Genomic DNA, 120083 nt, shown 5'->3' with positions numbered 1-120083 from the left:
CCCAGGCTGGGCCTGGGCCACACTCTCCTCATTTGAGGAGCTGACAAACTCAAAAAGCCTCACAACGCTAGGCTGTGGGGTGTATGGGTGGGTGGCCCTGTCTCCAAGCTTCCCTGTGCATTAATCAGCGTCTCTGACCAAAGCCTCCACTCCCATACCCTGAAGCCCACCCAGGCCCAAGTCTGCACGTGGCGGGTGTTCAATGACTCAGTGAATGACCGCTCAGTCAGGGAGGGGAGGTCAGAGCTCCTCATTGGAGGTCAGGGCCTGGTTGGCGCCCATGCTGAGCCGGGGGGCCAGAATGGGCCCAGGACTAAGGCCCAGGACCCTCGAGGAGGCCTTGTGAGGGCAACAACCTTACTCTGGGTTAAAATCCCAGCCTGCTGGTTGTGACATTGGGTAAGTTCTGTAACCTAAGCCTCAGTTTCTTCATTTCTAAAATGGAGATGAAAGCAGTGTCCTCCCTACCTTGTAAGATGGCTACAGAGTCACTGAGACTCTGTAGAGAGCTGCACATAATGAGAAGAGGCCAGGCTAAGGTGGTGGCAGCTGCAGGGGAAGGTGGTGGCTGAGCAGCTATGGGGAACCACCTCTACAGTGGCTGGCTCATGACACCAGGAGCTGGGAGGTAGCCTCCGTCTTGGTTTGAGGAAGGCCTTGCCTGCTCCAAGCACCGCTGAGCACAATGGTAGGGGTGGCAGGGCTGTGACAAGGTGGTGTAAGTTTGGGGGCACAATAATTGCACAGGACAAGCTTGCTGACAGGAATTGGCTGGCCTCCTTTCAGAGCTGCAGGGACTCTTCCTGCAGTGTGGTCAGGATCTGGTCAGAGAGGGGCCCTGGTGAGTGAGGGAGGCGCCATGCCCTGGCCTGATACAGAGGGAGGTGCTGGGAGGGAGAGCCTGGAGGCCCAGCGGGGAGCTTAGCCTGTACCTTATCTTTAAGGGGGCTGGGCTTCAGGAAAGGTGGAAGAGGGTACAGGAGAGAGATGGAGTGTATCCTCTGCCCTTTCTACCTTCCAGCTCTAAAATTCTATGACTCCCCTCCTTCCATGGGCTGTACTATTTCCCACAGAGCCTCCCTACTCCCAGAGGTGCCCCCCTTTCCATTCCCTCTTCCCCAGTGACCCTCTACACCCCCTTCCCAGAGTGACTCCAAAGCCCAGGCTGGAAGGATGAGCTGTACCTAGCGGTAAGTATGCGCAACATTACATATGTATATTGGAGAGTAAATAACCCCAAAAAGCGCCTTGTAAATAGACTCCGAGTTTATCCTTTATTAATGAGGCACCGAGTGCCCTGCTGTTTTAGAGCAGCGAGACTTTCATAATATCAAAACCTAAATTACACTTGCGTCTCTCATCCCAGGGACGAGTATCTTTCGGCTCCGTTTGCAGTGAGTAGGCAGGGATCCCTCCTTGCCCTGCCTGGGACATGTTGGCAGTTTTCTTCTGACTGGTGGGAGGGTGGGAAGATGTACGTGCGTGCCTGTGTCCCGACACATACCTGAGTCCCCAGAGAGCTCAGAGTCTAAGGCCTTGGTCCAGCAGGTGAGGGCCACTTGGGATGCTGGTGTTCATTTCCTACATGGCGTTTACAGGATGAAGGGGTCACCCCAGGCTCTGGGGTTTGGAGGTGTGGGATGGGGCAGTGGATACTTACAAGCTCTGTGACCAAGTCACTCCTTGCCTCTCAGCTTCAGTTTCCCCATGTGTAACATGAGGATAAACATCTTCCTCATGGGATGGTTGTGAAGACTCAGTGGGTCCGAAGTGGGGGTTGATGCCGAGTAAGTGCTTGTCAAATGTGAGCCATGATAGTGACTATGGAGACGACAATTAGCTCCCCTCTTTGGAATGGGACACCAGTGTCTTCTCTTCAGTTCCGGGAACAGATCACAAGTGGGCCACAGAGCTCTAGCTCCATCCTGGTACCAAGGTCCTGCGCCGAGAGGGGGATACCCGGGCCTGTCTCACCCCCAGCACAATCAAGACCTGACCTTCCAGTGCCCCCCAACCCTGCTCAGCCAGGGCAAGGTACATGGACTCTCTTGATTCCCCGTGTCCAAGGCCTGTCTTGGGTCCCTTGGGGATTGTGCCCACCCTACCCCAGGCCTGACCCAAGCTAAGCTAGGTGGGCAGGTGGGCATGTGGGTGCCATGTGGGCAAGATTTACAGCCTGGCCGGCTAGGCTCCTGGTGCTCCGGAGGGCGTCATGTCGAATCTGTCCCATTATATGGACAGTTGAGTTTAATAGTCATTGTGTGCTCACTCTGAGCCCAGCAAACATTGCGGGGCGACACCCCCTCCATACGAGCCGCCCGCTCCCCAGCCACATGGCCCATCCGTACAGTAAATTAAAAATATGAATCACTTCTCCCCACTGCCTCCCCAAACGCTCATCTTGTCAGCCTCTATGTTGCCTTCATTTGTATTACCTTAATTTAATGTTAATTATGGTCTTCATTTACAAGGAACAAGCAAGCCCTGCTCTGCCAGGGGACCTTCCCTCCACCCCTCCCCATCAGCCCAGGAGGGAGAGGCTGGGGGAGAAGGGGAATTTGGGGGGCTACAAAGGAGTAAGGAAGGCAGTTCGGGGGAGGGCAGGAGGTGAGATCCGAGCCATTAGTGGCTGGTGGTGACTCGGGAGGGACTAGGAAGACCCCCCATCTCCTCCACAAACCCTGGCTTCAATCATTTATTCATTCAACAGTTATTTATTGAGCACCTAATATGTGCCAGACAACCAGGGACAAGAGAGATGGGGGGAGGGGGTCTCCTTCCCTACTAATGGCTAAAGGAGTCCCCTCTCCCATCCTGAAGAGAATGCACAGGAGAGCATCATCAGGAAGACATATCATCCATGCCCCAACTGGGCTGGTACATGACCCAGCCCAGAGGGCACAGGACATGGGCGAGAAAACTGCTTTCCCTTCCAAGCTCCCTTCTTAGCTACTAACGCCATCCCTACCCCAAACTGCCTGGCACCCTTTCCAGTCAGGAAGTTCTTTCTGGAGTCTTTCCAAGTCCCTCTTGCTGCAGATCAGTCTAGGTTCAAAGCCTGAGTGGGGCCCGGAGTAGACGAAGGGTGACGTCCAGGCTGCACTGTGTCTGAAGGTTGTGAGGAAGGCATTGTGGGGATCACCACCCATAACTCCACCACCCAGTCCTGCCGACCTGCCCAAAGCCCTTGTGTCTGAGAGGCCTGGGAGGCCTGAGTGACCTTTTGGCTGTCCCTGTGCTGCCACACTCTGCAATGCAATGGGACGTACAGTCACAAGCCTGTAGAGCCTGTAGGGGGCTCAATAAATGTTGGTGGCTGATGTCACACGTGTGCATATAGGGAGCTGGCAAAGGGCCACCTGCACTCAAGCTGCCATTAACCACGAACACCAGCCCCTCCCCCCAGCGCGCGTCTCCTCTACTGGGGAAGAGGATCTCCAGCTGGGAATATCTGCTTGACAGATGAGGCTGTTCTGAGTGTGTGTCTGCATGTGTGTCCGTCTCCAGGGATCCTTGATCCACACACCGGGACATGTGTCCCCCCAGGATTGGCGTGCCCGCTCATGTCCCGTGTGCTTGTATATATGTACATGAGCGTGTGTCCAGCAGGCCCACGTGCACGTGTGCGCGCCTGAGCTCATGCACGCGATACCCCCCACCTCCGCCTGTCAGCAGCGCTGATGACATTGGCGCAGAGGAAAGTGATGACAAATGCCCGTTATCAGCGAACGAGGCCGATGACAAATGGGCGGGCGCCCGAGCAGCCCCATTACGCTGTAATAACAGAAGATGGATGGCCTGGCGCCCCCAACCCCCCACCCCCTGCGCCGGTAACGGGAGCCGATCCGGCTCCGCCCGCCCGGGAGGGAGCCGAGCCGCCTGCCTGGCCGCCAATCACGGCGGGCGGGGCCGAGATGCCCAGGCCCGGGAGCTGAGAGCCCAAGCGGCCGCCCCGCAGCGTAGGAACAAAGCAGCGCGCTCAGCGGGAGCAAGGGGCGCACTGGGCGTCAGGCTTGCCGGCGGCCAGGACATGCAGCTGTGCACACACATGGCCTGCACACGCACCAGCCGCCTGTGTCCTTGCACGGTGCACCTGCAGCTCCCCCACCTCACAGGACCACGGACACATGCTTTTGTGCCATGCATGGGCATACATCTGCCACCAGATCTGGGTACACACCCACCAAAGGAAATCCACGTACACAGAGCCATGCATACCGCTGCACCTGCAATTCATGCACATGCCTGCAGAAACCACTTGTCTGGGCATGTATGCTCTCAAGATGCCTGCACATGCATGGATAATATGTGTACACATAAGCAGAAATGCTTGTGCGTGGACAGAAGCCCTTACACACAGCTCTGTGCACACAACTCAGGGCCTCCAAACACACCCACACCCTCACACAAAAGATACCCACAGCTGCATCAACAAATATTAACTGAGCCCCTACCACTCACATGTCAACTAGGTGCTGTGGAGTTACAGTGATGCATATAACACCATCGCTGTCGTCTAGAATGTTAAGCCTCCTAGAGGGACCAGACAAATGGCTACGAGTGAAGGCAGAAGATGATTTGTGCTTTGACTCAAGCCCATAGCTTGTGATGTGAAATTTCCAACTGGAAAATCAGAAAATTCTTCCTGGAGGAGGTGGCTAAGGAAGAGTAACTTTTCAAAAGGAATTGAATTCTGGGGGAAAAAATAAAGGTATGGAAATGTTAAAGTGTAGGGAGTGTTTGAGGCCAAGCAAGGAGTCTAAGAAGCTAGGAGTCCAAGCAAAGGGAGTTGGGTGAGTGTGGTGGGAATGAGACTTCACAGACAGACTGGGGATGTGAGGCTGGAGCCGGGAAGGGGCTGGAGGTTACGGGACCAATGGGGAGGCAAGTCCCCACGAGAAAGCAGGAGGCCTGAGCTAGTACTGGACGTAGAAAAGGAGAGGACCAGGAGGTCAGTAAAAGTAAAGTAAGCCTGTGGGAGGTGTCAGGCAGGGCGGGCTTCACAGGCATGTGAGCTGTGCAGTCCCACAGGGCCCTGCATTTAGTAGGGCCTTCTGCTGGATTTAATGCTGTCTTGAAACTTTTTATAATTGTATAATACAAAGCCTGTATTTTCGTTTGGCACTGGGCCCCCAAAATTATGTAGCCAGGCTGGAGCCAGGGATCTCAGGTTTCCAAACCTCCAGTAGGACAGGAGGAGGAGCAGGGGTTGGGGGGATGGTGAGTTTGGTTGGGGCCAGCGGTGTGGGGGAGTCTGGATGTGGAGTGAGGGGTTGACGTGTTGGGTGAGGATTCATTGTCTCCATCCCCAGAGTGGGAGCTGGGGCCTCACATAGGCCTCTGGCATGCTTGTTTCTACTCCTCGGTGAGCACACACGCAGCCACAGGCCGTAGAGGTGCCTCTTAAAACATACCTATCTTATGTACTCCCCTTACTGGAGTATAAGCTCCCCAGAGTCCCTATGTCCCCAGGGCATAGCACATGCTTGCCACTTAATACCTGCTTGTTGAAGGAATATGTGATGCGTGAATGAATGCGCACACGAGTCCACACGTGTACACACTGGGCATCCAGTCACTCACCATGAGGGGTACATGCAGGCCCAAATATGTTCCTCTAGCCACTGCCCTATACTGCCTCCAGGGTTGTTCTGTCCCCTGGTATCCACTTTGGGGTAAGAATGCCCTTGCCTCAGTGGCCCCCTCATTGGGTATCTCCTGTGTAGAGCAAGCTGGGCAGAAGTTAAGGACGAGCTGGCAGACGGAGGAGCCCAGCTGATGGGGTGGGTGGGAGAGGCTATGATTTGGAGCCAGAGGATCTGAGTTCAAGTCTTAGCTCCTTCCTCTGCTGACTGCTGCTTTCTGTGCTTCAACTTCTTGGGACTACAAGATGTAAACACACTTACACAGGCACCTTGATGCTGACAGAGATTATTAGAGATATATTTCAAGTCAGGTATTGCGAGAGTGTGAGGACAGAGCCAGGAGAACAGTTTCCAGGCTCTCGGCCTCACGTGGAAAAGTGCTGGCTTGGGTAGTAGATGGCTATCAGCTATGACTAGTTGGCCATCAGCTGTTACCAGTTAGTCAGTTAGCCATTGGCCACTGATATAACTGCCGAAGCTGAGCTAGTAAGCGCAGAATGCAGCTAGCAAGTGAAGTTGGTTGGCAGAGAAGTGGACAGAAAGTTGCGGATCGTGTGGCTCCTGCTTCCTGTGTCTCCAACCCAGCCGCCAGCGAGAATATAGTGGTATGACTCCCCTATCTATGGCTCCGTGGGTGTTCCTTTTTGGCCTCACTGTATCCTGCGTTCTGTGTGGGGAGAGGGAGCCGAGACCCTGCATGACAGAGAGCTACTTCCTTCCCCTCAACAATGGGTTCCCTGGGGTGTTGACAATAGACTGGGGACCCAGGGGATAAGCCAGGTGACCTCAAACAGGAGAGAAGTTGGCAGACCAGGGATGAGGAGGCTTTGGTCCACTCTCAATAGAGCCAGATGATCTAGGAGTTGAGACTCAGCCTCCACCCCACCCTCCACCCCCACCTCCCACAACCCACCTGCCAGTAGTAACACAGGGCAAATATGAGGTGCCCCGATGACTAAAGTAAACACTCTGACTGCAGGTAGCTTGGGGTAGTGGGAGGCAGAGGACACCTTCAAAGATATGGGCTGGGGGAGGGAGCCTGGTGGAGGGGGATGGAGGGGAGTAGAGAGCAACATGGTTCCCCCATTTCTCTCCCAGAGTGTCCTGCCTTCTTCCTGAGAGGTACTCCACCTGCTAACTTTGGCTTCCCAACATGAGACACTCTCCTGTTCCTGCCTATAGAATGGAGGGTGGGTGGGGGGCATTCCCAGGCCCCTCCACCTGTCTCCCTCACCCTCATGTGACTCACTTTGGGTCTTTCCAGTATGTTCTGGTCCCTGCTTCCTCCCTCACTATTTCAGCTGTGTTAACCATCACCTCCCAGACCCTCCGAGAGCCCTCGGGGAAAACCCCAGCAAGGGGACTGAAGTGAAAGGCTCTGGGACTAGAGAGATGCAGCCAGGAGGAAAGGGACAGCAGCTAATGGGCCTCCTCCCTCCTCCCTCACCAGTTCACTTTTTCTGTAGCGTTATTGACCCGTCATTAGTTATCCGTCCAAGGTCGCTGGGCCTGGCCCAGCCATAAATCATGGCAGCTGGAGGGGCCAGAGCAATGGTTCCCAGGATACAGCAGAGACCTGGGCCCCCAGCACACCCCGTAGGACTGCGAATTTCCCCAGTCTTAGGAGAGCTTCCCACCCACCCCATCCGCCTCCCCTTCCTCTTCCTCCACTCTCCCTTGCCATTTGCTTCTTCCCTGCCACCTCTCCCTCCATCACTCACTCTTTTCTCCTCTCCCCATCTTTTTCTACAGCCACCACCCCCCTACCCCGGCTCTGCGTACTAAGTTGGTGAGCGAAGGGGGAGGAGGGCATACTGGGTAGGTACTGGTTCGCTCTCATTGGGTGTTTCACTCCACCTGGTCTCCCAGTTTAGAGCTTCCAGGAACAAGGACAGAATTCACTCGGGGGAAACCGAGGCACAGAGTCCCGACCAGAGGCGAGTCTGGGAAAGGGGGCCCACTTAATTCAGCATCAACGTCACCAGTCCTGGATCCACAAACCCTTCTCCCCTGCCGAGTCATGAGAGGGTCGACCCACCCATGGAGGGGCGCGCTAGGCCACATCCTCATCGGCCGCCTTCTCCAGATAAGCGAGGGGCCGCATTGCTCAGTCAGGACCCTTCCAGCCCACTCCCCATCCCCAGAGCTCGGAGAGAAGCCCTCGGGGCAGTTCCTCCGCGGCACCTGCCGCCCCCTCTACTACACCTCTGTCTCTGGTCCTCGCACTCGGTCAGTGCTCTTCGCCTGTCCTCGCGCGCCCTCTGCTGGCGTCCTCTGGGAAGCGCGCCCGTCCGCCTCAATACCCGCCCCACCCCCAGCGCGACACACCTCCTGGTAGCTGCCACTGCCCACCCCAAGTCTCCGCCCAGAAGCCAGATACCGCCCCCTCTGCCCCCGCCCTGGAGGGTGTACCCTGGCGCGCTTCCTGGTTCCGTCCAGCCTGTGCTCCGGAGCAGCCGCTCCCATTCCAGATCCCAGAGAAGCCCGTCTTTCCTATGGAGTGGAGGGAATGAGGTCCCGAAAGACAGAACTTGAAGCGTGGGGTGGAGAGAGCATTTCTCTTGTCCGTGGAGCCAGGCTCTGGAGGGGCATCTGCAGTCCGAGAATATACTTCACAGGCAGCAGTGGGGTTCCTTCAGGCCATCTCCCTAGGTCCCTCCTCCATCACTTGGTCCTGTGGCTTCCGCAGGAACTTGGGTGGGGGAGGCTCAGGGAGGCCCTTAAGGAGGGGACTTTGGTGCTCAGAAGCTCTGAGATGGGGGCTGCAGTCCTTGGCCCCTGAGGTAGGAAGCTGGGGCTGCCCAGAGCTCCAGGCTGTTCTCTGGCAGGGAGAGAAAGGGCATGACCTCTGGGTCCTCACTCCTGGGGCCAGACCCAGAGGGTCCTGGGTTTTCTCCCCATTATGCAGCTTGGAACAAAGAGGGCAGGCCAGGGGGTGATCCCTTTCCCCTGGGGTGTTTGGCCTGGCAAGTAGGTAGGGTGCCTGACCAGAGGCCCTTGTCAAGCAGGTCCAAAGTGCTCCCATACAGTGCTGAGTTCAAGGTCACGGTGATGAGAAATGATTCCTTAAAGGAAGCCTGGGGCTGGGGGTAGAGGATGTCTCAGGCCAGGCTGGGACCAATTGTGGGAGCAAGTCAGGCATTGGGGGATAGGGTGGGAAAGGAGGCAGATGCAGGTACATGTGTGAGAGAATGAAGGGAAAGAGGCAGGTTTGTGCAGGGACACAGGTGGGGACTATGGGGGCAGGTGAGGCATATATGGGGATATATGTAAGCTATAGAGCCAGGACCCCTGCTTCCACACCCCTAATGCCCTAATACAGATGGGAGGTCAGGGGGTCCCATCACAGGGTAAGGGGGCATTTGCTTTCAAAACCCCAGGTTTCAGGGCCAGGGTCTGTGTCCTTGAACATCAGCATTAGGAAACCACAGACTGAAAAGCTCAGGGCTCCTTGCTTTGGATACATGGGAGAAAAGAGAGGGGTTAGGAGAGAAAACCCAGTTAAATCTTGGCTAGAGCCATTCCCAGAGGGGAGCCAGGGAAACCAGATGGGCTTCCTGGGTCACAGAGATCTAAGTTGAAACCCAGCTCTGCTCTCGTGTGCTGTGTGATTTGGCACAAATGAATGAACTTCTTGGGGCCTCACTTTCCTCATCTGCAAAAGGGGAATAATGCAACTACCCATAGGGCGATTGGGAAGGTTACATGATATAATCCATGTACAGGACTGGGTTAAGGGTGAGTAACCAGGCTCAGGAGTCAATCAATAAACTGCTGAAACCAAAAATCTGGTGCAGCGCTAACCTGGGTCTCCTCACTGGAGACTCTATTAACTTGTAAAATGTCAATCGGCCTTCCCCAGCCTCCAAAGAAGTTGGTGCCTTCCAGTAGGAATCAAAACATATTTTGCCAGTATTCACCCAGGCCCCAAGAATAATTTTGTTTTAAACTCTGGTTTGGGAAGGAGAAGGGAACTCTGGTTTGAAAGGCAACTAAATTATCAGCTGGCTTGTAGTGCCCACGTCTTAGAACACTCTCCTTATCCCATTTCCATAGAAACTCCTCCTGTCCAGGACCCCTTCCTGTAAGAGGTGAACTCACGGCTCCGCATAACCCAGGGGTCCAGCCTCCACCCGGCAGGAGTCACAAATGTAAATGCTTATCAGGGTTTGGTCCCAGGGAAAACAGTAGGGAGTGGTGAGGACTTTGGCAAGTGGGAAGCAGCTCCAGTCAGTTGTGGCCATGTGGGAATGTAGTGGGAGGAGCGTCGCATTATGCTAAAGCCCCAGACCTCTCCCAACTTCATCTTCCTCCATCACAGGAGCCTCCTAAGACACCCTTTCCCTAAGTCCAGAATATTAGTTTTTTATTGCTGCATAACAAATGATCACAAACTGAGTCCCTTAAAACAGATCCATTTACTGTCGCACAGTTCTGTAGGCCAGAAGTCCAGGCAGTGTCAGCTGAATTCTCTCCTTACGGTCCCACAAGGCTGAAATCAAGGTGCTGGCCAGGTTGAACTGGGGAAGGTCAGCTTCCACGCTTATTCTCATTGTTGTCAAAATATAGTTCCTTGTGGTTGTAGGACTAAGGTCCCCATTTCCTTACTGGCTGTCACTGGGGGCTGCTGCTCCTTAAAGACTCTACCTGGTCCTTGCACATGGCCCCCTCCATCTGTAAAGCCAGCAAAGGTGGGTGGAATCCTTCTCATGCTTTGAATCTCCCTGACTGCCCCTTCTGGCCAGAGAAAGCTCAGCTTTTAAAAGGCTCATGTGATTAGAGTAGGCCCACCCAGATAATTCTCCTTTTGCCATGTCAGGTAACAACCACAGCAGTAGCACCTCATCATAGCTGAAGACTCTACCAATACTCAAAAGGAAGGGGATTCTACAAGGGCAAAGGTCTTTCTTAGAAACCTACCCACCACACCTACCCTCCAAGGTGAGGTGAACGCATCCCTCACTCCTAGTCCCAGACTCCCTCACTTTTGTTAGGCTTTGGGCCAGTCACCTCCCATCGCTGGCCCTCAGTTTCCTCATCTGTATAATGGGGTAAAGGGCTGGATGAGATCTAAAATCCCTTCCAGGTCTCAACACTGATTGTGATGCAAGAAGACAGAATTTTGGTCCTTTGGACTAGGAGGCCCCACTGCCCAGAGAAGAACAGGACTACATTACCCTCATAGCAACATTCTCCCGCAGGCCTCCGAAAGGGCCTTACCCAGGAAGAGCAGTGGCTGAGACAGTCGCACAGCACAGCCAAGTTATTCAGTGCAAGGGGCCCAGCCACCTGGCTGGGCTGGGCTGTGGAGAAGCAGAGACCATGGGCATTTGTGAGGCCTCACACACAATGATGGGTCCCCTCTGGAGTCTGCACAGGGCAAGGTGGTCTGCACCTAGTTGGTAGGGGAGTGGGGCAAAGACCAAGTCAGGTGGGCAACCAATCCCCTTCCCCTACCTCTAAACTCAAGCTGGCCTTCAAAAATCAATGTCCAAATTCATCCTCTCTGCCCTGCGTTTTGGCCTGTGGGTCTCCAAAAGAGCCCTTTCAGTCTCTTCCTGCCCCTCCCTCCTGTCTTCCTGGACCCTCTGGGCTGACCCAGCCCAGGGAGGGGCGGGGGGCCTCAGGAGCTCTCATCTGGGAGCCCCAATCACCCCCACTCGCATCCCCAGGGTAACAGCAGCCACTTCTCCCAGCCCCCACCCCCCAGCCCTCTCCAGGCTCCACTTTCTGCTCTGCCTGCAGGCTCCCCTTCAGGGTCCCTACCCCGCAGGCTCCCACCAAGGCCTGGCAGAGGGGCTGGGAGGAGACCCTCCCCCACTCCATCCAAGCGCGGGAGTTGGGTAAGAGGTGGGGAAATGAATATTAATTTATCATGATTAGGCAAATCCGGCAGGGAGAGCCGATTCCGGAGGAGGCTAAAAAGATGAATTTCAGCAATAAAATTAAATAAGGACGGACGGGCGGCCCCTCCTCCCTCCCGCTTTGCTGATCTCTCTCTTTCTTACAATTTATGAGGCCAATTATGAAGATGAGGTTGGAAGTTCCTGGAACTTCACTAAATGCAAACGGCGGTCCCTGCTGTTCCCATCAAATTAATTAACCGCGCGCTATTGATGGCCGCTCAAGGCTGACGCAGGCGGCCCGCCCTGCGGCCGCCTCCACGGACACAGGACCCAGAGTCCAGAGCCCAGCCGGGGCTCTACCACCTTCTGCAGGCCCTGCCCAGCACCACAGGGAACTCCAGAGTCTCTCCTTCCAGCCCCCAGGCCCTGCCTGAGCCCTTGACAATGTAAGGGCATGCACACAGAGCTCTAGTTAGATGGCCACATATACCCAAATACAAAATCATGACCATACCCCACACACACAGGACCCGGAATGTACATTAGGCACACAAGAAAATGAACAGACACAGGCAGTGAAAGCCCAGCTCAGACAGTGGGGCTGAGGGGGTCTCCCTATGGGAGGAACACTACGTCTGGAGCCCAGGGCCTCTCTATCAGGGCCAGGCCCGAGTCCAGCGGAGCCAAGGGCCAGGCAGAGGTTCCACTGCCACTCAAGTAAGGGGCAGTGGATCCTTGCCTGGCGCCTGCACAGTGAGTGGTCCCTCCATATCTGCAGGGAATTGGTTCTAGGACCCCCAGGGATAGCAAAATCTACAGATGCTCAAGTCCCTTATATAAAATGGTGTAGTATTTGCATATAACTTACACACATCCTTCTATATACTTTAAATCATCTCTAGATTACCTTTTAATACCACATGTGTGGTCTCGCCAGTGCCAACTCTGGCTCAGGGATAGAGTGACAACAGCTGGGCTAGGGCAGGAAGCAGGTTTGTAGTGCCCTTCTCCTCCTCCTCAGGACCACGTGGTGATTGGCTGGTGGTTTTGGGGTGTTCCGTTGCTGGATAGGATATCAATTCTCACCAGGGCTTTGAAATTCAGTCTCCCTTTCCAGCAGGATGGGGCACTGGGCTGAAAACCTGGTTCTGGCTCTGAAGTGGCTGGGGAATCCCCTAACCACTCTGCTTAGTGTGAACTCAGAAAACCACCCTTTCCCCCAACTGTGCAGCCTTTCTCAAGACACAGAAATCCATCGGCTCCTTTTCTGGGCTCCTGTGTCAGATTAAGCAGCCAAGAGGATGCCACCCCCAGAATGGGTCTCTCTGGAAGGCACCCTCCCTTTGTATCCCATGATTTCCCGTTGACTTGCCAGGAGGTGGAGCCAGGACTTTGTATGGTCTGAAGGCAGACTCTGGAATTCTGAGTCTCCTGGGGGAAGGGAAGTGGCAAGAATGGGGACCCCTTGTTTCAGACACAGAAGTCTGCACCATCGCGCTCCACGGTTCTGGGGGCTTCTTGTGTGTAGGAAGGGGTTAACTGGCCAAGTTTCCGCGAGATCCACTGGTTCCCTCTTCTCCTAGCCCTGGAAGCTGTCAGTCCTTTGGGCCTGGAGAGGGTGCTGAGAAGACTGGGGCACTGAAGTGGGAACCACCGGATAGAAGCAATGGCCAAAACTGGACCCTGACAGCTCAGGCTTTGCTTCTGCCCACTCTGACCCTGGCTGGGGTGGGTGGCAGGCAGGAGGGCCCAGTCCAGAGTAGAACTGGCAGACCTGGGTGTGGGGCAAAAGCAGCCCAGGGATTTCCCAGCTCCTCTCGTCCACTCCAGGCCCTGGGCAGCCACACTTCCCTGGGAGTAGAAGCTCTGAGGGAGAGGCTCAACCCTCAGAGGCTTCTGGGCTGCAGATGGGGCTGTCTCTGGATGATACTGAGCTGTGAAAGGGACCCCGACTCCATGGGCTTTCGGTTCCTTCCCTGCACGACCCATGGCTTGGACATCAGGGTTCTGAACTTGTTGGGGGCCCACGCTAAGGCTGCTGAGATCCCCCGAATGAAACCAGGCCAACAAAGGCCAGCTCTGGGACTCTGCAACTTATTGTCAGAGATGAAGGACTCAGCAGCGCACCCTTATCCCCCCACAGCCAATGCACTCAGTCCTGAGCCCCCCTCACGTTCCACCTCAAAATCCGTGTCACAGGGCCTCTCGAGGCTCCTTGATGCTCCAACACAGACGCCTTCTCCTCCCTCTGTGCCCATTGTGCTTCAACTTGGAATGCCCACACTTTCTTTCAAATCCCTCTACTCCACTCACCAAATTCTCCCTGTCCTGCAAGGTCCAGCCTCTGGAAACCATCTCCATGCCACTAGCTGCACTTGCTCCTATTTGCTCTATCAAACTAAGCCTTTCAGCTCGACCTCGTCCTCGCCCAGACCAGCCTTCTCCTGACTCCTGGCATTTAGCAGCCTCTAAAGCAGGCTCCTTAGTTACCTCCAGAGCCTGTTCACCCTTCTCCAATGGGCTCTTTCCCTGCCCGCCTGCCCACCCCCCTTCCAGGAAGCCTTCCCTGACTGCCTCAACCGTCAGGAGCACACAGGTCACCATTTAGTTGTTCCTCAAGTGTCTTACCACCTTTGTTCATGTCCCCAGATGGCGTGTTCCAGGGCCTGGCCCACAGGAGCGGCTTATAGGTAGGTAGGAGCTCCTAAATGCCTGACTTCATGAAGTTTCCCTTTTAATGTCTACCCGTCCCCTTGAGTTCAGGAGCTGACTCAGGGCGGACCTGTTGGAGAGCAGTTAACTGGTCTTTCTGGGTTCCCATCTCCAGCCCTGCCTGGGGGGAAGAAGGCAGGGGCTGCAGCAGCTCAGACACTAGGCAGGTCGAATGTCAAATGCACTTTATTGGGCCCCTGGGCCTTCAGATGCTGTCCTCACTGAGCTTGGGGCACCCCCTCCCAACACCTCCAGCTGCACCGGAAGTGGGGTGGGTGGAGGGAGTACATGGCTCCTTCTGCTTCAGGGTCTTGGGTGATGCTGGGCCCCAGCTGCTTGCCTCTCCCCCTATGTTCCCCATCCCGCTTCCAGCAGCCAGACCCTCCTCAAGGTAAGGAAGAGGGGGTGCCTGGGCCTGCAGCACAGGAAGCTGGCTTCAAAGCAGCCCCTGCTCCTGCTTCAAATGGGGCAAGGGGCCATGTGCAACACTGGGGTAGAAGGGAGGAGGGCTGGGAAGACTGTGGCAGCTGGGGTGACCGTTTCTCTCACGCCCGGGGAGCTGGTGGTTGAAGTAGAGAGGTTTAGCCAGCGGAGGTGAGAGCGGAGGACTGGATGGCCAAGTGGGGCAGCTGGTCCAGCCACGGGTCACCAGTCCCGTTCGGCTGGCTCTCGGTAGGGGAGGCCTAAGAGCTTGAAGACATCCTTCTCCGTAGGGGTGGGAAGCACTCGGCCAGACCCCACCTTGAGGCCGTGGGTGTCCCGCACCACAGCGGTGCTGAGGGCATGCTCCGACAAGCTCATGCCTTTGGTCTTGGCCAGAGCCCGCATGGAGCGGTTGAAGTGGGCAGAGCCGGTGAAGTAGAGCAGGGCGCAGGCAAACTCACTGTAGGGCACGACGATGATGTCCAGTCGGCGGTGGCGCCGCCCTGGCCCTGGGAGCTGGCACACACCCAAGTACTTCTGCTGCTGGCCGTTCTCCTCCTGGCTCACCAAGTCGTCTGTCAGGAACCCTGGCCCAACAACGGAGGGCTGCTGGGGGGGGGGGCCAGGTGCCAGGCCCGGGACCACCCCATCCTCCCAGGTCTCTCCTGGTCATCCTGGGTCCTTTAGTCCCAGTTCACCCATTTACTTGTCCTCTCTGGGCCTGTTTCCTTACCTGTAAAATGTGTACAGAAATTCCTCCCATCCCCCACCGTTTCACAGAAAGATCAGATGAGACACTCAACTCACAGGCGGTACTGAGCACCTGTGTGTGGTGTGGGGGCTGTTTCATCACTTCCCTGAAATGGCTCTGGCCACAGGGGGGATTCTCAGGAAGCAACCTTCCCCTGCTTCCTGTCTAGAGATTCCACCTTTGAGGCGCTGCCTCCTGGGGGCCGTCCGGTGCTGCTCTGCCCTGCCTCCTGCCAACCTGCTCACCCAGAGATGGAGCTTATACCTCGCTGCCGAAGGCTGTCAAGGAGACGACTGAAGACGCCCTGGTGAGACCGGCCATCCGGGTGAGTGAGCAGCACGTCCACATCCCCACAGGTTGCCTTCCCCCGTCGGTAGGAACCACATGCCACACACAGCAGCCCAGGACTGAAGGCCTGAGCGGATTCCCGGACCTGGGAAAGAGCAGTGATGGGGAGTGGGGCCGTGGCAGCACCAGGGCCTTCCCTCCGCCACACTCTCAGCTTATGCCCCAAGCCATCCCTGGGTGCCTGATAAAAGCCTGAGGGAATGAGCCCCAGGGAGCAGAGGGACCCTGGAGAGTGGCAGTTCTCTAGCTTCAGAGAACAGAACAGAAGAGAACACTCTCACACCATGGGAGGCAGCCTAAGGAGAGATGTAAGAAAACATACACTCTGATTCTCAGGGAAAGTACGGATCTTTCCCTCTAGAGCTCTTTCAGAGCAGAGAGAAACATCTTTTGGCCAGGTCTATGAAACTCCACTTAGGACAAAGGGCAGGTGGCTGGAAGCCCTCAGCCAGGTCTCGACAGCCCCAGGTATCTATGGATTTGGAGTTAAAGGCCGTGTGTGAGTTGGGGCTTGAGGACTGAACAAGCAGGGTGCTCCAGGCCCAAGCCCAGGCATAAGAGGGTCCCAGAAATATAACTACACCAACAATAAGGAAAAGGAAGGAAAGAAAACAGAGGGAGGCAATTCTGAGCCAATGCCCACATCCTTACTTGGAGGAGCGGGCTCGGTGGGGAGGGAGCTGTGACAGAGGGAACTGTCAGCTAAAGGGTCCTCCTCATTAAGGGGGATAAGCCCGTTAGCCTCCACCCCAGACACAAGGCCTTTCATATGCAGATGGCCTTCCCACCTCCACCCCAGGACACTGAGATTTCTGGGGCCCTGGATACCCTCAGTGAGATACCTCAATTCTCCTGACAAGCTCTCTGCTAATCCCTTCCCTCCCTTCTTGAGCCTCCCAAGAGGATGGGAGGAGGCCTAGGATGAGTAATCCAATCAAAAGCTCCCAAGGCTGGAGCCCTTCAGTGGGGGGAAGCAGGCCAGGTGGGCACGGGACTGGCGGCTCACTGGCGCTTTCTCCTTGCCTGGACATGGTGGCTGATTGACAGTGTCATCGCTAGCACCAAGGCGTGGTGATGCGTGAACAAAAGGACCTATGTATCCACACTGCACCAGCCCCCAGAGTCCCGGGGGTCTGGAGTCGAGCAGAGCGGGAGGCTGCTATTAGCTAAGCTGTCTGTGGAATTTCCGTGCAGTCCTACGCTCTCAAAATCCTAGAGCAAAGTGAGCATACCTTGCTCAGAACAACCAGCCCTTAATCCTAACACCAACTGGTCAAGTGATCCATCTGACCCTAACTGTGCCCTAGTCTCGCTCTAATCTAGATTTTATATGAACTTGATCCCTAACCCAACTCCAAACCAAACCCTTTTCCTAGGACGACCACAAATCTTAACTAAAAGCATGCAACACTAAGAAAACCCTACTCCTAATTCAGGCCGAACCCTAACTCACCTCTTGATCTAGCTTTCCTCCGACCCCAAACCTAATCCTACAGCACTATGCTTCTTCGCCAACTCTAGCGCAAGCCCTAAACCAGCCTTGGGTGGGCTTCAGAGGGTCCATACATCTGGAAAGAGATACAAAATTTTGTATATTTGTACAACTTTTGAAGAGAAAGAGTCCATAGTTTTCACCACGTTCTCAAAGTTTGTGAATCAAAAAATGCTAAGAATCTTTGCCCTGACCTACTCTAACCTAGCCAGTTCAAAGCTCAATATCCTTCAATTCTGACTATAATCCATCTCTAATCTAGCCCTAACACGAACCCAGTCCTAACACCATTCTAGCATCTAAGCCAATGCTGACTCAGCCTGACCAATGAGAACCCCAATCCAGGGAGCTGGTATTAAAGCCCTTCCCGACCAAAGCCACCCACCCCTCCCCTGGTCCCACAGCTTCCTCTGCCTATTGGACTCCCCAGCTGAGGGATCAGAAGTTCTTGGCTTTGAGCCAAGCCCCGAACGTATAGCAGGGCCTGGCTCTCCTTACTTCTCTGAGACACTTGCTTACTGTCTGCTCGATCTCTGTAGCCTCTTCCCTGGGAATGCGTTCCAGAAAGTCATCGTAATGCTTTAGGCCGATGGCCTGCTGGGTAGTCAGGGAGGCCTGGTTGCGGATGTCTTCTAAGCTCCGGTAACCCTGCAAAAACGAAGCCAAGGGTGGTGTGTGTGTGTGTATGTGTGTGTGTGTGTGTGTGTGTGTGTTGGTGGTGGTGGTGGTGGTGGTGGTGGTGGTTGGGAGTAGGGGGTATGAGGATCCAAGACCAACGAAGAGGCAGTGAATGAATGAACACACACACACACACACACACACACACACACACGCCGCTTCCATTGCCCCAGACTCCAAAGAAGACCTGAGGCCAGACCAACCCCGGGAGCAGATGGGTCTGTAATTAATGGGACTCAGGAAAGGCAGAGGGCAGGGAAGACATGCCCCAATCCAGCCCTGGCACAATCCTAAAACACTGGTTCACGATTTCATCAGTCTAGGGGTGATTCTGGGTACGGCCAGGTTTGGGAAGCACTGCTCTGGATACTCAGCCTTGAGACCTGGTCTCTTCAGAAAGGCCCCTGCTGCTCTGGGAGACAGAGAAACATACTCCTACTCTCTGCCTACGTCAAGACTAATGCCAAGTGTAGTAAGCGACAGCGCAGTTCCAGGGGCTAGGAAAGGGGTCTGCAAGAGCCTTGGACCCCTTGAAAAATGGTCTCCCTATAGTCTCGGTTCATTCCCATCAGAGTAAGGGAACTACGGGTCAGGAGCCCCGAGACACAGCGAAACTCAAGTGGGGGCTGACCTGATGGTACCACATCTGGGCAGTCTTGGTTCCAGCTCCCCAAATGTTGGAAAAGAGCTCCAAGACAGGCACACTATCGCTGATATAGTCCAGCTTCCGCAGATGTCCGCTCTCCAGGATCTCTACAATCTTTTCGGCCATCCGCTTCCCAATCCCGGGGATACTGCAGGCCTCCTAGAAGTGGGCGAGGCAGAGGCAGGAAAGAAAAGTGAGAAGAAAAGAGGGGCAGTCAGCAGGTGGGGAAGCTGACTCCTTCAACAGATGTCTGAAGTAAAAGCCAGCTTGGCCACTTGGCAATCGATGGCTGTGTAAAGCTTGGGCACAACTGAAGATGACCAGTTTGGATGGAATGGGCTGGTTAACTTGTGTTTTGGTTGCCAGAGGGATGGAGATCAGCACAGGAAGCAGAGAAAGGGCAACAAGGAAGATACTCGTCACCATCATCATCGCACAGTGAGCGCGAACATTTACTGAGGACTTACTGTGTAATGGGTCCTGCACTACCGGGATAATCCCGGTTAGTCCTCACAGAAAACAGAATTTCTTATTCTTGGTCCCCTTTTACTGTTGAGGAAACTGACACTTAAGGTTTTAAGTGACTTGCCTAAAGTCACACAATTAGTTAATGATGGAAATCAGAACTCAAACCTTGTATTGTTCGCCTCCAGAATGGAAACGTTTTTAAAACAACTTTTTATTACCGAAAAAAATCCAAAGTAGAGAGAACAGTGTAACAAATCCGCAAGTACCCACTGCCCAGCTCCAATAATTATCAGGATTTTGCCAATCTGCTTTCATCAATTTCCACCCCACCTTTTTTTTCCTTTGTGCAAGTCCCAGACATTGTAAAATCTTAAGCACTCCAGCTGAACCCCACTTGTGACTGGTGCCTCCGCCAACCTTGAGCCAGTCAAGAGCAGACCACACCCCCATGCCTTAGCATACCCTACCCTGGCCCCCAGGTACCTGGTAGGAGGTGACAGGCTTGTGGAAGCTCTTGAGGGCATTGATGGCCTTGGCATAGCCCAGGGCCCTCCACTTGTCGCCCTGAACACCGTAGGCTTTGGCCAGCACTTCCAGCTTCTCTGTGATGTGGGGGTTGTGGTTGGTAGCCTTCTGGCTTGAAGGCTGTGCACAGACCCACTTTTCCAGGCCCTCGGGGGCTGGGCTAGGCTCACCATCTCCCTTAAGAGGGGTGGGGTAGCGGCCACTGATCAGGGCTTCCAGATCAGCTGCGCTAACCTGGGTCTCTTCCCCGTCACTGGTTTCATCCTCAGAGCCGGGCTTGAGGTAGGGAAGAAGAGACAATAAATTCATGCCCGCCCCCATGAATGCTCCTCAGAGTTGGGGGTTGAGAGTCCTACTCAGACCTAAAAATGAGGCTGGGTCATCTGCATCAAACTTAGATCTTCTGAAGTGTGGGGCTGTGTTCCATTTGATTCCCCCGGTCCCAGCCCTAGTATGCCAGTGGCACGGGGTAGATACGGTCTAGGCAAATGCAGGAGTGATGAGTGCTGGGAAGAGCTAAATGGCTTCACAATAAAGAGAGTCCTCCTCTCTCAGGGGCCCTGGACTTTCTGAACAACCACCAGGCCTTCCCTGTTTCAGTGATCTACTTCCCAAGGAAAGGGAGCTGTGGGGGCTGAGACTCCTGACCTGGGCGTGGGTGCTTGAGGCTTCCTCTGCCTTCTGGGGAGGAGATACTGGTCTGGTGGGAGGAGAGGGAGGAGAGAGGGCTGTCCTGGGCAGACCCTCACAGGCTCCGGGAGAAGGAGAAGAGTCTTGGTCTGCCTTACTGAGCTGTGGTTGGTCCAGGTACCTGCAGGGATGGTGATGGGAGGTTAAGAGACCAAAGGTCTCGTCCCTTCCTGCTCCCAATCCTTCTCTACTCTGAAATCTTCATTTTCTACGTGTTCAATTCAGACAATGAGAGTCATTTTTAACAACCCAAGAAGAGAGCTCATGATACTGCCAGAAAACATTTGAGGAAAGACTGGGACCAACCCACCTGTCGGGGATGAAGATGCTGAATCCTGCCGTGTCCACCAGCCTTCTCTCCTGCAGGCATAAGCTCAGCCAGGCTGACTTTACCAGCTGAACCCCTGACGGCAGCCGGGGCAGCCTAAGGAGGCGGAGGGCTCGCTCACACTCCATGTCTTCATCCACCACAATATGAGTGAGCCCTGGGGCCTGGGCAGGGCATATCTGGCCACCATGCTGGACAATCTGCTTCTCAAAGAGTTCTGCCCGCGCTCGCCCAATGCCAGTGGGCACAACATGGGTCCGCAGGGAGCTCAACCACTCTGTGGGGTGGACATTGAGATGCCTATTGTCATAACTTTCATGCATGATCCAAATAAACCCTTTATAGTATCCTACCCTCAAACAATCATTTTCCTTCTATCCAGACAGCCTGCCCTCTGGGGATTCCACCTTAAGCATACAGTTCATTTCCTCAGGGGAATCTCTTGATGGAAGGGGTAAGGATTTTGATACGTCCTGTTTCCTCGTGTAAACGACAACATTGTCTGACACACTGTACGCATCCTATAAGTCACTTTGTTTGATCATTTATTCTTTCAACAAATATTAATAGACACCTACTGGGTACCAGGCACAAGACACACATCTTGCCATTACTGACCTCACATTCTAATAGATTGCCCCTCCCACCCGATATAAGCTTCTGCTATCTATTTGTCAATTTGGCTGCAAAATATCTTATACCTCTGGGGACCTGAAAGGGATTTCTGGTCCCCCCACATTCCCAACCGAAGGCAACCTCCTGGAAAGCAAAGGATTCTGTTGGACATTTCCTTAGGGACCAGGGAGTATTTTCTGATTGATGGAGGTCTCAGGGTGGGGTAAAAGAAAACACAACAAGTGGCCTGTCAAAGACCGGACCAAACCTAGTGCAGGCAGGGTGGGCAGAGTCAGCTCTAGTATCTGACTGTGAACAATGTAGGAAGTCTGAAGGTTCAAGTACAGGAAGGTTCTGAGGCTGGGTCCACTCACCTCCTGTTCCTTCTCCTTCTTCCCTCTTGGGAATCTTTGCAAGTGCTTTTGATGATGGATTGGCATGAATATTCTTTCGCTTGGGAAATGCCTTCACGATGCCCCCAGAGTCCATTGAGTTACGGCCTGTTTGAAGGTTGATCAGGGCGGCTGTCATGTGGAAACCCAGATTTGAGGTTCCCTAACCCCTTTGCCTACGGAAGTGGGGTCTCTACTGACCAGGCCTTGGGGGCAGTAGGGTCTCCCAAAACGCAATCGAACGTCAGTGGTTTAGCCTAGCTCTCCACTCACCAGCCTTTCCAAGTCAGAGTATTGGGGGAAATGAGAGAAGAATGGGACTATTGGGAGTACTTTTGAGGGGTATGAAACGGTATCATTCCTCAGAGGGATGGCTCTAAAGATTCAGTGCAGCGTCTGCCGGGCTGCATCCCAAAAGGCTTTACTAAAAGGGAATGTCAGGCTAGGAAATGGCGCTACACCTTTAGGAAGGACGGGCTTCCAGGAGTGGAGACTGGGGTAAATATGAACATATACTCCACAGAAACTTTCTCAGACCCACAGAGGAAAACATAGGGTGGGGTGGGGTGGGGAGAGTTAGGGAGTAACGCCCTGCACCTGCCCCGGTCGCAGGCCTCTCGGCATGAGGGTGCGCAGCCTTCCAGCTGCAGGGAGATGGGGTGCGGCCGCGGCAGGTGCGGAGCGCCTTCCGGGATTGGGGGAGTATCGGTCTCACAGCTGCGGGTGGAGAAGACGCCGGCAGGTGTGGGGCACCCTCCTGCATACGCGGTTGGCACGTGCTCGGGACTGCCAGCTGGGGCCCAGAGGAGGACTCCCAGCTGGGGGCTGGAGCGTCAGGACCCTGCCCACAGAACCCCACTTCCCCACTCCCGGGAGTCGGCCTGGGATAGGGTTAACTTCAGGCTCAACAAGTCAATAAAGGGACGGGCAAAAGTAAACTACTATCTACTTACCAGGGCAGCCAATGAGAGCGGACCAAGGGCGTGAGAGGGGAAAAGCGGGGGGGGGGGGGGGGGGGAGGGAAGCGGCAAATGACCAGAATAATTTCCGGGTGAAGCGGAAGTGACCCTAGGCGGAACGGTCGCCATGGCAGCGGCTGGGCACGCGACTGGGCGGAGGGAAGATGGCGGTGACAGGCTGGTTGGAGAGTCTGCGGGCGGCTGAGAAGACGGCGCTGCTGCAGGACGGTAACTCGAGGCCCCCCGTGAGCTCCCTCGTCCTTTTCCCCAGGGTCCAGCCCTCCACGCTGGCGCCTCCAGGAAGGGCCTCAGAGCCTGGGACGGCAGAGCTGGAAGGGTCGCGGCCGCCAGCCAAGCCAGGTCCTGCATTTGAGATGAGGAAACTGAGGCCCAGAGAGATGATGTGATTGGAACACGTGTCTCTGGACACCCCCTAATTTCCTGTATATCACCTCGCTCCGCTCGGAGTTCTGTTACTAATAAATAATACGTAATTCCTTTCACATTCATTGTCATTTGCTCCTCACCCTAGAGGCTGTTTCCACCCCATTTTACAGAAAAGAAAACTGAAATCCAAGGTTTTAGACCAGCCCCGGCGCCCCCAGCCAGTCTTGACCTGGGATCCCATGAACCTCAGTCTGGGGGTTCTATTGCTGAAGGAAGCCTGGTGTCATGGAGAGGCGGCAGAACTGCGCTGTAGTTAACGACTCTGCCATTAATTTGCCCGGGACTCTCCTAGTCGCCCCATTTACCTGTTGGAACGGCACTTTCCTCATCTGTAAAATGAGCTGGATGGGCTGGCTACCTGTTATCTCTGAGGTCCTTTCCAGTTGTAATATTGTTTGTAAGTGAAGCTCTAAATGTTCCCTGGGTCTTTAGGGGAGACAGAGTGAGGGTCCCGGGCTGCGCCTGGAAGACATGGGCACAGGGGTATGGAGTCTGACTTTCTCTCACCCTGAGATTGGCTGGTGTAGTCCCCCCCACCTTCCGTGCTTCAAGGTCCCTTCCTGGACCCACTTGGCAGCCAGGATGAATTAGGTCTGAATTCCTGTAGCTTTTAGGATACCAGCTAGGTATCCTTACATCCTAAAGCAGAGGCCAGTCAGGGAAGCCTGGAAGTTAATATCAGCTGCTCATTTGCTCATTTATTCATGCAGCATTTAGGGAGGCTTTTACTATGTGCCAAGCTGTGTACTAGAGCAGAAATACATGTTGTCTCAGGAGTTCATAGAGTGGTCAGGAAAAGACATGTAAATAAATAAGAGTGTGTGTTAAGTAGAGGGTAGAATCTTCTATAAAATGCTATGGGAGCACAAAGTGGGAAATAATCAGGTCTTTGAAGGAAGGCCTGACAGAAGAGGTGATGTTTATAGGTCCTAAAGAATTAATAGTCATTTGCTAAGTGGAGAAGAAGGGATGGCTATTCCAGCAAGAATAACTCACATGTAAAGGCATGGAGGTGTGAAAGTATATGGCTAATTACTAGGGGAATACAAAACATTTAGTGAGGCTGACTCATTCACCCAATCAGTCCTAAGAACCACTTACAATATGTCAGGTACTGGGTGCTAGGGTGCAAGGGTGAATAAAAGGTTTCTCTTCTCAGGAAGCAATGAGGGGAAATGGTGGAAAATAAAGAGAGATTGCAAATAAATTGGGGTATGTTGCGATAGATCCCGTATGCCAAGTTAAAGATTTTGAACATTATAGGACAGTGGTTTTGTTTTTACCATAAAAATACAGAACATAGAATTTACCACTTTATCCATTTTAAGTGTATAGTTCTGTGGCATTAAGTACGTTCACATTGTTCTGCGAGCATTACTACCATCCATCTCCAGAATTTTTCATCTTCAACTGAAACTATATCCATTAAACACTAATTCCCCATTCCCTCTGCCCCCAGCCTCTGGCAACCAGCCTTCAACTTTCAGTCTTAATGAATTTGATTACTATAGGAACCTCATGTAAGTGGAGTCATACAATATTTGTCCTTCTGAGACTGGCTAATTTAGCATAATGTCTTCAAGTTTCATCCCTGTTGTCACATGTGTCAAAACTTCCTTTTTAAGACTGAAGAATAGTCCATTGTATGTACAGACCACATGTGGTATGTTCATCTGTCCATGGACACTCGGGTTGCTCCCACTATTGTGAATAATACTGCTGTGAACATAGGTGTGCAAATATCTGGTCAAGTCCCTGCTTTCACTTCCTTTGGTCTCGGGACAGTGTTGAAGCAAACAGTGTTGAAACCAGGATCTTGGTGAAACAATGTTGTTAGTGTTTTTTTCAAGCAAAAAAAAAAAAAAAAAGACAAACTAATATTAAATATACGAATACACCTTGTCAAACCTCTCCTGTAGATTTACCCTCCTAGGGTGTGTGTGGGTGGGTGGGTGAGTGATGTGACCTCCTTCCCGCCAGGAATCACTGCTGTTGGTAATGAGAACTAATACATTTTATATTTTTATTCAAAAACAATTTATATTCATTATGGAAATATGAAAAATAAACAAGTCACCCATAATCTTACCATCTGGAGATAATCATAAATCACATTTCATACGTAAGCTATATTTTTCCATGCATCTACAATCACACATATGCATTTTTTCTTTTAGCAAAATATCATACTATTAATATCCTTAAAATGTTTTATATACATACACATATATACATACATACATATATATATAACAACTATGTATTCGACTAAAGTATAAATGAAATATAATCTTTGGGTAAGGGAGGATATTCTAAGCACAACTTCTGGGTAGTATCCACAAAGGAAAACACAATTGACTATATAAAAATTAAACACCTGTTTGGGAAAACTCACTTTAAACAAAGTTAAAAGGCAGTTGAAACAGCATATGTACAAGATATATGACACGTGGCTAGTATATACAAAGCTTAATTAGATTAGTAAAAAAAAAAAAAAAGATGAATACCCAAGTAAAATAGGCTAAGGCCTAAACAGGTAATTCACTAGAAACATGACCAATAAACACTTGGATCCTGGTATGGTTATTAGAGCATGGATATAGGCCGCAAGTGAGTTTAAGCCTGGGCGGGTCACTTCGTACGTAGCTTTGTGACTTGTGGACAAGTTGCCTGACCTTTAAGCTTCAATTTTCCTCATTGTGAAATACAGGTAATGGTGGCATCTAGGATTATTGTGAGAATTAAATACAATAGAAGATGAAAAGCGCTTGGCCAATAGTAAGCACTACGTCCTGCCTGGACTCAAGACTGGACTCCAGGGGGAGAAGAGGGTCAGGCCACACACCCTCTGCGCTCACAGGCAGCATCTTGTACGCCACTCCTGACAGGAAAACCCCTTCTAGCTCTTTGAGCCATCCAAACGATTAAGGGTGTTGTGACCTCGGGACCTGCTGAGAGGCGTACAGATTTGGGGTGCATTTCCGTAGAATATATACTAGGCACAACGTAAGGGAACCGTGTCCCAGGGGAGTGAATTGGACAGGAAAAAGACTTGGTAGATCAGACTCAGTTGCAAGTGGCACCTTTAGCTGGTTAAGGGCTTTGAGGCTCTTATTCATTAAGTGTACGTTGGGCCTGCCTGCTGGGCATCAGTCCTCTGTTATTTGAGCTAGATTTTGAAAGACGAGGAGGGCAAGGAGGAGATGAAAAGTAGTATGGAGCTATTGCTCGTGGAGGAAATGGCAGAGCAAAGACATGTTCAGAGAAAGCTTCAGAAAGGGAGAAAGTCCCAGAACATGTCTTAAAGTAATGGTGGGCGACGGTTGGCAGGAGTTGGGAGGCTCTGGGAGGGTTTCTCAGTGTGCTCAAGGCTCTTGATATTTCCCAGGTAGAACCCCTTGAGCTGCAAGGTGCGAGGCAAGAGGAGGCTTGGGGTAAGGCGCTCTCTGCTTTGTGCGTAGGGAGAAGGAAGGTGCACTATTTGTTCCCGGACGGAAGGAATGGCCGAAGAATATGATGAGAAGACGAGTGAACTCCTCGGTAAGTGAAAGGGGCTCCCCGTGGGCCCTTAGGAACACTTGGAGTGACCTAAGCACAGGTGAATACTCCTAACCTGGGCTTGAGGGAGGGGCCCAGCATCAAATGTGGGAGCCAGGGGAGACTGAGGTCTTTGAAGCAAGATTGTCCTGAGAATAATCTGAGGTCACTAGACACAGAAGTGGAGTGGGAGTCTGTTTGGAGCACTCCACCCCAGACAAATGAGAGAGTGGGTAATTCTTCTAAGGTGGAATGGGGGATGTAGAGAAACCGCTGGGAGAAACTTTACAGAGAAGGTGGCGCCGGAAGTGAACCTGTAGTGGTAAGGACAGGCTTTTACTGCAATTTTTTGCTCGTTTTTTTTTTTCTTTTTTTTTTTTCTTTTATTGTCTCTTTGAAGCCACATTAAAACAAGCAGTACCAGAGGCAGCAGCTTCTGACCTTGCTTAGAAGCAAACACTATGAAATATGACCCTTATCTTGGAGAATGTCTGAATCAAAGGGAGTAAGGGGTAGAATGGTGGTTTTTGCAGCCTTATCATTTGCATTCCTGTAGCTCTTTTCCTCTAAGAATCGGCTCCAACTTGGATTTCTTGGAATTATTTGATTTGTCCATCCTCTGTTCCAGGTCTGCACAGCAGCATTAACTGACTTCCCAGAGCTAGGTGACTGGTGCCTTGACCCAGGGCCTGAGGCTGTCAGCAGTGGGAGTGGTCTCTTTATTAAGTTCTACCTGAAATGCTAAGACCAATGATGGAATCATGCACTGGGTTATTTTCTTGTCATTATTCCTGACTTTAATTTCTTCCTGGGTCTGATCGACAGGTAGGTAGTGGTGAGGGAATTTCTTTTTCCCTTTTTCTGACAGCTCATAAATGTCTAGAAACCGACAACATGGATTATGCTGGTTTGCATTCTCTTAGTCCCCAGTCTTTAAATGTTTGTCCTGCGCATGTTCAGTCAAGAGTAAAGTGTTGATCCCTCCTTATTATGAGCTGCTTGGGCTCCAGTCCCAATTGGTTTAGTCTGGTACTATTAAAAATCTTGATGTGTTTAGCATATGACACTGATTTGGTGGAAACCAATACAGTAGTAATATCCTCACAATGCATTGTAATTTATAGCACTCCCAGGGGGTGACAGCCTTGGAATGCCTAACAGGGGCGAGCTTATGAAAAGCAGAGGTCACGTGGGCTAACCCACCAGCATCACCAGGCTGGGGACTAGCTGCAGCTCCTCTCCCCCAGCCCCCAGTGTCACCTCTCTTTCCTACACAGAGCAAATCAAACAGCTATAGCTGCTGTGGCTATAAAAATAAACAAATAAAACCTGGGTCTCTTAGTTGTGCTTGGACATGAAATTAAAATGAAAAAAGTCCAGATTCCTTCATTTGTAGCATCCCACATTAATCTGTCATTTCTCCTCTTGGCAGGCGGGAATTAGACAGTGGCCTCCAAACTCCTTTCTGAAAAAGCAGAAATGGAGGTTCACGGGAGAACATGTTTGGCTAAAGTTGACCTAGTAATGATATTCATACCGTAACTTTCATTCAGCACCATGCCAAGTGCTTATGTGAATTATCTCGTTTAGTCATCTTCATTACGGCCCGATGAGGTAGGTACTGTTGTCCCCATTTTACAGTTAAAAAAGCAAACAAAACATGGAAGCTTCAAGAGTTTAAGCACCTTGTTCAGAATCACGTAGCTGGTTAGTTTCTGAGCTAGGATTTAAATCTAAGTCTGATTGAGAGCCTATGCTTTAGTCAACAACTCTTGGGAATTGAGAATACTTAACCCTGCTTTCTTTTCTTTATACTAAATTTTGCTCTCCCCAGAATGACCTGAGTAGGGGCTGGTGGGGACAGGACAGAGATGGGCAGAGAGGAACACCCCACTCGAAACACCAGGCCCTTTGAACAGCTGATCCTTTTCTTACCCATTTCTAACCACCACCACACCCCACCACCTGCTGTCGTTGCAAAGTAGTGTTCATTATTAACTTTTCTTTCTTTTTTTCTAATAATTTTTAATTTATTTTCCAATTACAGTTGACATACAATATTATATTAGTTTTTGGTGTACAACATAGTGACTGGTATTTATAAAACTTAAGAAATGATCACCCTGATAAGTCTAGTACCCATCTGACACGGTACATAGAGTTATTATAATATTATTGACTATATTCCCTATGCTATACTTTACATACACATGATTATTTGCAACTACCAAGCACTTCTCCTTCTTAATCCCTTCCCCTTTTTCACCCATTCCCCAATATACCCTCCCATTTGGCAACCATCAAAATGTTCTCTGTATCTATGAGTTTATTTCTGTTTTGTTGTTCATTTATTTTCTTTTTTATACTCCACATATAAGTGAAATCAAATGGTATTCATCTTTCTCTGACATATTTCACTTAGCATAGTACCCTCTAGGTCCATCCATGTTGTTGCAGGTGGCAAGATGTCATTCTTTTTTATAACTGAGTATATTCCATTACATATATTTATCACTTTTTCTTTATCCATTCACCTATTGATGGACAATTAGGTTGCTTCCATATCTAGACTATTGTAAAAATGCTGCAGTACGCATATGGATGCATATATATGATTTCAAATTAGTGTTTTTGGGTTTCTTTGCATAAATATCAGAAGTGGAATTTCTGGGTCCTTCTTTGTCTCTTGTTTAGCCTTGTTTTAAAGTCTACTTTGTTGTCTGGTATAAGGTATTGCTACTACTCTACAGATTTTGTTTGTTTGTTTTTGTTTTTTGTTTTGTTTTCCATTTTGATGAAATATTTTTTTCCATCCCTTTGCTTTCAGTCTGTGTGGTGTCTTTCATCTGAAATGAGCCTCTTACAGGCAGTATATATAGGGGCCCTGTTTTTCTCTTATCCATTCATCTGCCCTATGTCTTTTGATTGGAGCATGTAATCAATTTACATTTAAAATATAGTTAATTGCTAATAGATATATAGTTTATTGCCATTGTATTATTTATATTTTTTTATCTTTTCTTTTTTCTTCTTCCAGGAGTCCCTTTAACATTCTTGTAATACTGGTTTGCTGGTGATGAAATTCCTTTAGCTTTTTCTTGTCTGGGAAGCTCTTTTATCTGTTCTAATAATTCCAAATGATAGCTTTGCTGGGTAGAAGTAATCTTGGTTGTAGGGTCCCTTGCTTTCATCATTTTTTGAATATTATTGTGCCATCCCTTCTTGCCTGCAAAGTTTATGGTTGAGAAATCAGCTGGGCAGTCTTATGAGATTTCCTTGTAGGTAACTAACTGGGTTACTCTTGCTGCTTTTTACTATTCTCTCTTTGACTTTAAATAAACCTTTGGTGTTTTAATTATGATGTGTCTTGGTGTGGGCCTGTTTGGGTTCATCTTTGTTTGGGACTCTGCCCTTGCTGGCTTGTATGTCTAATTCGTTTCACCAGGTTAGGGAAGTTTCTGTCATATTTCATTATTTCTTTAAATTTTTCTTCTGTCAATTTCTTCAAATAGGTTTTCAATTCCTTTTTGTTGTACCCCATAGATTTTCAATTCCTTGCTCACTCCTTTTTGTGGTACTCCTAAGATATGAATGTTGGTATACTTGATGTCCCAGCTATCCCAGTGGCCCCTTAAACTGTCCTCATTTCTTTGGATTCTTTTTTCGTTTTGTTATTCTGATTGGGTGTTTTCTGCTACCTTATCTTCCAAATCGCTGATTAGGTCCTCTGCTTCATCTAATCTACTGTTGATTCCCTCTAAGGTATTCTTCATTTCAGTTATTGTAGTCTTCATGTCTGACTGGTTCTTTTTTATGTTCTCTATTTCCATTTTTATGTTTCCTATCTCTTTGTTGGTGTGTTGGTTCTGGGGCCTCTTGGAAGGGACTGTGGTACAGGCCAATGTTAGCTGCTGCCTGTGCCCTGCCTACAGCCACTTGGTATGAGGTACAAAGTTATCTGCAGATGGGTGTCACTTGTGCTGGGCTTGGAGGTGCCTCAGAGAGGCTAAGCTGCAAACTGAGGCTAAGCTGCAAACTGAGGCTGCCACTAGTGCTGGGCTTGGGACTGCTTAGCAAGAGGTACAGGGCATGCCAAGGTCAGATGCTGCTTGTTTGGGGTTTGTGAACCTTTGAGAGATTTTAGGAAAGCCCACAGCATGAGCCAAGACAGGCCGTTTGTATGAGAAAACCACTGGAATCAACTTGGGTGGGCCTGCAAGTTGGGTGGGGCCATGGTCTCAGGGAGTCACCAGGGTGGGGTGAATGGTGTTAGCCAGGTTGATGGAGACTCAGATATGGCGCCCTCCTGCACTGCAGGCTGGATGGGGGTAGGTCTCAACAAAGGAACAATGGCTTCTGCTAGCACTTCTGTCTAAGAGAAAGCTGCCCCTTCAGCCCTCGCTCTGAAGCCAGACAATTCAGTTCCTCCTCATATGTCCCTGGCACCTTTTAAGCTGCTGCCCTAGCTCTAGAGCTGAGAGTGAGTCTGTCAGAAAGTAAGTCCATGTGGGCTCTTTAAAAGGAGCTCCTGGAACTCCAACTGCCTTCTGTCTCACTTATTCACAGTCTCCACTAGTTTCCACATCCAGAAGTCATGGGACATCTCTTCCTGGCACTGGAACCCTGGGCTGGGGAGCTTGGTGTGGGGCTGGAACCCCACACTCCTCAGAGGGTACCTCTGAAGCCGAAATATCCCTCCTGAGTTTTAACCACCACACATGGGTGTGGGACCAGCCCATTCTGTGCCTCGGCCCCTCCCACCAGTCTCCATTTGGCTTCTGTACATCCTTAATTATAGGACTTGTGTTCAGCTACACTTCAGGTGGTTCTCAAAGTTGGTTTTTTTGTAGTTTAGTTGTAATTTTGATGTGGTCCTGGGAGGAGGTGAGCACAGCATTTACCTACTCCACCATCTTGACTGGAACTGTCTCATTATTAATTTTTAAATATAAATAATCCCAGGGTCTGAACCGACTTTTACTTGTTTGTTCTATCTATTAAGTAAAATATGAACAGTGTTTTAGTGGCCATAAATAGGAATAGTTTCCATTTTTCCTAGCTATTATATAAATTTGATAATTGGCCAAACTGGTTTTCTGTGTTAGAAAAACTCAGAAAGTAATTTATAGAGGAAGAATTGCCAGTAGTGTGTCTGTCTAGGTTGGAGTTCTTCCAGTTGGTGTTAAGAAGCATAGTAGTGTCATAGTCTTTCTACCCTCTCAATGCTATTCATTCTTATCCCTGAATACATACAGCCCCTACATGAAGGCTGTATGTATTCATAGAGGGAAAAACTGAAGGGCCCCATAACAATGACCGGAACATCAAACCAGCCCCAGAGGAACACAGCATGTCCAGAGGTGCAGAGGCCGAAGGGCAGGCCATCCCCTAGCGATTACATTCGGATTACTGGCTTAATCTGCTTTGGTATTTGACTGCCAGCCTAACCACCCCAGGCTGCATTTGGAGGATATTGAGCACTTTCATCCCCAAGCACTTCACTGGCTTTATAAATGACCCACTCGATTCTCTTCAGCCTCCTCAGGGATGGGACGTGGCAGCTGTTTAATAGCCACATAGCAACGTTGCAGTGTTTTAGGGCAGAAAAGAAGAATCCTACATCCAGTTTAAGCTGCAGGGAGTATTTAGGAAAGGGGAATGTAATTATCCACATTGGAAGTGGGCCAGCGCTCAGAGCTTTGGGGAAAGAGGCCTGTAGGACCTCGACTTCCCAGCCCACCTGAAAGATGGGGCCTCCTTTCAGCAGTCTGGGACATCAGCCTGCTTCCTGCTGACTTAGGAAAAAGCCCCCAGGCGCTGCCTCCTTCATATATTCCCCATCAGATCCTTTATAGGGTCATTGAAAGTCTCCTTTCCAAGGACTGGCCCTGGCTCAGCTGGGAAGATATGACAGCATCCCAGGGAGCTGCCTTGCACACACCAGTTTGGGTTTAACATATAATCAAATCAGAGTGACAGCAGGTGGAAGCAGTCTTCTGTTGCCTCAGGAGCTGTCCTTGAGTTCAGGAACAAAGACAGGACAAGAAGACAAAAAGTGTGGATTTGCACGTGTGCATTCCTGCCCACGTCCGTGGGAAAAAATAACAAGGACTTCACCAAAATCATTTATTGGTCTTATAAGGGAATGAATAAGGAGACTTTCTAACAAAGAATTTAATCCCAAAGTATTGAAACAAACAAACAAACAAAACAAGGTGAAACAACCAAAGGTACTAAGTTCCTGTGACCTAAGTGGCTTTTTAAGGTCAGTGGTAAAGAAATGAATAGCTGACTTTCCTCCTCCTGAGTGTACTTGGGAAGGCCTCTGTGCAAAACCCAACATTCCTTGGAGTAAAAGAGTAGACAGGAAATCCTGGGGTCGCAATTGCCTCTGTTGGCCACACTGGTATCATGCTTTAGGACATGTGATTTAACAAGGCCCGTTATTACTGGGATGCCTCACTTATCCAGCCCCAGAGAGTTAGGTGCTCCTCATAAATTACATTGTCAGATAAAGCCTTTCTTTTAAAGACTAAAATATAAAAAAAGAAGTAGAGCTACTTAAAAAACATAGAAACCTTTCTAAATATCATGTATGCTTATTGAACATTTATAGAATATAATTTAGCCTTTTATTAGTGATTCAAATTCTGGACTTAGAGGTAGGAGACCTGAATTTTAGCTGTGGCTTTTGCGGGTTCGTTTATCTCTCTGAGTATTGGTAATTCTTCATACTCTGTCCGCTTGGAGGGAGGCGGCAAGGGAAGAAACACTATTTCCCATTTAGAAAAATACAGGCATTGGACTAGATGCTTTCTAAGGGAACCTCCACCTTTAAATGTGTGATGATTGTGTTCCACCATATAGTGATCCCCTCAGGGTCTAAGGGTGCTTGTTTGCCCTCACACTAAATGGTCCCCGTACTTTGTAGTTTTGCCATTGCCCTCCAATGTGGGCTGTCCTCTCATGCTGTTGCCAGGATGCCTGGGGAAACAATTTTCTGCCTTATTCTGCACATAGCCTTTTATATATAGTCTGAGTGAGAATCGAGGAGCGATCTTTCCTACGGTATAGAGTGAGCGGTGTGGGGCTTCTCACGATAAGCCGCTGCTTGGAGGCATTTGTCACTTCTGAGTTTGTGACTATGACAGAGGCCCCCCAGAAGGCTGGCTTCCAGTTAAGCGAGGTGCTATGTTAAATGAATAGATTTAGATATACTCCCAGTCACAGTCCATTCACTTCAGAGAGTAGAAGTATTTGTGGAAAAAAAAAAGTTGCCTATAAAGCATATTTCCAAATTTTACTCTTCCATATTAATTTTCATTATAAACTTGGAAATGTGTTTCTAGGGAGAATTTTTGGCCCTAAGACGTAATAAAATCACACTGCAGAATGCAGCAGACCTTGTAAAGGCACATATTCAAGGGAAAATTCTAATTTTACAGGCACACTTTTGTGTTCAGCTTGCATGCTTTACTTAGAGCAGTCAGGGTGTTGGGTTGGCACAGCTGCTCCAAAGGCCTCAAAGAAACCCACCCGTGCTCCTGATTCAGAGAATCAGACAGCAGCTCTCATCCCCTAGCCCAGAAAAGGGAGCTAACAGGAACAGCTGCGGCAGAATCCCTGGCCCTTTTGAGTTGTTTATTAGCTCCTTACAACAGCGTCAGGAAGGCTACTGGCCTTAGCAGCACCTGGGCTGCCCAGACTGGATGATGCCCCAATGCAGCAGGAAGGGAAAGGAACAGAGGGGTTCAGCTCCGGAGTCCCTCCTGCAGAGTGATGGGCTGCCCTGTGACAGCAGTCCTAATGACACGGCTGAGTGGGGTTCCAGAAACCCTGGCAGGGCTTTCAGGTCTGTCCATTGAATTAGTTTGTTTCAATGTATGTGCCTTATTTGAAAAAAACAAAAAAAATCTTATGCAAACATCTGGGTTGTAAAGAAGGTAAAATAGAGATGGTTGCGTGATAAGAGGATCATTCCCCATCACAAAAAATTCCCATTAGATCTTCTATAAATATGCATTTAAAGTATGATGTGTGCCCAAAATTTGTTTAAATACAACTTTGGGGCTGTTGTTTTAAACCTGGTTTACCTGAAATGAGTAAATTTCTACATTTGGACTTTCTGAGTCATGAGACCAAATCTGTCTATCAACTTCACCCTCTTACTTCATTTTTTCTTTTGCACATTTTTAGATGGAAAAAAATGCATGTCAACTCACTTTTTGGGAACCAAATTTTCCCAGTTACTCGTAGCTACGCTTTTTCCTAACCCTTGCATTTTCCCCTTAGTCGAAGCCACACTGGGGGTTTCTTAACTCCACTTGGCTCCTTGCCGAGTTTGTTTCCAGTTCCTTTGTCTGGGTGTCGATGATATGGCCTATACAGTTGTCTAAGGTTTAAATGCTCTACTGAGATTCAGAGGACGTGAGGTCCCTGCTCTGATGGACAAAGCCATTGGAAAGGCCATAGCTCCCACTTTTATTCTGTTCTCTTACCTCCGGTGATGTCTGTGATTCAGCAGAAAAGAGCCAGAGCCCCTTTTCATCCCCATAATCCCATTGCTTCCTTCTCTCCCCAGTGAGAAAGTGGCGTGTTAAAAGTGCCCTGGGAGCCTTGGGCCAGTGGCAGATTGAGGTGGGAGAGCCAGCACCCCATGGAGCAGGGAGCCTGGGGCCTGACTCATCAAGGAGAACAATGCCAATGTATGTCCTATCTGTCAGGTGTCTTGGGTTAGGGGGGGCTGAGGGGGAGTGGGCTGCCAGCCCTTGAGGACAGACCATGTTTTGTTCACTCCTCATCTCCAATGTGCCCACCTGCACACAGTAGTCTAGAGGTGCTTGATGAATGAATACCCAAAGGGTTTTGGCTTGGTCATCCCAGGGCGAGTGTCCCAGTCCTGAATGTCACAGCGATAACAGCATCAGAGGCAGCTGAGGAGAAGAACTGTCTCCCGTGGTGCCTGCGGGCAGAGTTTTGTGGAAGGGGAGTCATCCCTTCCTGCCCCTCCCCAAGAACAGTCCTGGAGTTGGATTTGCCTTCTGCAGCCCATCTTCATGCGCAAGGACACCAAGATGAGTTTCCAGTGGCGGATCCGAAACCTCGCCTACCCTAAAGATGTCTATAGTGTCTGTGTGGACCAGAAGGAGCGCTGTGTGGTTGTCAGAACAAGCAACAAAAAGTAAGTAGTGTGGTGGGTAGCGGGCTTCCTGTGTCTGAACCGGGTGGGGGTGGGCTTTGACCTGGGTTAGGGCTCAGACTGCCCCCTACCCCGGTAGGGGCCTCAGAGATGCCTCCTCCAACTCTGAGGGAGGGAGGGAAGAAGGCTGCACTAAAACCCCAGTAGGCACTGAAAGCTAAAGGGCTTCCTTCCAGCAAGACCAGCTGGAATAATGTAATTGGCTCCATCAGGGCAGGGAAATTTGAACATGTGTCTGGTCCAGTACCTGACACATACTGGGGCTCAATAAATGTTTGTTGAATGAGGGGATGAGGGAATCACCTGGCTGTTAACTTGTGATCTCAGGTGGTTTTGCTGTGAGGTTATTGTGACTCTGACCTCTGGCTGGATCTAGTCCATGGTGAACTTGGCCTGGGGATATCACTGTTGGAGCTGGCAGGGAGCTAGGACCTGGAAGTCACACTTATCTGAGATGGCAGTTACGGGACTTTGAACCTGGAGCAGCAAACCTGATCCCTTCCTTGACTGAGGGACAGTGGGCAGGTGCTTTGGCCTCTTGGAAGTCTCTTACATTACTTTTCAAAAGGAGTACTCAACTTCTGTTTGCTCCTCTCCTGGTGGTCTGCTGGGGGAAGGCAAAATGTAGGGTTGAGGGAACAGAAGATGGCTAAGGTGGAGATTTGATCCTGGCAAGGATGCCTCCGGGCTGACCGTCTTGGAAATGCATTGATCCCATTTATGGTTCCGAAGCTCTGACTGATCACAAGACAAGGAAGAACGCTGTAATGAATCAGTCTTGCTGTGGGCCAGAGGGCTTGCAGTGTATGACCAACTCCCATGATGTAGATTCGGGGTATTGACATGGGAGGTTTTGTGAGTTACTGGTCCACAAGCTGTGAAGCCACCCAACATGCCTCATGGGGTGCTAAGCTTAGCTCAGAGGTGCCCCCGCTGGTTTACATGCAGTAAGGAGGACACAGCTCTGCCCATCTTCTCAGGTGGTGTAGTGCCAGCCTCCCCTTTCATCTCCCTCAAGTCCATCCACAAGGCCCACAGGGAAGCCGCGTGGCTCCCAGGCTTCCCCCAGTGCAGCCCTGGGTCCTGCCCACTTCTTATGACCTCCCCTCTACCCCATCACTTTGGCAGGGTTAAGGGGACAGGGAAGGGGTGGAGATGAATGAATTAATTTCAGGATTATTGCTGTACATGCAGCCAGTAGCCCCTGCAGTGGACCTTGTCTATAAATATAAAGTCATAATAATAAGGGTTTGCGTTTATAAAGCACTTTGAAGCCCTCAGACAAAAGGCACTTTATTCCCGTTATTGTTCTCATCATTAACAGGAGTCAGTGCCTAAAGTGGAATTTAGCAATTTCAGACAACAGAGAAATTGCCTGTAGGAAAACAAACTCCATGCTTCAGCAAGCATTCCCTGGCGTAAGAGGCCTTGGGTCCAAACTGGGAACAAAAGTGCTTCTGATAGCACTTGAATCTGCAGCCCAGCAGTTTGTGGAGCTGGCTGCTGCCTCCCTTTTGTCCCCCAGAGGTCACTGTCGAATACAGATATCAGACAGAAATGTGATTACTGGGGAGTGAGAAAAGAGAGGCTAGCTAACTCACCAAAAAAATTCATCTGTGGGGAGGTCCTCCGGGTCCCATCTCCTGCGTGTCTCCAGCCATAGGTGGCGCTGTTGGCCAGCAGCTCCAGGGCTACAGGCCCACTCCAGTGCCCAAGGCAGCAGGAGACATTTTTGAACTGATGGGTGAGGCCAGGTGTGGTGGGGTAGTGCCCCTGGAGCGGGTAGGACCAGGGGTTGGAGAGGAGAGGAGTTTGTCAGTGTCCCCTTTGGAGACAACGCTAAGCCTCTGGTCCAGTGGCCCAGCCTAGCCTGCCTCAGGTCCCTCTGCTGGGAGGTAGGCGAGAGGGACCACTAATCCCTTAATCCTGAGCCTAGTGGCATTTTCATCTTTGACCTGGAGTAGTAATGTGTCCTGTACCTTTACTACCATTAATTAAACAGAACTTAATGGCTATTCCTTTGAGCAGTGTTTAACTTTCTTAGGATACTTTAAAAATATTTTTTCTGGTCATCACACTGTCCAAAGGTGGGCAGGGTACATATTTTTATTCTTGTGTTATATGTTAATGGTTATGTAAGGGTATCTGTAAAGTCAGCATGATGGAGTGACTTGCTGGAGGTAAAGTTAGTGGTAGTCTCAATGCCCAGGCATCTGGGTTCCACCACACTGTGACATTTCTCTCTGATTTGAGTTCTTCCTTCATCTGGAGGTTCTGTGCCTGCCTGGTTCTAATGTTCTGGCATGTGGTTACTAATAGAAGCCAGAGTTCCTCTGTCCATACTACCTTGTCCCTGAAGAACTGGGTTGGCCACTTTTCATGAAGGAATTGATTCCAGTGCATTATGCCGTTGGCCTCAGGTGTTAGTGAGGATGAATCAGAGAAGGAAGAAAGTGCTTTTCCAGGATCCCAGTGTGGAACCATCTGTTCCTGTTAAGAGTGTTTGTGCATAAAATGTTCTTAGCCTCCACCTAGAAGCTGGCAGCTGTAAGTAGAATGAGCCAGGGTGTTGGAGTGGGAAGATGTCGGCTTAAAGCTGACCTCTGCCATGTATTAGTTGTGGAATTTTAGGCAAGGTTTCCTCATCTATCACAGGAGAATACTCATACCTACCTCAAGGATTGGAGAATTTGATGAAACCGTATAGGTACAAATGCCTAGCACAATGGCCGGCCTGAAGCGGGTTCCCAATTCTTTGGAAATTGGGACCTAAAGAGAATTCGGCTGATTTGGCATCAACGATACTAAACTGTGGGAGGTGTTAATGGTCATCACTAGAAAAAAGGACTCGGTATTCAAATAAGTTCAGGAAACTCTGGATTAAACAAGTTTCTCTTTGGTACTTACTCTGTTTCCCCGAAAATAAGACCTAGCTAGACAATCAGCTCTAATGTGTCTTTTGGAGCAAAAATTAACGTAAGACCCGGTCTTAGTTTACTATAAGACCCGGTATAATATAATAAATATAATACCGGGTCTTATATTAATTTTTGCTCCAAAAGACGCATTAGAGCTGATTGTCCGGCTAGGTCTTATTTTCGGGGAAACACGGTAGGACTTCTGAGAGCCTTTAGTATGTGAATATGTATTGTGACTCTAGGAGGGGCTGCTGTAGGCAGGAATGGCCATTTTTGTGTGGACCCTTGATGTTTAAGGAAGAAGGAAGATTTGCCCACCGATTTTCTAAGGGCTGGACTCTCTGGGGGCTTCTCTGGACCACTCCGCCAACCATGTGTGCAGCTGTACAGGACTCCCCCTTGAGGCGGGTGGGGTATGGCCCCATGCACTGTAGGGGGCAGTGTGACTGACTCCACAGTGGCCCGCCCTGCCTTTTCTTTCAGCCTGTCCTCCAGTCTCTCTCTGAAGACCTGGCCTTTCTCAGTCCACTGCAAGGGAGATTGGGCTGGGAAAGGACTGGGAATTGGGAAGGGGATACAGTGGGAAGAGAGTGATGGGGTATGGTAGGTCATTTCTGAAATAGCCAAAAGGAAGGAGGGCTTTTTGGCACATGTTGAAGAGAGGTACAGAGTTGGCCTGTTCCATGAACTTTAAGTCCATTTAGGGCAGCTTCTTTGTTTGAGGAAGGAATTTGGAGGAAGAAACTGAGGGTCCAACGCTACCTGGCTTTCCCAGGGTCACAGGGCAGGGCCAGGAGGCCTCCTGAGAGCGTCTGCTTCCACATATGTCTTTTGAACACCTTTGAGATTCAGAAAAGAAGACCACCGTATCTTACAGAGAGTGCTGTGGGGACCTGCAGGGTGGCTGGCTCCTCGGGGAGCCCACCCCCCATACCTGCCCCATCCTTGGAGAAATGCAGGGAACCTAGACCAGGTGGTCTAGTACTTTGAGGTAAGAATGTGGAAAGATGGAGGGGTCAGGAGATTTGATGAATTATTACTTGTAATTCGGGAATCTCCATTCACGAGTTTTGTGACTTTGGCAAGATACCTAACTTTTCTGTGCCTCAGTTTCCTTTTCTGTAAAAGGATAATAGAAGTAACCAACCTGAAAAGGTTGTTTTGAGGATTTAGTGTGTCTAGAACAGTGCCTGGCACAGAAGCATTAATAAATGTCACCTTTCATGTGTGTCTGATACTGAGGACAGAGAAGGGAAGTGGAACTGGGGGAGTGTTGGATATTTGCAAAAAGCCCAGGAACCTATAAGAGTTAGCTTTTAGCAGGAACACAGCACGGTCTCCTCAGGCAGCGATGTAGCCTTGTTTCTTCTTTACCCTTAAATCTCCAGCTCACAGCTCGAGGCCTGGGACACAGTTGATGCCTAGGAAATGTTTGCTACCTACCTAGGGCTGCCTGAGGCTAAGCATTCTGACTTCCCCAGAAGCACAGTGGATCCCTCTCTAGTCCAGGTGCTCGTGAGAAAGTCAAATGCTGTTCCTCTCAGGGCAAACCCCAAAATCAGGGAGTGGAGGTGAGAAGGGGCGGGGCTACTCTGTGAGGAGATGCCTCCTGAAAGATGGGAGTAGGACAGGGAAGGGGGCAGCAAGCCACGCACCTCACATTCCCTTTGACCTGCTGTCATTGAGGCCAAACCCCAGGATTCCTTTGGCAGTCCCATTGCCCCAGCTTGGGGAATATAGCTGGACATTGCCCCTCTGAGGGTGCACAGGTGTGCCCCTATCCGCCCAGCATGCAAGCCAGGTAGGCAGAGAGGATACCCCCATGCTATACAGGAAGGTCTTACACAGGCCCTGTGGGTTCTGCTGGGCTGCGTGTGGTTGGGCTGCTCCTCTCCTGGTTCTGCTTCTTGTGTATATTTGCAGGGAAGATGTTAACACTTCCTAACAAGCCTTTGTGTTCATCTAATCTCTGCTGTTTAACCTTTGACTCTCCCCTATTATCAGTGTCTGCCACCTTTGCTGGCCAGACCTAGGGCCCCAGGAAGAGACCTTAGCCTGTGCTGGCTAGGAAGAGGATGAGGCAGGCATTCCACCCCGTTAGGCAGGCAGATGGATCGCCTTTCCCTGGGGCAGAGCTTTGGAAAATAAAGCAAACCTGTGGTGCCATTAGGACCCCCCCAGCCCCCACTCCTTTTGAACTGTCAGACTTTAAGTAAACATTCTTTTCCTGCCATGGGTCCCAGCACCTTGGTGGGGAGCGGGGAACCTGGGAGGAGAGGGGCCCTGAGAGCCTCTGCTAAACTGAGGGATTTGGGCAGGGAGAGCGGGGCAGAAGTGCTGCATTGATGTCAACTCTCTGAGTCCCCAGGGCATCAGGGCTTTTGAAGTGGACTCGGGGTAGCTGTCACCACAAGGACCAGGCTCCTCTGAAGTATTAGAAGCCCCTCCTCTCCAGGCCCCTCACTTGAGTTTGTTTCTACCTGCCTGCAGGTTTCCCTCCCCAGCCCACACATCCTCGGCAGCATCACTGCTGCTGCCGTGTCCAGGTGACAGGTCTGGCAGCCACTGGCCAGAGCCTAGGCTATACTTCCACCTGGGAAAATGCCAAACGGGCCTGCTGCTAACGATGAATAGGCCATTCTTTGTGCTCTGGTGTGATAAGCACCAAACTAGGAGCAAGGAACTTTAATCCTGACTCCATTGACAACTGGAAGACATTTCACCTCACTGAGCCGAGTTTCCTCTTCTTTAAAGGTCAAATTTCCTGCAAAACAAAGTCCAGTTACACACATTATAGGATGGGTGTTGCTATCTGGGATTTTTTGTTTTGTTTGTGTCTTTACTAAAAGGGATCATTAATCTCTGGACTGGCACCTACAGATGATAGGGATTGTGTGTGGTGTGTGAAAAGGAGTGGGGTCTCAGGGCCAGCGAAGTACTCGAGTCCCAGAAATCCAGCTTCCATGATGAGTCACGTTTGTTCTCTCTGGGAGCTTTCTCCTTGTGGCTATACTTCCCTCTGCCTACAAGTCAGTCAGCTGACACCGCCTTGAGAGATCCCAAAGGAAAAGGGTAGCTGAGGCCTTCAGTTGGAAGTCCCATGTAAACGGTAACTGTCAGTCCCCAGTTTGGGAGGACAGCCCTAGATGTCCTTATCCGTCCCTTGTTAGCACACATATCACATTTTCTTGGGGTGCAGAGGAGGCCCGGCTTGCTTGAGCTATCTGTGTATTTCAGGTTTCTTCTGTCTTTGGTAGTCCCAAGCTTGCAGAAGTGGCCCAGAGGAACTCCCAGAGATAAGGGTGGGCGAGGGAGAAGTTTTTATTTGAAAATGCAGAAACCTTGGAAACAGAGCCCAGGATGTGAAGACACTGGGTGAAAAGCCAGAATAAGGGTGGTATGAGTCACTCTAACCCCTGGCTTAATCAAGGAGTCATGACTCGTCTTGCTTTTCTGCTGGACCATCCATAGGCCTTTTATTCTTTTGTTTCCAGGGCCAGCCACTAAGCTCCAAAATACTGGTGTTCTAACTGGCTTCTCTTCCTCTCTGGCCGTGTGGAAGATGTGGGAGAACTATTTAAAGCTAGGTGGCAGAGGGCCTGATGCCCACTGTTTGGGTTATATTGCTGGGTGTCCCCATGGCCGCCTTATGTCTCCACAGGTACTACAAGAAGTTCTCCATTCCTGACCTGGACAGATACCAGCTACCTCTGGATGACTCTTTGCTGAGCTTTGCTTATGCCAACTGCACCCTGATCATCTCCGTAAGATTCACCCAAACTTACTGACCACTGCAGCAGGGAGAGGCTACCTCTTACCCTGCCCATAGGAGTCCCCAGTTTTTTGGAGTGTGCTTGCTACAGAACAGGCATCTCTAGTTCTGCATGGGGAGAGCAGGGTGGGGGCTCAGGCAGAAACCTGATCTTATGAATCACAGCGGGAAGAGGATAGAGGGTGACGGGAAGGGGTAGAAATCACAGGACTGGGGTTCTGGTCCAAGGCCTGCTCCTACCCAGCCATGTGACCTTGAGCAAATCATTCAAGCCTGTAGGCCTCAATTTCCTCATCTTTGTATAAAGAGATCAGAAGGGTGTGTGTGTGTGTGTGTAGGAAGGGGGGATGTGACTGAATTATGTCTTCTCCCTGGCTTTGTCTACAGTACCAGAAGCCAAAGGAGGTCCTGCTGGCGGAGTCAGAGCTGCAGAAGGAGCTGAAGAAGGTAAAGATGGCCCACAGCAGTGATGGGGACTGCAAGACCCAGTAGTGGACCCGAGCCTGCACTTCCGGGGTGGCAAGTGGGTGAGGCTCTTCCTGTCAGCTGTGAGACTTCGAGGCCTGGGCCTTTCTGGCACAGGGCAGTCTCTTCTCTTCCAGGCTCTGAAAGAGCTGGGCCTTGGGGCCCTCCTGGCCCCCTGCATCGTGGTCTGATCTGAGTAAAGTCATTCTGAGTCGCTGTAGGTAGACTGCCCTCTTGTCCACTTCTGTATGCTCCTGTCGCCAGGGAGGGTGCTGGTGGCAACGTTCCCTTCTCTGTCCTAGGGACCTTCCGTATAAAGGGAGGCATGGGCCTTAGTGGTGAAGAGGGTGGGGGGGGACCCTGACCATGCAGGAGAGGGCCGAGGTCTTCCCCCACCTGTTTGCATCAGTTCGGAAGACGACTAGGCTAAAGGGTGCCTGTCTACCTTAGCTTGCAGAAGTGGCCTAGAGGAACTCCCTAAGATAAGGGTGGGCGAGAGAGAAGTTTTTATTTAAAAATGCAGAAACCCTGGAAACAGAGCCCAGGATGTAAAGACACTGAGTGAAAAGCCAGAATAAGGGTGAAGAGTGTGTGTGTTGAGGTCAGGGGAAGAAGGGTCACCACACATGGACAGCAGTTTGGCCCCCGGCGGCCTGGAGCCCTTCCAGGGTCCCTTCTCCATACCCCACAGGTGACACACTACCACCCAAGCAAAGGGGTGGGTGGTGAATGAGAGCTTTTCTTAAAGAAAAGAACCTTTGTTCCTTGGGACACTGAGCCATGTGGCTGGTCTTACCCTGTGCCCAGCATGCACATCTCCCAATTTGAATCTGTGGTCCCCTCTGCCTGGGACCTCCCAGGACTCCGTAGTCAGTGAAGAACCAGATCTGTGAACAATTAAGCTTTAATTTTACAAAAACGAACATTGTAGCGTATCTCAACAGCTGGCCTGAGGCTGGGCTGGCTCAGAACTCACTCAAAACTACTAGGTTTCCTTTGTCCTTTCTTGGTTTCAACGCGATACCAGGCCACAGTGCCCCAGAAATGAGTCCACAACCCCGAGAGCTTAGTGGGGGGGAGGGGATGGGTCTGACTGAGGAGGTGGAGGCCGGTACCAGCTGGGGTGTTGGCAGCCTCACCCCTCCTTCCAAGGAAAGGGTAGAAAGGGACCGCTGAGAAGGCGGGGCCTTACCTCACTCTAAGTGACCACTGTTCTAAGAAGGGGTGGGATGCAGGGTTGGTCTCTCCAGGGCACATCCTTGCCCTGGCCAACAGGGAAGCAAGGCCTGGCGGGTTTGGCTGCGTTCTCCCAAAGCAACAGGTCCCTTCTCTCCAACCGGTTCCTGGGAGGGACCGTGCCTCTGGGTAACCCCAGATCCTCAGGATCGGCAGCCTTTTAGCTTAAGGGCTCGAGTACTGTAGTCACAGGTCTGGGAGCACAGGCACGGGGTGGGGAGGAGGTATCACTGCACCATCCAGGCAGGAGTGTCCCTGAGAAGCTGGCTTCCCTGGCCCACAGGCTGGGGCAGCCCTGACTGTCACGGGTTTTGAAAGTCCAGGACGTGGAGGTTGTAAGACAGCGCGGCGTAGAGATGCTTGGTGGTGAAGCGCAGGCAGTACACAGGACTGCTGAGGGGCGTCGATGTCAGCGGGAAGGCCTGCAAGGGAGGACACAGGAACGGCAAGAGTGGCCTGAGGAGGAGACGCGGGAGCCAGAAGCCAGGATTCCCAGGCCCAGCGCAATGGGCCAGGTGCCATGACAGGCTTCCTCCCACCCTCTCCGGGCACGCCCACTCCCAGGTGCAACCCATAAAAATGGGCCCTGGCCTCCAGGAGGCAGGAGGTGGGCGGGACGCTTACGTGGAGGCAGGCCCTTTGGCGCCGGTCCCACAGACGCACAACACCGTAGTAGGAGGAACCAGTGGCCAGCAAGTGGTTCCCATCGGTCTGCAAGCAGTACAGGGTGCTGTCGTGGGGCTCCTCCCACTCCATGACGCATTTCCTATCCCGGAAGAGGAGATGTAGGGGAAGCTTCAGGGGCGTCGTCCACCCCCCCCCCCCCCCCCCCGCCACTTCCCCATTCTGGCTGGGAGAGAAACTGAATCACCAAATTCTTCAAAATCCAGCCTTGATGGGGGAAAGCCTCCTCAGTAAAAGTCTTTTTCTTGCCAAGCTCCAGACCCCAGGGCAGATTTGTTTCACACTGACGCTAACTACGCGTCAAAGAACTTAAAGGTCTCCGAGACGTAGAAAGGCCTCAAGAAAGGCAGGGACAGAATGCAGAGGGAAGGCACACCGACTGTCCCTGAGGCTCTTGGCCTGGTGGCCGTGGTCGCTCAGGTCACAGGGCCACTGCTGCCCAAGGTGGGGCGTCTACACCAGCCACTCCCTACCAGCCTCTGAAGTGAAGTCTCTGTGCCATCTCCCATGTCCCTCAGGGCTGGAGGGAGGGCTGGACTGGCACAGGACTCCCACTACCTGTCCTCCTGCCCAGCTCACTCACCTGACACTGACGCGGAGGTCCCAGTAGCGAACATAGGTGTCATAGCCACAGGACAGGAGTGTGGAAGGGGACTCATACATGACATCCAGCACCCCAGCTCCTGGGGGAAAGTCACTGCCCAGGTGTGTCATCAGTTGCCCACTGGAGAGAGAAGAGGGGCAGAGGCTGAGCAGCGGTCCACCTTGGGCCACACAGATTCTCTGAACCTCCATTTGGCACCAGTCCGAGGAAATGCAACTCTCCCTCCTGAGCTAGAATTAGACCCTTAGTACGTGGGGGCTGAGGGGGGTGATGCTCCAGACTCCCACCCCTCGCACCCCAGTCCTTGCCGCCCCCCACAGCAAAGACCTCCATCAGCTGCCAGCGGCCCCTCCATCACACCTGCAAGCTGGCCACCCGCCACACAGCCTCTCCTCTGGACGATGAATGGGCCGTGCTGAAGGGGTCAGACACACACACACACACACACACACACACACACACACACGGTTATTTTATACTCCTTGATCCTGCAGGTCATGCAGTTCTGAGCTGCCTGAGTCCAATGCCTTAATTCCTGCCTGTAATCTGGGGCTCAAACCTCATTGGGGATAAAGACCACACAAAGGGAGAAGGGAGTCCTAGGAGATGTTAAAACAAGTAAACACCTTTGTGTCTGGGGAGAGAAATCGCTGAGAAAGCAGCTTAGCGGGCTGGTCCCTGGTGTTCCCGGCCGGCTGGCCCCCGGCCCGGGGCGAGCACGCCTCTGTGATCACAGCCCCCAGCCTGCTGGGCTCCAGCTTGCTCCTCCACCCTCGCCCCTCCCGGTGGCCGAGAGCAGATTACTGAGAAGAACAATTTCTTTGTGACTGTGTAATTCCCTCCGTGACCGCGGCAGTGGGCAGACCCCTCACCCCAATGCCAGACCCCTAGCAACCATGTAGGGGGGCCCCCTGGCCCTAGCAACTACCCCTCAACATCAAGTGCACCCGCTAATCCCTGTGGCTAGGAGACGGGTAGAAGCAGTGAGTTTGCAGAATGACGGGGGGAATTAAGAAGACGGGCACCCTTCAGCCCCCATTCCTTAGCTTTGCCCAAGAGATGCTGGGCTCTCCTCTATGGCATTACAGGAGAAACAAGGCCCTGGACACTTCAGAAGAACACGGGCAAGAGGCCCCAGCATGGAGTGGGAGGGCTTCGTGGTCACAGCAGCCCAGTTTGGGCCCAAGCAGTGCATCAAAGGGCGAGGCAGACAAGACTGCCAGTCACGTATGGATGTGGTCTCAGCGCCAGTCCTCCCACTGCACACAGACCGTGGACCTCCCTTCTCTTGCTGCCCAATCTGCCTTTCCCTTTGAGCCCTGACAGTGAGATGCCCCCCCAGCAAGGAGCGCCGTTGCTGTCCGGTGCGGGGGGGTTAGGCCCTAACCCCTGCCCCAGCCTCCTCCCTACGGCCGTGCTCTTCTTCCTACGAGGCAGACCACGCTAAGCCTCTGTATGTTAGTGCTGGGTGGGAGCAGGGAGGATCCTGAGAGCGATCAACCAGAAAGCACCCCCCCCACCATCTCCTAGAGATCACTGACCTGTCTTCTCAGATGGGCCACCAGCCATGATTCACCCCCCCCCGCCACCCCCCACCCAGCAGGCCAGAGCCCTGAGAGTGGCTGGTCTACCTCACGGGTACACATGCACATTTGTGCACACTGGGTAGGGGCTATTTTGTTCCACAGCTCTCCCTCTCCTTCCAGATTTTGGGACCCTGCCCCCTCCATTAGTGAGGCCTTCAGGAATGACTGAGGAGCTCTCCCCTTTAATCTATAGAAGTAATTTCATGTTTGTCTGTTTGAAATAGAAGATGAAAGACAGTGGGGTTGGGGGCGTGAAGCCCAGCATGGCTCTACCTGCCCACCCCTGGTCCCAGAGTTCAGAAGGAAGGAGAGCTGGGCATCCATGGCCGGGCAGGGTCAGCAGTGCAAGGGCCACACCCAACACCAAGTTCCCAACCTGGGCCCCTGCCCCAGCATCCAAGCCACCACTGGAAAGTGTCCTGCCATAGTATGTACAATAAGAACACAAAACCCTACCTTCGGGAGGAGACCCAAGGGCCAGAGTGAGCACCAGTCCCCCGGGACCAGGACAAGTCCCGAGACCCCCTTGCCTGCAAGCTCAGCCTGGCCATGGGCTGTGGAGCTTCTTTCTGCTGCACTTTTCTCTGATTCTCACAAAAGGCCACACACACCGTAAATGGGCCAATAAAAAGATACAATTTCTCTTGCCTCTGGGCCAGGGACCCTTGAGACTCTGTTGTGCAGTGCCCGTGAGGTTAAGTTCAGAGCATAAACTGACACACCAGGCTCTGGGAAATGGCCCGTCTCTTCAAATAGCGGCCCAGCAGTGCCATAGGAGCCCTGCTGGGGCTTTGATTTGGGAAAACAAACAGAAATGGCACCATGGGCCCTTTGTGGCCCCCACCCCAGGCCCAATTTAACTAGAAAACTAGCTCAACTGCTCTTGGTGGAGGGAGAGAGTTCGGCCCGACAATAGCCCCAAACTTTGGGGGACAAAACAAGCTGTCTGTCTCTTCAGCCCCTCCTCCGGGCTCCTTTTCTTACTGCAAGTGTGTTCTTGTAAAAACGATTAGATTGCAATTTGTATAACATGGTGACCCCCAAATTCAGATGTTTCACCCCTTTTCTCTGGAAAGAATGTTAAGAATGCTTCTCGGCCTATCACTGTGGGGGGCAGGAGGGGGTGCAAAGGTTTGGCTGTCACACAACTTGTGTGGGAACAGGGCTGCCGCTCAGAGCCCCAGGCCAAGACAGGAGCGCGGGCTGGGTCTGTCACTATAGAAGACCAGACAAAAAGTCCCTTCCCTTCCAACTCCTGCGCACAAAGCCTGGGCCTCCAGGAGCCGCTGACAGCTCAGGGGCCTCCACACCCAACCCTCCCCAGAGCATGACTCCAGCAATTCTCTCTCGACCCAGGGAAAGATAAAGACAGATGGGGCTGCCGCTGAGTCTGATGAATGAGGCCAGGCTTGGAGGACAGCCTGAAGGGGATGTGTTCCCGAAGCCTGGCTATGTGTGGCCTCATCCCAGGAACCCTTGGGAGCAGGAATCAGGTGAGGGAATCAGGTCTCCCTGTCCCAACCCACCCTGCTGCCCAGGCAATTGCGCTGATGCTGGAGAAAGTAGAAGGCTGGAGAGGGACTTCCTGATAGTCAGGGACAAGGGGAATTTAAATAAGACACTGAGCCCATCACCATCTTTATGGGGACAGCTAATGGGAGGTAGGTGCTGGCCCTGAAGACCCGGATGTCTGATCTGGGACAGGCCTTGAGTGCCAGGCTGGAGTCTGGCAGGGTGGGGCGGTCCCTGGCAGGAACACCCCTCTCACCCCAGTTTGGGCCCTGCAGAGCCCAGAAACCTGGTGCCCTGTTCCCCTCCCTTCTCTGTCCCTCCCTCCTGCCCTCCCTCCCCTGAGTCCTTTAATCCCAGCCTCTGGACACCTCCCCCTACCTGGCCTGTCTGAGCTCCCACCGCAAGCCTCAGCCCATAGAAAGTCCTCCTGTGCTAAAGTGTCCTGAAATACCCTGGGCTCCCACCTCCCGGCCACATCTAAGAATGCCTGTGGCCCCCACACCATTTTATAGCCACTGTTAACATGCTGGGTTCCTGATGATGCTTCCTGGAAATCCTATGGGTGCTCATTCGTACATCTGTTGGGTATGAGGACGCCCCAGCTAGCAAGTGCTACCCCAAAATACAACAATGGCTTTTGGGGGTGGGAAAGGATAGAAGGGTGACAAACAGTTCACCTTCCTACATCTTTTCTGCTCTAGGGGACAGGTGGCCTGAAGGTATAAGCTGAGCCCAACATGGTTGCTAAGAAAATGGAGGTTTTTCCTCCCCTCCCTCCCTCCTTCCCTCTCTCACTCTCCTTCCCTCTCTTCCTTTCTTTGATCAACAACCATTTATTGGACACCTGTACACCAAGTATGCGCTTAATAAAAACTGCAGGGAGAAGTGAAGCGTGTGACTTTGCGGGAAACACTGTCCCTGTCCTCAAGGAGCTTTCAATCCAGTGAGGGGGAGAACTCTGTCATGTATCCAACTAACTATAGCGGATGTAACCTGGTGAGTACCAGAAGAGAGATGAAAGAAGGATTTATAAGGACACAGATAGGAAAACATTTTTGGCTGTGAGCATTGAGCAATTCTTCAGTGAGTGACAGGATTGTGACAGGCAGTGACTGGGGAAGGGGAATGGCCCAGGTGAAGGACCAGCAACAACAGAAGTGCAGAGTTGGGGCACCTGATTGGCAATCTGGTTTGGCTGGAGCTTGGGTACGTGAGGGGAGCATTATCAGGCTTCGAGACCATGGTGGGCACATTGCTCAGTTGGCATTAACGCCACGAGTGGCAGAGCCACAAGGCTTTTGAGCAGGGAGTGGTTGTTATAGTCCAGCCCTCTGGTGGGGAGACCAAGAGAGTCAAAGAGGCAGACAGTCCCAAATGTAACCATGAAGTGGTGGAGACAAGAAGTCCATGGAACTTCGCCGGCCCTGCCCCACCAGGTGAGAGGACAGGCCCTCCCCAAGTACCAGGATCTCACATGCATGTATGTACGCGTGCACGACCCCCAGCACCCGCCCGCGCACACGTGTTCAGACACAATGGCTCAAAGGCCAGGCAGCCGGGCAGCCCACTTTGTACTGCTAACAAGGGGACCGTAATTACAGGAAGGGACAGCCGGGCAGATAAAAGGATACAAAATTTCAACATCTGTTGCCATAAAGGGATAAGGAGAAGTGAAACGCAAAGTATCAGTTTGGTGTCAGCAGGCAGAGAGCCAATTTCAAAGAGTTCAGGGGGACAGAGGGGAAAAGAAAGAAAAAGGAAAGGGGGGGAGAAAGAAAGAAAGAGAAAGAAATTACAGGGTTCCTTAAAGAGGTAAAGAAAAAAGAAAATGAAAAAAGCTGTCAGTAATACTTTCAAAGGAGAAGGCAGGTACTTTAAAGGGGGCAATTCCCGTAATCAGCCTGACTGAGGGCCAGGCCCCCTGCCCGGGTGGGGGCGGAGGGCCTGGGGCAGAGACAAAGCCACACCTGGGCGGGATGGGCATTGATGGTGCCCTCAGAGCGGCCCAGCCTACACTCAGGACACCCTTTCCTCCTGCAGATGGTGAAAAAGGCTCAGCCAGGCACCCCTTGCCATTCCAAATGCCAGTAGATGCCCTGATATTCAGCTCCTGTCCTCAGTCCAGGGTCCCAAGATAAATTCCTAGACCTAAGGGAAGCTATACCAGGCCCCACAGTGGCTGACAAGGTGGCCCTATGAATGCTCTAAGGGTCACCAGCTCTAGCCACAGGGGTCAGGATCAGGGTGGGCTTTCTGATGGAGGTGCTGTTCATGCTGAAGTGTGAGCATGGTCCCAGCAGACAGAGGAGAGGTAATCCAGGCACAGGGGGCAGGCGGAGCAAAGGCTCAGAGAGGGAAAACAGAGGGCACCTGTCAGAATGTGTGAGAAGCCTATCTGCCCTGCCTTCCTCGAGAAAGGACAGTAAGGGGCTTTACGGTAGAAATGGAGGAGTAATGGGGAAGTGGGGTGAGCCTGGCCTGAAGGGGAAATGAGGGGTGTGTGTAGGGCTCACACCCATCGTGCAGGGCAGTGCCTAGCCAAGGACTCAAACCCTTAATGCCCTAGGAGTGGCCAGGTCACCAAAACCCACCCTACCCCTTTCCCTACCCAACAGCCCCCAGGCTGGAGCCACGGGGACACCTCCAGGTCTGGGATCACAGGCCTCTCCATCCTGTCGCCCAGCTGCCCACCACCACCTTGGTGACCACTGTACCCTGCTCTCAGAGCACCAATGACAGATCCAGCTCAAGTGCCCCTGGGCAGAAAAGTATAACCCACAGCAAGAGCAAGCCCAGGGAGGGGGGGTGTGCTGTCAGGCCAGTCAGACCCCCGCCCCCAGGCCCTCCAGCAGGTAAGCGGCAGGCCCCATACACACAACACCTTCCCTGGGGCCTAACCAAGGGCCTTGCTCCAATGTCAACAGAAAAGCCAAGTTGGACCTTGATTCCTACAGACCAGGCTCAGGAGCAGGATGATTTTGGCACAATACCTTGGGCCAGATGAGACCCCAGGGCGCGGCTAAGGATAATACGGCAGCGGTTGGTGGTCAAAATGGAGCCCTTGGGGGCTGGGGCCTGGGCCTGAAGACCATCTGCCCTTGGAAGCAGGGACATGCTGGCACCTCCAGGTTAGCTGAAGGACTACCTTTCTTTCTGCCAGGTTTAGACAGGTTAGAAGTCCTATCCTTGGGCCCAGTCCATGGTCCCCAGCCCCAGGAGAGATAAAGGCAAAAAGGAGGAAAGGAGAGGGGAACAGCCAAGTTCCTTGCTATCTAGGCAATGGCTGCGTGCCATAACTGCCCTCTGACCTGTGTGCTCCAGCCAGGACCTCCTCTTCCCTAGCCCCATAGGGAGACAGAATGAAGGGTCGAGGGAGCCATGGTGACCTTGAAAGGAGTCCCCAAGCGTTGTGAGAAGCTGCCCGAGGACAAGTACCGAGACGCACAGATATATAAGGAAGCACTGGTGCCAACAAGGCACCTCCACAACTGAGCTGTGGCCTAGCTCCCACCACCATCCTGAGGGCAGTCCCTGGAGGGGTGATGCTCAGAGAAAACTGCCCCCCCAGTCACCCCCCACCCCGCCCCACCGCCAAGTCACTGCACACACATAAAAGAGAAAATCCCAGTGCTCCTCAGGTTTCAGCGGTGACAGGTTAAAAGCAAAAGAATCCACCCAGCACCGCACCCCGCCCTGCCGCTGAGTCCTGCCGGCAATGTTGCTCCACCTTCCAGATTGGCCTGTCAGTCAGGCTTTGGCCTTATTGAAAGATCAAACTCTGTCCTGCCTGTTCATTACCTTAATCCTATTTTCTACATGGCTTTATTATCTGCTCGGGCTTCTCTGGGAAAGACAGCTACAGACAGTCGTCCTGTCCATCTGCTTCCTCCCACCACGAGCGGATGCCTCCACCAGGGCAGCTTTCCCTCGATGCCCACACCGCTTGGTCCTCCCAGCTCCCCTGGGGACAGGAGAGATGTTTAAACAAGGCTTGGCTCCTCTCAGTGGTGAGGAGGGGAGGCTGGGGGCTAAAGAGAAGGCAATGCCAAGCAACTCCCAGGGCAGCCCTGCCCCAGGCTGGCCAGGGGTACAGTTTCTTGTCCGGATCCAGTGAGAATCGAGGTCATAGCTGTCTGTGCTCATTCTCACTCAGGCTCTTTCTGGGTTCTATAAAAGTCCAGTATTTGGGCTTAGTGAGGACTAGCGATTTCATAAGACAATGCTGTTCAAGGAGCTGGGGCCTTAGAAGTCACCCTGGTCCTAAGTCTGTGCCCAGGCCTACCCCCCGCCAAGGCAACCACAGGCAAAAGAGGTCACTCAAAGATTACTCAACCTTTGAGATAAAGTGGGGCCGCAGGGGTGTACCCACCCTGTCCCCTGGCTTGTCCACCATCCTGAGCCCGGGCCACTGATGATACCCAGGATAAGATCCAGCTAAATGACTAAATAAAACTGCCTTTCAGCAGAAATGCCCATCTTTGTGGCCTACAGCCTACTGTGGAGAGCCTTCTCCGTACCATGAGGTCAGCAGGTTCACCTTCCCTTCCACTGGTCACAGGTCACAAACATTTAGACGATTAAAAGGCTGAGCCTCTACAAACCCCCGGTGCCATGTAGAAGACTGCTGTGGACGGGGAGAAGAGAGTGGAGGAGACAGGCCCTGAGTGCGTACTTTTACAAACTAATTGTTTTCATGCTGGTTCTGTCAGGTAGGGATAATTAAATCCCACTTACAAATGTGGAAACTGAGGCCCAAAGTGGGCCCCCCAGATCATGAAATCACTGAGCAGAGTCAGCTCTGGAAGCCTATGCTCCCTCTGCAGCTCCTAACAGCGTCCCTGCCACACAGCAGAGCAGGGGCTCCTTCTGCCCCAGCCCCATTCAGAAACAAGAAAGTGCTAGTAGCAGGGCTTTGGTGGGGCGAGCCATGGGAGTCGTGTCCAGAGATTGCAAGAACCCCAACATCCCAGGGGCTACAGAACAAAGGAGCCCTTGGAAGTTTTCGCTATGCTGGCCACTCCGTGATGCAATCAACGACAGTCACAAAAGTAGAAGACCTGGAATAAGAGAGGTGCTAGCACCTGCCACTCATCAGCCCATACCTGCTACGTGTAGTACACAGTTGTAAACACCCCATTTCAAGAGGGATCAAACCAGATAAATCAGAGAAACTTTCAGGTGAGTATGGTCCTGAAAGCAGTGTGAGACCCACACTGTAGGTCCCATCCAGCTATTCCTCACTCGCTTTCTTGCTGACCAAACCCTGACTCTGTGCCTACCTCTCCTTCCCCCACTGCCACTGTGCATGGCGGGAAGTTGAGCTCTTCCCCAGGCCCAGAAAGTGAAGCTTGACTGGTCACTCAATTTCCTTTGCCAGCATTTTTTTAGGATTGAGTACTGGAATGTACTTTGGCTCACTAAATATAAGGAGAAGTCTGTTTGGGGGCTCTTAGGAAGGGCTTCCTCATCTTAAAAAGAGACCACAGGCAGGGACATGTCCTCTTCTTCCTTCTTCCCTTTGGGTATTACCTTATGAGTTGGTAGAGATTTTATAAACAAGCCTATGGGCAAGGGCAAAAGCCCCCTTGACTGGGGTGGCAAAGCAGGAAGCTGAGGAGAAAATGGGCCTTCATGGTCTCACTGAGCTACTGAACCCATTAATCCTGGAACCAGCCAACCATCCAACTTCTGGACTCCCTGTCACTTAAGATAATAATAATCCCTTTATTGTTTGAACAACTTTGAATTAGGTCTTCATTACTTACAGACAAAAGCACCTTAACTGACCTACTATGTTTCTGAGCAACAACTGAAGAGCCTTGGACTTTTGGCCTGGAAAGGATAAGAACCGGGAAGAGCAGAACCAAAGTTTTCTGAAATTTAAAGGTCTGTCTTCACAGGGGAGGTTCAACTTGCTTTTTGTCAGGATCATAGCTCTAGGAAGCAGATTAGCCCTGGTGAAGGGTAGGCATTCTAACTCTTGGAGTTATCCAAAAATCTAATGTGGTGTTTGGTGAAGTTGCAAGTTTCCTATCCCTGCAGTTGGAAGATTATCAAGAGAATCTTGTAGAGAAAACCATATTTAATTAAGACATCTCATGTGTTATAAAATAAATCTTTTGGAAAGACTGACAACACAATAGATTTTTCAGAAGAAAATATATGGCTCATACTTTCCTGGGGAAATGCAAAGAAAAGGAGAAAACAAGCTAGAGCAACCAAGCAGGAGAAAGGCAAGATGAGCACACCCTTATTGCTAACGTACAATGTAACACTGAAAACCAGACTGTAGGTACCTGGGGTGAGGTGAAGAGTTCTTAGACTTAAAAAAAAAGAAAAAAAGTACCACCACCAAATGCAGCTGATGATGTGAAGGAACTAGATCTTTCATACATTGGGGTTAGAATATAAAACTGTAAAGATATTCAAAATAGTTTGGCAGATAAAAAAACTAAACATATGCTTACCAAATGACCTAGGCATTAATTCCAGAGAAACGAAAATGTATGTCCACACAAAAGCCTACACGAACGTGCACTACATCTTTCTTTGCAATAGTCAAAAAATTAAAAACAACCCAAATGTCCTCCAAATGGGTGAATTCTATTCAATGGGAAAAGAAACTTTGGTACATCCATGCCAGGGAATGTACTACTGAGGAATAAAAAGTAAAGCTCTACTGATACATGTAACAACTTCTATGGATCTTAAGAGAATTATCTGAGTTAAAGGGGGAAAAGCAAATTTCAAAAGGTTACATACTATATTATTTTATTTATATAATGCTTTCAAAATGACAAAATTATAGAGATGGAGAACATATGAGTGGTTGCCAAGGGTTAGGGGGAGGAGGAGAGGAGGATGGGTGCAACTATAAAGAGTACATGGGGGACTTTTGTGCTGATGGAACAAACAGTTCTGTATTTCGATTATGGTAGTGGTTACCTGAATCTATACACAGGATAAAATTGCAAGGAACTATATACACACACACACACACACACACACACACACGCAATCTGAATAAAGATCTATGGACTGTACCAATGTCAATTTCCTGGTTTTGATTTTATATTATATCAAGATGTTACATAGGTACCTTGCTGTCCTATTTTTGTAACTTCCTATGAATCCATAATTATTTCAAAATAAAAAGTTAAAAAAAATACAGAATAGAATGGCAGATAATCAGATGGGAATGTGTCAAGCCTGCTCAGGCAGAGAATTGTGAACAAAACCTGGATGTGTTTTAACGGTTCTATATCATTCTTTCTATGGATATGTAGGCTACTTCCAAATTTTCTTTATTTTAGAAAAATCATCTCTGAGGATAGCTGAGATTTTATGTAGCCATATAGTCAGGCATTCCTCAGAGAAAAAGTATCATAAATCCAAATTGGTGTTACCATAAATTTTATATGAACTTATTTACCTATTATAAATTACTTCAACAGTCTCCTCAAGCTAATGGTACAATTCTATGTGCGAAGGTGCCACAGCGGAGGCTGTCAGTGGGTTGCAGGGCAGGGGTGCCCTGGACCACTGGGTGGCCAACTGAAGCAGGGGCTGGCTCAGCCAGCTCTCTCCACTGCCTCCCTGGCCGCTCCAGCCCCACCCCCACCGAAAGCCATGGGGGGCTCAGGAATTTCTTACCTGTTGAGGTCCCAGATTCTTAGGGGTGAGAAGTGCCCACAACAAGCCGTCCCTGTCACAAAAGAGCTGCCAAACAAAAGGAGAGCAGAGTTAGGTCTGGCTTGTCAGAACTTGTGGCGGAAATGGCTACACAATTGGAGGTGCCTTACTCATTCTCTAGGGGGTTGTGGGGTTAAGCCAGGATGAGAGAAGCAGCTAAGAGAGCCATCAGAGAAGTTGCAGGAAAACCACTGGAAGCATGGTGAGGGCTGTAACCTCCCAGAACTGCTTGGCCAGAGGAGCCACAGGGTCAACAACAGCTGAGCTTGCCACTCCGACCCAGCTGTGTGGTCTCTGTCCACCATATAAACTGATCTCTAGACGTGCAACAATGAGACCAAGGCAGAGCAAGCCTGTCAGGCTTCAGTTGTGTGAAGTTCTCGAATCCATGGCACAGAAAAAGTCTCCTGGGCACAGGCTGCTGGGTGCTGAGAGGTGACGCCTGGTCAGAGCTGAGGGTGGCTGGGGGTGGTATTCCTGAAGGTTTTAAGAGCTCAGGGAACCTGGTAATATGGTATAAGCACAGGGTAGGTGCAAAAGCACCAAACTGAGAAACGGAAAACTATGAAAGGTGAGTAACAATAAGAAAAGATGAGATGGGTGAAATGCTAGCATAATATATGAGGGTGGGAGAGCAGGGAATCTCGGGGGCAGGCAGCCAGGGCTGCCGTGGAGTGGGATGGGAATTCAGGCATCGAGAGGACAGTGACAGACACTGCCAAGAGGCAGACGGGAAGGAACACTCTGACCATATTTTCCAGAGTGTCTCTTAAACCCCAAGAAGTTCAATATATAGAATGCGGAGTCTCGTTTTAAGTGCAGACACAAGCCCAGTGAGAAGGATCCGTGCAATGAGCCAGGTTGGCTGGAGTGCTAGGACTAGAACTTGAACCCAAGGGCCAGGGCGCTCCTTTGTTAGAGGATTTGGCAGGGTGGGGAGGGGAAGCCAGCAGGAACCCAGGGCTTGAAAACTTAAACTGCGAGCAAGAGAGTTGAAAGAAGTTGTGTCACTCAGGAGCCCCGGGGCAGGGAAGGGCCAAGTCCCTGCATGTCGGGTGTGGGGGAGGGGGACTGGACATACTAATGACACGTTAGCAAGGTGAGGCAGCGGCCTATCCGCCCCGGCCCTGCCCAGCACCTGTGGCTCTCTGATCCCAAGCGTGTCAGTGGGGAGATGGATTTCTGCAGAGAGGGCTCTGAAGAAGCCAGGGGCTTTGGCTGGGGAGAAGCTGGTCTGTTGGGGGAGATGTTAGGACATGCATTGCCCAAGCCACTGATTTACAATCAAAATTGCAGGGCAGACGGACAAAATGGCTATATGAGCTACCCCGGGCTTCCATGCCCTAAGCCAAGACTTCCTCTAGGGAGCTGCTCCGTCATCCCAGCTTCCTCTCAACCCACAGGAGTGCCCGCAGCCACTAACCTAGAGTGATGTGCCCAAATAGCCACTCCGTCATGCCCCAAGTGACTCCCAGCCTGGGAAGCAGCTGCTGGACAATGAAGCCCCAACTACAAAGCCAGGAGGTATTGTCCTCACCTCCCTCCCCTGACATTTTTTTCTTGAGGGTAATCCATTAATAACTGGTAAAGCCAATTACCTTGGGTTGGAAACATAATAGCCACTTGGAAATCATTGGAGCGGGCAATTGGGCTCTCCAGACTTTTGAGGAGTCAGGGCCAGGTGAGGGGCGCCAGCACAGACATCTCTGAAGGAAGCCTGTGGCAGGCCTTTGACTGGCCACAGGCCTAAATTAGCGTCAAGTCAGTCAATAGAGAGAGATGGGAGGCACCTGGAACCTGAATCCCCGCCACTCCCACAGCTCCCGACCCCCCAGCAGGCTGGGAGGGATGAGAACACTTTCCCCTGGGACTCCTGTCCTCTATTCTTGCCCACCAGCCCACCCTGGCCCTGTCCATCTGCCACCAGGAGGAGGGCCTCTCACCTTTACACCCCACCAAGGCCTTTCTTAATTGACTAGACATGACACTCATGAATGTTCCTTTCCACAAGCTGTCCTTTTCTCTTGGTTTACCATGTAAAGCAGGGAGGAAGAGAAGGAGGGAAAGTAGAGAGTCCTGGCACTTATGAGGACCTAAGAGTTTAATCAATTGTAACACTCAGTAAAAAAACCACATAAGCAACAGTTAAGCACATTTGGAGCCAGGTTACTCTGGGGACACACACCAGGACTCACACCAAACCCTGGGACTGCCCAGGGACAGGGACAGCAAACCTGTACTCAACAGGCAGAAGTAGAACCTGCCGGCTCCCCAGCGCCTTGACCATCCTCCCTCTTTGACCTCACCTTCATGGGACTAACTGTATATTGGGGGTTATCTTCCCATCTTCCCTGGTTAGACGTGGACCATCTGGTGGCTCTTATGTACTCCAATGCCCAGTACAGTGCCTGGCCCAGAAGAGGCCCGAGCTCAGGCAAACCTGGCATCACAGAGATCACCATCAGGCCCAAGCAGTGGTGTAGGAGCCCTCACATCAGAGACAGACACCAGGAGAACTAGGGGTTCTGGTACTCAGGTTGAGGAATAGAGAATAAGATACAAAAAAGAGGAAAGTAAGAAGGGAAATCAGTTGGGTGTGGGCAGAGTGAAAGAAGGTAGATTCTTGTTGCCTCTGCCTGTTTTAGGTCCTCTTAATTACAGAAGTAATTTATTGAGCACTTACTATGGGCCAGATTCTGAGCAAGTATTTCAAAAGCATTATCCCATCTAATCCTCATAGCCCTATGCAGTAGGGACTACTTTCCCTACTTTAAAGATGAGGAAACCGAGGCACAGAAAGGTCATGTAACTTGCTCTAGCTCACACAGGGACCAAGTCGGAGGACTGGAATTTGAACCCAGTGAGTTCTGATTCCAGAGCCCAAGTGATTTTATACCCCTTTCCCTATAAGTTCTCTCCCCAGCACCTTGTATAATGCCTGATACATACTGGAAATCCAAATGCTTACTGAATGAACGAATGAACAAATGACTCCACCTGAAAGAAGAAAGGAGAGCCGGAGTGGCTGAGGAGGGGCCGCAGAAGTAGCGTGCTCAGCAGCTGTGCCGGTGGCTGGCCTGGAGCTGCCCAGCTGGCCCAGGCCCCAGCCGCTCTGAGCTGGGGCTGACACACTTTGGCAAGGGAGGCCACCAGAGCTGTCACATTATTCACCAACATGCCCATCAAGTGTATTCAGTTCTCTTCAACCCACATTGGCATTTTAATTACTGTTGGGTAAACTAATTTGTACAAATGAAGGCTGGGCTGCTTAATAGAATATGCAAGCTCTCTGACCTCTGACAGGCACTGACACGAGATACAAAGGCCGCCGAGAAAGGCTTTTTATCTGAGCCTTATTACTCTCTATTACTCCAATTAGTCAGGCTCCAGTGCTCCTAATTGGAGGAAAAATTGCAATTAAATCAATTTTTGATGGGCTGCAAGTGGGCTCCTGAACCGCCCCGCTTGTGAAACACTGATATTATAGCAGCAAAGGTCACAGGCCTCATCGGCACCTGGGCCCCCCCCAAATTTCCCTTGCCCCCCACCCAAAATGCTTCAAGGAAACGCCTGCCCTTCTATCGGCTAGGCCAGCAAGGGTAGGAAGGAGGGAGTCATTAGAACATGTCAGGTCTCACTGCTGTTGCTGCCATCTGCTAACCTGTGCCACTGACATTGTTACAGCACTAAGTCCCAAAGCATGAATGCTGTGCGAAGGTCACCACACCCCCTCAGCCGGGGAAGCCAGGGGTAGTAGTGCAGTGACAGCACTGCAAGGGAGGGACTAGTGGAGTGGGAACAGAAAGCCAACAGCAGTTAGGAAGAGGAGACACAGGCCAGGGCAGGTGAAAGTGTGAGGCAGCCAGTTTCCAAGATCCAGCCAACAGAGCACCCTGGGCCACCCGAAAGGACAGGAAATAGATGTGCTTGGGAAGGAAAAAAGAGAGAGGCAAAGAAATCTAGTTCTCTCCAGCAGACGTATCACCTTGCGGCTGGGGAAATATCCACCTGAATGCTGTACACAGACCAGGAGGCTGAGAGTCACATCAGTGGTTGGGACAGGAGCAGACTTGAGAGGTCTGCCATCCCCATTAGTGCCTGCTGGGGGTGGGGTGGGGTACCCGAAACTAAAGCTGTACGATCAGGGAGGGGAAGGTAAACACAATTTGTTCAACAAACTAAAGGATAATAAGATGTTTTTGTTTTTTTTAACAACAAAGGAGGTAAGAATATACAATGGGGGAAGGACAGTCTCTTTTTAATAAATGGTCTTGGGAAAACTGGACAGCCATATGCAAAACAATGTAACTAGACTATTATCTTACACCATACACAAAAATTAACTCACAATGGGCTAAAGACTGTAAGACCTGAAACCATAAAACTCCTAGAAGAAAACATAGGTGGTAAGCCCCTTGGCATTGGTCTTGGCAATGATTTTTTTGGATCTGACTCCAAAAGCTATGGCAAGAAAAGAAAAAATAAACAAGTGAGATTACATTAAACTAAAAAGCTCTGCACAGCTAAGAAAATCATTGACAAAATGAAAAGGCAACCCACTAAATGGAAAAAATATTTGCAAATCATATCCGATAAGGAGTTAATATCCAAAATATACAGAGAACTCATACAACTCAAAAGCAAAAACAAAAAAAAACACAAAAAAACACAATCTGATTTAAAAATGGGCAGAGAACCTGAACAGTTTTCAAAAGAAGACATACAGATGGCCAACAGGCACATGAGAAGATGCTCAACATCACAGATCATCAGGGAGCTGCAAATCAAAACCACAATGAGATACCGTGTTTCCCCGAAAATAAGACCTAGCCAGACAGTCAGCTCTAATGCGTCTTTTGGAGCAAAAATTAATATAAGACCCAGTCTTATTTTACTGATAATATAATATAATATAATATAATATAATATAATATATAATAAATACTGGGTCTTATATTAATTTTTGCTCCAAAAGACGCATTAGAGCTGATTGTCTGGCTAGGTCTTATTTTCGGGGAAATGGTATCATCTCACAACTGTTAGAATGGCTAGATAGTACTGAAAAGACAAGAAATAACAGGTGTTGGCAAAGATGTGGAGAAAAGGGAACCCTCATACACAGTTCTTGGGAATGTAAATTGGTGCAGTCACTACGAAAAACAGTTTGGAAGTTCCTGAAAAATTAAAAATAGAACTATCATATGATCCAGCAATTCTACTTCTGGATATTTATCTGAAGGAAACTAAAACACTAATTCAAAGAGATATATACACTCCCATGTTCATTGTAGCACTATTCACAATAACCAAGATGTGGAAACAACCTAAGTGTCCATCAATGGATGAATGGATAAAGAAGATGTGGTACATAATATGATGGAATACTACTCAGCCATAAAAAAGAATGGAATCTTGCCATTTGCAACAAGATGGATGGGCTTTGAGGGCACTGTGTTAAGTGAAATAAGTAAGAGAAAGATGAACACTGTATGATTTCACTTATATGTGGAACCTAACAAACAAACAAATTAAAACAAAACAAAAAACTGAGCTCATAAATACAGAGAACAGGCTAGACTGGTGGCTTCCAGAGAGGAGGGTTGGAGGTGAAGGGTAGGTTGTTAAAAGGTACAAACTTCCAGTCCTAAAATAAATAAGTCATGGGGATGTAATGTACAGCATGATGACTACAGTAAATAATACTATATTGCATATTTTAAAGTTGCTAAGAGAGTAAAATTTCTCATTGGAAGAAAAAAAATTGTAACTCTGTGTGGTGATGGATGTTAACTAGACTTATATTGGATCTGGTGATCATTTTGCAGTGTATACAAACATCATACACCAGATATAATTGATCTGGTGATCATTTTGCAGTGTATACAAACATCAAATCACTATATTGTACACCTAAAACTAATATAATGATATATGTCAATTATACATCAATGAAAAAAATACCCTGTATATAGAAAAGAAAAGAATGGAAGGAAACATACTAAAATGCTAAAAGTGATTGTGTTTGGGCAATAGAGTGATTAGCAATTCATTCTTCTCTTCAGTTTTCTTTATTTTCCAAATCTTCTTTAATGAGCATGTGCTACTTTTTAAAGGAGAAAACATATTATTTACATCTTGTAAGAGAAAACACAACAAAACCAGACACTCCTGTCCACTGACTCATGGCCAAGAGCAGACAGACCCGAAAAGGAAGTGCCTGCTGGAGTAGGTATCAGCAAAGGTGGCCCTGGCACACCTTGGGCTGAAGCTTTGGGACTGACCTGTAGCCCAAGATTAGGACAGAAAGCCCCAGATCAGAAGAGAAGAGCTCCACCAGCCTCGTTCTCCTAACTGGGCATTGGCCAGGAGGAACAAGACCGACTTCTGACCCCCAGAGCTGGCAGAGGCCAGGAACCTCTCTCCCAGTCTCTGTCTCTGTCTCTGTCTCTCTCTCTCTCTCTTTCTCTCTGTCTCTCTCTCTCTCTCTCTCTGTCTCTCTGTCTCTCTCTCTCTCTCTCTCACACACACACACACACACACACACACACACACACACACACACACACCAACCCTCTCTCAGCCCAAGTGCATCAGGACAGGATGACCACCTACAAAGTCAGGCTCCGGACAGAGAACCCAGAGAGAGTCTAGGGCTCCCAATGCTTACCTTCCCTCTGCAGCTCTGACACACAAGGGCCAACAAAACAGGGTTTCTGCTCCCCCAGAGAGGAGTGCAGTCCTACTGCTGGGAAATGACTCCACAGAAACACAAAATGACTATTTTCCACTTTAACCAATGGCAAAAGGTCAGCCTGGCCAAGACCCTGGCCCAGACTAGAAAAGAGGCGGCTTGACGCAGAGACTGCTCTTCCCAAATGCACCCACTCCACTCAAGAAGCAGAAACTTAGAAACTTGAGCAATGGAAGGACAGAATGAACAGATCAAAATTAAGTATATCAAAAACAAAAACTCACAGTACAATGTAATAACATGTTCATTCAATCTACTGAATTTAATAAGAAATGTGCTGTGGGCTGCAAGGAGAAGAGTTTCTACGCTCTATTTTCCATCTATGGCCTCTAAACACAAGAACTGCTTCATCTACTCCCAAGGGAAAGAAATGGCAATATGTTCCAATGCTAAAGGAAAAACTGACTGGTCAGACTTCCTAAGAAATGATGATATGATACCCACAAAACTATGTACCCAACAAGAGGCATGGAAAAGAAAGAAATAAATATGGTCATTATTTGCAGACAATATAACTGTTTACCTAGAAAATCCAAAAGACTCGATTAAAACACTATCACAACAAATACCAGGGTTGGATGAGGTAGTTGTCATGCTGCATACCATAGTGGAAAGGAGTACAGGCTCAGCGCTCCTGGCTCTGCCACCTAGTGACCGTGTAATCTTGGATGAGTTGTTTAACCTCTCTAAAGCCCAACTTCTTTATCTGTAAAGCAGAAATAATAAAATGACGTAGGCACAGGCTTGCTGTAAAAATTATGAGATAGGATGCTTAGAGCACTGTACGGACCACAGCAAATACCCACAGGTGTTAACTGTTACTATACACCAGCAATCAACAAACAAAATGGAATTAGAAACCTATTCACAAAAAGAATTAAGAAACTATAAAATAGCCAAGAATCCTAACAAACAAAAACCCAGAAAACCAAGACAGCCCCATATGAAAAAACTATAATGCTTTACACTAAAGAACATAGAATTGCTGAATAAGTGAAGAGATACACCATGTTCCTGGATGGGAAGTCTAAGATTATAAAACTGTCAGTTCTCCTCTAATTAATCTATAAATTCAGTACAATCCCATCCAAATAGGATTTTATGTAATCAATTGATTCTAAAATTCATCTGGAAGAGGAAATGCACAAGAATAACCAAAACATATTTTTAAAAGAACACTTAGAAAGAACTTGCTTTATGAGATATCAAACATACTCGTCTATAAAGCTGTAGTATGATGCTCATACTGGAACAAACAGACCAATGAATCAGAATAAAGAACCCAAAGGAATACCCATATATTGCAGGGAATTAGTAGATCCTAAAAGTGGCTTTTAAAGATAGTGGATGAAGAATGAACTAATCAGTAAATGGTATAGAGACCCCAGGACACACACATTTGGAAAAAAAATAAAATTAGAGCCCTACCTCACAGTAGACATCAATTCCAGATGGAGTAAGGGCATAAAGTTTTTAAAAACGACACGAAAAACCCCTAAAGTATTAGAGGAAAATATTAGGTTGGAGCAAGAGTAATTGCAGTTTTTGCAATTATCTTTAACCTTTTAAACTGCAATTACTTTTGTACCAACCTAATAGCTTTATAATCTTGGAGTAAGAAAGACGCTTCTCAACCAAACAAAACTTTGAAGCCAAAAACGTAAAAATGACAGAACTAATAACCAAATAACAAAACTTTCTACACAACAGAAGACACTGCAAACAAGAAGCTGAAAGGAATTACCAAATATATATATAATAGTCAAAAGATTAACACCCAGAACATATAAAGAGAGCTTATAAATCACAGGGGGAAAAGTAGGTAAATGAGCAAAAAATTTCAGTAAGTAATTTATAAAAAAAAATATACATGGCCAGAAACATATGCAGTACTGTTAAACCTCCAAGAACTAGTCTAAGCACTTTATATAGATTAATTCATTTAAACCTCAAAACATTCCTACATATTTTATATTTTTCTAGGTATGATAATGGTATCGTAAGTACATTTTAAAAGCATCACTATCTTTTAGAATATACACTGAAATTATTTGTTTATATGCCTGATATTTGCTATAAAATAATATGGGAGGGGAAAATGTATGGGTAGTATTGGTGAAGCAAAATTGGTCAAGAGTTGATCATTATTCTATTGTTAGTATATTTTGAAATTTTCCATGATAAAATTGTTTTAAGTCACTCAGGGATATGTACTACCAATATCATTCCCCTTTACAGATGAGTAAATTGAGGAATAGAGACGTCAAGTAACACCAAGGTCACACAGCTCGTAGGTAGGAGGACTCATGATTTGACCTCAGCCAATTGGGTTCCAGAGTCCAGCTCCTAATCAGTATTCTGTACTCACTCCCCAAATTAGATATTTTTTACCCTTCAGAGAGGCAAAAAAATTTTTTTTTAAAAAAACTGATATTACCCAGTACTGGTATGTGTAACAACAAGTACTTGCATACACTGTTTGTAGGTATATAATCTGATACAGTCCAACTGGAGGGCAATTTGGCAACATCTAAAAACTTTTAAATGTACTTACTCTTCAATCTAGCAAGTCTTTTCTAATTATCTTTCCTAGAAAAATATCTGACTATATGCACAGATAGGAAAGTACAGAAAGTACACAGATCGGTCCTGAGGCATTGTTTATAATAGCAAACCACTGGAAACAACCTAAGTGCCAATCAGTAGCAGGATGGCTAAGTAAAGTACGTGTGGTACCTCCACCTCACTCTGAACTGGAATGCAGCAGTAAAAAGAATGTGGTAGAGAGATGTGTTCCAACAGCAACGGACCTCTGCACCACATGGGAAGAGGAAGAATTCAAGATGCAGAACAAATGCATAATGTGAGCCTAAAACAAAATAAAACCCTATATTTGTGTGTAAATATACATATATACATATTCATGAAATTATATGCTGTCTGATATTTGCTTCGAATGAAAAGATCTGGAGTGACACATACCAGACTTCCTACAAAAAGAATGATGAGGAAGGGGCCACAGGAAACTACAGTGAAGTTTTACGCTATATTCTATGTATTTTAAACTGTTTGAACTTTTTACAATTGGAACATATTTATATATTACTTAGAAAAAATAAAACAAAATAGAAAACCAGAAATTGAAAGGAAGATGGTAATAACAATATTCATTTTGAAGTTGCCTAAAAGAAGGGTTACATATTGGTGGCACACTGAATTCTGAATATCTGGCTTCAGATTCTGAATGTTACATAAACCACATAGTCACTTGGCTCCATCCTGAACCTGGCTGACACCCTCTGACAGAGACCCTTCATTTGGAGGGCTTCCAAGTGGTTAGGGCCGGGAAACAGTTGCCTCTGAGAATTCACAATTTCACCCCTGCTCTTACAGCACTTTCCCCCTAAACTTCTGCTTCATAACCACTCTCTCTGTAAAAAGGTAAACAAGATTCTTTAAATAGGTGAGTTTCTGAACTCCGCTGGGAGCCCAACAGGGGCTGAGGCCACGGCTCACCCCAGAGCAGTGCACTGTATGTATCAAGTACTCAAATGACTGTTGCTGCTATGGCTAGCTTAGCCTAAAGCACAAAATACACTTTGAATTTCAAAACAAATCACTTTTTCCTTTTAGGTGGTCAATTTTGGCATCATGGCAGTGCTTAGGCCCAAGGCCTGGGCTACCAGGCTGCTAATACCTTCTCCTGGGCATGGGCGGCACACGTGGTCTGATAATTACTGGGGAGACTGAGGCCAGACAAGCTTTGGTGTTTTTTTTAGGTCTGCTGATGAACATAAGTGGCTGGCATTTGAATAAAAGCATGAGATGAGAGGATGACGAGAACCATTAAGACCGACGGTGGCTCTACAAGAGAGGAAAACAGAGCTCGACTGGAGAGCCACACAAATAAGCAGGACACCAACTCAACAAGTTCATTTTAAAATTTGATTCTTTCTAAACATGCCCACATTAACAAACCACAGAGGGAGCTTCAGACTCAGCCTTGATCCAGATGTAGGCAGGAACAACAGAGAAGAGATGAAGCCAGGTCGAAGAGAATTCTGTATGACCAATGATCCGAGGCCCTACATCTCTTACCCACTGTCACATTTAGTCCAGCAATGGAGCTCCGAGAGATTGGCCTGACTCTTATTTTTATTCTCAATGTTCCATAAGCACCAACGTGGGCAGTCATTTTCATGTGATAAGCATCAAAGTACAATCAAGGCCTTCTAGAAAGAGATTCTCTCTGAGGAATCAAAGGGCAGCAGAGTCCACCCAGACTACCCACAACATGACTGCATGGCCTTTCTCATCCATTGCCTCCTAACTCTGGCCAGGCTTAACGTAAGAGAGACCCTGAAGACCCACCAATGAAAAAGAGTCCAGCAAGTTCAAAAAAGGGAGGTAGAGGGTGAGTGTCCACCTACAGTTTCACCACCACCATCTGCATCCTTGGACTACTTTGCTTCCATCAAGACAAAGGGAGGAGGAGAAGGGTAGGTGAGGTTTACACTGGCTCAACCTGGTCTGACTGCTCCACTATTACCCTGAAGGCTACTGCAGGGGAGAGAGGGCATTGAGGAGAGGGAAGGGGGTGTCCTGGAGGTTGGTAGGCAGTAGTGCCAGCTATGCTTCATAAATTATACACCGCGGGGCTATAGATGTAGGATCCATGAAAAGAAGAAAGAAGAGGGCTGTGTGTCTATATACATAGTAGGTAAAAACCCACTCCTCAAGAAAGAAGGGCTACATTGTAAAGAGGCCGCCAGCAAACCTTAGCGTGCAAGTCCAACACATAACTCTTGTGTCGCCTCCTTCCCTGAGATGGGAGACAGCAAGAGCCCCAGAGCCCTCACGCTGGCCACACAGACTCAGGGTCATATTACAGGGGAATGGGGAACAAGCATAAGGCTCAAGATGTATTAAGGTGAGGGCACTGAGGTCCTTTTCTGCAAGACTTCTATACAGGGCTTTTCAGGAAGGTGGAGTTCTGAGGAACTTCCAGGTTAGTTCATTAGCAGCACCAGGAATTTTGACCTCAAACTTTGCTCCTCTCCAAGATTTCCTGCCTTCTTGACAATGGTACTAAGGAGGGAAGAGTCAGGAACCTCTTCCCTTTTATCCTGTTCTGCAAGGTAAACTGTACTCCTGGAGGCTAATTCAGGGCTCCTGCTAGTCACTGTCCTCTGGAGAAGGCCCAGCCAGGCCAGGCCTGTGCCATCCCAGGACTTGGCTCCAGTGTCTATGCCCCACTGGGAGGGTGCTGGCCCGCTGCTCATTTGTCCAACCTCACGTGTCTGCAATCTGCCTTTCCCCTGTGCATGTCACGCTAGGAAAGTGGCAGGTTTTCCTAAGGACACACCATCAACAGCTTACAAAGGAAGACTCTCTGATCAGCAGACCAGTAATACAGTGAGGAAGAGGAGGTTAAAGGCTGTAGTGTGACAGTTTCCTGCAGTGTCTGACTCCAGAGTTTGGCCAGGCTCTGGGCTCAGTCACCACCCACGTACTAGTGCCTTCCCATAAACCCTTTGGGACTGGATGTCATGGAGTAATTTGGCCTTCACTAGACACCTATTGTTCTGTCTGCCCTACACTCTCCCTCCATACATGTAATTCCTGAGAGACTTCCCCTGTTCTTACACTCTGTCCCTTCTCAGGCCACAGTTAACTGATCAAGGGATGGGCAGCTGACCCAAGCTGAGCCAATGAGTCTCTGGCCTGGGACTTTTGGAAGCCAGTCACTCTCCATGATTTAAGCTGTAAGCTGCCAAACTCAGAAACTCTTGGCAGCCTTTGGAATAAGCTGGTCAGCTGGGGAAAGGGAGGAGCTGAGATCTAGAAAGAAAGAGATGAATACCCCAGATAAAGTCCTGTCAGTACTGTGGCCTGTGAAGCCAGCTACTCCTGAGCCTAGCTGTATTTGTGCTCTTCCTTTGGCTTAGTTGCTCAGCTTCGCCCCTGGATTTCATGAGCCAAACATTCCCAGTTTTATTTCAGTTAATGTGAATTTGGTTTCTGTCCTAAAACCAATTTGTTTTGATCACTACAGGGCCTCTGTTCAGTAGCTGCTTCTCACTTATCGGAATGTCGTCACTGACAGACGAGCAAAGGGCCCTGCCAGGCACTGACTGGTCACCTGGGGGCCTGGCTAAGAACAGACACCTCAACCCTTAGATCAAGAGCTGGTGGGTCTGCTAGGAGAGCAGATAACACAGGGCAGCACAGGGTGCCTGGAAGTTCAGAAGGGGGATGACGTCACTTCTTATACCTAGGCCCAGGGAGAATGCCAGGAAGAAAAATCTACTCCCCCACTCCAAGTAGTGGATGGGGAGATAGTCTGGACAACATCAGATGTCAAGGCTGCTGCTTGCATTATTTACAATAGCCAAGATATGGAAGCACCCGAAGTGTCCACCGACAGGGACTAGATAAAGAAGAGGTGGTACATATACACAATGGAATATTACTCAGCCATAAAAAAGAATGAAATCTTTTAATTTGTGACAGCATGGATGGACCTAGAGGGCATATGCTAAGTGAAATAAGTCAGACAGAGAAAGACAAATACCATATGACTTCACGTATAGGTGGAATCTAAAAAAAAAAAAATAAATGAACAAACAAAATAGAAACAAACTCATAGATATAGAGAACAAACTGGTGGTCGCCAGATGAGAGGGGGTTTGGGGAGAATGGGTGAAAAAGGTGAAAGGGATTAAAAGGTACAAATTACCAGTCATAAAAATAGTCACAGGGATATAAAGTACAGCATAGGAAATATAGTCAATAATATTATAATAATTACGTATGGTGTCAGATGGGTACTAGACTTACTAGGGGGATCACTTCGCATGTTATATAAATGTCTAATTACTATGTTGTACACCTGAAACTAACATAATATTGTATGTTAACTATAATTAAAAAATAAAATTTTGGGGCCAGGCCGGTGGCTCAGGCGGTTAGAGCTCCATGCTCCTAACTCCGAAGGCTGCCGGTTCAATTCCCACATGGGCCAGTGGGCTCTCAACCACAAGGTTGCCAGTTCAATTCCTCGAGTCCCGCAAGGGATGGTGGGCAGTGCCCCCTGCAACTAAAATTGAACACGGCACCTTGAGCTGAGCTGTGGCTGAGCTGCAGCTGAGCTCCCGGATGGCTCAGTTGGTTGGAGCGCGTCCTCTCAACCACAAGGTTGCCAGTTCAATTCCTCGAGTCCCGCAAGGGATGGTGGGCAGTGCCCCCTGCAACTAAAATTGAACACGGCACCTTGAGCTGAGCTGTGGCTGAGCTGCAGCTGAGCTCCCGGATGGCTCAGTTGGTTGGAGCGCGTCCTCTCAACCACAAGGTTGCCGGTTCGACTCCCACAAGGGATGGTGGGCTGCGCCCCCTGCAACTAGTAACGGCAACTGGACCTGGAGCTGAGCTGCGCCCTCCACAACTAAGACTGACAGGACAACAACTTGAAGCTGAACGGCACCCTCCACAACTAAGATTGAAAGGACAACTTAACTTGGAAAAAAAGTCCTGGAAGTACACACTGTTCCCCAATAAAGTCCTGCTCCCCTTCCCCAATAAAATCTTTAAAAACAATTTTTTTTTTAAAAAAAGAAAGCCTGGCACAAGGCTCTCTCTGATGGGACAGAGTTTGGTCCACTCTCAGACTCTTCTATTTTCAACAACTATAGTGCCAGGCATCTGAGAAATGGGTACCTTAAAGATACTTTCTAGGTATTTATCCAACTTGAATTAAAGACACATATAATTAAGATAGTGATGAAAACATAAGTGTTAATTTTACTATTTTCTCTTTGTGTATGTTTGAAATTTTTCAGAATTGCAAGTTGAAAAATACACACACACAAAATTAAAACTTTATAACCCCAAAAGCAACTCCTTTGTTGAAACTTCTTGTATCCCTTTCCTACACTGACCCAGTACTAATGGCCCAAAAACCAAGGGAAAAATAAATCTGACCATATGAGCAAACTTGAATATTCCACTGCTGAATCCCTCTGAGTGATTCAGTGACACACACACAAAAATGCAGGAGGTACCAAACAGAAAACTCACACATAGCATGTAAAATTTTGTTTTTCTTAAAAAACAAATATAAAACAAAAAGCTCCACACATACCAAAAGCAGTCCCCAAAAACCCTCTCACTCTCTTTTTTTAATGAACCTGGCCCTAGGTCAGAAAGACATTTGAAGTCATAAATCAGAAAGTAGGTGTGAAGAAACCAAGGCCCATACATGGAAAACCACATTCTGGAGCATAAAATAACAGATGATATCATATGTCATATAAAAACTATAATTATATCACTCTATATTACATAAATAGACACTTATGTATGTGTCTGTATACACATAAAAAATGTTAAGTAAAACATGACAAGTATCTGAGCTCCTCTGAAGACACCGTCTCCCTCCAGGTAGTTGCCGTGTGGAGGCCGCCACGGCGAGCAGCCCATTCCTGCCCCTCTCCCAGCTACTCCACACATGCCAAGACCCCCAAATTCTAACCAGTCCTTGCTCTCTGTGAAACCTCACCTCCATGCTCCTGCTCAGGACTTTGTCAACAGCCCTCACCTCCCCACTGCCAGCCTGCAGGCACCAAAATCTGCCTCCTAAAGGCCCCTTGGTAGGCAAATAACTTGGCATATTTGTTTTCTGGGAAAAGCCAACCCCTCGATGTTTAACTTCACCTCTTTGGAACATTGGAATAAAGGCCAAACACATCATGAGCCACAGGGAAGCACTGGGGCCAGGACAGTACCTGACTCAATGCCATGCCCACCATCAGTGCCACCAGGCCCTCCCCTAAAGTGCCAAGCTGTGGGGCAGGGAGGGTGTGGTACCTGTGTTACCTGTGATATGCACACCTGTGAATTACCAAATTATAGACTTCTGATGCGTAAGTCTACCTCCCTCCCCGCCACCCACCCCAGATAAGATAAATGACATCAACTTATCTTTCCAAATGGTGCTTCTCCGAGGCGGGGGCAACTGGAGACTCCTACCATAAGTCATATCAGCCAAGCTAGACACCAAGAAAGCAAGTGCCAGCCCAGGCCACTGCTTCCTTTCCTGCTGAGGCGCCACACCTCAACCCCACCCAAGCAGCATGAGGAAGAACCCTGAAGATTAGCATGTCCATCCATCACTCCCCCCCAGCCCAGGGCCAGTAGGTGGCTGCTGGCCATTCGGCCCTCAGCTGCCAACTATCCGAAGCAGAAAGTGATGCAATGGCGCAACTCCCAGGTGCTGGTATTCGGCTCCTGGAGGAGAGAGAACACGGGCACAGTCACAGCCTTGGGAAGAGGTGCACACCCAGCGGGCTGTCCTGGCCTTGCCATCTTTGCTGAGAAGACACACGTAAGCAGACACACACGCACACACATGGGCACACACACAGCCTGTGTTTGCTCCTTTTGGGAAGGTGGCACCCAGGGTGCTGCACACATACTCACACAGATGCACCACTGCTTGGGGAGCAGAGAACGGGTCCGTGGGCACATGCACATCCCACACACATGCCTCACAGCCTGTGTAAGCCTGCACCCCACAGGAGTCTCTCTCCCCAACTGTCTTGGGCAGTTGTGGTTTCCAGTCAGCCCAGGTGTGAAGCCCCTTCCGTTTGCTCCCCTCTTTGGCCTGTCTCTGCCCCTCCCTCCACCCTCCCCCAGTAAGTGCTTTCAGGCCACACAATGAGTGGGAGGAGGAGAAACACTTCTATTGAGGAAGGCGTTTTGTTGTTTCATCCCCAAGGGGGGGGCTGAGGTAGGGAAGGAGGGGGGACCCACAAAATTTCTAATAAGCAGTTTCTCTCCTCAAAGCTAAAATGATTTTCTTTAATTGCTTGGTGGGAACAGTTCATTGTGGGGGTCTCTGCCCTCCCCCCGGCCTAATTGACTTACTGAAGTTTAACGGGGGCTTTCACCTGGAGAGACTGCAATTATTCCCCCCATCCCACATTCGTACCTGGGCTCTCCCCACAGGGGGCCTTTGTTCCCCCTAAATACAGCAGTGACACAAATGTCCTCAGCAGCAGGGGAACTCACGCAGGGAAGTGGTAATTTTCAGCCCGACGCAATTAGCTGAGGGCTTTTCAGCCTTCCCAGTGAATGGCGGGGAAACTTCGGCATGTGGGAACGGTGCACCGGGGCTGCTCTGTGCAAGTCAAACAAAAGAGGCCTCTGAATTGGGCCCCGTGGTGAGCCAGACCAGGGCTGGTGGGGGCAGCCGGGACTGGGGCCTGGATGAGGGACCTACACCGTCACCCACCCAACCTGTGCCTTCCAATCAGGGCCAGTGGCCCCAAATAGCTTTCGGGGAGGCGGAGGCACACAAGACATTTGCCTTGTACCTCGCACCATAGCTCTGCACTTATGAAGCCAAGAATAGGGAAAGGGTGGTAGGACGGGGCTGAGGCAGGACAAGGGGAGCCAGAGGGCTACAGTGCTTGGCGCTGGCGCTCACATTACACTTTGGACCTTCACAAACACCCCTGAGGAGTCAGGAAGCTTTGGGGAGACAGACTCTCTCGGGAGTGCAGACAGGGAGACCCAGGGCTCTAACACTTACATCTACTGTTGCCACCACAGCTGCCCCTGCTAAGTAGAGGAAAGAGAGTCCCCTGCTTAGCGGTAGCTTTGAGGCTGGGGAGGCACAGGGTGAAAGCAGCATGCCGCTTATCTGGGGTCAGCACCCAAGTGTCCGAAGGCCAGAATGTGGGCTCCAACAGGTGAAGTAATGTGGTTACTGCTGGGCTCTCCCAACCGGCCCTAGGAAAGCCCTGACCCCGTCAGGTCAAACTTTTTGCCTGTTTACCCAACACTGAGATCTAGCCATAAAAACAACTGCAATATGATGTGATATCCGTACCCCGCTCCTTCATTGGCCTGGCCTGGTTGCTAGGAACCACTGTTCCTGTCCTCACCCCCACCTCAAGCACTGCCCAAAGAGGTTCAGAGTGATTCTCTTCGGAAAAGTCTACAAAGTAAAGGAAGACTAGTCCAAATACCCACAGTTCAGAGATGTGAAAGCAGACCAGACCCTCCCCTCGGACCCCACTGCTCCTAGAATAGCCTCTTCCTTCTGGGAGGCCAGACCAACAACCTGCAAGGGACAAGCAGGCCTGTCGCTCAGAATGACTAGCTCAGCTCCAGTCAGCTCTGGCCTGGATTCCTTCCACCCCTGCATCACCTTGTGTCACCCCTACACAGCCAGCCACCCTCTGCCCCTCAGACGGAAGCTCCTGCTCAGGGACTGACCACCTGTCTCATAGAGCAAGGCCTTGCCTGGGCAATTCCTGAGCTAGGGGCAGGCAGAGATGGGCCTCTGCAATAAGCACCTCAGGACTTTCCAAGGCAGCACCTATCCTGTGCTAGGCGCTGGGGTGTTCAGGAAAACGAAACTCGCATGAGCTTGTCCTTAGGCAGCTTAAGGTGAGCCAGAGAGTCCAATCTTCAATTCATATTTTTTAAAAGTTGGAAGCAATTCAAAACAATCAATAAGCTCTAATCCCAAATGAGAGAGAGATCACCGAGAAAGCAGACAGTGTGGCACAGTGGTTAAAAAGCATGAGCTCTGGAGTCAGATGCCAGGGCTCAAACCCGGGGTGTGTCAGTGAACAGAAGTGGCTTTGGCATGTTAATTCACCTCTCTTGGTCCTCAGTTTCCTTACTTACAAACTGAGGGTGGTGACAGCAGCTATCTGGGAGGGTTATATGAGATATAACGTGTTCAGCACGGTGCGTGGCATTTAGCTGGCACTCACCCTCATCCTCGTCACCACCATTTACAGGCCACAGAGAGGCACTGGGGACTCTTGGTGAAGAAACGGCCTTGTAAAACAAACCTATACTATGCTCCTCCTGAAGCCCCAAGAACTGGGTAGAAAGAGAGACCTCGGGTTCCCTGTCCCTATTCTGCCGACCACTTGAGAAGCAACTGTCAGTGCTGATGACAGACATGACAAATTGAACCTGGCAGGACCGCAGGGGATCCTGAACCAATCGGGGGCCTTACTGGGACAGCATGGAATTCGTGCCCCTCAAACGGACCACAGACCCCTTCGCCCTCTTCCCCCCTCACTCTCTACCCTCAGCCTGCTGGCTGGAATGCAGGGGCCTCTGTGCCAGAAGGTCCAGGCGAGACAGAAGGCCAGGCGGCACAGGTGGTTCTGAGGAGATCCCTGGGCTCCAGAAAGCATTTCCCCCACAGGCGCAATGGAACTGGGGCTTGTTGTTGGTCAAGATGCCTTTGCTTGTTTGGGCTGCAGCCCAGACAGTAAGGCGGCCGGGGCAGGCCAGGGGACGCGAAGCTAGGGGTGGGGGTGGGAGTAGTGGCAAGCCCTTTTGGCACCAGCTCCCACCTTCCCTGGGTTTCTCACTTTGTTCAGCACGGCAACCCAAAGAAGGCTGGGGAAGCACTTTTCACTACCCGGCAAATAAAGCCACAGTGAGAGGGAGAAGGATGAAAGGCTTGGGGGGGTTTTAATTTGGTTTTGGGGTATTTAGGTGGTTTGAAAAAATAATAAAAGGAAGTTGTTCCTGCAATCCATTTAATTTCAAACCCAAAACAGCCAAAAGCGATCCCACAGAACCTAATACGTATTATCCCTCTTCTGAGACATGAAGTCCCAGTGGAACCAGAGTTGGTCCAAAGAGGCCTGGTGGGAATTTTTCTACCTCCTGGTGGGGTTGGTTAGGGATGGGGCACAAGCATGGCTTCAGTCAGCCTGACCACAAAACTCTGGGATCTCCAGCTCCCCAGGTCCACACAGACCCACGCAGTCCTGCTAGTAGTCTTGGGTATGCATGGCTTTCCAAACTAAGGCTTGCCATCAGGGGCTGTCAGAGCCCCCTTCTTCCCAAGAATCATGTCCTCCTGGCCCCGGGTCTGGCCAAGGCCTCCTACAATGGGTGGAGGAGATTCCAATGGTGACCTTAACTTGTCTGTTTCCTTCATTATTTCCAGTAAAAGAGCCCCAGCCACAGGTCATTCTGCCTCTTTTGAGTCCTTTCTACTGGGTTGCAGACTTCAGACCTTCGTGGTCCTACCACCTTAGAGGAGTCTTTGAGCTAGGAGTGGTTTTCACATAGCAGTTGAAGGTAACACTGCGCCTGGGAATCCCTTCCCTAAGCAGCTGCCTGCCATCCCGTCCAATACCTCAAGTTTTCCTCAACTACTCACACCACACCCCTAATGCTTGCTTTGGAACAGATTTGTTCTGGTGGCATGTTTTAGTCTGCATTTTTGAAATCACAAACTATAAAAACTATGGGTTTTCACTTTGGAAAAACATCAGGATACCAAGGTCATTTGATTGGAAGTTTCTTTACTTTACCACTAAGCCACTTGGGATGGGATACAAACCTTTCAGAAGAATGAAAAGAAACGACACAAATTTGCAAACACACTTGACTGTGGTACGGGTTCCTGATTTACTGGCTGGGGGACCCACCTCACTTCAGGCTGTCAGTGCTACACAGTACCTGTGCCAAGTGTTGGACACTGTTAGCTGCTGGCTTGAGTTATCCACAGTAAAGATTTCCAGAGAAAACCAACTTCCCATCCCCCCCCCAGAAAAATTCTTCTCCCTCTGGAAAAGCCGAGGAGTTGAGACCCCGGTGAAAAACCTGCTTGGAACCCTCAGGTCAGCCACCCCCTCACTGGCCTGGGCCCTCTGCCAAGTCAACGGCACGTGCCCTCATCTGTGCTCGGGGTCTGCATCTTCCCATATGGCCATAACCACCCACGGTGACTTGTTTGAGAAGCACACAACTTCTTCCAGAAAACAGTGTTTCCTTGCACTCCACCACCAATAGGAGGAAAATTCACAAGGAAGGGAAGTTCCAGGGAAAAGAGTGGGCAAGATAATCTAGAGAAGAATAAAAGGACTTCAGGAAACATAATGATTGCTGGAACCTCAGTAACTAGGTTCCTAGTTCCTCCTCCGTGCTCCAGGGAAAAGGCAACCAGGGGAACCAGTGGCTTTAAGAATCCACATACATGCAGCGCACACTCACTTATGTTGCGGTGTCTTCTTGAGGACTCTGTTCCAGGAGAAGCAGTGACACCAATACAAAGTAATGAAGGTGAAAGGCAGGATTCCGTGTGGATCATCTCAGGAGAGGTTGTTCTTACTTGGGCGGAGGGCATCCAGAGACCAAGGAACCTGCCTGCCACCCTGACACACACTTACAAGTGAGACAAGTGACACATACACACAGAGTCAGGAAGAGAAGGGCAGGATCTTTTAAGGCACAGGATCTGCGCCTTAAAAAAAAAAAAATACAAAAAAAACCCAGCACTGGCTATCTATTGCTCAGTTAATTTTCATAAGGTGCCAGTTGCTTCCTCTGATTATCTCTTCTCCTTTTTGGGGGGAAGTAGAAAGTGCACAGAGGGATACTTTTCCCTCTTTGTGGTGAGGAATGGGGGGAAAAGGGGGAAAGAGGGAGACGAAATAGCTGCCTTCAACAAGTGCTCAGTGAGCTTATAAATCCCAGGTTCATCCAATCACTGGGGAGGTCCCAGGCTGAAGAATGGAATTAGGACTCCACTAAGGATTAGATCTACCAACCTTAGGAAGACATCTGTGTATTTAAAGTCCCAGGAATCTCGGAGTTTGAGCTAAGCAGAGATTTGTGGTAAAAGCAGAGGATGCTTTAAGTGAGAAAAAGCAAAACTTCTAGGCCTTTGATGAAGTCACAATAAGCACTGATTCTAAATGAGATTTTGTACCCCAATTCTTGGAACCCCAGCCATGGGAGAAACTCGCCCATGACAAATCAGTAGTACATTTTCTCAGCTTCCCTGAGACCAGTGGACACCAGATAGTCTGACTGACTAGACAGATCCTAGACAAGTTGCTTCTTTGAGCAAGCACTCTAGGTCAGAGTTTTCTTGGGGAATGATTGCACTTCAGACATGAGCCTTAGCATGGCAGCGGCAGGAAGGAGCCAGAACTTTAAGCCAAGCTCACCTGACTGACTCAGGTAATAGTCCATGGACAGGACCAGGCCGCCCCTGCCTGGACAGAAATTATTATGCATCCAAACAGGACCCGGTAAAGGCCAGCCCACCCCAGCCCTTCTTTGGCCCCAAAGCTGAAAGTCTGGTGCATGCTAGGAAACAACGGTTGTTAGACCAGTACACTGCATCTCAGTCTCACCATTTTGTACTTTTAATACAAAATTTAAAATGGTGAAATATCAGGTCTCCCAGGAAGGCAGGATTTCTGATCAAGATTTTCCTTGTCTGTCCAATTTCCTCAATGTTAGTTCCAGAAGAGAGGTCCTTACCCCCACTAGGGCTTTTTCACCTCTTTTTTATTGTCAAGGAATGAGGGAGCACCTCTAAGCACCCTCCCACTGGCCCATCTCTCCCTCCCTCTACCTTGCTTCAAACTCTGCCTTAAATCCTTGGGTGCTCCGCAAAGTTACCGAGAGCAACTGCTCTTCCTCCAACTAGATATAATTATACTTTCAAAGAGGGAAGAAAACAGCTCAGGGAAACCCCAAAGAGGTCTGCTGCACTCTTCCCCTTGTAATGAAGCTTAATAATGAAATGCCCTGAACTCCACTTAGTAAGAAATGCTCATTTTCTCCAGCTGAACACCCCCTATAGATATAGCTAATTTGTTTTCATGTTTCCATCTCTTTCCTCCATCGAGTTTGCATTTAAAGGTTATGATCTGTTGGTGCCCTCCCAGCCCTGGCAGGGCAGCCTGGGCTGTGACAGTGTTTTCTGTCATCTTGGAGCCCCAGCACGACTGTCCCTGACACCCCTCTCTTCCATTTCACATCCATACATATAAGCTCTGTCTCTTTCAGGCATTTTATGAACTGCCCACAGAATGCAAGAGAAAGGAAGGGAGAAACAGCATCTGGAAAAATTAAGGGAAAAGGGGAGGGTACTTCTGGAAGTGCCTATTTCTCAATGAGAGAAATGCTCTCTGCCACAGAATGGCCCAAGCAGGAGCTGTCCCTGCATCAGTGGGGCCCTCTGACTCAGGCCCTTCAAAGGCTTTGGGGCTCCAGCTCCTTTCCCCTAGTCAGAACTGGCAGTGTGACTGGCACCAATTCCCACGACAGTCTAAAGGGTGCCAAAAGCAGCACACAGGAGCCACCGTGCTCGGGGAGCCTTGGCGGGATGTCTCTCCTGGGCCACCTCATCTCAGTGACCAGCCCGCATCTCTTCCTTCAGATCCTGTGCAAAGTGAGGGTACAGACTCTTTCTGAAAACATGATTCCTCAGATGAAGGCCATACCCCCAGCACCAACCACCAGGACCATAGCCTGGCCATGCGTGTGCAGGCCGTCACCACCAGCTCCTTAATTCAGAGGTACCCTTAGGTTTCCCTCTCCCCAGAAGCAGAGCAGGCCACAACTAGGCTGAGACTCCCAGTCTCCCCCTTCTCAAGTCAGGCATATGCATTTTCTCTCAGCAGGACTAGGGCCCAGGGTGGGTAAAGACCCTTTCCCCAGCTCCTGGCACGACGTTACACTGCATGAGGTGCATGGTAAAGGCAGAAGACATCCTGTTGGACAGTCCCTAGTGAGCCTACCTGTAACGGGGCTCTCGTTCTCCTCACTGGGGAAAATTCTGTCCTCCCATTCTGTCCCTACTTTCTAGGGACTCTCCCCTCAACTGCCAGAGATGCGCATTTGAGATTTGCCAATGCTCCCCCAGACACTCTGCCTCTTTTCTGTCTGGTCCCGGTCTCTCCTGACCCTTACCCATTGCTGGGTAGTCATTTGCAGCAGACTTGTGCTCCCCCAGCACCCCCCCTCCCCCCGTCTGTCCCCACCTCCCCTGAACCCCTGCAGACAAGGCCCTGTCCTGGCTCCCTGAGGCGCACAATCTGTGCTCCTGCCAGACTCAGTCACAGGAGGGTGTAACTCACTTCAAGCTGGCAGCCCTGTGGTAAAACTGACCGCCCCCCTCAAGGGTGGGGGGCCACGCAAGCGTGTGCCTACACATCCCAAGGTGCTCTTGTTTTCTGGGCACCCTGCGTGGTCTGTGACAGACACATAGATGGGGAATCCTCTGCCAGCCAGAGTTGGCATCTCACCTCTTAAATCTGCCACTAGCCTCCGGGGCCGAAGACCCTCCAAGAAGAAGAGGCCCAGCAAGACAAAGACCTGAGGCCCCCCAGCCTGGCCTCCCAGCCCAACACAGACCCGCATTAAAATCAACACTCCGTGAACACACAAAACTGACAGGGCAGACTGGGAGCACACATCGGATACAAAGATCAGGCTCTCTGGAGACGCGGCCTGTTGGTCTCCCATGTTAGCTCCAAGTGACTAAGCGCAGGGTGGGAAATAACGCCATCGTGGCAGCTACAGCTCCTGCCTGGGCTCCAGGCAGGTTCGGCAGTCTTTTCACAGGGAAGATGCCTCTGCCTGGAAAAAAATGCAAGCATTGTGTGGGGACCATTACTGCATGCGCCTCTGCACATTCCTTCAAGAAGCAGGAGCACACTAGTCCCTGAGCCCCCGGCTCCGTGCCCCAGTGATTGTGCAGGCCTGGGACACACTGCACATGCCACCTGGCCCTTCCCACCAGGCCCCCGTCTCTGGGAGCGGTGGGAAGGGGCCCGCCAAACACCCTGGCTTCATTGTGCCCCAGAAAGAGGGGACTAATTACTTGCCTACACTCTGGAGCGCCCAGGGAGAAAACAGAGGCCAGTAGGGTAGAGAGGGTGGGAAATGGGGGTTGGGGGGGTGCGTTGAAGAAGGGAGAGAGAAAGCCACAGGATACATTTCAAAGTTTCTCTAGCAATTTGGGGTGGGAGAAAGAAAGCCTGGTCCTGATGTGAAATCATACAGAGGTCAGGGCTGGGTCTCCCACCCTTGTGAGAAAGTGGTGAATCAGGGACGGTTTATCAAACGATCATTTTTCTCTTTTGAAACTGGGAGGCAGCAGCTTGGACAATTCTGCAGATGTGCTTGATGAGTTAGGGACAAAAATGGCCCTTCTCTGCCCCCCTCCTCCTCTCCTTCTATAAGGGCTCCCATCGGGGGTTGCTTCTCCCTCCACTGCCTCCCGGACCCTCCCCTCCCTTCTTCAGTGGTCAGCTGAGACCCCCACCCACTGCTTGCTTTTGTACTCTTGGCCTTTGGACATACTGGCAGGGGCCTTTATGAGACCCCAATCAAGACCCCCATGTCACAGGTACCTAGTAGAGACACCAGACCTTTTCAAACAAGGGACAACAAGGAAAATCGGCTGGCCCATTGTCTCTCCTCTGTGCTAAGTGAGATGAAAGGGGCCCGCAGCCCCCTCCCCATAGCCCGCCTGCCAATCACCTCTAGTTATTAAGGTCACAATGTGTAAATTCTTTTGACCTGCACCTAATCAAAGATTCACCGGCCCTTTCAAACCCGAATGGGGAGGAGGGGAGAGATTCCCTCCCATAAACCCAGCAAACTCTCCCTCAATAAAACTTCTCTCTCTGATTCCTTCTCTGCTTCCCATCTCCACCCCCTCGCTTCTCTTCACTCCACCCTCCTCACTGCTAGCTTCAAACACAAATGACAAGCCTCATGGAATTACTGCCTCAAAATCCCAAGGAAGATTTGAAAGTTTCTATTTAATTCTCTTCAAAGAAAAAGTTTTCAGACAGGCACAGTTGCCCAAGCAAGCCCAGAACCTGGGCAGCCCCCAAGTTCTGTCGCTCTGATGCGAAATCTCTCCAATGGCAATGGTCAATTGGCTTTTTTCTCTCTCCTAAATCAGCCTCTCTTGCTTTGCTTTGGATACCATTATACATGGCGAAAACAAGTGGGGTTAATGATACTCCTTCACTTTGTCACTTAGCATCTCTAGCTCAGTTGCTGACCCTCCACAACCCAGCTTACACTGGGTTGTGAGCTCAGGGGGAAAAAATTACCAAGCCCAAAGTAGCCAACCCTCAAGGGGAAAAGTAACCATAGGGTAGAACAACAGAGAATAAAACAAGAAGAGCCAGGGGAAAGAACTTGAGAGAGAGCAAAACTTGGGATTTATTGTAGTTGGAAAAGTACAAAATGCTTAAATCAAGCAAGGGGAATAAAATGTTTGCACCATGCGTCAGTATTAAGGCTGTGCACTTTTAATCTCTCTTATCGTCACTCAGAATAGGCAGGAGGCCTAATAAACGTGGTAGTGATAAGTGAGTGTATGTAAGTTGCCCACGGTCTACTCCTCCTCCCTGCCCACTCCTCCTTTCCTCTTGCCTATCTGATGGTACTTTTCACCTCTTGGTTTCTCCTTGCCTGGCTGTCTTTATTTCTCTCTGAGCTTTCCTTTAGTGTTAATCCCTCATGTTATTTCAACTGTTGTCTCCATGCTGATGCCTTCTGCATCTCGACCCCATGTCTGAGCTCCAGGCCACCATTCCTGGCTGTCTCTGATCATGGCTACCTGACTGGCCCATCACCACCTCAACCCAATGTGTCTGAAACAGAACTCAGCCTTCTCAAAGCCAGGTTCCCTGGTAGTCATCAGGCTCCTAGAGGAACTCATTGGGTCTCTTCTCTCTCCCCCACACGCAGTCATGACTGCCTACAGCCTCTTTCCTCTGCTTCTCCTGAATCCAGGTTGTCTTCCCACTGTCCCTAGGAGTCTAGTCCCTTACTGCTAACAAAGTAAGCAGTATACAAACAGCCTCAGTCTCTCCCCTCCAAAGTATCTTATATACTGTGCCACCACATTAATCATTTAACAGCTTCAATCTTGCCAAAAATCTTCCATGGTTCCCTATTATCCTTAGGTTAAAATGAAACACTGCTCTTCAAAACCCTCTAAAACCAGGCCCCAAACCTCTCCTCCAGCTTCACTGCCCACTGCTTCTTTATACAAACCCTCCAGCCCCGCCAGTCAAACTTGTCTGCTTTGAACCCCAAGCTGACATCAAGCTTCTCCATCCCTTATCATGTCTTTGCTCATACTAGTCCCCTTGCCACAAGTTCCCTTCTGCAATTAAAGTAGAGCTATCCTTTGAGTCCCACTTCAAATTCCATGTCACCCAAGAAGCTCCCCTGATTTCATAAAAAGGCTACTCCTTTCCTCCGATTTCCTGTCAATAACCCTGACAGTTGCTAGCTCTCGCACTGCATATATACTGGAATAAGTCGAGGACCAGCATTGTTTCCCCAACTGGACTATAAGCCTCTGGATGTTAAAAGCTATCTCTTGTGCCTGATACTCCCTACGTAACCTTGCATCATTCTCATTATATCTAGAAGGCAGACACTCAAGAGATACGCATTACACATAGAAAAACATTTCTGAGTTTACATTGCCTTTTTAAACAAATTCCAGTATTTTACCTTATTTCTTTCCCCAAAAGGTCCTGAGCATGAAAACATGTTAAAGGCTGCAAAAGTGAATGTAAGGAAGGATTTTTTTCAGGGCGATGAAAATATTCTAAAGTGAAGTGTGGTGATGGTTGCACAGCTCTGTCAATTTCATGGAATTGTATACTTAAATTATACACTTAAATAGATGAATTCCCCCCCCCCCATTTTCCGCCTCCCGCCTCTCACCCCCCTCACCCACTCCGGTTCAAGCCGTTGTTTCTCAGTCTAGTTGTGTAGGATATAGCTCCCTGGCCCATGCTGGTATTATGAGACTTGCACTCCCTCGGCTGAGGCAGGTGGTCGCCGGTCATCGGTTGTCCACTCACAGCAGCTCATTGCAGCTCTCGCTGGCTGCCGGCCACTCACGATGGCTGCCGGCCACTCACGATGGCCACTGGCCGCTCATGGCAGCACACGATAACCCACGGCAGCTCATGCCGACCTCCAGCTGCTCACGGCAGCCCCGCTCCAAGGAGAGCCTTGTTCACAATCTTAGCTGTAAAGGGTGCAGCTCACTGGCCCATGTGGGAATCGAACCGGCGACCTCAGTGTTAGGAGCACGGAGCTCCAACTGCCTGAGCCACCAGGCCGGCCCAAATAGGTGAATTTTATGGTATGTAAATTTTACTTCAATAAAACTGTTTTAAATAAAAAAGTAAACGTAGGTCCATGAATCCTTAATTTAAATAACTGTAAAAACAAGGAAGGATTCTCTACACAGTTGCCTGATACTGAAATAGACATTTAAATGTAATTTATATTTTTGCTTATTATAAAAATAGGCACATTATAAAATAATTTAAATACAAAAAAGTAAAAAGAAAGTAAATGTCAGCAGAAATCCACCACATAATAACTCTGAAGAGATAGTCAAACAATTATCATATTGTTTTGTGACCTTTTTTCATTTAACAATATGTTATGACATCTTTGGGGGTCAATAAATATACATCTATATAAGTCTTTCGATAACTATGTAGTATTCTGTTGGGTGAATGGACCATAAAAGATTTAACCAGACCCCTATTAATGGATATATATGTGTTCTTAATATAAATCTTTATACATATATTTTGCATACTTGTCTGGTTACTGCCTTAGGATAAATTCCTAGAAGTGGAATTTATGTATCAAAATGTTTTCACATTTTTACTTTGATAGTACCAAACTAATGCAATTTTAAAACTCTATTCCTCTTCTTATTCCTAGAAATAGTCCACCCTTACCAGCCTGCAAAAAAGGATTTTCCTGACCACAGACCTCTAACAAGTGGAAGAAGCCTTTGAACAATCTATATTTTTTGTATTAATTTTTTGTTTTCATTCTCAACCACCCTGGATACTAGTGAGGTTCAAACTGGCCAGGAAAGTAGAGGGCTTCAAACCCATGAACCCATGTGTACCTCTCTCTTTGCCAAATGTTACAAAGTTCACCCTCATGCCCAACTGACCCTTCTCTTGGGTTATTTACTGGAGGACCTCACACTAATCACTCACTTGATCTCCTCCCATTCAGGCCCAGGAGGAAAAGAGGCCCAGACTTGGCCAGGACAGCTAATGCTACAGCTGCAACAAGGCAAAAAATAACTGGAGAGAGAGAAACATCCTGTAAGAGCAGAGTCCTCGGGAGAAAGAGAGACAGTGGATCATGTACTTTGAGCTAGACCCTCTCCACAGCCCCTAAAGGCGATGGTGCAGTGAGTTCAGGGTGCAAAACATGTGCTAAGTGATGGCCGATGAAATCTGGGCAGCATCCTATAGGGAGACTGTGCTCCTGAGACCCCAGAGGTTTGACCAGGCACAACAGGACTGACCCAGAACAACACTCAAGCTAATCTCTCTTTCAAAATTCCTCAATCAATGAAGAAGGGAGGGAGGGACACTCCTGGTGGCCACGGGCTGAAAGAGGTCCACTTCACTTTACCCCACACATGTCAGCCTTTCCTTCCCTACCTGTTCAGCCAGTGCATGTCACATGTGCAAGAGCCACACACAAAGGAGGAGAAGCAGCCCCCACAGCTGCACAGTGGCCTCTACTACTGGGGCACATTTTTTTTATTATTATTATTTATTATTATTTTTTTTAAGATTTGATTGGGGAAGGGGAACAGGACTTTATTGGGGAACAGTGTGTATTTCCAGGCCTTTTTTCCAAGTCAAGTTGTCCTTTCAATCTTAGTTGTGGAGGGCGCAGCTCAGCTCCAGGTCCAGTTGCCGTTGCTAGTTGCAGGGGGCACAGCCCACCATCCCTTGGAGGGAGTCAAACCGGCAACCTTGTGGTTGAGAGGACTGCACTCCAACCAACTAAGCCAGCAGGGAGCTCAGCGGCAGCTCAGCTCAAGGTGCCGTGATCAGTCTTAGTTGCAGGGGGCGCTGCGCACCATCCCTTGCGGGACTTGAGGAATTGAACTGGCAACCTTGTGGTTGAGAGCCCACTGGCCCATGTGGGAATTGAACCAGCAGCCTTCGGAGTTAGGAGCATGGAGCTCTAACCGCCTGAGCCACCGGGCCGGCCCCCTAGGGCACTTTTATACTTGAAAAGCTCATCCTCCACGGCCTCCTGGCCTCTCTCTGTATCTTCTTGTCTAGCTCAGCTCCTAGAAAGAAGCCAGTCTGAAGTTTCTCACCTGACCACCTGCTAGGCCAGTATAATGAAAGTGGTGGTCACCCCCTACCTATTTCCACCTCCAGCACCAACGAAGCTTCCAGAAGCAACAGAGACATTAGTGTCTCCAGCCTGGAAGCAGAAAGCCACACCTCTGTAGATAGGACAGATGAAGCATGGGAAATCAAGAGAGGAAAAAGGCCTGGTTGCCCTACATTCTGCTTCATCAAGCCTACCCATGGTGGTAAGAGGATCAGAGAAAGCACAAGATGAAGAGCCTTGGCTGTAACACCTTCTCCAAGAAGGCAAGCTCCTGCCTCGAGATGCAAGCTCTTCAGCCCGTACATGGAGGCTCCAGCCCCCAGGACCAGTGTGCACATTTTAAGTATACCGACTTTAGACGGGGCTACTGTTTCCAGCCTGCTGTGAAAATCAAAATACTACACCACAACCACATGGCCATTGTTCTAGAAGCTGGATTATGGCTTTGCCATAGGAAGAAGCGGAGGAGAAGACAGCAGGGCAAGCTGAGCAGGGCCAGAGACAAATCTGAACACAAGAACATAGAAAGTGGGTGTGGTGGTGGTGGTGGTGGTGGTGGTGGGGGAGGATATCACAGCAAATTATGATTTATAATTATTTTAATCTCCTAAAAGTTTCTCTCTCATTACTTAAAATTCTCATTTGCAAATTAAGACTCTGCTAAAGATTTTGGATGTTATCACATGCCAACTGGCACTCCACCTGCCCCTCCTATACTTTTTTGTTCCCTATTTGTGTTTTAAATTTGCACTGCAAACTATGACAAAGGAAAGCTTCTGCAGAAAGCAATTTCCTGGGCTAGCGGATCTTGGACTAATATTCCCTTTGTAATAACCAAGGTTTCTATAGGCACGGATTCCCCACTCTCTTCACTCCACTCCTCCCTCCCTTGCCAGCACCTTCTGCCTGAGCCTAGCCTATCTGACGGCACTACAGACCATGAAAATGCCCCAGCCAGAGAGAGGAGCAAGAACCAGCTGGAAAAAGGGGCAAAGATCTTGGGTAGTCAGCTTAATAGGGGATCCCAGAGGCATAGGGGTTTCATCTGTAGCACACAGGCACATATCTCTTACAAAAGACAGGAAATAAAGCCCCTGACCCCCCAAAAGCTCACAATCCAAAACTTCGAAAGAGCCCTGTTCAAGAACACGCTAGAGAGGCACGAGGATTAGCAAATGTCCAATCCACAAAGCCAGACATCTTTTAGTATTGGTCTGAAGGAAGAACGAAAAACATTTGTTGACTTGCTGAAGCATAAATGCATCCTTTACGGTCATCATACACAGAAACTAGTCAGCACAGCAGAATTCAGAATCAACACACACCTTTATGATTCATAGCAACTTTACAGCCAGTTTCCTATATCAATGGTGTCAATATATTCTATTGTTGGTTATATACATATATATTCTCTTTCTTGAGAAATATGTTCCAGCTCTTGGATTCTAATCTCCTAACACGCAAATGGAACTACTATAGTAAAGAAACTTACTGAGACTCAGTGATCCCGGGAAACTGTTGTGGCAGCAGAATTCCTATTGTTGGGTCTTAAGCCCATGACCAAGTAGAGCCATGTGTGACTGTCCTGAACTAGGAGAAGAAAAGAAATACAACTGATACTGTGGGCCGTCACTTGGAGATCCCAGAGACCAGGACTCTGACAGACGAAAGGGTGGAAGCACATTTTCAAAATATTTGAAATGAAAAGGAAAACAGGAACTTATGACTTAACTCTAAATTAAAATACTGAAATCTGCCCCAAATGGCCTGAGAGCCACCTAACTGCAGGAGGATGGGGTGATCCTTCCACCTGTGACATGACCCCCCAATACATAAACATACATTAATGCTACTGATCCAGCCACACCCCCATCATTTCCTTTTTCAGGATGTGGGTGTCTGGCCCACCCCATCCCCCAGTTTACTTATAAGAGTAAGCTCTATTGGCTCAGGAAACTAAAAACACAGATATTTCATGAAGATCCTTCTTTTGACTGATCTGTTACACCTAACAGGTGGGGAAATCTTCTTAAATATACGAGTGTTATCATGACAGGGCCACTGGAACGGATCGGTGCCATAAGTCAGACAGGACTAGAAGTTTCCGCCCCACCATCAGGTTCCTCTTTAGCCTTGACAGATCAAACTCAAGCCGAAGCAGGCTACAGAGATCAGTTCAGTCTCTGAGCCAAAGGTCTTCACAGTGAGGGACCAAAGCTGCCCTGGCTGGGCCTCTGCCGTCCCGCGTCCCAGATTAATCACCACCAGGCAGGGTCTGGACACCAAGCTGCAATCTGAGCCCAGCAGCACCTGCACAGGGGTCACCCCAGCTCCTCCCGCACTCCACTTGGGCAAGACTTCAGGGCATGAGGGTGTCCACCTGTTGACTAGCTTACCTGGAACAGGAGGGCAAGACACTCAGCCATCTTCAGTCCTGTAGATAAGTCACAGAACCTTTGAGTGGATCAGAGAAGGAAGGAGGAAAGATGTGGTGACTCAGGTAGTGAAATCAAGGCTCTAAGAGAAAGAAAATTCTCAGCTTCTGAACAGAAAGAGAGAAAAGCTCTAATACCCCTCTCACTACTGTCTAAAGAGGAAAGCTAGCTCGAGACCAAGAGTGGGTGAACTAAGCTCTCAGAGGTTATAAACTAATGAGATGTTTTGTGTTGGGTACACATTCTCATCATCTCCAGATCAACAGGATGCTGATGAGAAGAAGAGAGATCAGAGCAGGGATGTCTTTTCAAAACACCCCAAATAGTGCCCGATACGCAGTGTGTAAGGAAGCTTAGAAAGAAATTCACTCTGTGAGGTGTAAGAGAGCTTCCTCTAAATGTCAAGACCTCAAAGAACAGTTTCCTTAAATGATCACCTAAATCAGTAAGCTATTTCAAACACTGTACACTCAAAGCTGGTCACTAAGTATGATGTGTGTACACATACCTGTCTGTGTACTTTTTAAGACCAAAGGGCCCTACTGTATTATAAATTCTTCTCAGACGGTAATCTCTTTGATATTTTTGCTTCTCTAAGTCAAGTAGAGTAGGAAGAAGTATTCTTGAGGCTCAAAAAGTATCAAAAGGAGAAAGATAAGCATGAAGATCTGTATCTTAGAACCATCTGTCCCAGGCCCTTACCCATGATACAAGCAGAAACCACTCGCTGGTGCACCCTTTCCCACATGCCCATGGCCCCAGGGAAGGAAGGGAGGGGAGGGGTCAGAGTCAGCCTGAAGTGTGTGTCCCTTGAAAGAGAAAAGTGCAGGTCAGATAAGAGGAGCAGGAGCGCCTGCGCAGTGCTTTCCTCTGAGGAGGGACACCCACGTCCTGACTGCTGCACCTTGTGTACCTCCAGAGCTCCGTCTCTAGGAATTCCCTTTGAACTCCAGCTGCAACCCAGAGTTAGGAGAGAGCAGTGGCTACAATTACACACTGGCTGGGGGGGGCGAGGGGGGGTGCTGCATGTGACAGGCCATGAAAGGTCCCTGCCTATAAAACAGACTGGAAAACAAACCCTTAATTTAAATGTTAATGAAAGTGCTGTGGAGACATCAGAGGCTTCTCGGCTGCTCAGAGAACAGCTACACCAGCCACAGAATTTATGGCTCCCCTCACCCTCCCGCCTTCCTCTCTGCCTCATCACACACTGAAGTTTAAAGAGTAAAAAAAAAAAAAAAAAACTAACTAATTTTAACATTAACTCCATGCTTCCACCTTGGGATGTGATTGCTAAATTATCTGTCGGCAGAACAGTGATCAAAGGTGGAAAAACACAGGCACATTGCACACACAAACCAGAAAAGTCAGCCACAGCTGCGGCAGGAAAATTACCTCTTCTCTTCCTGATGCGGGAAGAGTAGAAGAAATAGCGGTGCAGGCAGGGGCGGGAGCCAGGAGGCGCAGGCCGCGGGAAGAGGAGGAGGAAGGCTCTGATGCCTCCAAGTGCTCTGTTCCCCAGGCTGAGAACTTAGCACACCCATTTCCCATCTGACTGGTCTGTCTCTCCATCAGACTATGCTGTCTAGCTCACTGTTGTTTCCCCAGGGTCTAGCATGGTAGTGCTTAAGCATCTGGAGAGAGAAAGAAAGATTGGGGGCAGGGTGGGGGGCAAGAGGGAGAGAGACAGAGATGAAGAAAGAAAGAACTGAAACACTGAGACTGAGGGAAGGAAATAGATCCCTGTTAGCGGGACAGGGGCTCAGTGCGTGGACCCTGTATCCACAGCCTTCCGCCTTCTGCAGCAGTCTCTGTTTCTATTTGTGGTGTTTTACTTAAGTCAGCTCTTGACAACTGAGCCAACTTTGCTGGCCAGGGAAGTCGCTCCCACAAACAGGTTCTGGGCCAGCCGTGGCTGGTTGGTTTGTTGGTCTCAGTCCAGCAGCTCAGCACATGAGCCTCCCTGTGCCCATCCTGCCCTGAGTAGTGGCAGAAATCCAGGGTATTGAGGAAGTGAAACCCACCCCTGTGGTATTTCATCCTTGCTACTGATGGATACACCCGCCAGAGAGGCTTGGCTTAGCGCAGGCAATGAACTCGAGGGTGGCAGGCCCTGCCATGAGATTGAGCAGGACCAGACTCTGACTCAACTGTATCCCCACACTGTACCTTTTCCAATTTTTGGTCATTTCAGGCTGGACCCAGGGGCCCATCTAGCAGTACCCAGAGCATCCTTCTTTCTCCGGGTGTCATGACTTTCCTTCTAGACATGGCAGCCCCTCCATGGTGCCTTTGTGCCTCTGACTCGCTCATCCAGGGGCACCACATGCAGGAAGCTCCCCCCTACGTGCTCTGCAGCCTGCAAAGGGGGATACCAAGCCACTCCTTGCCTCGGGAAGGTCTCCTTTCCCTAAACAGGCCCCAGAGGAAGCTTCCCTCTGCCTGACCCTGGGACGGTAGAACAGAGAGATCTTCATGTTGGCCATGGGCCAAGCCATCAGGAAGACCAGCCACAATGGGAAGCATGATGAAGTCATTCAATCTTTCTTCAGGTTATCAAGGTTAGGTATCCTCTTCAAGATCCAGCTCTCCATCACCAACCAGAAAAGGCAAAAGTCAGAGGCACAACCTTTACTTTTGATTCATCTTCCCCTAAAAGCACTGAGTGAGTTATGAAACCCAAGGCCAAAGGATTGCTGAACCACTGGGAACCAAAAGAATCCAAACTGAAAGTTGGCTGCCTCTTTTTCCAACTTTCAAACCTCTCTGTCAGAGAAAACTGTAAATGCAATTACCTTTCACTAAAGAAAGGTGCATTTCAACAAGCTAGTGAATATGCATCTACCCCACACATAACACACAGTAAACCCTGTAGCCACTGGAACAAACAGCCTGCTCTCCCCAGAAACCCACCCCCTTACCAAACAGTACACAGTGACTACTTTCCTTCCAGACTCTCCCTCACCTCAGGGAGAAATGAAGCAAGAAGGGGCAGCTGCTCCATCAAAACCCCCCAGAGGCCACAACTCACTTTACAAATTTGAATCGGTACATTTCATGCAGACTTGGACTAATCCCCCCAAAAACAAACAGGCCACCACAGTGAGCAAAGTAACACAAAATTATATTGTATATTTAATAACACAGCTAAGTCAAGTTTCTACACCTATACCACTCATCTATTTCCCTAATGACAGAAACAAGAAAGATGGGATTAAAACCCAAGTGTCCTGGGAAGCCTTCCCGACCACGCTCACTCGCACGATAGCAAGTGTTGTTCAGAGATGGAGAAAGGATTTCATTTTCTTGGAGGGTAATAAATATGGTGTCTGCAGAAGAAGGAAGAGCTGTGGGCGCCTCTTTCTTCCCCTCCCAGACAAACAAGGCAAGTGGGCCCACAAATTCATTTCACCACCAGGGCCCCCATGGCTGGCTCAGATGGGGCCCTGAAAACTGAAGATCCATGAGCATCTGCATTCCTGGAATGGGGCATGCAGTCACAGCTGCCTGAGAAGTCCAAGCCTCGATTACACGCTGCCTTCTTCAACCCCTCTCTATCCCAATTCTGGCCTCCAGGAAGACAGAGTGTTCCCTAATCCCCACAGAGCCTTTCGAGGGCCACAGCTACTGTCCAAGATGCTGGTGGTAAAGGCATGGCAATGTCCCAGGGCCTGACTCGTGGTCCTCCCTCCCTCAGCCCTCAGGACGTGGCAACAGGCTGGGGACCTGAGCACCAACGGCTGCCTCTTCTGCCCTGTCCCACATGTGTCCTGCATCAAGCTTCCCTGAGCCTCAATTTCTCCCTCTGCCAGGAACAGCATCCCCTTGCCCCTCAACTGGAGACAGCCTAGTTTCAGGCACTTAGTATCGTCCGGCAACTGTTACAGTTGTGTACCTATCTTCTCCCTACCACTGAATAGGATCTTCAGGGGAGCTGCCTCATGGCAAGAGTTCAGTCAGTGCACAGGGAGCGAGGAGGAAAGAGAGTAAGAAAGGAAAAGATGGGAGGGAATGAAATTGAGTCTTTAACAGTTCTGCATTTCCTCACTCTTGAGTATTTACTAACTTTATTCAACTGGCAATAATTTTAAATGGCAATAAAACACAATGCACATTTTTAAAAGTCTGCTTTTCCATGTTACTCATGGAGAAGTGCTCAAAATCCAATGTGACCTCAGGAGGTTGTATCTCTGAGACCAGCGGAATGCATTTCGGCCCCACAATTCCACCCAGACCTATGGCATGCCTGCAGCATCTGACTTCTATTCCGTCTCAAACCATCCTTCTTTCACTCATTAACAGCTCCAGGCTGGGCCTCCCCTACAGGAGCAGGGCTTCATCTGTAGGTCATCAATCTTTAAAACAGGATTACTGGAGTTGGGGCAAGAAGGTGGGTAGGAGGTAGAGGAAAAGGTCCTTCCTTGCCTATCACCCTCATGTGGAGACTACTGGTTTCCTTCTGTGTTTCTGAGTGCCTAACCACAGCTCCAAGCACATAACTGGTATTAAATATCATCTTCTATGACTGTTTACAAATCAAGAACTTAAGGTCATGGAAGGAAGGAAAGGCGACATTTGGACACAGGGAAGAATACCTGCTTTCTCCCAGTCAAGAGCCCCTCAAAATAAGCATAGGGCTTGAAGTGTCATGTTTCAAAATATACGTGGCTAAGTACACACATAAGAAAAGAAGACAGAAAAGCCCCAGCATCAAAGATAAATATGATGAATAGCTCTGACAAATTATTTTACATAGAAGAAAGATATTAATTGAGAAAAGAGATGTGCCAGGTCTCCTAACTATCCAGGTTCCTTCTATTTGAATGAGGGAGCAGTGAGGGAGTGAGAAGTTGTCAGGTAAACCAGGAGTATCTGCCCTAGAAGACAGCTGCTGCCTACCTCCCTTCATGTTCTTCATGAGGGGTCCAGAGTTTCATCACATTTTGGTGATACTGAAGACCACACGCAATGGGGAAGGTAGCAGGGAGGGGAACAGCAGGCAGCCATTCAGGGCAGGAACAATACAGGGAGGAAAGGAGAAGAAAGAGAGATTCCTGCTGAACTCCACAAGAAGACTGCAAAGAGCAGTGTAATTCCTCGAGGGCCAGGTGAAGCGAGAGCACGGGTGGAGAGGTGAGAACAGGCAAAGCCACTAAACAAATGCTACACCAGAGAGGAGAGATTCTGGTTGACATTATATTCTGGCCTGCTTTGCAGAGGATTTTCTTATTCATTATTTCAGGTCATCTTCACAATAATCTAGAAATGTCTATCAAGGAAATACCGTAGTATTTACATTTAATAGATGAGGAAACTGAGGCTCAGAGAAGGAAATGACATATCTGAGGCCACTCAGCTGGTTGGTGGCAAAGCAGAACTCCAGTCTCCCAGAACAGACCAAGGCTGGGAGGCAGTGACTCCCAGATTGAATAAATGGATGAGTTTATTGAAAGGTTCAAATTCATAGACACAGAGAGAAGAAATGGATCTAATAAGATGAAAAGACCCCTGTCCCAGGATATTTGTGAGTAAGAGAAAAATGGGCAGAGATGTCACCAGCATATACCCTGATAATCTAGTGTAAAGACACAATCCCAAATGCAAACTATTTTTTAAAAGAGTCCAAGATACCATCTGTGCAGCTATGGGAAAGGTCATCTCAAATAACTAAGGGTCAGAAGTTAGACAGCCAACCAATAGTGAGTAAAAGAAGTGCTCTAATTTTTCAAACTGTCAGGTTTATATAATGGCACTGAGCGGAGTGATTCCTGCAGCTATTGTCCTTGTTTTAATAATCAGTTAAAGATCATCCCCGGGCAAGAAAGTACACCAAGAGGACAAGAAAGTCTCTGAAGGAGAATATGAAGAAAGCATAAGACCCAGGTTTTCACCAAAGATGAGGCACATCAAGGACGTAGCAGAGGGTCTAGCATAGAGCTAATGACTAATACGTAAATGTTAGCTGCTAGTAGTAGCAGTCGGAGAGTAGTAGTACTAGTAATAGAAAGTGAGGTCTTTCCTCAAAGCCAGTCTCCAACTTGTGGCCAAAAAACCCAAACTCAGTTCACTGTGATCTAAACTGCTTCTGAATGATGAGGGCAGACTCTGTCCTTAACCTCTTATTGATACCACCTTCAACAGTTGTCGTGCTCTATTCTGTTAACAGGTAGCCTAACACACTCCAGAGGAGGTGGCGGGAGTAGAGAAATATGGGGTGGGGGTGCTGGGAGGGCCTGTCTATGCTCTTTGTCCTAAGCCATGTGCAGGAAGCACATGGACCATCTCCAGCCCTGAAGAACGTCCCTTCACCACCGACCCCATGCCAGCCCACCCCGGTCTCCTTAAGCCAGCAAAGTTCACAGGGAACCAACTACCAAGACAAAATCACCAGCCCACCTGTCACCTCCCACAGGTTGTTCCGCCTTCCTTCAGTCCTTACACATACCAGCCCACAGATGCCCCCCTAAGCCTGGCTAACTGGCTTAAAAGGGGAAGCATTAGGAAGAAACTGAGGAGGGGAAAAAGCTTGATGGCTCCATTTTCCACCCTCCGCTCCCACACACTTAGGCCTCTCTACTCCCTGCTGGTCTTTCCTTCCCTCTTTCCTAGGATTGCTAGAATGATTTGTTCCGAACAGCGACAGGTTTATAGGTTAGCCGACACCTCCGCTCTGTGGAATTTTAATTAACTTCTCCCATCGTCAGTATGCTAAGGAACGGGGTCTCCATTCTCTGGGGTCAGCAATGTGTTTCAGGTCCTGCTATATCAGCCGTCAAATTGAAGAATTAATGACGTGGCTAATCGGCTCTAATTCTTTAGGAAGAAAAAAATTTGAAAGCGAGTTGTGGAAGGGGGCAGGAGGAGGGGTGCAAGCTCCATGGGGTGAGGAGAAGGGGAACGGGGTTGAGCAAAGAGGGGAACTGACTCTCTCATAAAACAAGTGACTGACTTGAACCCAGTATTTCAGGGTAGCAGCCCTACAGTTTTCCCATTGATCATCTGGGTGGGGAGTGAAGGGGAAAGAAGTGGGGAAGATCCTAGGTAAATACTGTGACACAGCAGGTGCAGGACAGGGCATCTATGTACCCTGCCGGGGAGGAGAGAGGCTCTGTCTTGGTCCAAGAAAGCAGAATCAGGATGCAAAGATCGTTCCTTTATAAAGCTAGAGAAATACTGGTCAGGCCAAAGGGTAGGGGAAAGCCACCATCAAAAATTTGGCACTTCTGCTACAATGGTCAACGAATCTACTCCACATACCTGTCTTTGGATGAGGGCCCAATGGGACATAGGCCCCAAGCCTCTCCTGATGACTCAACTCCATAAGGGGACACTGCAGAAGACATTTTCCAAGGGGAACAAACCAGCTGGTTGGCTGGTGCTATCACCTCGTAGGATTACTGAGAGGTCTCTACTTTGGGAATGATCTGAAAGGGCATCTGCTTCAGAAGGGACACTCTTGTCACAGCTGGACTCAGTTACATTCTAACACAGTATCTTTTCCTTTACTTTCCTGGGGCTAGATGCTTAGAAAGTTAGCCCTTAGAAGGTTATCTCAACCCCACGCATATATGAAGTGAGCTTCAGCCCTCAAGTCTCTGGAGGATTTCCAAAATCTCCGGGAGAATAGCTCAAAGTAACCTAGAACACACAGGTGGAAGACTTCCTAGCCCACCTGACCTTGTAAAATAAAAGCATTATTAGATGGGACAAAATCATATCCAAAAATGTCTCCCTTACCTGAGTAATGGGCTGATAGCAATGGACCAGACTCGGTCTTCAGTCTGGATGGTGTGTAAGCACTGCCCGAGCCGACCTGAGGCCAAAGGCCATACCTAGAAACAGGAGAGGAAATGCTCGTGTTGGCATTGCCTGGGATGGGGATGGGGACAGGAAAGATGCACCAGGTGGGGTGACTGTCCCTACGGGGGTGGGGAAATGGAGAATTCTTTCTGTCCTGTATACACAGAGATCAGGGTACCAGCAGAGGGGCCTCTACAGCTTCTGGCTAGCCTACACCCGTTAGACCCTGGTTCCCAGTCCTAACCACCTCTTTAACTTCCGCCCGATAGCCCTTACTTACCAGCCAATTTTACACCCGGGAAATCAGAAGTTCCACATTCCTCAGCTGAGACTTGACTGGGACAGTGCGTAGATGGGGCTCAGCTCTCTCAGCAACCTCCCCATGTTTGTGGATTTCCCTTTCTACTATCTCTCACCAAGATTTTACTTTGGGAAGGTAGAAGTGGGGGGAGGAAGATCAAGGCACAGTATGGGAGGCTAGAGACAGAATTAGAGAGGAACAAAAAGAAAGATGCAAGAGAAGGAAAGAATGGTAGAAGAAGAGAGACTTCAAAGTAGGAAGGTGGTGTGTTGTTGTTTGTTTGTTGATAAAGCCCAGGATCCAATGCTATTCATGTCAGCAGGGAATTTAGCACCTAGTGTCACCGAAAGTAGCAGAAAAGCTTAACTCGTTTAAGCTTCCATATCTTCTACAGGTTAAAAATATTGTTTGGAGCACATTATCTGGTCCCTATCAGTCAGGAATGTACATTAGCAGCCACTCTGGGCTTAACTCTAATCAACACTCACAGAGCCCTCTCAGCAGCCAGTGCATTTAGAAATCTCCCATTAAGCATGAGGCCCCCATACCTTACCCTACCCCAGATGACACACACAGGGAAATAAGCCTCTAACCAAACAGAAAGGAAACCTCAAACATACAGGGCTGTCCCCAGACAGCAGCCAAGGTGGGATCCTGAGGGATCAATGACCTCTCAAGGTCCCTGCAGTGCTATAAGGGGAACACACAAGTCAGTCAGGACCTTAGATGGAAGAACTTTCAGGAAACATTCCTTGAGTTTAAGGGGTAAGTAATGGAAGGGTGGAGGGGGGTGGTCCTGCCTTCGTAGGGTCACATGGTATCTCTACCCTATAAAAGGAGAAAGTGTTTTTAGATTTTGTGTGCATGATGGGGGGAGGAGGGTATGAGTTACTTTTTCTAACATAAAGAAAAGAAAAGAAATTTAACAAGATCCTGAGTGGGGACAGGCAGAAAACAAAGGTAACTACCACGACTTTCCTGATGTGCCGTGATTCTGGCTCATTCATCTGGATCTGCAGTCAGGCCACTTTGATAGTAACTGAATGCACTTCTTTTTTTTCAATCTTTTTTTTTTCTTTTCTTTTTTTAAAATTAGTTTTAGGTGTACAAAACAGTGTAATAGTTACGACATTTCCACCCCTCACCAAGTGGTAACTCCCTCCCCCTGGATGCACTTCTAATGTCCTCTTTCAGACAGCCCCAGATTGGAAGAGAGGGCGACTTTTTCCCTGAGCAAACTCCTTGCATGGGTGACGGGAGACACTAAGGACTCTGATTATAAAATCTCTGGAGACAGCCTTCGGCCTGACTTCACTAGTGCCCTCCAGGGAATGGGCTGGTGGATTCCTAGATAGTGCAAACCACAGAACAGGCTCCCTGGCCTCCCGGAGGGGCCTAGGCAGCACACTGCCAATTCTGAACATCATCCGGGGAAAACGGCCCTCTTTCCCTCGCCCAGCAGCACACCATCTACCAGAGACGTGAGGATCAAAAAAGAGCCATCCCTGAGAAGATATAACTCAGTGGGAATGGACATTTATACAGTCCTTTTAAAAAGCAGTTGGCTGGAGTGGCCGGTTACCTCACTTGGTTAGAGCACGGTGCTAAGAACACCAAGGTGGCCGGTTAGATCCCTACATGGGCCACTGTGAGCTGCACCCTCCTTAAAAAAAATAAAAATAAAAATAAAAACATAAAAGTAAAAAGCAGTTGGCGATATGAATCAAGACCCTTAAAATGACCAAAGCCTTTGACTCGGTAATTCTATTGCTGAGACTCTATCCTAAGAAAATAATCCTAAAATGAAGAAAAACATAAAAATATCCCCTGCAGCCTGCAGCAGCAGAAAAAGCACACATGGGCTTTGGAATCAGACAAATCTGGGATGGGTTGAACCCTAGTTGTTACTTATTATCTCTGATCTTACCAATGTTTCATAATTTCTCAGCCTCAGTTTCCTCATGTGTAAAATGGGAAATAATACCTATCTTTCAAGGTTGCAGTGTGGAAAAGTGAAGATATGTATAAAGTACCCAGCACAGTAGCACAGTGTTTGTTAGGTATTAGGCATCGATAATGGTAGTTCTTAATGCTATAGGAAAAAAAATAACTACAAACATCTACCAATAGGAAAAATTGTGACTAAATTATGGTAAGTCCATTGTGAAGCCATTAAAGATGACACAAATAATTTGTAATAATAATGGAAAACCTTATAAAATAAAGTATATTGGTATCTAAAATATATTATGAGCATAATTATGTGGGGAAAAATTATCCTAAAGGATGAATGAGAAAATGAACCAATGTAAAGTGCTTAGCACAATGCCTGGTTTCATTCTATATTGTTACAGAACAAACAAGCAAACCTATGCATTGAAAAGTAACTAAAAGAAGAGAAAAAAAACCAAGTTCAAATGTTCCCTCTTCATAAAGTCTCCCCTTCCAAGCCAGATGTGATCCCTCCACCCTCTGAACTTTCCCTGTCCCTCGCGCCTTACACTGCAGTCTTTGGCCACTCCCAATCACCTCATAGCCAGTGCACGCATGTCTCAGCTCCCCCTAAGGAGAGAGACTGTATCTTTGTCTCCCCTTTGAAGAGCCCCAGTGCCTTGTAGGCACATATCAGAATGAATGAAAGAACAGAGAAAAAGGAAGAAATGAAGGGATGATCAGTACTGGCCCAGGCACACCAAGAACGTAAGCTACCATCCTGTCACATCTCAGGATGGGGCCAGCCCCACTAAAGCACCGAGAGGCACCCCAAGCTAAGTCACAGTACATTTGAAACTAGGGTTGGGGGAGGGGAAGGAAGAGGATTTTTCTGGGCAGTCTCTTGCTCAGAAGTCTTACAAAGCAAATGTTTGAGTTCCCTTTACCCCTATAAAACAAATATCTTTCCTAAAACACAGTACATATTTGGGGAACTCCACCAAACAGGCTATAGATGTTTACAGGTTATAGATGCTCTTAAATAAGTTCAGATGTATTAGAAGCCTGAAGAAGCAGCTGTAGAATTGCCACTGAAAAGAAATGGAAAGTCAGTTAATGTGGTTAATGTGACTGTGATTAATGCAGAAATGGGCCAGGAAGATGAAGGTGGCTACGTGCAAAGACAACCATGGAGAGGAAGGAACTGAAGCAGCATCCAATAGCCAAAACAGAGGAGCTAGCCTGGAGGTCACTGGGCAGCCCCAAACAAATAACTAGCCTTCTAAAGCTGAAGAACCAGCACGGAGAATTCTGTCACTGACTAGAAGAAGTCCTCAAAAGAAACAGAATATACTACAGTGACAATTTTAGGATGAAATAGTATCTATTTCAATGCTTTTAAGACACTAAGTCACTAAATAGGGTTGAGTCAGTACTTAAAACATGAAACTAACCCAATATTCCAGATAAAATTGTTATCATTCTTTGACTGTAAGCAGGCAGTCCATACCTGAATTGCTACCTGTGGTCATAAAGCTTAGTTTTATACTGCTCGGGGTGTCAGGGTACAGAGAATAGGACAGAAGAAAGAGATGTCACTGAAAAAGAAGAACCAGGGAAGTTTGAACCCATGACAAGAAGAAGCCATAATGAGATGGGACTATCTAGGTCACACACGCCACAAAAGGTGTCTACGCAAATTGACTTCTGAGCAGAACAGCAAGTTAAGGCCAGTCTCTTTGCAGGGAACGGCACAAAGACAGTGATCAATCAGAATTCTGAAGTAGGTATGGGGTATGGGAAGCAGGTGATAGGAAATTCAGTTTCCATGTTGGTTGAAAAGATTTTCTGGATTTCTCAGGTTCCCTGTGCTGGTGAGCACGTCTCTGATAAAATACAAACTGGAAGGAAGAAAAGCAAAGGGAGGAGAAACTTCCATAAACAGAAAGGAACAGATTTAGCTCTTTTGATATGAATTGGCAACATTTTTCCATGCAGGAGTAGTCACCAGAGAGGGCACACGGAGTCGGAAAAGTTAGTGAGTGAAGCCTGCAACTTCCCTCTCCTGAGTCCTCTCCCGTGTGTCTTACAGACACATGCTGACATGAACAAGCATTTTGCTTCTGTTATCACAACGGAGTCTTCAAATGCTGGGAAACAGACAAGCAAGATGCTATTGGGCCTCCGGTACTATCAACTGAATAGTCAGCAAAGTTTCCACAGCAGCCCCAAAGGACCAGGCATATGTTGGGCTGCTGGATACAGGGATGGAGAAAGTTCTTCTCTAGCTCATGGGTAGGAGCCTATTTGACCTAGACATGGATGAACTGAGTCCCCAAAGCAGGGGTCACACTACTTATCAGCCTCATTCTGCTAGGTCTTGTCAGATGTCTGACTGTAGACCAGGCAATTTGGCGACGACGCAACAAACAACACCCTTCTCTTGTCGTCTCTCTATGCTTACAGACCACGTCACTCTCCAGAGAAGCAGTAAAAACACATTTTAATTATCAGCCTGATTGCTTATAAACAAGGTGGTGAAAAATGAACCTCCCTAAACAGAGAGCAAGCAAAAAGAGGGAGATTTTAAAATAAAATATTGGGTTCAGAACTCAACCCACAAACTTGAGGAAATTCAGCTCCGGGAGGAAAAGCTGGCCAGGCCCTCTGTTTTTGAGTTCATGCCACATTTCAAGTGAGTGGCAAGTTTCCCAGCCACTGTCCACTCCTTTCCCAGGCCAGCTGGCAGGGACACAACCTGGCATGGCAAGCTGCATGCCAGAGGCACATAAGTGAGTCCTTTATTGTGTCGTCCCCTCCCGCCCCCACCCAATACTCTCAGCCAATCCCAAGACTCAAGGCCCTACCCACCCTACGCCCTATAGAAAGAAGGGAATAACAGTATGTAAGGGGGTGACCACCTCACCTTGGCCGTCCTGTCCCTGGAGCCACTCACAATGATGCCCCCTTTGCAATCCACACAGTTCACCTCCTGTTCATGAGCCGAGTACTTGACAGTGAAGGTGCTATGAATCTTATGAACGCCAATCTTCCCATCTCTAGGAGAGAAATGAGGAGCTCACTCCCAACAGCCGAAGCGAACAAGTCTACAGAAACAGCCCAAGTCTCCCATGACATCCAAATTTGCTAAGCTTTAGGCAATTCAGTCCAATAAGGTTCCGAGCTTCTAGATACCTTTACTTGGGGCTGAACAGAGCTGAGAGACAAAACAAATTTCCCCCTTGAGAGTATCAAGACCAGCTTCACTTTTCATTAAAGGCTCTTCCTGTTTTCCTTCTTTAGCTAACCCTATTAAGTGCCTTTGGTAAATCTCTCTGCTTTAAATGGAAAAAAACCACTATTCCTTCTACCAGTCTCCCTCCTCATCCCTTTGGAATTGAGACAGAAAAGTCAGAGGCAGGCAGAAGGTCCCTGAAGAATCCTAAGGAAGAGGGTGGAAGGAGAAACCTGCAGCACTTACCCTCCTGCACTGATAATATGCGAGTTGGCCAGCACAAAGTGGCAAACGTCCTCATCATGCCCAGCAAAGACTCCCAGGGGCTGACGGTTCAAGCTGGCACCATCTGGGCGGAACTGATAGGCCAGGATGAAATTAGCCTGGGATATGTACAGAGAATCACCCTCTAGTTGCATCCAGGGCATCTGACTGTAGAGATGGAAAACAAAATTTAACAATCATCACAATACAGCATGAAAACTCGACTCCAATCCTTGGAGAAGCTGACTAACCCCCAACTTAGCAAGAATGACCTGCAAGGCTAAGTCTATACCTCACCCCCTCCTTCAAAATTACCTACACTTAGGCTACCTTCAGAAAACTACAGTGATTGAGTTTAGTGGTGACCTAATCTTCTTCGGACTATCTAAAAGAGAGTCATAATTAAAAGACCAATTAAATATCATTTTTAATTGAAGAATGCTTAAGAACTGGGTTAGTGGGTAGGCAGAGCTTAGAAAATGCAATGATTGAGGGGTGGGGAGGGGCAAAAAGACACCTTCCACTCTGGTGAAGTAATTTTCTTTCATTTGTGTCCTCACTGATTTGATTCAAGGTTCCAAGACTCCCATAAATGCCTCTTTCCCAATAGATTAGTTAGGGTATGAGAGAGAGAAGAATGAGCCCAAGGAAGCCCCATTCCCTTGTCCTATTAGAGCAAGGGGCCATTTATAAGTGAAAGGAATAAAGCCATGTAGGAAAGGATGCTAATGTACTGATTAGATACCTAGACCCTCATAGGGGTATCTACATTTCTGTGGTAGAGGGTAAGTGTGGCAATGGAAAAACACAGCCCCAGGGCAGTCCACTATAGTTCAGGGACTAGAGAGAAATAGTCAGCTCTCATAGGCAGCTGATAAAAGAAATCCACAAATAGTTAAAGATTCCCTCTACAATCTGGCAGGAGGAAAAAAACGTTAGAAGTCACAGACCAGTTCTATGGCATGGAGTGAGCCTTAAGAAGAAAGACTTCCAGACACCAGGCTCTCTGGTGCGGACTAAGCCCCTTTCCCAAAGTAGACACCCCAGCAGCCTGTCCGACTCCACATAGTGGTCCTGGAGCTACAAGGTCCCAAGCAAAGCACCGGGACAACTGATTCATCCCCATTTACAGAGACACCATCTCCCACTGCCAAGCCTGTCTGAGCAAACTGGGCTGTGTTTCTTCCCCAGACTCCTTAATACAAGCGTCATGGGAATGTGGAAAAGTTCTGCAAATTGACTTGACGGGCCATTAAATGCAGCTTGGACTTTGTAGTAACTGAGTTTCTGCTCATGAGGTTTTTACAAGTGTGTGCATATATTATATGGAACATGTGTAGAGTGTGTATAGATGCCTGCATTCTCACTCATTATGCACACTCCTCTTCAACATCCCCTTGCACGAGTTTGGGGCACACTCAAGTGGGCAGCAGGCAGAGGGGTCTGGAATTCATGTGTTTAGAGCCATCTGGTAAACAGCCATTGCCTAGGACAAGAAACCAGGTTCATGCCAGGTGAACAGTGGAGAATCCCAGGGCAGCCTGGTAACTGTTTAGTGTGTTTATTTGCCAAACTGCTTGAAGCCAGCCCAAAAAGACACCAAGGACAAAACCTTGATAGAAAAATAAACTTTACTTTCTGGTGCTAAAAGGCAAAAGTGTGAAGGAGAGAGGAAAGTCCTTCCTTGTAAAAAACCATGTTTCTCCCCTGTAGCTTCTTTACCATTATCACCACCACATAATTCACAGCAACCAATGTCAGTAAAACCAGCAGAAACGGGACACAAGTAAAACAGAAAGGGTCATCAGATGAAGAAGCCTGCCTGTGTCTATCAGCGCAGGTACAGGTCAACCTGGAATGAGGAATCATGATGTTCCCTATCCATTCCAACCAATCAACAAGGAGCACTTTTTTGATAAGGAGCCAAAAAATAACTGTGAAATAATTTAGCATTGATTGAAGCATAAAATTTATGGTATTGGCAGTGCCAAAGCCATTATCTAAATTTCCTGGCACTTTTTCTAAGCTCTACCTCCTATAACAGATATAGCCAAACCTTTAGATTCTATTTTGCCTTTTAATAAAGTAGAGGAGAGGGCTATAGGAAGCCAAAAGTGAAGGTGTAACTCCCTAGAGTAGAAGATTTAAAGAAAAATAACTGTAAAACAAGATGGGTTGAAATACTGGCTTCATATATTTCTTCTGATGAGGTGTATTAACAATGGTTACCTCTGAGTGGTAGGATTATAGCTTGCGTTTTATTTTCTTCTTCACACTTTTCTATAGTTTTCAATTTTCTAAAATAAACCCTTAGTTTTATAATCGTAAAAAATATGGAATTCATTAAAGTACACTTTTTTGTAATCCTCTTTTTAAATGTGAAAAAACATTGTGCCTCTCATGCCCCCTTTGTGGCAGTTAAAGGATCACTAGGGCCATACCACCCAAGACAGGCACATTTACACTCTAGCTGGGACCAGATTTTTCACTTCCCAGCATGCTTTTCTGTCCCCGATAACTTTTAAAAAGTCAAGAGGCTACTAACCTGCATCTCCACTTCATCAGAATCCCCTCTCGGCAGCGCCCCATCCTCCAGTTCTGAGACACCTTCACTCGTTCCTTCACTGGTACACTGGCCATCCTGTGTCCAGACAGAACAGATAATCCCATTACTACAACTCACTGACAACCAGAGAAAATTCCATGGGTTTACAAGTCGACACAGGAATATCTAGAATATGTCTGGATATAAGTGAAGGGGTTAGGAGACAAAAAAGGAATAACTCTTCTCTCTTCATACTAGGATAACCAAGAAAACCAAGGAGAACAGCCTGTCCTTTAAAGTGTCTATAGTGACACCAAAGCAACTTAATGGAGAAAGGATGACAAAGAGAGCTAGAACCAGAGGGAAAAAAATGAACCCTGACTCCTATTTCACACCATACAGAAAAACTAAGTCAAAATATGTCACAGACCTAGACATAAAGTCTGTTGATAAAACTGGGTATCAACAGAGCAAAAAACTGATTTAGATTACCATCTCATATCACAATACGATAAATTCCCAAAAAAGAGTGAATTTAAAAGTTTTTTAACTAGACGATTTTAAAGCACTTAAATTTTAAATAATGCATAGAAGAAAAAAGAGATTCAAATGAAAGCAACAGAGTGGGAGTTTTATACCTAAAAGTATCACAGGTGCAAGTTTTATACCCAGAAGTTTTAGGGGACTGATAAAAATCTATCAGGATAACACCCTATCTCCAATACCCTGTCATCCATATCCAACAGCAGATAAGAATAATTACACAAGCATTTACAGGATAAAACACTGGGGAAACATCCCCCAACAATAATAGTTTACAGACATGTACATTAAAACAATTATTAAAGTACCACCTCACATCTATTAAGTGGAAAAACCAGACACCAGCTTTGGTTTGACAGAAGGGTTTGCGTTTGGTTATATATTGCGAGCTGCACACTGGTACAGCCTTTCAGAAAGGAATTCTGTTGAGAAAAGTTGTTAAATGACAGCTTCAACCCAGCATCCCCACTTTGGCACTATATCACAAAGAAATAATTCAAAAGAAAAAATATTTTTACAAAGATATTTATAGTTGCAGCTATATATTAGAGCTAAAATCTGGAAATAGCCCAAATATCTGTCTGTAGGGGAAAACGGTATACTAATGCAATGGAATATATTGCCACGGAAATGACAAATGTGAGGACGGCAAAATATTTGGGAAATGACTATAGTAAGGAATGGTAATTTTAAAACTAAGTCAAATTTCTAAAGGTAGAGGTGAGGAGACACTACATAAAATTACGTCTCCATAAATAACAGCTCAGAAGAGGTAAATAGATAGGTGCTTTAGGAAGTGAGCAATGTTTTCAATATATCCCACAAATATTGATAGTTAGGTCTTTCAATTTACCTTTAACTAAACAGTAGATTAAATGAAGTTATGGAAAAGTACAGAATGCAGACTTAGGAAACCGGGACCCAAACCTGGTTATCTAACTTCTCTAATTGTCAATTTCTTCACCTATGAAATGAGGATAGCATTTCACTCAATTGTGGTGTTTTAAAGATGACAACTAAAATGAAGTACAGTATAAGTTATAAATCACTACAAAAAGGTTAATTTTTACATAAATATAAATATATGTAGTGATTAACATCCATTAATGGTGTCACCTCTAAAGCTAATCCAATAATCATTTGTTTTTCTACTAATTTAATTATAACTATTAGAAATTGTTCTTCTAATGTCAAACTTAGCACTCTTTTCAGGCTGAATGATTAGGATTTGCGTGTACACGTTAAAGCTCAAATATATTACTGAATTTATCCACTGGGTGAATGTGGTCCTTGGTTTCCCATTACTAATAAGCAATCTATACGACCAGCTGGAAGAGAGCTGAGGACAGTAAAAGACAGTCAACAGGATGGACCAAAAGTGAATGCTTAATGAAAAAGATTAGACTCCATGTCAAATCTTATCTGTAAATCTCTCCCAGATATAAAAGAAGACACTGTTTATAATCAACCTCTCTTCTTGAGTTAGGTATAAGTTCAGAGGTAAAGGTGAAACCAAAAATTGAATATTCTGGATCATAATAAGAAAGAAACAAGGAGGAAATAATCAATATATTTCCTGAATTGGGTTAAGGACAACACTTTTCTCATCTCCCTGGTCACTTAACTGCCATTTGGTGACACTTTACTAAGGGTCAAAGCACTGCCCGGAGGGCCTGGTCACAACAGCAAGAAATTTTCAAAGTTGAACTTTAGAAGCCGCTACCAAACAGCAGGTGCAGGCGTCTTCTCCCACAGTGAATACTGGCTCTAGTACTTCAAATCAAATTTGAACTTTTTAAAACCATTCCATTTAGCTTTCACTTGAGAAACAGTACCACTTTGTTAAAAGCAACTTAACTCAGCCTTTTCATCCCTTTTGTTCTCTCAATCATCTCTGATGGTTTCCTAGCTGGTGTCCAAATTGTATCTATATTCTTAGTGGCTTCGGTCTCTGAATAATCCTTTCTCTGAAAACAGGTATCCCTCCTTCCCTGTGGGGGCCTGTCATGGTCCAGTCAAAAGAGGTCAGAGGAACAAGGCAGCAGAAGTGCCTGAGGAGACAGGAGCTGGTGCCCCTGGGAATTCAGTAAGGACCCTTGTTCCCATCCTTGAAATGCTCTCTGGTTGGTTGTTTCTCCAACAGTTACCGGTGTAAAGTGGGGGTGCTCCCTCCAAAAATGATTGGTGCCCTGTAAATAAACCTCTCACATGGTTGTTAACGCACTGAGGAATCTCTAACCTGGCCTGTGGGCCTGGTGGAACTTCCATTTTCCCAGCCCTGCTTCTCTTGCCTCAGGCTCATTTTTCCACTTGGGCCCCCTCCCTCTCAGCTTTCCGGCACTTAGTCACCATTATAGTTTGACTGCATTCCTGGCCACATGACCTATTTTAAACAAAAACAACACAACATGTACCCACGGTAAGCTATCAGGCCCCTTAAAATCTTGGCAATAAGTGAGTCCAGAGGGACAGAAATTAATCTAGGCAGTTATCTAGAGTCCTCTTTCATTTCACCTCTCCTCACTCACACCCCAAACCAAAAACAAATAAATAAACCTAGTCTGAAGAAAAATGGGCGGGGGGGGGGTGGGTAAATGAAGGGGAACCGTGGGTATATCAGAGAGGTCTTAAACCTGCAGTCTCTAAGATCAGAGAACTCCTGGATCACAAATCTATTTCCCTCCCTGCCCCATCTTGAACTTTGATTCCCCTTGATGCCATCAATGCTGCCTACCTGCACGACTGGCAGGATCACCACAAGCGTAACTTCCTGCTGACTTGGGGCTTAACAATAGGAGGGTATCTGTCCACAAGTGTAGAACAAAGCCATCCATCTCAGGGAGCACTAGGCTAAGGAGGGGAAACGGGGCTATGCCAGATGATGTGTGGGGGCTTGGAATTTTAACTTAACACTGTCTCTGACTTCTTTCATCTTCTTGCTCTCCAAAAAGCAGATTTCCCCCCATATTGTCTCTAGCTACCATCTCATTTACTAAAACTAAGAATTTGGCTTTAATGTACAAGTATTTAAACAGCCCCAAACAAGAAACTTCTATTTATACTTAGTGACAGACTAAGTCCTCCAATGGCCTCAGTAGCAGTGGTCTATAATTAAGGTTCAAAAAAAAAAAAAAATCAATAAAAAATCATTATATTGTGTTAAATTGCTTACCCTTCTGGACAGGGAACAGCCCCAACACACAGGGTGAAGTGAGATTGTAGCGAACATGGCAGCATGAGGACAGGCTCCTACACGAGGAGATCACCCACGTCTCCCTTGAAAGGCCTCCAAATGTCAACTCTCCTTACTCATTCAATCTCTCCTTCATGGCTCCATACTATGTAGTTGAACTCCAGCCAAGTCTGTCTCTTCTACGTTCATTCCTGTACCCATACCCTCTCCTATATTGCCAGCACCAGCCTACCTTTGTCCTTGACAAATGCCTCCTTCCCTCTCCTGGGAAACTAGTCAATTCACCCATTTTTCAAGATCCAGCTTAAGCCTCTACTCACCTGAATCCTCCAAACATTCCTCTGGCTCTCATATGAACCTTTAGACTGAAACTATCCTAAACCTAGGTTTGTTAGCTTGTCACAGCTGTATGTTCTGTTTGTCTAATACAGTCATAAAGTCCATAGAATTAAGATTTAAGCCTCTTACTGTGTTTCCCTGAAAATAAGAGTTAACCAGAAAATAAGCCTTAGCATGATTTTTCAGGATGACATCCCTGAACATAAGCCTTAATGCATCTTTTGGAGCAAACCTTAATATAAGACCCGGTCTTATTTTTGGGGAAACACAGTAGTACTTCAAAAAGCGGATCTCAACCAGCACGCTCTGAGCTGTGGTATACTAGGAACCCTGAATAAGCATGCCATCAAATTTTAAACAATTTATAGAATTTCTTTTCCTCCAACTAAAGATCCATGCTTCTATGAAGCTTTCTGTCAGACGTGCCACTGAGCCACACAGTGGCTCATGACACAAGTTGCTGCAAATAAGAGGAATATTGCATTTCAGAGAAATAGATACGAACTTTACCTCAAAGGATGCAGTAACAGTTCTACTCAAACAGTACATGCCATATAGTAAACAAGTAAATAGACAGGTTTTTCAATTTTCTGAAACTTGCTTAAAAAAAAAAAAAAGCATTCACCTTTAATCCCTTGATGTACTATCAAAAATTCTAACATCACACAAAGTATGTCTTAGACACAACAGGTGAGAACCATGATCCTAGCATAATAGGTAATTTATAGCTACTACTTAAACAAGTTCTTAAAAGTACAGTTCTCCCTTTGGCAAGTCACACTTTCAACAATATCTGTAGATTTTCAGGAGCCTGGACACACTACCTCCAAGCTCCAAAGGCCCTTCCTAAAAATGTATAACACACCACATCTTTAGGAATTCAACCAAGGCCTCCAAAATCCTTATGCTACAGAGGCTCCAGGGAAGGAATCTGAGCAGATAAAGTATCTTCAGGTGGCACCCACGTGTCAAAGCTGTCCAAAGCAGTTTCAGAAGCACTGGGCATAATCCTGATTATTTACGTTACCTTGGGATTTATTCACATCCATTTCCTCCTATTGGTCAAGTTCTATATTTACAGAGCACTAGACCAGTGTGCATGTTCTGCAAGATGTTAAGATATATTAAGCAGTAAAAAAAGTAATTTTATGATCAAAACATGTTTGGACAGTGCTGGATGAAACAAAGTTAAACACGTCTATCACTGGACATCTCAGGGCCTGAAATTGATCACCAGGCATTATGAATCCCCAGGACAGAGGATGTGCGCGGAGCACAGCATTTCCCACACTCATTTGATCACAGAATCAGTTTTTCCAGAATCCCACAATACAAATTTCACAGAGGCTGGTCTAGCACTTTCTGAGAATAAACAACAGCAAGAAAGATGCCACTAATTTTTGTGAACAGGCCATCCTCTAACATGAATTGGGCACTAGCAAACTCAGAAGTGGACTTTGTTCTCATACCTTCAAAATGATTTCTCCCTGGGTTCCCCATCTGAAATGTGAGGAATCATCACACGACTCTGCTTCTCAGGGTTGCTCCTTACTGTTTTCAATCGAGCAACTATGTTCCATATGAATTCCTAAAGCAGGTTCTCAGTCCAAGTGACCAAGCTTCCAAATCCCTGGTGCCCTTCCAGCCTGAGTGAAGGGATGGTGAGAACATGAACCAGACACCACCCAGAAGGTTTTTACATCTCCAGTTCCTAGGCCATGATGATAAAGTCAAACTGCAGGCAACATAAGTGATGAACGAGAGGTTCCCCTTTAGTAACCCGCTCCTAGAGGAAGGCCACACACCATCCGCATCTGAATCTTGACTCACCTTTTCAATGTGGAAAATTCTAAGGGAAAATTCAAAGAAACATAGGAGGTCAAAGCTGGAGCTACAGGGAAGAAAGAAAAAGAAGTACTGGAAGAAGACAGAACCCATTACAGAGCTAGTCAGCAGGGGAAATACTGTTCCTTTCAGTGAAACAGTTTTCCAGGAAAAGTATCTCAACATATTTACTATAAAACAATTTAATTTCCCTGTCCCATCACCTGCCACCCCATCGCCATCCCCCCCAAAAAGACCACAGATTGTGGATTTCCTCTCATTCTTGGCAGAGTTACCAGAAGAAATATAATACCCCCTTCGGACTGCTCCCAACAGCTGCTGGAACAAGAGGGGGAGCAGGGGGTAACCTTCCAAAGCTGCCTTTAAAAATGACCATTACCCCTGCCAAACCATGCGGCCAGTGAACATAGGACTTCTCTTTCTCTACTACTTAAAACAAGCGGAGACCCCCCCAATAGCAACAGTGTCCCCTAGTCCAAAATACTTGCCTCCAATCCACCTGCTCTCCTCAACTTGACTCTAAGCTGAAACTTCTGTACAGTAAGCCACCACTCTATTTCTTCTCTAACATGTATTTTCTGAAACAATCCTCTATTACTTCACAGGACTAGTATATTTTATTTGTTTGTTTAACTCACCGATTTGCAAAGTAGGGTTCTTATCAAACTCTATTCAGTGAAATTTATCTCTGTCCACCTCCCCAATACCCCCCCCCCCACACACACACACCACATACGTCTCCTTTCAGGTCAAGAGTTTTGAAAAGCAAAAGTCTAGGAACAAATTCAGCAATGGCTACACTATACCCTCACCCTTCTCCCCTTCCCCCAAATCATCACACTAAATGTGCTTCAGTTCTGCCTAGAAAAGCCCCATCACCAAGCAGCAGAGAGACTTCCATTTAGCCTTCAGCCTCTCAGCTGAGACCACCAACAAAGAAGTTCACAGATGTCAACTGGGGGCAGAGGCAATATCTCTCTCTGCAGAGGAGAAACTGGACAGAGCCTCCAGCATCATTCCCCAAAGGTGACAGCCGGGGTTGAGTGAAGACCGTGAAAACTGTACAAGAGCTGGGGGAGAAAATATAATGTAAGGAATGATTTGGAATCAGGGGCAGGAGAAGGCGGAGGGATGAACTGGCTGACCCCAAATGTCTTTTCCATCTCTAACTTCTATGATTCTTTGACCTCCAATTTTGTGCTGCGGACAAGGAATGGAAAGTCAACAGACATGGTGATGTTTTGAAAGAGCCTGGCAGTCTGCTCTTGTCATTTAGTGGCCTTTGCATGTATTTTTTAAGGTGTCTCCAAGCCCTGTCTTCATTTCACAGTTGTCACCTTTCTCAGCAATTTGAGCTCATGTCAAATACCAAAAAGAAGGAGAAGAAGAAAGAATGTACTGGCAATTAATTGTGGGCTAAAGAGGGGCAGGCACGGGGGCCCATTGGGTGGCCCAGACTTCCAGGGAGGGCAACGTGAACAGTTTGGATATAACGAAGAACTGAATCAAAGTGGAGACAAGGTGGCCAAACCTCTAACAAGAGATAAATTCTTTCTCCAGACAGTTGCACACTTGGTTTTCAATGCAGTTCAAGCATTTACATGACTCAGGATTCATAAACAACTCTTAATTAGTCCAACCAGCTTGCTTCTATGGATTACAACTGGAGTTCCATCTGAATCCTGTTCAAACCTGAGCAAGACTGCTGAATAGAAAGGCCTTTCCTCAAGAATAAACCAAATCTTTGGATTCTCAACCTCATCTGATGGTTGACACACCTGAAATAAATTGTGGAGCTTAGTAAAAATCTGTTTCTGTAGCTCAAAGTTGGGGGGGGGGTTATGCCAATTTTCACTGAAAATTCAAAACTCAATTTTCTCCTGATTTTTTCAAACACCTCATCTCATCTTAAATTTTCAAAATTTACTGGGGTCTGGTCTCAAAAGTCTACCTGAACTTCTCCCTGTTCTATGGTTATGAGTCAGGACCAGAAACTAATCCAATGCGAGTCAACCCAGAATTAAGGTTAAGTTATCACACAAAAGTAATTCTTTTCCATATCAAACACTCAAAAATATTATTTTAAAAAATCTATATGCTTCCTCAGTGACCTCAATGTCAGTTTGTTTTCAGCAGCTTAAGCACAATTTTTACTTCAGGTGAAGGTGTCAGACACAGAAAATTTAAAGTATGGAGTACTGAAATATTTTCGAGATCTCATTCCTGTATGAATTTTGTAGACTTTGGGTTTCTCCCTGTTTCTGCCTTGAAAGCTAGGAAATTCATCCCTTACCATTCAAGTCTTACAAAACTGGTAAAGATATAAGTAGCTTCTATATTCTCATAGCCTTGGGAGGAAAACGCCTCTTCCATTCTTGCAGTTTGCATTTGGAGGTACTAACTGCCCTAGACCATTTCCTGCTTCCACAGATGTATTATTTTATTTATTTTAAGCACGTAAACTGAACTCCACTTTTATTAACTCACAAAACCATTAAAAACAAGGCCTTTCCAAAATGGCTGAAGATAACATCCATGCATGAAAACTTGCAATTAACTGGAGAAAAAGTAAGTGACTCTCCTCCCTAGGTAAGGCAGGAAGGTGAAGGAGAAAGCCGAAGCTACTTTAAGTTGCTAATTGTTTTCTGAAAATCACTGTTTAGGCCTTAAATGTAACCAGTCAGCAATGCCTTCTCTGTTCAGAGTTAGGAAACTTTATGCTTTCTGAGCCCCAAAAATGCTCTTAGGCACAATCATTTTAAAACAAACAAACACACTCTGCTTATCTGTGTCCATCTCACCACTCTGGACGTTAATCATCACTGAAATAGATACCCCAGTCCCCCAGCCTCAAAGAGCTCCCAGCCCACAAGACCCTGTCTGAGGAATGAATGTACATGCCAGGGCAAACACCTCCGAGTCTTACACCCTAAACACCTATTGTTAGTTCTAGGTAAATCTATCACAGGCAAATGCAAGAGAGCACCCAGCTATTGCTCAAAGGATATTTAAAATAAAATTCAAGTTTGAAAACATGTAGGACTTAATTAGGGAGGAAGAGGATTAAGTAAGCTTTCTTTAACATAAGACTGGCAGAAGTACTTTTTAAAAAACAGATTTACATACTAAGATTTTTTTTTCCTTTTCATTCTTTGCTCTTGTTAATTTTCAGTATCAGAAGTTGCAGATAGCACCTTTGCTCTTCTGACTGTCATACTGTCTAACTACCTGCACTTAGCCTCTGTTAGAAACTGACAGAGTTAAATTTCACTGTTTTGTTCTTGAAGGCTGAACTAAGTTAGCTTTCCTCCTATTCTTTAGGGAAAACTTAAAAGATTGCTATATGAAACATTTCCTTGATTTTTATATTAAAGATATTTCTATTCCCCCAGGCTTCATAAAACCTTCAAACAAAACTGATTTTAAACCAGATGACTGATTCAAACTGTCTTTGTGTCTGCTTTAAAAAAAAAAAAAAAAAAGCTCAGGATACCTACCAGTGTTCACTGTTTGGGCAAGAGGCCTAAAGGGAAGCAAATTATTTGTTTGTGGTTTTAAAGTGGCCAAAATGCCTTCAAGCACACATATAAGACCATTAACAAATCACAAGGAACGAAAGCAGTTCATCTTACTCAACAGAGCTATGATCAGTTAGGAGCAGCCAAACTGAATGGGACTTGCCCTGAGCCGGAAGGTCAGTAAACCTTAGCAGTTTGTGTTTCTGAGAATCAAGAGGCTCTTCAGCAGAGAGTGCAGACCCTAAGCCCACAGGTTCTGCTGTCATGTTTCCAAAAACATTCAGGACAGGTGAAAGAAACTAAGCAGTTTGTGTTTTCCCCCATCTTCTGTCTTTAGGCAGCATCTCCAAGTCAAACCATCTCTACTTTTGCTCTATACAGACTGACTAGAGGAGAAGCCAAGCAATTAAGAAGTTCCATTCTACCACAGTTTGAATGCCTACTATGTGCTGAACCCTGTGCTAGCACTTACACGTTATTACATTTAAGCCTCATTTTACTAGGTATGTTATTCCCATTCTTTAAGATGATAAAACTCTGGTGCAGTGAGGTTGTGTGGCTTCTGATAAAATGAAGTTTTGTGTCATACTTATAAATACTTATGCCACTGTCCAGTCTGCAGTTCATTAGCCCAAAGCATGAACTACAGCTCTGCCACTATCCAAGCAGCCATAGTCTCACTGAACTTTGGGCCCTGGTGCCTTGATACTCTAAGAGGACTGGGGTACATGCTGTCTACTTCCAGGGATGACAACCACCTCTCTTGGTGGCTTATCACATCTCTGCAGCTGTCCATAAACAGACCACACTAGTAAACACTCTCTCCACCTGCTCTAACACACATAACTTCTCCCGTTAACTCAGAAAACACGAGCAGTGACCCTGCTCTTTATCAAGTGCTGTGGTAAAACTTCACTAGGTCAGATACCTCATCCTAGGACACAAACAAGAAATCAAAACACACATGGCTAATAAATAATAAAGCCATATTACCTTGCAGTCTCCAAGCACTTTATACTATAAACTCATTTTTATTTTGTTGTTATTATCGCTTATAGAACATACACTCATTCCCATTATCTCTCTTTTAGAGCACTTGAAAAGGAAAGAAAAACAAACATCAATTCTTCCATTCATTCATTCAATTACTATAAAGAGAGAGAGAGCCAAAGTTGGCCTTGGCTGGCTTGGGTTCCAGTCATTTTAGCTAACTTCTCTTATAGGTCAACTGGTATGTTCTCTAAAGAGTTTTTCTTATAAGAAATGAGGGTAACAAGACTACATGCCCCCCCCAAAAAAACCCCCAAAATCCCAAAGAATTATCATCGACAACAAAATCGTACTAGAATTAATACAAGTTAAACAAAATGATCAGGTTAAAAATTTACAAAAGATTATAGTCATCTTGTACATCATTAATAAGACCTAGCTGGAGATTACATTAATAATAAAAACAAAATGTATATTTAGGAATACTTATGAAAAAGTATAACAACAGACATGTGGGAGCTTTATAGTGAAAACCACAGAAACTTTTGAAAAGACAGAATTTTTTGCTTAGAGGGTTGAGTGGAAGTAGGGACATCTCACACACACACAAAATCCAACAAGGATATAAGCCTAACAGATACTAGATTCTATCAAAAAGCAACAATATTTAAAATAGTATGGAAATGGAAAAATATGTCAGCGGAACAAAATGAAGAGTTCAGATATATATCCTCTATGTATACATACATATATACACATACGTAAAGTTAATATTTGGCAATGTAAGCATTCTAAAACAAAGGGAAAGATAAGAATAATTTAACAAAAGATGTAGTGATAACTAGGTAGCTGGTTAGAAAAAAAAAGTGATATTGATGAAAGTGTTAACTATTAAAAAAATCAAATTATAAGAAAATCAGCAGATATTCAAAGAGAAGATTTATCAGGTCTGCAAAGGAACTATAAATTTCTCAGATTTGGGGGGAAAAAGAAAATAAATCATAAAAGACTGATTCTGATATATTTAAATGTAAAACTTCTATAAGCTAAAAATAAAAACCTAGGAAAAATACTTGCATCAAAGATGACAAACTAGAGCCTAATATCTATGACCTATAAGTATTCCAAATTTATAAGAATAACATCAAGGCCCCAATAATAAATGGGCAAAGACTAGGAACAGACAATCTCACAGGTGAAACAAACACATGGGAAAATATTTATCCTGGTCAATGGTAAAATAAATGAAAAATAACTAAACTTTGAGATATCATTATATAGCCACTAAAACAGCAAAGATATTTAAAATTCTCAATGAAATTGATTTAATCATTCATTGCTGGTGCCACTGTAACTTGGCATATCTTTACAAACCATACCCTTTGATCCAATAATGCCAATCTTGAGAATTTATCCTTAGTAACTAATTCAAAAAGACATATGTGCTATATGGCATGTGACATACCTCAATCAAGCTGTTGCCCAAAAGTGCATTAAAATATTCATTTCATTGTTATCTCTAATAGCAAAAAGCTGGACATAACATAAACCTTTAATATTAGAGGAATGTTTTTCATCTCATTATGGTACAGCCCACAAACATTTATTATATACCTATTCTGTTAGGATCAGTAAGATAGCAACAAAGAAGTTTGGGACAAAGAAGTGTGCAACGGAAAAGTAATTCTAAAAAATGAATAGTTGTCTGGAGGTGGTGGCATTATAGCTTTTCATGTTTTAAAACAACTTTCTTTAATGTTATACTGTATCAGAACTACCTTTTTTTTTTTTAACCCAAACTGGATAGAGTTGGATGCAATCTGAAAGCTTTCACTCCCTCAATTCCATACATTTTCCCTTTTACTTAACAGTTTAAGTGGTTCAGGAAAGTTTTTCATTCACAGGTTCAGACCAGGAACTGGACAAATTGCAATACCATGTCTTTGTATATACAGCCTAGACCTAATCCAGCTCCCTGCCATCAGCGGACACCCTTTTTTGTGTCGTTTTGCCTGTTATCAAGTCATAAGCTATAGTTGACACTTAAACCAAGGGCCTTCTTTTCAGGTCTGAGCCCTTTTCTCCATATTCGATTGTATCTGAGCCCCGAAACCTAACAACCTTTAGAAGGTGAAAGGATGAATGTCCACAAAACGTTCGGATATACCACACAGTGGACATCGATCCTAGAACTGGACCGGAGGAGGCCTCCAAAGCCACAGCCCACCCGGGCTCCTCTCGGGCTGAGGGACTCAGGGAGTCAACGTCTGGGAAAAGACAATTAAAAGCTGAAGGGAATGCTTAAGATGGCTAATTGTGAGGAGCCGCCCACGGGGAGGATGCAGACTGAGGGACGCTCTTGGGAAGCTTCCTCGGATGGGGGCCTCCGAGAGAAGGGCGTTCCAGGAGGGGTCTCGGCGGAGGCCAGGTTTGGGCCTCGGAATTTGGGGTGCGACACTGCCCCAGGCTGACCAGGCCGCGGCGCCCCGCCCTTTCCCGGGACGCGGGCAGGCCCGGGGCAGGGAGCGGGCGGGCGAGCGGGCGCTTACAGGTCGGTGCCGAGCCGCGTGAAGCCGGAGTTGAGCGAGGCCCGGGCTATCCGGCGCCAGAGCAGGTCGCAGCTGGTGAAGCGCCGCAGCCAGCGGCACACCTGAGCCAGGCGGCCGAGGGCCCGCATGTCCAGGTAGGAACAGATGAGCAGCAGCAGCTCCTCCGGCAGGCGCCAGAGCGCGGGCCCAGCAGCCGGGCGGCCGGCCGACTCTCGAGCCGCCGCCTCCTCCTCCTCGACTTCCGCCGCCATGGCCGCCCCTGCTCCCGCGGTGCGGCCCCGAGCCTGACGCACTCGTCCCTGTGCTCTCCCTGGCCTTGCGTCCTCTCGCCGCCCAGTCCTGACCCTCCATTCCTCCTTCCTCCCATCGTCTCTTCCTTTGGCCTCCTTCCCCGCCTCTGAGCTCCCTTCATCTCCCCTTGTGAACCTTCTTGCCCCTTCCTCCACGCTTCCGCCTCCCTCTCCTTCCTCCCCCGGGCCTGCCCTCGCTCCCGCCTCGATTCCTAGCCCCGCTGCCTCCTTCGCCTTTTGCGGCTCCGGCTTCCCTTCCGCCCCGCTTCCTCTTCCGCCTTGCCCTGCTCCTGCTTTTCCCTTCCCCTTCCTTCGCTTCCCCCTCGCGACCCTCCCTTCCTGCAGTTTCCTCGCCTCCCCACTCTCGCCCTCGCCTGGTCCGCCGTTCCCGGAGGGCCCCAAGTGGCCCCGGCTGCCCATGAGCGGCCGCGGGGCCGGCCCGACGCGGAGCCCAGCCGGAGCTGCCGCCGCCGCTGCCGCCCCCGCCCCGGGAGGAGGCGACACCATGTCGGACCGGGTCACATGGGGCGGCGCGGGCCGAAGCCTGGGCCCGCCCCTCACACCCGCGGCCGTGGAGCGGCTTCGGGGTGCGGGCCGCGAGAGCGGTCCTCCCTCCGCTATCCTGTGGGCCGCCCGGAGCGTTTGGTGCAAGCACATGCATTCATTCGTTTAGCATGTGACGCCCGCAAAGAGCCTGGCCAAAGGCCGCAAGAGCAGCTTCCGCCTTCAAGTAGCTTCTACTCGGAGCCCCTGTCCTCAAGAAGCAACCACTTGGATGGCCTGCCCCCCACCTCCCTAGACCTCCTCTTCCTCGGATGATGCCTCCTTTCCACAGGCCCCATGAACTGCAGCCCTAGAAATTGACATATTTCTTAGCCCAGCTGTTCACACAGGGTATGAACCACGGTCCTGGCAAAGAACTGGTATCTTAGACATTTGGGGAAGTTTGCAGTCCTCTAGATCCTGAATCCATAACTCCCCAGTAATGTATCAGTAAATGGCAAAGCTAGAGTTTCTTATTAGTCACCACCTAAATGTAAGTGAATTCTCCAACGTCACCCCGGAGCTCTTCCCCACACCACCTATCTCATTCACAAAGGCACCAATCTAAAGAGACAGCTAAGAAAAAATCCTAAAGTATAAACATGCTGTCAAATACTGTTTCCCCCTAGTCGCACATGGCTGTTCCTCATTTGAAATGTGGGATAGTTGAAATTGAGGTGTGCTGTGAAATACACACCAGATTTTGAAGACTTATACAAGAAAAATAGTGTGAACTATCTCAGTAATTTTATATTCATTACATGTTGACGTGATAAGATTTTTGAAACATTGGACTAAATAAAATTATTTTAATGTAACTATAAGAAAATTTTAAATTATACCTGTGACTTGCATTTGTAGCCCACTTTATTTTTATATTGGACAGCAGTAGGCTAAGCAGTAAGATTTGGAGGGGAGCGGGGAAGACACCTATCCCTGTCTGTGTATACTGTATCCCAAATTCTCATGGGAAGTACTGGAGGGTTTTATTTTGTATTTACATCTTAAGATTCGTTTTTAGGTAGCAAGAATGAGTGAGAAATTAACTCTGGAAATTATCCAACACCTAGCATAGCCAAGGAGAGACCTTGGGAAGCAACTACATTGCATTAAGCTGCTGCAGAAGCATCATGTAACAAGGTCAGACCGGAATCTGGCTTTGCCCTAGAATCCTAGAATTACTTTTTGATCTTAGCAAAACAACAACAAAAAACCCCACCTATCTTGGCCTTTTAGTGTTCTCAGTCTGTAGTGGAGATAATGCTTCTGCCTTACTTTCGAGGGATAAATGAGATGATCCCTGTAAAATGCTTTGAACTCTGCTAAGAAAATTCTCAATAATAGTTACAGGTCAAATCCTGTTACAAAAAAATACCCTTACCAAAGAAAGAAGGAAAAAAAGGCATTATGTAGAAAAAGATTTCTAAACTCCAGCCAGTGGTTTACTTATTAAAAGCAATATTTCATACATTTCAGTACACCTAAAGATTTAGACCATCTCTTTGAGATCATTGTAAAGACATTTACTTATTCATACTGTTAGACAGCTATTGAGGTAGGAACTCTGCAAAATGAGGTAATGTCATAATCAACTCAACATTTATTGATTTTGCTACGTTTGTGTACTGTGAGTGACTCTGGAAGGAAGACATGAATACAGTATATGGGTCCTACATTTGTCTTCAGATTTGTGTTAGACACGTTTGTAATTTCTTACTGTATGACTGCTTTTTAAACATTTGACTATTTTTAACCGTGTATTTTTTAACACAGAGTAAAGCTGAGTAGGTAATCCACATTGTACCTAGTTTTCAGTGGAGGACTTGGAGG

General features: G+C 48.0%; 3 protein-coding genes across 9 annotated transcripts; 1 reads left to right on the top strand and 2 right to left on the bottom strand.

Moving 5' to 3' along the window:
* Positions 1 to 14371: 14371 nt before the first annotated feature.
* Positions 14372 to 22567, bottom strand: POLL (DNA polymerase lambda). 7 transcript variants are annotated; one of them, XM_033130076.1, is made up of 9 exons: positions 22513 to 22561; positions 21542 to 21667; positions 20535 to 20829; positions 20183 to 20345; positions 19493 to 19810; positions 18527 to 18700; positions 17716 to 17865; positions 15642 to 15810; positions 14372 to 15213 (listed from the first exon to the last, which is right to left on the bottom strand). In XM_033130076.1, exons 2-9 carry the CDS (start codon positions 21654 to 21656, stop codon positions 14849 to 14851), a joined length of 1749 nt encoding a protein of 582 aa, XP_032985967.1. In that variant the 5' UTR covers positions 21657 to 21667; positions 22513 to 22561; the 3' UTR covers positions 14372 to 14848. The 7 variants fall into 7 exon arrangements, with proteins under 7 accessions (XP_032985967.1, XP_032985970.1, XP_032985968.1 ...); XM_033130079.1 differs by having other exon boundaries at positions 17737 to 17865; positions 21542 to 21691; positions 22513 to 22536; XM_033130077.1 differs by having other exon boundaries at positions 21542 to 21691; positions 22513 to 22535.
* An 83-nt stretch (positions 22568 to 22650) lies between these two features.
* Positions 22651 to 43080, top strand: DPCD (deleted in primary ciliary dyskinesia homolog (mouse)). Its single transcript, XM_033130071.1, is given in 8 exon segments — positions 22651 to 22746; positions 26427 to 26463; positions 26465 to 26505; positions 35084 to 35179; positions 35182 to 35207; positions 35550 to 35683; positions 42281 to 42383; positions 42779 to 43080. Coding segments are annotated over 8 exon segments (606 nt in total). The 5' UTR covers positions 22651 to 22682; the 3' UTR covers positions 42884 to 43080.
* A 662-nt stretch (positions 43081 to 43742) lies between these two features.
* On the bottom strand, positions 43743 to 118288 carry FBXW4 (F-box and WD repeat domain containing 4). The gene is made up of 9 exons (XM_033130070.1): positions 117421 to 118288; positions 104444 to 104539; positions 101881 to 102066; positions 101326 to 101458; positions 96104 to 96198; positions 56132 to 56197; positions 45360 to 45500; positions 44717 to 44858; positions 43743 to 44514 (listed from the first exon to the last, which is right to left on the bottom strand). Exons 1-9 carry the CDS (start codon positions 118215 to 118217, stop codon positions 44395 to 44397), a joined length of 1776 nt encoding a protein of 591 aa, XP_032985961.1. The 5' UTR covers positions 118218 to 118288; the 3' UTR covers positions 43743 to 44394.
* Positions 118289 to 120083: the final 1795 nt, after the last annotated feature.

This window comes from Rhinolophus ferrumequinum, chromosome 16 (assembly GCF_004115265.2).
Source record: "Rhinolophus ferrumequinum isolate MPI-CBG mRhiFer1 chromosome 16, mRhiFer1_v1.p, whole genome shotgun sequence".
In the NCBI taxonomy this organism is placed as follows: Eukaryota; Metazoa; Chordata; class Mammalia; order Chiroptera; family Rhinolophidae; genus Rhinolophus; species Rhinolophus ferrumequinum.
This window is presented reverse-complemented; position numbering and strand designations above follow the sequence as displayed.

Excerpts from the sequence above, each read along its gene's own strand:
- POLL (XM_033130072.1), bottom strand. The coding sequence starts at position 22,322 with ATGCAGGAGGGTGCCCCACACCTGCCGGCGTCTTCTCCACCCGCAGCT. Across the intron at positions 21,668-22,156 it reads GAGGCCTGCGACCGGGGCAG|GCCGTAACTCAATGGACTCT; the intron begins GTGCAGGGCGTT and ends ACCTTCAAACAG. Across the intron at positions 15,811-17,715 it reads TAAGCAAGTGTCTCAGAGAA|GTCCGGGAATCCGCTCAGGC; the intron begins GTAAGGAGAGCC and ends GCTCTTTCCCAG.
- FBXW4 (XM_033130070.1), bottom strand. The coding sequence starts at position 118,217 with ATGGTGTCGCCTCCTCCCGGGGCGGGGGCGGCAGCGGCGGCGGCAGCT. Across the intron at positions 104,540-117,420 it reads ACGCGGCTCGGCACCGACCT|GATGGCCAGTGTACCAGTGA; the intron begins GTAAGCGCCCGC and ends GTCTGGACACAG. Across the intron at positions 44,859-45,359 it reads GACCTCCGCGTCAGTGTCAG|GAAATGCGTCATGGAGTGGG; the intron begins GTGAGTGAGCTG and ends CTTCCGGGATAG.